Source organism: Budorcas taxicolor, chromosome 20 (assembly GCF_023091745.1).
Source record: "Budorcas taxicolor isolate Tak-1 chromosome 20, Takin1.1, whole genome shotgun sequence".
NCBI classification, from domain to species: domain Eukaryota; kingdom Metazoa; phylum Chordata; class Mammalia; order Artiodactyla; family Bovidae; genus Budorcas; species Budorcas taxicolor.
Window position 1 is genome coordinate 65583873 of NC_068929.1, and position 144179 is coordinate 65728051.

The 144179-nt window shown below is 48.0% G+C and overlaps 1 protein-coding gene across 1 annotated transcript; it reads right to left on the bottom strand.

Annotated features, from left to right (window-relative positions):
• Positions 1-9460: 9460 nt before the first annotated feature.
• ANKRD33B (ankyrin repeat domain 33B) lies at positions 9461-111435 on the bottom strand. The gene is made up of 4 exons (XM_052659116.1): positions 111070-111435; positions 52172-52301; positions 26474-26614; positions 9461-16373 (listed from the first exon to the last, which is right to left on the bottom strand). The coding sequence occupies exons 1-4, from the start codon at positions 111433-111435 to the stop codon at positions 15544-15546; spliced, it is 1467 nt and encodes a 488-aa protein (XP_052515076.1). The 3' UTR covers positions 9461-15543.
• Between the last annotated feature and the right edge of the window lie 32744 nt (positions 111436-144179).

The window sequence follows — 144179 nt, forward strand, 5'->3', positions numbered from 1 at the left end:
TTAGTTCAATAAACAAGTATTTTCTTCAAGGACAATTAGACAAACTGAACATAAGAAGACATGATAAATGGGTATTTATTAACACTTTGTTTAAACTATATAATGGAGAAGGTGATGACATCCCACTCCAGTACTCTTGCCTGGAAAATCCCATGGACGGAAAAGCCTGGTAGGCTATAGTCCATGGTGTCGTGAAGAGTCGGACACAACTGAGCGACCTCACTTTCAATTTTCATTTGCATGCATTGGAGAAGGAAATGGCAACCCACTCCAGTGTTCTTGCCTGGAGAATCCCAGGGACGCTGAGCCTGGTGGGCTGTCATCTATGGGATAGCACAGAGTCGGACACAAATGAAGCGACTTAGCAGCAGCAGCAGCAAACTATATAAGCTAAATCAAAGTTACTATTTTTCATAAACCAGAAAAGCATCCAAGTAGACAGATTACCCACAGGAAGAGATTCTGAGCCTAAATTAGTTATCATCATCACTACCATCACCATCATCACCATCACCACCATTATTGTCCCTCTCTCCCCCTTAATAAACACTTACTATTTACCAGGTACTCGTAGCAACTCTGTTTGGTAGATGCTTTTATTATTGCTATTATGCAGATGAGGAAATTAAGACACGATGAGGCAAAATTTACTTAATTTACGTAACCAGTAAGTGGCAAAGACAAGATCGATCTAATGCCAAGTTCTATGCTCTTCACCAGCAGTCTTTAAAGAGCAGAACACTCCACTGTCATTTCTACACAATCCATCCTCCACTATCTCATTCCCATCCCCACACTCTGACCAGCCAGTATGGCCCCCAGAGTTGGAGGAACAGTAAGGTCCTCTGCTTGTCAAACCCTGTTTGGCATCTCAGAGATGTTTAGTCATGCTTTCAGGATGGGTAACCCTAAGAGAAGTTTGAAACCCATTCCTCCTGAAGGTCTTTGGACCAGATTGTGAAAGGGACTAAATCTTGAAAGACTAGATCTCACTTTCGCTGCATGGAAATCCAGTGCTAAATTCTCCCAGAGGCCTAGAGGCGGACCTCCTAGCCTGGCTTCACACAGGCTCTGGGGAGAAAGGCATCCTCAGGAACTTTCCTTCTTCCTTTTCACCATCATTTGAAAGATGGTGACCCAGCCAGTATGGGACACCATTCTGGGCACTACAGACATCTCAGCAGTGAAGCCAAGCCCAGACCATAGAGTTCACTAGACCTCTTGAGAAACCTGTATGCAGGTCAAGAAACAACGAAGTGGTTCAAAACTGGGAAAGGAGTACATCAAGCTGTATATTGTCACCCTGCTTATTTAACTTATAAGCATAGTGCGTGCATGCGTGCTAAGTCCCTTCAGTCATGGCCAACTCTGTGACACCCTATGGATTCCAGCCTGCCAGGCTTCTCTGTCCATGGGTATTCTCCAGGCAAGGAAACTGGAGTGGGTTGTCATGCCCTCCTCCAGGGGATCTTCCCAATCCAGGGGTCAACTCCACATCTCTTACATTTCCTAAATTGGCAGCCAGGTTCTTTACCACTAGTGCCACCTGGGAAGCCCAATATAGAAAGTACATCATGCAAAATGCCAGGCTGGATGAGGCACAAGCTGGAATCAAGATTGCCAGGAGAAAAATCAATAACTTCATCAATGCAGATGACACCACCCTAACAGCAAAAAGTGAAGAGGAACTAAAGAGCCTCTTGATGAAGATAAAAGAGGAAAGTGAAAAAGCTGGCTTAAAACTCAGCATTCAGAAAACTAAGATCATGGCATCGGGTCCTATCACTTCATGGCAAATAGACGGGGAAACAATGAAAACAGTGTCAGACTTTATTTTCTTGTGCTCACTGCAAATGGTGACTGCAGCCATGAAATTAAAAGAAACTTGCTCCTTGGAAGAAAAGCTATGACAAACTTAGACAGCATATTAAAAAGCAAACACATTACTTTGCCGACAAAAGTCTGTTTAGTCAAAGCTATGGTTTTTCCAGTTGTCACATATGGATGTGAGAGTTGGACCATAAAGAAGACTGAGGGCTGAAGAACTGATGCTTTTGAACTGCGGTGTTGGAGAAGACTCTTGAGAGTCCCTTGGACTGCAAGATCAAACCAGTCAATCCTAAAGGAAATCAACCCTGAATATTCATTGGAAAGACCGAAGCTTCAATACTTTGGCCAGCTATTTGAAGAGTCAACTCGTTGGAAAAGACCCTGATGCTGGGAAAGACTGAGGGCAGGAACAGAAGGGGATGACAGAGGATGAGATGGTTGGATGGCATCACTGACTCAATGGACATGAGTTTGAGCAAATTCTGGGAGATAGGGAAGGATAAGGAAGTCCAATGTGCTGCAGTCCATGGGGTCACAAAGAATCAGATATGACTAAGCAACTGAACCACAAAGGCCATGAGTGCAGTGTGGCCCTGGGGACTAGGAGTTGGGTCACCTTTCCACCTTCTCAGAGACCATGCTCAGTCCAGGGCAGCTCACCAGAACTGGGGCTCACAGAGGGTCTGAGCTGAAGGGCTCTGGTCTGATTCTCCCTGGGGAGGATATGAGCACCCAGAAGGCCTTGAAAACCCCTGTCTCACCTTATCCTCAGCACAGGCCTGATTATGTTGATCTGCCTTTCATGGAGAGTCACTGGGGTGCTCAGAGACACTCCTGATCAGGAATGGAGGCAGAGAAGAGACAGAGAATGCCTGAGGACAGTCAGTCAAGGTCACCAGCACACAGTCTGTGCTCAGAGTGGCCCCCAGCACCCCTCTGCCTGGCGGTACCAGGCAGGGTGTGGAGCATTCACACGGGGACCTGTTGTTCTGTAGGAAAATGACTGTCCTGCCAGCATCACAGCGAATATGCTGCAAAGCCAGGACCAGACCTCTGTCTGTCTGTCTCCAAAGACCTTTCCCCATACAGCTTAGGACCTGCCTGTCTCTGTTTGGTTTAATTAAGCAAGCCAAGCGTCTTCTTCCCCGTATGCTTTTCTGGGAGGAGAGCCAGGCTGTGTCTAATGACGCAGAGCATTTTCCATGTTGCTGTTTCTACGGAGCTGATGTAGCTGGTTTTCACATTCATCACATATCTTCCTAGTTAAACACCAGCGCCCCCATCAATTCAGTTCAGTTCAGTTCAGTCGCTCAGTCGTGTCCGACTCTTTGCGACCCCATGAATTGCAGCATGCCAGGCCTCCCTGTCCATCACCAACTCCCAGAGTTCACCCAAACTCATGTCCACCAAGTTGGTGATGCCATCCAGCCATCTCATTCTCTGTCATCCTCTTCTCCTCCTGCCCCCAATCCCTCCCAGTATCAGAGTCTTTTCCAGTGAGTCAACTCTTCTCATGAGGTGGCCAAAGTACTGGAATTTCAGCTTTAGCATCATTCCTTCCAAAAACTCCCAGGGCTGATCTCCTTCAGAATGGACTGGTTGGATCTCCTTGCAGTCCAAGGGACTCTCAAGAGTCTTCTCCAACACCACAGTTCAAAAGCATCAATTCTTTGGCACTCAGCCTTCTTCACAGTCCAACTCTCACATCCATACATGACCATAGGAAAAACCATAGCCTTGACTAGACGGACCTTTGTTGGTAAAGTAATGTCTTTGCTTTTGAATATGCTATCTAGGTTGGTCATAACTTTTCTTCCAAGGAGTAAGCGTCTTTTAATTTCATGGCTACAGTCACCATCTGCAGTGATTTTGGAGCCCCCAAAATAAAGTCTGACACTGTTTCCACTGTTTCCCTATCTATTTCCCAAGAAGTGATGGGACCAGATGCCATGATCTTCGTTTTCTAACTGTTGAGCTTTAAGCCAACTTTTTCACTCTCCACTTTCACTTCCTACAAGACCTTTTAGAACTAACACCCAAAAAAGATGTCCTTTTCATTATAGGGGACTGGAATGCAAAAGTAGGAAGTCAAGAAACACCTGGAGTAACAGGTGAATTTGGCCTTGGGATACAGAATGAAGCAGGGCAAAGACTAATAGAGTTTTGCCAAGAAAATGCACTGGTCATAGCAAACACCCTCTTCCAACAACACAAGAGAAGACTCTACACATGGACATCACCATGTGTCAACACTGAAACCAGATTGATTATATTCTTTGCAGCCAAAGATGGAGAAGCTCTATACAGTCAACCAAAACAAGACCAGGAGCTGACTGTGGCTCAGATCATGAACTCCTTATTGCCAAATTCAGACTCAAATTGAAGAAAGTAGGGAAAACCACTAGACCATTCAGGTATGACCTAAATCAAATCCCTTATGATTATACAGTGGAAGTGAGAAATAGATTTAAGGGCCTAGATCTGATAGATAGAGTGCCTGATGAACTATGGACTGAGGTTCATAACATTGTACAGGAGACAGGGATCAAGACCATCCCCATGGAAAAGAAATGCAAAAAAGCAAAATGGCTATCTGGAGAGGGCTTACAAATAGTGCCCCCATCAACAGCATCTTAATCAGCAAGGTCCCAAGAGGCACTGGTTGCCACCCACCCCAGCCCTCCCACTGATGGGAAGCCACAGATGGCAGGTCTGTTCCTCGATGCCTGGGCAGATGACGTAAGGGGTGGGTGGCTGCCCCAGGTGTGATTCTAGCTTCTTCCAGGTCCTGCTCATCACTATTCTTGCCTGGAGAATTCCATAGACAGAGAAGCCTGGAGGGCTACGCTCCATAGGGGTTACAAAGAGTCAGACACGACTGAGCAACTAACAATTTCACTTTTCAGCTGTCACCAGACTTTTAGTCTCCGGATAGAAAGGCTTGTTGGGTCATGGGTGTGGCCTCTGTAAAGTCAAGGAGCTTTCAGAGCCAATGGGAAGCCAGTGGGTGGGTGTGGAGATGGGGCAGGAGAAAGGTCAGAGTTCAGAGCTCTACTCACTTAACTTGGAGTCTGAGCTTTTATGCTAAATGAAGTCAGACAGAGAAAAATATATATATTCTCACCTATATGAGGAATCTTAAAAAACAAACAAAAACCTAACTCATAAGATACAGAGAAGGGACTGGGGGTTGCCAGAGGCAGGATGTGGAGGGTGAATGAAATAGAAGGGGGTCCAATGATACAAATTTCCAGCTGTAAAATAGTAAGTCTCATAAGTCATGGGATGTAATGGACAGCTCAGTGACTACGGCTAATAATACTGTATTGCATATTTGAAAGTTGCTAAGGTAGTAAATCTGAAAAAAAAAAATCTCATCACAAGGAAAAAAAAACACGATAAGTGTATGTAGTGATGAATGTGAACTAGATATGGTAGAGATTGTTTTGTAAAAACCCTGATGCAGGGAAAGATTGACGGCAGGAGAATGGGGCGGCAGAGGATGAGATGGTTGGATGGCTTCACTGCCTCAATGGACATGAGTTTGTGCACACTCTGGGAGATAGCAAAGGACAGGGAAGCTTGGCACACTGTAGTCCATGGGGTCGCAAAGAGTCGGATATGACTGAGCGACTAAACAACGACTATGGTGAAGCATTATGTTGTACACCTGAAAGCGATGTAAAGTTTTATGTCAATTATGTCTCCATTTTTAAGAAAGAAAATAAATCTGTCTGGGTACATGAGGTCTTCAGTGCCGACTCCACACCCAGATGGAAACACCCACCACCTGGACTGCTGCCCAACAGGAGTCGGCAGGCTTTCAGAGTCAGAACTTGAGGCCTTGTGGGCACTTGGCCAGTGTCACGGCTGCTCCACTGTGCCCCTGGAGAATAAAAGCTTCCGTAGACGACATGTCGCTGAGTGAGCGGGCTGGGCTTCAGTACAACCGCACTTGCAGAAACAGGTGGTAGCTGGCTTTGAACTGTGGGCCACTGAGGCTAGAGGTGGTGGTCAAGGTCACAGCTAAAGATCAGCAGCCTCTAGCTGGTGTTTAAAGCCAGGGGATGTTGAGATGCCCAGGCAGGGGTGCAAAGAATGGTTCTCAGGATGGAGACCTGCTTCTAGCCTTCAGGGGTAAGTGGGGGCTGGCGGGGGGTGGCGGAGAGGATGGCCACGACATGGCGCCAGTGGTCAGAGAGGTGGGGCAGAGCGTGTGTGTGTTGAGGAAGCGCCCAGCCGGGGCGCTGAGTTAGGGAGGATGAACACCCTGGCTTTCAGTATCTCTGACACATCCATTGGGTGGTGCAGATTGAACTGTGGCCCCCAAAAGGACTTACCCCAAGCCCCTGTGCTGTTGTTGCTGTTCAGCAGCTAAGTCGTGTCCGACTCTTTGCGACCCCAGAGACTGCAGCACCCTGGGCTTCCTTGTCCTTCACGGTTTCCTGGAGTCAGCGCAAACTCAAGTCCCTGTGAGTGTGCCCTTAGGTAGAAATAGGGTCTTTGCACATACGCTTAAGTTGCAACAAGGCCACACTTGCTTAGGGTGAGTGGCTGCTAATCCAATGACTAGTTGGCTGTACATAAAGGGGGAGATGTGGACAGACTCAAAGAAGGAAACCGCCATGTGGTCATGAGGCTGCCGCAAGCCAAGACTGCTGGCAACCACCAGGGGCTGGAAGAGGCAAGGAAGTACCCACCCGTGGAGCCTTCAAGGGGGCGGACATGGGAGATTTTGATCTTCTGCCCTTCCGAACTACTAGGGGATGCATTTCAGCTGCTTGAAGCCATCCAGGTAACCTGTTATAGAAATCACAGAATAATCCATGTGCAGCCTGAGAAGCTGTCTTTCTGACAGTTTTCCAAGTGGTGCTGATGCTGGCGGCCTCGGGAACCGTGGCCTTTGGAGCATCACTGCTTTATGTAACTGCAGACGCCCATCTGCCGGCTCTATGAGAACACAGGAGTTTCCCAGATATCACAAGAGCCACCTGGCCTGATACTAGGACCAGGGGTGTGTGAAAAGGAAAAGTGAGTGAAAGTGTCAGCCGCTCAGTGGCATCCAACTCTTTGTGACCCCATGGACTATAGCCCGCTGGGCTCCTCTGTCCATGAGATTCTCCAGGCAAGAATACTAGAGTGGGTTGCCATGCCCTTCTCCAGGGGATCTTCCTGATCCAGGGATTGAACCCAGGTCTCCTGCATTGTAGGCAGATTCTTTACTGCCTGAGCCACCAAGGAAGCAAGAGCATATAGAGTCAGAGAAACACAGACTGGGGCTCAGGACAGGCCCAGTATGTGCACAGCAGTGGGAAGGAGAAGGCAGGAGTTTTTGCTTTTCTGACCCCCAACCTCTGACCTCTCACCTCACAAAGGACATCATACTCTTCAAACAAGGGAGCCCCATTGCAATGGGGCTTGGTCAGGAAGGATGGCCAGTCTGCAGCTTTCAACCATCACTCAGGTTAGAAGGTAAAAACTGGTCCCCCCAACCCCATGGGCAAGAAGTGGGGGGACCGTGGGATGGCTCAGGGACCCCTCTGCCCAGAGAGTGGGGACATTTGGCAGCCTTCTTCACAATAGGGTGGCAACCTCCCCACCACAACCCGTGTTCCCAAACCCTCCTATCTCTGGTGGCCCAGAGAGGAGCCCTCCTGGTTCATCTTCTCCACTCAGTTCTTGGTCCTATTAAAGCTTCTTTTTCCAAACCATGAAAAGCTGACATCGTATCCTTGCAGCTACATGACTTCTTGATTTTGTGTTTTAAACAACACTTTTGAAATAGCAAGGTGGATTTGCATTTCATTTATATACTTATAATTTTTTTATCCAGAAAAATGCATCAACATTTTGTTCGGCTTTGGGTGTTTTTAAGTGAGAGCAGTGATGAGGTTGGGCAGGATGAATAGGCAGGCGATGAGAGGTGGGCAGGGTGGTCCTGCCACAGTGGTTCCCAGGGGACGGGGAGCTGTGGGCAAGGTGACAATTTACCTGAGCCATCTGCACATCATAGTATTCTGTCTGAAGACTGGGGGGTTTCCGGGTCACCTTTCATGTCCTTGGCTGGAAACCAGCCTGGTCATCATTATAGGAGGCAGCAGGGACAACCTGCTGGGAGCCAGTGACCACGTGAAGGGCTGCATGCAGAAGCTCTTGAGGAACTCAAGGGCCAGGACTTCTTGACCGCAGGACTGCCCAGAGCAGAGGCACTAGTCCTGGGGCCTGGCCAGGAGACCGGAAGAACATCCCTGGATTGCCGTGCCTTATGGCCATCTCTCACCCCTCCTCATTCTCCTGGTCACCACCCCGCCACCCCTCTCCCTGGAGCCTCATGATACTGGAAGAAGGTTCCATCACCAGGGTTAGTGGGGAGAATAAAGACCACCTCTCTCACTTTCATATCAGCTCACAGATTTCCTAATAAGGAGGGCCCTTTGTATACTGAAAATCCGTGGACTGCAAGGAGACCCAACCAGTCAATCCCAAAGGAAATAAGCCCTGAGTATTCACTGGAAGGACTGACGATGAAGCTGAAACTCCAATACTTTAGCCACCTGATGTGAAGAACTGACTCCCTGGAAAAGACCCTGAGGCTGGAAAAGATTGAAGGCGGGAGGAGAAGGAGCGACAGAGGATGAGATGGTTAGATAGCATCACTGACTCGATGGACATGAGCTTGAGCAAACTCTCAGGGAGAGGGACAAACTCTCAAGGACAGGGAAGCCTGGCAGTCCATGCGGTTGCAGTCAGACATGACTTAGCGACTGAACAATAACAACAATATATACTTATATATAAATTACACACACACACACACACACATATATATATGAATCACTTTGCTGTATACCTGAAACTAATGCAACACTGTAAATCAACTAATAAATAAACACCCATATAAGTGTATTTCTAGAAAGATGCACAAGTGTCTGAGGGACTGCCCTGAAGGAGCTTGAGTCATTTTGCATCCTTTATTGTATGTGGTGGACTTCTCTTGTATTTGTGCATTACTTTTTTAGCTGTTAAAAGAAAATGAAATTAATTAATTCTTTAAAAAGCTTTCCAGGGATGTGTTTTAGATAAAGAAAAGAAACTAAAATGCATTTATGCTGTACCACTTACATAAAAGAACACGTATAAAAATAAAACTATATTTCTATTTCTATATAGCTAATGTTCAGTTGCTAGCTCATGTTTTACTCTTTGAGACCCCATGGACTGCAGCTCATCAGGCTTCCCTGTCCTTCACTGTCTTCTGGCGTTTGCTCAAATTCATGTCCTTTCAGTCAGTGATGCTATTTAACCATCTCATCCTCTGTCTCCCCCTTCTCCTCCTGCCCTCAATCTTTCCCAGCATCATGTAAATAAATACAGAGGGACATGGCTGAAGGAAGCCTCCCTACCAGTGGGCACTTCTGAGAAGAGGCAGGGTGCAAAGAGATTATTTTCACATGTAAAAAAAATTTACCTTTGAGATACAATGTGAAAAATAAGTGTGTCAGATGAAGGAAGTACACACCTACTTTGATCAAAATGAGTAACATTAAAAATACTGGTATCATAGTATCATTTCCTAATTTATACACACTTAAGTTTATCCCAATAGAACACTGTTGTACCATAAGACTGTTTATTTCACAAGTGATTTTTAATTCTGTAGCCACAGTTTTACATGACCACATCTTGTTATACTTTTTAAACTTTAGATACAAGAGTTTGTTAGGAGGTAAAGGGAAAGACATATTCTTTCTGCGGAACAAATATATCCCATCTAACTTAAAGATGATTAACCTTTTGGATATCAAGAATTGAAATGGCTGGAGTCACCTTTATTTGTAGGTCCCCAAATAGCCCTGAGGTCTAAATAGGAAAATATCTTTTATAAACCGTAACAAAACTCTCACCTCAAAATAAAACGCTATGAAATTTACACAATTATATCCTTATTCAACATTTTTACAATATCCAGAAACCTACCAGATTTTTAGAAATGACAATGGAAGTAGTTTTACATTCAGAAAACAAAGCTTATACCAACATGACATAACCTGAAACCTGGCCCCTGTGCAGAGTGCACGCAATTCTTCACCATCCTTGTTAAAGACACATATCGTCAGACACCCAGCACGTGCCAGGCAGAACGAGGGTTTGAATGAAAAGGATTCCAATGAGATTTGCATTGCCTGTTTGTTTCAATGGGCTCTATTACTCAAATTCCCTGGGATGTCCTAAAGGTTCACAGGGTTACTGGTAACACTGCCAGGTTTCTAGCATCCTTTTCTAGTTTTCATCCAGTTTTGAAAGAGTTATGTGGTTCCAAACCAGCTTCCAGAACGTCTGCTCAGAAACTGGTGTTAAAGTGCTTCAATGTGACCTCCCAAAAATCTGATAAAGCATCAGCACAGGCCACTGCTGGGCCTGCCTGGGTTCATTTAGTTTTTCATCCACATTTTCTTCAAGAACAGGAGAAAAATGTCCCATTATCATGAAGTGATTCTCTCAAAAACCAAACTGCATGAGCGGTGATCAATTAGAGCGTCTCAACACTTGGACAGACTCGGGGAATTCTCAGAGCCTCCGCAGGGTACAGTTCTGCTTCTCAGGTCAGCCTGATACCGAACCATCTGTGACCCCGGGCTTCATGCCTGGTGGAGTTCCCCCCAAGAATCCCCTCTGGATTCTGCCACTCCGTGCCAGGGACGCAGCCAACAGCAGAGAGGACCCAGGCCTGGCTACACAACCTTGTCCAGGAGCCGCCCAGGCCAACACCACCATCCAACAAGGACACCTGGGTGATGACACACTGGTTGTGTTCTGTGCCACACTGGACACACTTGAGGGATCCCGGTGGGGGGTCTTGGGCTGTCTCATCCTCAAATACACTAGGTCATAGCTGACATTCCCTGGGAGCTATAGTGGCAGTCCCCTTCGTGAGCACAAAACCCGAACTCCTTCCAGTGTGTGTGTGTGTATGTGTGCGCGTGCACTCACATCACATCACACGCCTCGACTTGCAGCTGAGAGCCGTCAGACCACTGCAGGGCTTGCCTTTCACAAGAGCCTTATTTCAGGCTGGGTCAGGGGAAGGAGAGATTGAACAGCAGCCATCTCATTCAACTGAGTTCCTCAAAAATGAGCTAAATCAAACCAAGTTGTGGTGGTTTTGGGAGATGGGGCTATTTTGTTTTTCTATTTCTTAAAAAAAAAAAAAAAAAAAAACCTTCCAGTGGACTTCTTCTTAGCTGCTGATTTTAAGTGTTAATGAAGACACACGAATTCAAGGGCACATCCCTGAGCCGCTAACACAAGAGTTGCCCAGAGGTTTGAAACAAATTCTCCAAGCTGGAGCAGGCAGGGCAACCAGGGTTTCAGGAAGAGCTGTTTTGTTGCAAGTTCTTTATAGCAACAGCCTCCCCACCACCGCCCCACACCATGGTCACAATTATGTATCAATTTATGTATCAATGCCAGTTGTCCAGGTGAATGGGACTTTGTTGTTTAATAGCTCCTGATGGATCATCTCGCTTTCCTTCCCAAGAAGACATGGCCCCCCAGGCCTGACTGAAAGGGGCTCGGTGTGAGCCTGCTGCCCAGAACAGCAAGGACCAGACACACAGACCAGAGTCATGAGGGGTCCCGTGAGCCAAGCACCCATAGCCAAGGGCAGAATCCAAACAGTTCTCCATGGGGCTCATGAGCGTGGGTGGCATGTTAGAATGTCCCCAAATACTTAAAAAGTGCCAGCATTTCATTTGACAAAAGACAGTTGCAACTAGAAGCTTACAATAGTTCCTGATCAATCTCAGCACTGCAGGGAATACCTGCATCGTACTGGATATCAGGACAGAAGATGAAACAGCAAGGGGTCCTAGGTGAGCCTGGGACTAGGGCTCATTTCACAGAGCAAGCTGGTACGAAGGATGCAGAGATGGTCTTCTGTCTTAATGTAGTGTGGGTCAGGGGGGAAAACTGTGCCCCTGCCAGAGGCTGTAGGACACAGATCAGCCCTTCTTCTTAGTCTTGGCTCTTCATCCATCCCTCAGGAAGTGCATCTCTTCATAATAATTGGGTATCTGTGACTCTTCCTGGAGACCGCACACTCTGCATCCAGTTCAGGACGTGGTCTGGCCCCACCTTGTGGGATTCAGTTTCAGAGTCTCATCTCCACTCAGTGGACCTTCCAGAGACCTAGCTGGCCACTGACGGAAGTGGGCAGAGGCAGCTTGGACTGACCCGCCCCCTCCCCGCACCCACAAATCCCACTTTCCAAGTGACATCACAAACTCGACCCTCCACCGCAGAAGGAGCGAGTCGCAGGAGGGCCGGAAGTTGAGATGACGACCTAGTGCAATTTCCAAGCCTATTTCTGAGGCTTCTGGTGCCGCCAGGAGCCCGTGGGGAGGCGCAGCAGAAAAAAGTCACAAAGGTTCATAATGTTGTGCATTGCATTCCTCGGGTGTAGCCAAAGACATGGAAGGTCTCTGAACACCGAGGTCATTCCAGCTTTTCCCTCCCCTCTCCCGGCAGTGAGCCTGGCACGGGGCTGACTGTAGAACATGTGATTCACGGGAGCAGAGAGAAAAAACCGTCCTCACACCACACACGCAGGTATCAGACGGGGAGGAACCAGTTCTAGAGGTAAAATCGATGGGCGGCCCATCTGTGTTGTCACAGCCACCTCTTCGTACACAGAGGTTGAATTTTTTTTTTTTTTTCTAAATACAAGGGTTCACTTCCACGAGAGGCAACTGAGAGGCCCTGTGAAGTGACTTCACGTCCACTCCAAAGCCATTTCAGCCGCCAAAATCCCAAGAGTTTCTAAGAATCAAGAAGTCTCAATGGGAGGGGTGATTCCCAGGCATCGCCCTGGGGAAAAAGCAGCACTGACATTATCTTAGAAATATTTCTTCTGTCTAGTGTGATAACAACTCACTCAGATGCTAAAAAGTATTAAAATATACTTCACCTTTCCTCCTAACTCTATTTATATATAAATCCCTGAGAAGGTACCTGTCAAGTTGAAATTCACTATTTACAGTTAATAAACATCAGGAGTGCAAAGCAGACACCGGATCCTCCTTGCTCTGTGCAGCAGGGCGGTGCTCTCATCTGTCAGGTGAAGCTTCAAGTCGCGTCTGACTCTTCGCGACTCCATGGACTATACAGTCCATGGAATTCTCCAGGCCAGAATACTGGAGTGAATAGCCATTCCCTTCTCCAGGGGAATCGTCCCAACCCAGGGATCGAACCCAGGCCTCCCTCATTGCGGGCGGATTCTTTACCAGCTGAGCCACCAGGGAAGCCCCATCTGTCAGGAGAGCAAGCTAAATCTCCCTCCCTAAATGTCAACAAGGTGGTGGGTGGGGCGGAATTCTGCACAAAAGCAGCAGGTGAAATCTGCGGTCCATTCACTCTTGAGTGTCTGGAGGGCATGATACGGCAAGTCATCAGGGACACTGTCGATCTCCCACGACTCCACCACTTTCTGCTCTTTTTAGACCTTTGAGTAGTGGCGCCAGGGATGATCAAGGCATTTTAGCTAAATCTGGAGCAGAAGATAGGCAGAAAACAAAGAATAAGGAGGCAAAAGGGCCAGCAGGGAACTTACATGGTGACAGAGCTGGGGGGGGGGGGGGGCATTGCCCGTCGGTGCCCCCATCCCTGATCGACACTGGAGGAGAGGGAGGGGTGAGCCCTTGGGGAGGAAAGCGCAGCCAACCATTCAAAGCAACCAAAACATATCAACACAAAACATGGTCTTACTGGCCCATCAGGGAGACAAGCCGTGTTTCTCTCCACCTCGGGGCGCCAGCACTCATCTCATCCAAAGGCACTTGGCCAAGCCAAACTCTTAGGCTCAAGGGTGACCCACAGCCAACCACATCAGTGATGTTCAAAGCGGGTCCAGACCTTTGGGCCATTCTTCTTGGGCCCTTCTGGAACTAGGGAGGAATTCACTAAAATCTGACTTTAAAAGATGGATTATCGTCACATCTGCCTCCCATTAGCCTGGGTGCAGCCTGATGGTCTGTTCATCGAGGTTTTTGGAGAGATGAGTGTAAGATGCTCAGTGTCTGATAGTGGGGGGTGGGGCCAAGAGGAGGGACAGCCAGTGCCATGCCGCCCAAATCATGAGATGGATGGGTGCTCGTCGCCACATGGCCAGGGAGCACAATTTCCCCTGTGAATCCAGAGACAGAATAAACGGCTTCCCACTGGTCTGCAATATTTTAAATCTATGGCTTATACGCAGGATAATATTTAAATAAAGTGCTGTTGGTAGTGCATATGTGAAAGATACTCTGCAACCCAGAGAGCCAGAGATTCATTAGTATTTCTCAGCTTTTTGGAGATACAAGTATGGACAGAAAACTCCCACGGAGCGCTCAGGGCCTGGGGCATACCACACCCATGTGCTGCCAAAGTTCCCGAATCTTGGCAAGTCTACAAAGCCTGCATGAGGATGAACTGAACATCAGGGGCTTTCATCAAAGGAAAAATAAAATTCCACACCAGGTATCTGTCAGAACTGAGTCGGGAGGAGGAAGCAACCCAGCTCACTCCAGGAGAATTTGCCAAAAACATGTTTGCTTAACATTCAGCTCTAATCCCTATTTCTCAAAAAATGTATGGCCCACCTGTCAGTAGTTTGCAGAACTCTACACTTTTAGCGTCTCTTTTTACATCTTAAGGATATTTTAATTCAATTGTCTAAGAGCACATAACTTAATTTTGTACTTCTAGTAATAATTTATTAGCGTTGCCCCCATTTTCTTAAACACTTTTTTTCTATTTTTGAGTATGTTCAAGACTTTATATGCAGATTATCTAAAACCCCTTGCTTAAAATGAGCTTAGTTCTAGCAACACATACACTCTCCTATGCAGTCTCATACTTTGACAATTGGGCTTTCTTCATTTTTACCACTGGACGGAAAAGAGAGCTTCAGAAATTCAAGGCAATTTGACTCCTCTGTCTTACTTGATTATTTTGCCGTAAAGCAAATGGCTTTATCCAATAGAAATCTTCGACATCACTTAATCCAAATAAGGACGTGTGGTGCTTTTGAGCACCCCCAAGGAGATGGAAAGGCCAAGCCCCCCAATAAAAAAAGCAAAAGGGGGCCGACAGGAGGAGAATGCCACAAATTCTATGTGAAACAGAATAGAGATAGCACAAATAATTATTGCTAGAAACAGTATTTTAAACAAAGGGTCTTCAGACAAATGCATGAAGACCGTCATAAATATTTACAAACAGCCCTGTCACTGGTCAAGTGCTGTAAGTCTGATCATAACTGAAAAATACAAAACTATACAGAAAATGTCCTTTGGATAAACTGGTCTTAAATTTTTCTGCACTGAGGTTCTAAGGGGGGCTTCTCTGCTGGCTCAGTGGTCGAGTTTTAGGTAGAATGCCCACTACGAATACTGATTGCTGGGGGAACTGGTTTCAGGCGATTCAATTAGGGCTTGGCCCAGTTCACTCTTGAGTGCAGCCTGAACAAACAGGAACGTTTTCTGGGCCGCGAAGGGAGCCTGTGCACCCTGGGAGGTGTTGTGCGTAAAATGCAAGGGCGGGGCGGGGGCGCACACTTCCAGGGAGGACCGCACCCAGCGCCCCGCCGCCTCCCCCAGGGCTCCCGGCAGTTTCGCATGCCCGGCCGGCGGGCTCTGCGTCCTGCCTCGCCCCCGCGCGCCGGACACACTCCCCTCACGTCCTTTTTCTCCAGGACGACGTCCGCTTTTCCTTCTGCGCGGCGGCCAGCCGCTGCTTCTCCGCCTCCTCCGCCTTCCGCTTCTCCTCCTTGGCCTCCTTGTACCGCCACTTGGGCAGCTGCAGGTGGCTGCTGTCCTTGGTGCTGCCCCGGGCCGCCCGCTCGGGCTGGAAGGTGGGCGCGGGCGCCTTGCTGACACGCACCTTGGGGATGGTCATGCCGGGCCGCACGCTGCTCCGCCGCAACAGCTGCAGGGGCAGGAGGCTGGCCCTCCGGGGGGCGGCCGGCGGCTGCGAAGACGCGAGGCCGGCTCTGGGGGCCTCCTCTTTGGAGACCCCCACAGCCTGGGAAGTCTGGGATTGCGGCTCGGGGCCCTCCCCCTTGTCCCTTTCCTGGGCTTGCGTGTCCGGATCCCCTCGCGATGCCAGGATCTCCTGCACAGCCAGCCGCCTTTTGCCCACACAGGGGGGACTCTCGGGGCACACGGTCTGGCAGACGATGGCCACGGCGGGGCTGTAGAGGCTCGTGGTCATCTTGACCATGTGGTCCAGGGCCCCCCCATCCTCCAGGCCTTGGCGCGAGCGGGAGGTCAGCGTGGACCGCACAAAATCCGTGAGCTTCTGCAAGCAGCTCTTGGATCCCGCGGGCTTCTGACCCGCTTCCAGGGCCAGTGGCAGCTCTGGCTTGTACTTTTCCCCAAACTGCTCCGGGCAGGGTCGCTCCAGTAGCCTCTGGATGAGCCGAACCGCTTCAAACCGTCCGGTGTAGGTAGCCCACTCCTGGGAGGACATCCCCCGGCGGGAGTCCCTGGCGTGGACATCCGCCCCTGAAAACCAGAAAGAGAAAATAGGAATGGGTGGGTGCAAGCAGGCCTTTTCCTTTCCACAGACAGAAAACAAAAGACACAGAAGACGGAGACATCTGCCTCTGCCTTGGAGCTGGGCCACCTGATGAACCCACACCTGACTGTCACCTCCGGCATTTACTATTATAACACAACCCACCTTTAAGTGCCCGACTTCATGGTTTGTGCTGTGCTTAGTCACTCAGTTGTGTCTGACTCTCTGTGACTCCATTTACCATAGTCTGCCAGCCTCCTCTGTCCAGGCAAGAATACTGGGGTGGCTTGTCATTCCCTTCTCCAGCGGATCTTCCCAAGCGAGGGATCAAACCTGGGTCTTCTGCCTCGGCATGCAGGTTCTGTACCACTAGCACCACTTGTAAAGCCCCTCCTTCCTATAAAGAAAACTGCCTAAACTCAGGACCTAAACTGTGGAATTTTTTTTTTTCATATAGAAATAAGACTTCATGGCTTTCTAGCAATGGAGAGACAGGTGGTTTGTAACACCTGGTGGATGCTACTAGAATGTTCTAAAAATACTACCAGTAACTGTCACTGGCAAAGCATTTGCTGTCCTATTTATCTATCAACTCTCCTTTTCCTCCAAGATCTCACTCCTGGAGGTTATGATTCTTATTTTTGCAGGAAGTGTGTGTTTGTTCACTTTGGGTGCTTCAGGTTAGCTGGTCACGGGTCTGTCGTCTTTACCAGACTATGGGCTTCCAGGACAGAGGCACATCTTAGTTGTTTTTGCTTTCTGAACACATATCATTCTGACTGGTGGAAGGCATGCATTTAATACACGTCTGTTACAATGGATGCCAGTCATGGTCGCTGAGGGCACTTCCTGAGTCCTCAAAGCTGATAAGAGAGAAGTGTCCAGACCTGGGTCCTGACCCACAATAGTCTGCGCTTCCCCCTACCCTGCAGGGAGGCCTCCTCCTCTGTGAACTTTCTGTGTCGACACAGCCCAGGTCTAGTGCTCAGGGATTTAATCCCACAGTAATCTAAGTGTACTGTGAAAGTGTTTTGTACATGCAATCAGCATCCACAATCACTTGACTTTAGGTCAAAGAGATTAGCACCCAAAATGTGGGTGAGCCTCCTTCAACTAGCTGAAGAACTTAGAACAAAAGCTGACGTTTTCAGGAGAAGAAAGAATTCAGCCTCAAGACTGTAGCATCCACTCCTGCCCAAGTCTCCAGGATCCTGGCATGTCCTGCAGATTACAGGCTTACCAATGCCAATTTCCCTAATACTTGTTGCTGTTCAGTTGCTCAGTCGTGTCCAACACTTTGCAACTCTATGGACTGTAGCACGCCAGGCTTCCCTATCCTTCACTGTCTCCCGAAGTTTGCCCAAAGGCATGTCCATTGAGTCGGTGACACCATCCAACCATCTCATCCTCTGTCATCCCCTTCTCCACCCGCCTTCAGTCTTTCCCAGCATCAGGGTCTTTTCCAATGAGTTAGCTCTTCACATCAGGTGGCCAAAGGATTCAACCTTCAGCTTCAGCATCAGTCCTTCCAATAAATATTCAGGGTTGATTTCTTTTAGGATTGATGGGTTTGATCTCCTTGCAGTCCAAGGGGCTCTCAAGAGTCTTCTCTAGAACCACAGTTCCAAAGCATCAATTCTTCGGAGCTCAGCCTTCTTTATGGTCCAACTCTCACATCCATACATGACTACTGGGAAAAAAAAAAACCTCCCTAAAATAATTCTCTTATTATATATTTCCCACCCATTCTGTCTTTCTGGAGAAATCTGCCTCCTACATCTCCCTTACACAAGTCACTTTGTTCACAAATCTCCCCATATCACCAACTGCCCCTCCTAATACTGCAAAGTTAATCTTCAATTCAACTTGACAAAATGTTTGTAAGTTTCAGTAAAAGAGAAATTAATAAGGAATTGCTGCTCAGTTAATCTTGGTCCAATCTCAGTCATATATTAAAAATCATTCAAGATTTCAAGTCCCCTTAGTCATATTTCCACTGGCAAAACAATGTGGGGAAATAGGGCAGTTATCTAGCCTGCAAGCTCTGCAGAGACCAGTCTTGGAAGAGGCTTCTGCATGTACATCCCACATAGACTGGAGTGTCCGACACGCGAAGGCTGGTGAATAAGCACTGAATAGAGGAGGAGGGGTCTCAGTGGCTCCCTTGCCCTGCAGCCCCCATGGCCCATGGCCTAGGCAGACCCAACTCACCTGAGTTCGCCCAGTAACACTCTTAATTCTGTGACACATTAAAGAATCACCATATTAGAAGAGTGGTAATTATTTGAAACTGGAAATCAGGATGGAACTCATTAGCTAGAGTACAATTTATAAACTGACTCAAATGAAAAGGGGGCAGTAAAAATGTCATTGCAAAAAATAGATGACACATTAAGCCTTAATTAATTGCATGTCACTTGAAAAGGAGCAAACTGCAAAATTAAAATCTTAATGAACACTGCCTGAAAGAGACCTTTTTCAAATGCTAATGGAAAACTAAAGGAACAGCTGTCAAAAGTTGAGTGTGCCTCTTCCTCTCCAAAATCATCTTGGAAAGTACAAACACTCGAAAGAACAAAGGCCATTCTGACTGTAGTGCCGCCCAAGAGTCTTGAATACTGCTACAAATGAGGGATTCACTTCCTTAAGAAATCACTGTGATTCAGGGTAATATTAAAGGCCTGGACACAGTCATTAAATCAGGACAGACAAGAACTCTCTCAGAGAGTATGGAGCAGCTCTGAAAGGCCAGTGTACCGGTCTCCTGCCCAGGAGACTCTTGGTATCCTCACCCTCACCCCCACCCCCCTGTTGGTTCACCCAGGGCTTCAGCAGTGTAGACAAGAGCTGAGCTCCTGACAGTCAGTTCATTTGCTACCAAGTTGGGTGCTGTGAGTTGTCTGTACGGGATCCTCTATTTTATTCAAGGCAGCAACTACTCAGTTCTAGGCAGTCCACCATCACTGGTCTAACCCTGAGTTTCAAAACCTCAGAACTATTTGAACTGTGGTGTTTGAGAAGACTGAGAGTCCCTTGGACTGCAAGGAGATCAAACCAGTCCTTCCTAAAGGAAATCAGTCCTGAATATTCATTCGAAAGACTGATGCTGAAGCTGAAACTCCAATCCTTTGGCCACCTGATGCGAAGAGCCAACTCACTGGAAAAGACCCTGATGCTGGGAAAGACTGAAGGCAGGAGATGAAGGGGATGACAGGATGAGACGGTTGGATGGCATCACTGACTCAACGGACACGAGTCTGAGCGATCTCTGGGAGGTGGGGAAGGACAGGGAAGCCTGGCGTGCTGCAGTCCATGGGGTCACAAAGAGTCGGACGCGACTGTGCACCTGAACAACAACAACACTGACATTTGGGCCAGATGACTATATGTGGAGGAGGCTCTCCTGTGCATCACTGCAGGACTTCAAACAGCATCCCTGGTCTCTGCCCACTAGATGCCACTAGCACTCCACCAGTTGTGACAGCCAAAAGTGTCCCCCGAGGAACCACATACATCTCCACCCCACTGAGGATCAGAGTTCTAACCTCTCTGACCTGCGATCTTGTTTTCCATTTTCCCAGCCTCCCTTACAACTGGTCAGGGAGCCCCAAAGAGAAGGCCATTGCGTCCCTGATCAAAGGGACCTCTGGGACTTCCTTGGTGGTCCAGTGGCTAAGAATCCGCCTGCCATTGCAGGAGTCACACAGGTTCAATCCCCGGTCTGGGAACTAAGATCTCACACCGAGGGACAACTACACCCTGGGCACCTCAACTAGAGGGTAGCCCTTAGAGCTACAACTACTGACACCCACGTGCTCCAGAGCCAACACTCTACAGCAAGAGAAGCCCCAGCGATGAGAAGCCCACACACCTCAACTAGACGGTAGCCCCCGCTTGCTACAAACAGAGCAAGCCCACACAGAGCAACAAAGACCCAGTACAGCCATAAATAAACAAAGTGATTAAGTTTAGAAAAGGGGGCCACGTTATCAGTGATGCTGCTTTCCTGTCCGAGACACGGATCTGAGACTGGCGCTCCGGTGAGCATCCCAGCTCTTCATGAGGTGACCAGTCAACAGGGAGGGGTGGGGGGTGGAGGTGTGGAGAGTGTGGGGGCAATGCTGGGTCAAGAAAAGGATAGAGGAAGAAACCTGGATCTGTGATGTTCTCAGGGAGTCAGGGCCAGCTCTGTTGTGTGACTTCTAGTGAGCTGAGACAAGTAGATGCTTGCTTTATTTAATCAACAGTCAAGTCGGGGTTTCTGTTACTGGAAGAGGCAAACCTCCTAAAAGGGACTAACGGAAGACAATCTACCTTCTGTTGCTCATTCTTAGGACCCTTTTCCCCAAGAGTCAAGGCCGGGTCCATGGGACCAGCAGGAGGTAGGCAGAGCCCAGGATGCATCACTTCCTTTCCTATGTCTCTGTAAGCCCCCAACCCCATGTGATGTGCTAAGACGCTTCAGTCATGTCTGATGTGTAACCCCATGGACTGTAGACTGTGCAACCCCATGGACTGTTGACAGGTTCCTCTCTCCATAGGATTCTCCAGGCAAGAATACAAGAGAGGGTTGCATGCCCTCCTTCAGAGGATCTTCCCCACCCAGGGTTTGAACCTGGGTCTCCTGCACTGCAGGCGTATTCTTTACCATCTGAGCCACCCTAGGAAGTCTATCCCCGAGCAACCCACCCTTCAAACGAAGGCCCCACTCCAGTTCTGCCCAGCCCCACCCCCACAAGGGGCCTTTCTGCTCATGTTAGACATGAGTGGGTCCCTGCTCCATCCTGGAATGGGGGGGGGGGGGGTGTGTGGTCATCTTTCCCTCCCCACCTAGACACAGGTGATTACAACACACCCAGACAGCTTCCCCTTTTGTGGTCAAGGACCGTTAAGTTTCCAGCCTTATCAGAACAAAACAAGGTAAAACCACCGGCACAGGCCGGCGCAGGCGCACGGAGACCTGAAAGGTGACTCACAGTAACCCTGCGTTCATTATGCCGCATTTGTAATAAATCAGCATTGCGTGTTTGCCCTCCCCCCGCCCCCCAACCCCCTGGGGTTTCACTTGGGTGCTTGTGACTAAGCGCCTGCGGGCAACGAGGAAGTTACAGAACCTACAGCTGTCCATCAACCTGTCGTCAAATTACGCAGAACGTAAGGCGGGATTTTCCACCCCGCAAAAGCAACGCTACCCCGTAGTCGAGGGGCGGCGTCTGGTTTCCCTTCTCTCCCTCAGGCGCAGGCGCGTACGTTTGCTTTGCTCAGGAAAACTCTTGCTCCTTACAACTGCTCCGTGTCTCTCAACTGAATTCTTTCTCATCAAGAGGACAAGCACTGAGGGAATTACTGTTTTCTGGCAGTGACGGTCACACAAGATCACTGTGGACCAGCCCTTCCAGGCCTCCTCCTGGACCACCTCCAGCCTGTATCTCGGGCACTTGGGGTGTAATCAATACGATATATTCAATATGATACGATATTCTATGTGATATTCAACATGATATGCTATTCATATGAATAGGATATATTCAATATATTAATCAACATGATACCTTGGGGTATAATCAATATGATAAATCAGGAGGCAGGGTCATCAGGAAGAGCCCTTAAAGGCAGGGGTCCCACCCCATCCCCAGGCACTTTAGTCTGAGAGGTCTCAGCAGCGCTGATTCCCACGTGCCCACCCGGTAACTCACATGGCTTCGTTTTCCAGTCTTCCCAGTCTGGCTTCCTTATCCCTGACTGGCTTCCTGCGGTGACTTTCTCTAACAAATACTTGCCCCTGGTCTCACTTTCTAGAACAAGTACTTCCGTGTCCTTGTCTCACAGCTGGCTTTCGTGGGTGCCCAGGCTGAGACCATGCCCTCGATGATAGAAAATCCCTGATTTTTTGGTCCTTTCTCTGCTTAATAACTTGAAACCATTCCAACTTAATTATGGGAAATCCATGTTTTCCTCTACAAGCAGAAAGAAAACTCTCTGGGGACATCGTATCCTTCGGCTTTCCGGAAACACACAGTCAGGGCTTGCCTACAACAAGGATGAGGATGTGATCAGCAGCGGTAATGCCTCTGCTTGTTAAACGAGCCTCCTCCACCTTCCTGTCTGTTTTGTTCCCCACACTCACAGGGAAACTCGGAGCTTTTGTTTGCTTGTGTTTGCTCCCCAGGTGCCGCAGCAATGACACACGTCAGGTATGAAAACCAGCTCTCTTAAGCAAGTCTGGGACCTGACAACTTCCGCTGGGTTCTGCTTCTCTTCAGAGATAATCACATCTTCCTTACGGTTCTCGGAGCCACTTATTAAACAGACCCGTTACTTAGGGGCATTAATATTCCACTGAATTAACAAGATTCTGCAGTCAGCACCACCCAGCCCCAACCCCACTGTGATATCAGCAGAGCTGACAGTTCTCCTTAGGAAGCCAAAAATGAAAGAGCCAACAGGTGAGCTTTTTAGAACCTAGTTATATTTTTATTAAAAGCCTAAGTTTTGGTAATTCTGACATTACCTTGTTCTGCCTGACAAGGTAAGATAAGAGCTCATAGGCACTCATAGGTTATGAACTATTGGAAAATCTAAACAGTTTAGGGGTGGCATTCAATTCAATGATTCATCATTTCTAAAAGGAAATAGTTCTTATTAAATATAATGAAATTCAACCCAGATTCAGAAAGACACTCAGGTTCAGAAGAATACTGAACTCAAAAAAATGAAAATGAGATACACAATTTTATCCTAATCATTATTATGTAGTAATGCAAAATGCCTTTTGCTTTTAAAATGATCACAGGATGACCTGATTCTGTACTTTGCTCTTAGCTGTACATAAACATCAATCCAAAAGCAATACTCAGATTTTATGATCTTTACAGGCTTTAGTTTTTCTTAATAAATTCAAATGGAAATAAGAAGACTTTAAAAGATTGATGCCAACTGTTTAAATATCTCAACAAGTATCCTTATTGCTATGTATCAAATTCAGAAAAGACATTCAATCACATATTGTTTTCTCTTCTAAAACAAACACACACACACATCTACTGGAAGAGAAAAACGTAACCCGCTTTCCTGGGGAAAAGTAGAAGATAACTTAGTGGCAACAGCAGAAAATGAAAATATTCTAAAGTTAAACAACAAAAGCCTTAGAGGGCAGTCAAAAGCTTCCTGAAAAAAGGTGTCAGATTCTCTCTTCACTTTCCCTATCGTTTCCCATTTGCTTCATATCAGTGGCTTTCAACAACAGTCGACTTTCACAATAGGGGACATTTGGCAACGTCCAGAGATATTTTTGGTTGTCAAAACCAAGAGGTGCTACAGTCACCTAGCGAGCAGAGGCCAGGGGTGCTGCTAAACAGCCTGCAATTCACAGGACTGCCCAACCCTGAAGAATCACCTGGCCCCAGTGTCGACAGGACCAGGATTGAGAAACCCGAGTTACAAGCTCATTACCTTCCATAAGAAAGTAAAGTATCTCATCATAAGGATATTTTCAAAGGGAAAAGTATCCCATAGTTTTTCATTTAACAAATCATATTAAACACACAAAGTCACTAATAACCGACTTCCTTGGTGTTACCCTCCCTTGGTGGAGGGGAATCTGCCTGCCAAGGCATGGGACACGAGCTTGATCCCTGGTCGGGGAAGACCCCACATGCTGGAGCAACTAAGTCCGTGCTCCACAACTACTGAGCCTGTGCTCTAGAGGCAACTACTGAAGCCTGCGAGCCCTGGAGCCCGTGCTCCCCAAGGAGAGATGCGACTGCAATGAGAAGCCCTCGAACTGCAAGGAAAAGCAGCCCCCACTCGCCACAAAGAAAGCCGATGCACAGCAACGAAGACCCAGCACAGCCAAAAATAAATGAATAACATAAAATAAAATAAATAAAATTTCTTTAAATAATAAAATCCATAATAACAATAATGATGACCAAATCTTCCCTGGTGGCTCAGATGGTGAAGAATCCACCTGCAATGCAGGAGACCCTGGTTCAATCCCTGAGTCAGGAAGATGCCCTGGAGAAGGGAATGGCAACCCACTCCAGTATTCTTGCCTGGAGAATCCCATGGACAGAGGAGCCTTTGTGCGTGGGATCACAAAGAGTAAGGCACGACTGAGCAACTAACAATTTCACACTTTTTACTTTTTCAACCATTACCGACGGCTTCCTCCATTCCAGGCAACCGTCAGAGTCATGTGTGAACTCAGTCCGTCCCCATCTCGACGCTCGGCAGTAACTACGGACGGCCGCTGAATATCACAGAAGAAACAGGCCTGGGGGAGGAGGTGATTGGCCTTGTGTGTAGAGAGGCTGAACGGAGGAGCTGGAATTTGACACCAGGGTCCAGTTGGCTCTATGGATCTTTCTGCTCTGACCATGTTCAGTCCAGGGATGTGGGCCCTAGAGGTTTGTACCCGTGAGGGATTATTCTGGGGGTTGTGATCACGCAGGTGGGAACAGGAAAGGATGAAACCTAATGCCAAATTTGTTAACCAAATAACAGAGGAAAAGGGGGAAAACACATTAGCATTACACTGTCTTAAGCAGGCCCATCTCTCCTGAGATCTGAAAAATGGTTCTGAGATCCTATAACTGCCTGAAACCTGCACCAGACCCAGGAAAAGAGAAAGACAGGAAAGCCCATGCAAGGTCTAGAGTGATTAGGAGGCAACTCATCTAAAAGCAAGAGGGCTTGTAATTCAAATGAATTCACTGGGGGAAATTCCTGGATCGACATGGTAAGATTTGGTGGTGAAAGTAAATGGCTACACTCAACTGTAAGATCCAGAAGTAGTAAAAGCAGATGAAGGACCCCCCAAACACAAAAGCATCATAATCACCACTTAATTAGGAGGAACCATCCCTCCCCAATGTTCCTGATAAACTTCGTGGAAACTGATTGCTGTTGTTTAATTGCTAAGTCGTGTCTGACTCTTTGCAACCCCATGGACAGAGTAGCCCGTCAGGCCCCTCTGTCCCTGGGATTTTCTAGGCAAGAATATTAGAGTGGGTTGCCACTTCCTCCTCCAGGCATCTTCCTGACCCAACGATTAAATTCAAGTCTCCTGCACTGGCAGGCAGATTCTTTCCTGCTGAATCACTAGGGAAGCCCACAGCTCTTTTAAAAAAAATGAAACTGTCATTGAGTCAAAAGCACAATGAAATTAATTTCGATTAAGATCTTTTTTGGTTACAAAAAAGTTTTTCATCTTTGAAGCCTGTCTTTGCTTACAGAATTTATTTTTCTTACAGCATTTCCTAAAATATTCCAGTTAAGTAAAGCAGGAGAAAAACTAAAAAACAATCCAAAGTAGGTTGGGAATCTTCTAAGTCCAATCTAATCACAAGGCAGGGGTCTTCCCGGTGTTGCTAGTGGTAAAGAATCTGCTTGCCAGCGCAGGAGACGTAAGAGATGTGGGTTCGCTCCCTGGGTTGGGAAGATCCCCTGGAGGAGGAAATGGCAACCCACTCCAGTATTCTTGCCTGGAGAATCCCATGGACACAGGAGCCTGGAGGGCTACAGTCCATGGGGTCACGAAGAGTTGGACACAACTGAGCGACTTCACACACGCACACACAAGGTACCGAGATGGGAGGGCGTGCCATCTCCCCGGGAGCTCGTAGGGTCCAGCGAGATCAGCTGAAGCCAGTGCCAAGAACAAAACCAAAATAAATGAAGATGATGAAATCAAGTAACAGCGACCACAGCGTCTCCCACTGAGTGAGATGTTAAGACGCTCTCTCTGTGCCTGACCCTGGGTGCGGGCTTCATGAACATTTCTCACTTAATTGTCAGAATAACTCAAGGAAGCTGTGCTCTAGGCCCTGACTCTCTTTTAGAATGAGGAGGAAAAGATCTTCGATCTTCACTGCAACAGACGGGATCTTTCTAGTTGTGGTATGTGAACTCTTAGATGTGGCCTGTCGGATCAAGCTCCGTGACCCGGGATCGAACCCTGGCCCCCTGCCTTGGGAGTGTGGAGTCTTAGCCAGGGGACCAGCAAGGAAGTCCCAACATGTATTTTTTAAGGCGCACACTCAGCACTGCCTGGGGCCGAGACCACAGGAGACAGGTGGGGACGTACCTGCTAGCATCAGGGCTCGGATGCACTCTGTCCGGCCCTGCATGGCGGCTTTCATCAGGGCCGTGAATCCAAACGCGTTCCTCCTTTCAAGGTCAAGACCAGGGAAATAGTTCAACAAGTAGTTGGTGATGGTGACGTGCCCTGCGAAAAGAAACACACACATGGATGGACCACCCTCCACAAAGAGCGGGCATCCCAGAGGGGCTTCCTACACATAGAGTGAAACAGCGCAGTGTCCGCCTGCAGGGCTGGACCATCTTTGGGAGGGTGGGCAGTGTGTGTGTTTGCCTCCCAAGCCACAGGAAAAAATTCTCAGGAGTCCAGGATACGAGGCGACAGAGGACCCTGCCTGGGCCACAGCGCTGCTGCCTCTGGTTCACTTGAGTTCCCTTCTGCCGACCTGCTTGAAGGCCAGCTGTCCAGGCAACTCGTTAAGGAAGGGACGTGGGGAGCAGGGAGGCTGCGGGGGTGGTAAGGGCACACCTGAGCTGGTCGCACGCGGATGCTGTCAGCTCCCAGCAGGAGAGGGCAATGCAAAACAGAAAAGGAAGCTCGGAGCCATTTCCCAGAATTCCAGAGCCTCAGGGAGGGAGAGAGTCTGCATCTCATCACCGTAGCAACAGGATGTGTTAGTGCACACTGCCACCCTGGCATGGCTCAGAAGGTCCTCTCTCTCTCTCTCTCTCTCTCTCTCTCTCTCTCTCTCTCTCTCACACACACACACACACACACACACACACACACAGAGAACACAGGGAGTACTGCTACCCAGACCCTTATCCATTAACCCAAGCAGGTAAGAATATTCATATCAGAATATAAATTTCTCCCCTTCATCGCCCTTCCAAAAAAAAGGGCCGGATTTTCTGCTCATTCCCAGAGGATTCTCAAAAAGCCTGCACACTCTTAGGTAGCAGTGAATAAGGAGAACATCATGTGAGAAGCTGTGTTCCCAGGATGCTCCTGGTTCACCCGGAGAAAGATCCTCAGTCAACACACAAAGAGGCTCTGGGGTCAAAGTCCCGTGCGATCCGAAGCCTGCTGTCTGACACTGGGCTGGGTAACTCTGTTGTGAGGCTATCCTGCACACTGTGGGATGGTCAGCAACCTCCCTGAACTCTGCCCACTAGACATCGTAGCTACCACACCTTCGTCCCTCCCAGGCATGACAACCGCAAGTGTCTCTGGACCTCACCAAGTATCGCCGGGGAGTGAAATCAGCCCTGTTGAGAACCACTGTCCCAGAGGCTCAGATGTCACCTTTTCAGGACCAAGGTGGACGACGGCCTCCCCTCCTGCTCTCCTTAGCCCTGACCCCGGCACCCCCAGCCCCTCTTGCTTGCCATCTGCATCCTGACCCTAATGATGGCTAACACACCTGGGGAGTGCGGGCAGTCTGCACAAGGGCCTGGGTGCCAGTCTCCATCCTTTTGAGGGGGAGCTGCTCTGGGTCTTCGTTCCTGCGTGAGGGCTTTATCTAGTTGCCGTGAGCGGGGACTACTCTCTAGCTGCAGTGTTGGGCTTCTCACTTCAGTGGCTTCCAGGATCCAGGGCTCAGAGGTTGCAGGGCATGGGCTGAGTTGCCCCTCGGCATGTGGGATCTTCCCGGAGCAGAGATGGAACCCACGGCCCCTGCACTGGCAGGCAGATTCCCACCACCGGACCACCGGGGAAGTCCCCAGTCTCCATCCCTCTACCCTGAGGATTCAGCTCTGAAATCCCCCTCATCCCCACCCATTGCAGGTCCCTCGAAACACCTCTCACTGTCAGGGCTGCAGGTGTAGGGCCAGGTGGACACTGAGCTGTACTTTCTGCTGTTAACTGGGCACCACTGGCTCCCCTCAGGGAGGCTTCTGCACCTCGAAGAGGCCAGGAAACCTGAGGCTCCTTCCCTGACTGGTACCAGGAAGGGCACCGCGTGAGACTGGGGATATGGCAGAGGAGGTAGGACCTCCCTGGGAGACTGCAGGCACGAGCCAAAAGGTGCTTCCTGAGACTCACACACACAGGCACACACACACCCTGCACACACACACACACACACGCCCTGCACGTGCACACACACACACACACACACACACACACACACACACACACACACCCTGCAGGCCGGGAGGCCGAGCAAACAGAGGCCCCCAGCACAGCGGCAGGCAGAAGTCCCCTCTCCTGCCGCAGTGGCATTGCCTGGGCTCCACCCCGGCCCTGCCAATACATGCAGGCCCCTCAGTAACTAACTCCTCCCATGTGGGAGCCCTGTCCTCCCTGTTGTCGCACCCCGATCGAGACAGATGTACAGGTGGGACTGGGTTTCCTTCCTCAAACAGCACCAGACGCTGCAGGCTGCTGGCCGAGCGATAGTACCTTCTTCTCATCAGCCTCCGGGTTAAAAACAAACAAGCAGCAAAAACCAGGGTATAACTCTAACAGAAGCAGTGTGGTCTGCCCCGGGGCAGACCTCAGCCCACCTCCTGACCTCCTCGCCAACACGAAAAGGTGAAGAAACATCGCTGACTTTCTGGGATGAGCGCTGACTAACATGGTCCTGTCACGGGGTTAACAAGCCAGAAACAAATGGGTGGGACCTTTCCGCTCTGTGACTCACAGGTTCCAACCAGAGGCTGACACTTTTTGACTCTCTCCTGTTTACAGAACCCATGCCGCCCCACCCCCCGCCCCGCCAACCCAGGAAGGATGCTAGCTGTCAGATCCCCAAAGCAGCTTAACTGGGGGAAACTGTCAGGGCGGGGGCAGGGGGAAGGGCGGCTTTTGATCTCAGTTGCATTTGTCGTCCAGCTCAGCGCTTTGCAGCACCTGTCAGTTAGATTTAGCCAGGGTCGTAGTGAAACAAATTGCAATTTGTTTAGAGCCATTTTTTCTAAAAAACATGAAGGAGTGTGTCGGACGCATTTTCAGCAGGATGTCCTTTGCACTGACATATGCTAAACGCTCTGAACAGGCAGGGAGAAGGAACATCTAGGATCCACAAAGGAAACGGTCCATTATATAGATCTGTCCTGTGCGTTATGTAGAGATCGGAAAAACCAACACGCAGCCCATGCGTTCTGACAACTTGGACTCAAGCTGTCACGACCCATGAAATCACCCCCAGGTCCCGCTGGCGTCCCCAGGATGACAGAACAATACCTCTTATCGCACAGACAACCTCACTCAGTTGAAACAGAGGATGGACCCAATGCTGCTAAGAATGAATAGATGTTAACCTTCTTTACTCAGTCAGTTCAGTTGCTCAGTCGTGTCTGACTCTTTGCGACCCCGTGAATCGCAGCACGCCAGGCCTCCCTGTCCATCACCAACTCCCGGAGTTTACTCAAATTCACGTCCATCGAGTCCGTGATGCCATCCAGCCATCTCATCCCCGGTCGTCCCCTTCTCCTCCTGCCCCCAGAGTCTATTCCAATGAGTCAACTCTTCGCATGAGGTGGCCAGATTACTGGAGTTTCAGCTTTAGCATCATTTCTTCCAAAGAACACCCAGGATTGATCTCCTTTAGAATGGAATGCTTGGATCTCCTTGCAGTCCAAGGGACTCTCAGGAGTCTTCTCCAACACCACAGTTCAAAAGCGTCAATTCTTTGGCACTCAGCTTTCTTCACAGTCCAACTCTCACATCCATATGTGACCACTGGAAAAATCATAGCCTTGACTAGACGGACCTTTGTTGGCAAAGTAATGTCTCTGCTTTTCAATATGCTATCTAAGTTGGTCACAACTTTTCTTCCAAGGAGTAAGCATCTTTTAATTTCATGGCTGCAGTCACCATCTGCAGTGATTTTGGAGCCCAAAAAAATAAAGTCTGACACTGTTTCCACTGTTTCCCCATCTATTTCCCATGAAATGATGGGACCAGATGCCATGATCTTCGTTTTCTGAATGTTGAGCTTTAAGCCAACTTTTTCACTCTCCTCTTTCACTTTCATCAAGAGGCTTTTTAGTTCCTCTTCACTTTCTGCCGTAAGGGTGGTGTCATCTGCATATCTGAGGTTATTGATATTTCTCCTGGCAATCTTCATTCCAGCTTGTGCTTCTTCCAGTCCAGCGTTTCTCATGATGTACTCTGCATAGACGTTAAATAAGCAGGGTGACAACATACAGCCTTGACGTACTCCTTTTCCTATTTGGAACCAGTCTGTTGTTCCATGTCCAGTTCTAACTGTTGCTTCCTGACCTGCATACAGGTTTCTCAAGAGGCAGGTCAGGTGGTCTGGTATTCCCATCTCTTTCAGAATTTTCCACAGTTTCTTGTGATCCACACAGTCACAGGCTTTGGCATAGTCAAGAAAGCAGAAATAGATGTTTTTTCTGGAACTCTCTTGCTTTAAGACGATGATTAACCGAAAGGAGCTTTCTCCTTGAGTAAGAGATAGACAAATGAAAGGTAGGTAGATAGATGATAGGTAAGTAGATAGAGGGACAGATGATACATAGGTAAGCAATAGATAGATGGTAGATGGACAGACAGGGAAGACAGACAGACTGATAGGTAGGTACATAGATTGGTGAAAAGATCATGGGCAGGTAGGTAGATGGACGGATGACAGATAGATAGTGAATAGATATGCAGGCAGATGATAGGCAGATAGGTAGGTAGATGGACAGATGGTAGATAACTAAATAGAACCCGGCAAGGAGGGCCAACCAGTCTCTCTCTGCTGAGTCGCTTCAGTCGTGTCCAACTCTGTGCGACCTCAGAGGGCAGCCCACCAGGCTCCCCCATCCCTGGGATTCTCCAGGCAAGAACACTGGAGTGGGTTGCCATTTCCTTCTCCAATGCAGCAAAGTGAAAAGTGAAAGTGAAGTCGCTCAGTGGTGTCTGACTCTGTGCGACCCCATAGACGGCAGCCCACCAGGCTCCCCCGTCCCTGGGATTCTCCAGGCAAGAACACTGGAGTGGGTTGCCATTTCCTTCTCCAATGCAGGAAAGTGAAAAGTGAAAGGGAAGTCGCTTAGTCGTGCCCAACCCTCAGCGACCCCATGGACTATCCTAAAAGAAATCAGTCCCGAATATTCATTGGAAGGACTGATGCTGAAGCTGAAACTCCAATACTTTGGCCACCTAATGTGAAGAACCGACTCCTTGGGAAAGACTCTGATGCTGGGAAAGATTGAAGGCAGGAGGTGAAGGGGACGACAGAGGATGAGATGGTTGGATGGCATCACCGACTCGATGGACATGAGTTTGAGCAAGCTCTGGGAGTTGGCGATGGACAAGGAGGCCTGGTGTGCTGCAGTTCATGGGGTCACAAAGAGTCAGACACAACTGAGCGACTGAACTGAACTTCCTTAAAAAACAGAATGTGTCTCTCATTAAAATCTAGTTTGAGCCTAGTCACCATGGACCATATGGAATAGGATTTGGTCCCTGAAGTTGTCAGAGTGGACTTTGACCACATGCAGCTCAAGAACACCCCCTCCCATGGAGCCCATGAGCCTTACCCTGCCTAAAAGCAGGGCATAAGTGGCCCAGGGAATAAGCTAATTCTCGCTGACACAGCTTCAGTGGGGTGACTGAGTGGCTATGTGGACGGAGAGCTGAGCACTGAAGAGAGCCGGCTCTGGGAACACCCAAGTCCAGGCTCTGAGCCTGCCGCTTAAAAGCCGGGTGACCTTGGGGAGGTCAGCCAACGTCACTGAATCTGTTTCTACAACAGGAAAAACAGAGACAATATCACCCTCACAATGGTGAAAAAGACAGGAGACAAGGTATGTATAAAAAGTGCCTAACAGACAAATCTCTGGGCAGAAAAACTCCAAATAACTTATGCATGTGCTCAAGTCCCAAGGAGGTGACACAGTAGCGCCCACTCCCTCACTCGGGGGCTGTAGGTCCAGTCAGAGTCCAGGGTCCAGACTGCAGTCCCAAGAGTAGACTATGAAGACGGCGGCTGGGGCGGTAACCTTCCACGAGAGAGGTCTGGCCAGCACGGCCTCAGCCTGGTCATCGGGGTCAACAGTCATGTCCAGAGTGTGCGTGGACAAAGATTCTCTGCTGATCAAACTTCAGTCGGGCTCCTGAACCCTCTCCCAGGTGCATCTGTGCCCTTCCTTGCAAAATCTCACTTTAGCAAGAACCCAGCTAGTCAGTCAACTGAACTCTGGGTTGACTCACCCCTGCCCCACTCTAGTATCTGATCTGTTCTTCATCATCCACCACCCCTCAAGGGCTGTCCAATCACCCCGGCCCGTCTTCATCAAGAATCTTGCTAGGTTGGTTTGGCCAGAATCCCTCTGATATTCCATCTTGGTAATTTTGTATCCACAGACCCCTCCCCTGCCATTCTGCTGTGTGGCTATCAATTCCCACTTGCCCATTGCAATGGTCCTCACACCTGTCTGATTATTCTGAACAAAGTCAGCCTGACCATCTATAACTGGTGTCACTGAACACTTTAAAAAAAAAAAAAAAAACCCTTTGTGGGACATCATAAGAATAGTACTGTCCTTTGTGGTGCTCCTTTGAAAAACCCACAGCTCCACTCTCATCATGAAAAACCAATACATACACACAAATTGAGGGACCCGCTATAGACTACTGCCACCCCAGTGTCCTTGCCTCGGAAATCCCATGGACAGAGGAGCCTGGCGGGCTACAGTCTGCAGGGTCGCAAAGAGTCAGGCATGACTGAAGTCACTTAGCACACACAGTGCGGACTGCTGGACAAGCACTCCCCAGACTGTCAAGGTCATGAAATCTGAGAAACTGTGGAAACCAAGAGGAACCCGAGGGGACGACAACGAAACGTCATGTGGGATCCTAGCCGGGATCTTGGAACAGAAAAAGGACATTGGCGGAAAAACAAGGAAGTCTGAATTTTAACAGATGGACCTGAGTTAATAATAAAAATGCATCGATATGGGTTTATTTTGTTCAATAATAAAATTTGTGTCATAATAGTGTAAGATTCTACCACAGGGGTAACCAGGTGTGGGGTGTACTGAATTCTCTGCACAATCTTTGCAGTTTTTCTATAAGTCTGAATGATTCTAAAATCAAAAGTTTGTCTTATGAAAGGGGAATCTAGGCAAGGGCCACTCAATAGACTGTAAGGTAGGGATAGTGATTCTCATCTGGCTGCTAGGTGCTATCCACGCCATACACAAGCCTCACCAGTGAAGTGGGGGGCGGCTCATGGGTGGGCGTGCAATGGACAGAGAAGATGGTGACTGGACCCCAGCAGTACAGGAGGGTGGAGAGGAGATGTTGACTCAGAAGGAAGTGAATGGACACGTCTTGGTGATTGTTGGGCTGAGCCCAACAACAGAAAAGCCACAGGTAACTCCTGGGATCACCCCAGCCCCGGGGTTCTGACTCTGCTTTGGATATTGCTGTTGTTGTTTAGTTGGCCAATGGCGTTTTCTCTGAGAGTACACGGGGGACTTTTCCAGTTAGGTGGCCAAGCCTGACTTCCTATCCGTCTATCTATGTTGCAGAAGAAAAGCAAAGATCCCTTTGGATCATTGCCATGGTTTTAAAGAGAAAAGGTTAATAATATCTATACATTCTTAGAGGTATCGTGCCCACCCTTGATTTCCATTGAGTGACGAACCCCCAAGCCCCAAGTGGGGAATTTTAAACTTTCCCAGTCTCTTTTATTTTTTTCTTAATTATTTATTTTTTGGCTTTGCTGGGCCTGTTGCCACCTGGGCTTTTCCCTAGTTGCGGTGAGCTGGGGCTGCTCACTAGTTGCAGTGCGTGGCTGCTCTCTGAGGCGGCTTTTCCTGTTGCGGAGTGCAGGCTCTGGGCTCAAGGGCTTCAGGAGTTGTGGCAGGGGCTATGATTCCCTGGCTCCAGAGCACAGGCTCAGTAGTTTCTGGTGCACAGGTTTGGTTGCTCCACCGCATGCAGGATCTTCCCCGACCAGGGATCAAACCCATGTCTCCTGAATTGGCAGGTGGCTTCTTTACCCTGAGCCATCAGGAAAGCCCTAAACTTTGCCACTCTTAAGTCACCTGCCTTACAGGAAACCCCTCTGCACCTCCTACTTCACAGAGGAAATTGAAACCACAGAAGGGAACTCCCTCTACTTTTCCCCCATCACCCCCCAAACTTCCCCACATCCCTCGTAGAAAAGAGGGGAGGATTCTTCCCCTATTGAAATGCCAATCTCTCCTCCCCATCCAGTGCTCTAAAGACATTCCCCATCCACTGCTGGAGAATATATTCATGCTATAAACGACTTCCTCTTTCTCTTCAACCTCTCCCACCTTGCAACTTCATTCCCACCAGACTGCATTATGGCTTAAATTTTTCGCCTTTTGCCATGTGGCTTCAACATTCTTCAGTTAAGAACACTGGGACTTCCCTGGTGGTCCACTGGTTAAGAATCCGCCTGCCAGTGCAGAGGACACGGGTTCCATCCTTGGTCCGGGAAGATCCCACACGCCGCGGGGCAACTATGCCTGTGCGTTACGACTACTGAGGCTCTCACACCCTAGAGCCCACGCTTCACAACAAGAGAAGCCACCACAATGAGAAGCCCTCACACCACCAGTAGACAAAGCCTGAGCGTAGAAGTTAACACCCACTGCAGTCAAAGAAAACAGCGCTGGCCCATTGGACATCTGTGGAAGCTCGAAACACACACGCTGGCGGGACTGTCTACCTAAGGAGAACATGCCCAAGATGACGTGATGGTTCCAGGAAGAGGATGAGAAATGCACGGAGCAGAGCGGCCCAGGCAGACGGGTGCGGCTCACTCACAGACACGTGAGCAAAGGCAGTCTAGATCAGCCGGCTCCCAGCCCATCCACAGATGCATCAACTATAAACATACGTTAAACCAGGGCTGGAGATTGTCATGTAGCAATAAGCTGGTACACGTGCTCAAGGATCTCCCAGCTTAAAATACACGTGGCCGTCTTAGTCCATTCGAGCCGCTGTAACAAACTGCCATTGACTGAGTGGCTTAAACAAGAAATAGTTATTTTTTTCACAGTGCTGGAGGCTGGGAAGCTCAAGGTCAAAGTGCCAGCAGATTCTCTCTGGTAAGAACCCACTTCAGAGCCCACTTCCTGGTTCACAGATAGTTGTCTTGTTGTGTTCTCACACGGCAGAAGGGGTCAGGAAGCTCTCTGGGGTCTCTTTTACGGAGCACTAATTCTGTTCATGAGGGATCCCCTCCTCATGACCTAATTATCTCCCTAAAGCCCCATCTCCTATTACCATCCCTTGGAGATTAGGATTCAACATATGACTTTGGAGGGGGGACATAAACATCCAGTCCATTGCAATGATCAACAAGAATCCCTGTGGCCCTGTCTTTGCATTCCAGTCACCTGCCAATCATCTGACATCTTTTCAGTCTGAATTCCAGTCACTTGCTCTCGTTATTGCTACTTACAGCCCCACCAGTTCTCCTGAAACCGTCTTCCTTCATTCCCCGATGACTGTCTTGTACCAAAAATCCGACAGTTATGAGTCAGTTCCCACCTTACTAGACATTTCTGTAGCATTAACCACTTGTCTGCTCCATCCAACACTTTCTGCAAATGTCCTGATAGCTCACCCTTCTGATTTTCTTCCCAGCTCTCTGGCCACCCCTCAATTTTCTTTGTGAATTCTTCTGTTCTCTGCTTTCTGAAATGCCACTGTTCCTCAGATGCATGACTAAGCCTTCTTCTCATCCCGTACACCCTCTCTCGGTGATCCTATCCATCCTCACGGATCAAGTCACCAACCTAAAACTTCCAGATCACGTATCTCTAGCTAATCTCTTTTCCTGAGTTTCTTACCTAAGCATTTGTCTACTGGATATTTCATCTTGGGCATTCCACCAACAAATCAAACTCAACATATAAAACTCAAAACATGTTTCTTCCACACCTGCTCCTCCCATCCACATTCTTCGTCAATGAAATCACCAATCACCCACCAAAGTGCGCAAGCCAGAAGTCTGGGCTTTCTCTTCAGCCCTCCCCTCTCCCATCAACATCCAAGTATGCAGGGATTCTGCCAAAGCCACCTCTTAAACATCTTACAAGCCTCTCCATGCTTCCCCATCCCCACATCTAACCTGGGTGAGAGCCACCACCATATCCTTCCTGGGGTCCCTTCCTCTCCTAACCGAACTTGTTGCATTTATGCTTCTTTTTCTACACTATCAGCAAGAAACTCTTCTGATCAACACAACTACTACTTAAACCCTCTCATGCTTTCTACTCTTTAGATAAATTCTCGACTCTTTAACCAGCTAGCGTCTTTCTATCTAGCCCTGCTCTCTGGAGGGTAGCAGAATATGCCACCCGAAACACCCAGCTGTGGCATAAGAATTACTTTGAGCCAAAGACAACGGAGAAAAAGCAGATGCAGGAAAAGCTTCCTGTCCTCCCCCATGTGCCCAAAAGCGGGACATACATTTTCTTATTTTATTCTTTTATCTTCCCAGGTTTTATTGAGATATAATTAACATCTAGCATTGTTTTGAATTAAGGAGTACAGCATAATGATTTGACTTCCATATATTGTGAAATATTACCACAGTTCAGTTCAGTTCAGTCGCTCAGTCGTGTCTGACTCTTTGTGACCCCGTGAATCGCAGCACGCCAGGCCTCCCTGTCCATCACCAACTCCCGGAGTTCACTCAGACTCACGTCCATCGAGTCCATGATGCCATCCAGCCATCTCATCCTCGGTTGTCCCCTTCTCCTCCTGCTCCCAATCCCTCCCAGCATCAGAGTCTTTTCCAATGAGTCAACTCTTCACATGAGGTGGCCAAAGTACTGGAGCTTCAGCCTTAGCATCATTCCTTCCAAAGAAATCCCAGGGTTGATCTCCTTCAGAATGGACTAGTTGGATCTCCTTGCAGTCCAAGGGACTCTCAAGAGTCTTCTCCAACACCACAGTTCAAAAGCATCAATTCTTCGGCACTCAGCCTTCTTCACAGTCCAACTCTCACATCCATACATGACCACAGGAAAAACCATAGCCGTGACTAGACGGACCTTAGTCAGCAAAGTAATGTCTCTGCTTTTGAATATGCTATCTAGGTTGGTCATAACTTTTCTTCCAAGGAGTAAGCGTCTTTTAATTTCATGGCTGCAGTCACCATCTGCAGTGATTTTGGTGCTCCCAAAATCTTTTCCAATGAGTCTTTTCCAATGAGTCAACTCTTCGCATGAGGTGGCCAAAGTACTGGAGTTTCAGCTTTAGCATCATTACCACAGTAAGTGTAGTTAACATCCATCATGTCATTCACATACCCAAAAAGGAGTATGGTTTTTTTTCCAATGAGTCAACTCTTCGCATGAGGTGGCCAAAGTACTGGAGTTTCAGCTTTAGCATCATTACCACAGTAAGTGTAGTTAACATCCATCATGTCATTCACATACCCAAAAAGGAGTATGGTTTTTCTTCTTTGTAACAGACATTCAAAAACTCCTTTCCTTGGTCCTGTCACTTCTCCATAAATATATGGAGATGGCATACATTTCCATCTTCTGTCTTTACGGAAGATGACATATAAGCCAGAGTTCTGAGCCACCTGCTTGAGTTACTCATCTTTACCTGGGTGTCCCCCACTTAGGCATGAGGTCCATGTGTTTATAGATGTCTGGTTCTCTCTTGTTAGTCTTTTATTACAGGGGTCTCACTTGGGAATCCAGTAGGGAAGAGAGAAGGTTATTTTTCCTTCCCTATATCCCTCTTCATCCTCAGCTCTTGCACCCATGGACTCTGTAATCACACATCTCTCTCTCTCTTTTTTAAATGGTAATTTATTTATATATTTGGCTGTGCTGGGTCTTCACTGCTGCTCGGGCTCCTCTCCAGTTGCAGCAGGCAGGAGCTGCCCTCTAGCCACAGTGCCCGAGTCTCTCGTTCCGATGGCTCCTCTCGCTGCGGCTCCTGGGCTCTAGAGCACAGCCTCAGTAGCTGCGGTGCTCGGACTTAGTCGCCCTGCAGCATGTGGGATCTTCCCCGACCTGGGATCTAACCCGAGTTCCCTGCACTGGCAGGCAGATTCTTTACCACTGAGCCGTCAGGGAAGACCACAGCTCTCTTTTCATGCACCCGTGCGCCACGCCTTCTCTAATCCACTGGTCTTTGCAGTCCCCCTGCCAGATATGTTCTTCCTTTGCTTTTTACCCAGCTACCTGATGGGCCACCCCTTCCAGTGGAAGCTCTGCCCTCGTCCCCCAAGGTCGAATCAGGCACCTAAACCATGACGCCTCACAGTTCGCATTTCCACGTGGCCATGGATTCCCACAGCCAGCATAACCCTCATGACCCTGATCGCAAGCCCAAAACTTCCAATGGACAGCACGCTTGGCAAGTATTTAGTAAGTAAAAAAGCTGAAGGATTCCTACTTCTCCCTTGAAAGATGGTCACGTATCAAAAAAGTTGCTAATTTTCAAGTCCATGGTGGCTGTGTCGGTAAAGAATCTGCCTGTAGTGTAGGAGACCTGGGTTCGATCCCTGGGCTGGGAAGATCCCCTGAAGGAGGTCATGGCAACCCACTCTAGTAGTCTTGCCTGGAGAATCCCCATGAACAGAGGAGCCTGGCGGGCTGCAGTCCACAGGGTCTCAAAGAATCGGACATGACTGAGCAACTAAGCACAAGTCATAAAAACACATCATCGAGATCACATGGCCTTCACAATTAATAGTTTTTGATTCATTCAACATGTAACTGGTACCAATTACGAGCTAAAAGTCTTGTTTATGCTTTCATTCAAGGAAAGGAAACAGACAATAAACCCGTGCTGCTCTAAAAATGGGAAAGCATTACTGAATTAGGGTTGTCTAATGGCAATCCCTTGGACTTCAAGGAGATCCAACCAGTCCATCCTAAAGGAGATCAGTCCTGGGTGTTCATTGGAAGGACTGATGCTAAAGCTGAAACTCCAATACTTTGGCCACCTCATGCGAGGAGCTGACTCATTGGAAAAGACCCTGATGCTGGGAGGGATTGGGGGCAGGAGGAGAAGGGGACGACAGAGGATGAGATGGCTAGATGGCATCACTGACTCGACGGATGTGAATTTGAGTAAATTCTGTGAGTTGGTGATGGACAGAGAGGCCTGAAGTGCTGCAATTCATGGGGTCGCAAAGAGTCAGACACGACTGAGCGACTGAACTGAATGGAAATCCACTCCAGTATTCTTGTCTGAAAATACCCACGGACAGAGGAGCCTAGTGGGCTACAGTCCAAAAGGTCACAAAGAGTTGGACATGACCCAGCACACACACACACAAAGACTTGACTGCTCTGACAGCAGGTACTCAGAATGGAATTTCCCAAATGAGGCCAGTAGAGGGAACTGTTGATTGGAAATATCAGGTTCCAGCAGCACCAACAAAGAGGACAGGTTCTTTGTTCCCATCCAGAAGAGGGGGTGGGGGGGGTGGGGGCTGCAGGTGGGAGCAGCAGTAGGGAGCACACACAGGCCATCCTCTCTAACTGGGGAGCACACACAGGCCATCCTCTCTAGCTGGGAGCAGGACCATCCTCTCTAACTGGAGAGCACACACAGGCCATCCTCTCTAGCTGGGGAGCACACACAGGCCATCCTCTCTAACTGGGGAGCACACACAGGCCATCCTCTAACTGGGGAGCACATACAGGCCATCCTCTCTAACTGGGGAGCACACACAGGCCATCCTCTCTAGCTGGGGAGCACACACAGGCCATCCTCTCTAACTGGGGAGCACACACAGGCCATCCTCTCTAGCTGGGGAGCACACACAGGCCATCCTCTCTAGCTGGGGAGCAAGACCATCCTCTCTAACTGGAGAGCACACACAGGCCATCCTCTCTAGCTGAGGAGCACACACAGGCCATCCTCTCTAGCTGGAGAGCACACACAGGCCATCCTCTCTAGCTGGGGAGCACGCACAGGCCATCCTCTAACTGGGGAGCACACACAGGCCATCCCCTGTAGCTGGGGAGCACACACAGGCCATCCTCTAACTGGGGAGCACACACAGGCCATCCCCTCTAGCTGGGGAGCACACATAGGCCATCCTCTCTAGCTGGGGAGCGCACACAGGCCATCCTCTCTAGCTGGGGAGCGCACACAGGCCATCCTCTCTAGCTGGGGAGCAGGGCCAGCAGCTTCAAAGGAGGTGGCATTGCTGTGCTCAGTCAGAAAGGCTCAGAAAACTGGAGTTTATGGGAAAAGGCAAGGCAGTGCTAGGAAACCTGAGAGACGTGCCAAGCCCTAATTTATTTCAAACAGAAACTGAGTAAAAGCAAAACACTTCAAAAATCCATAAAAATCACAATGAAGTCAGACTCAAATCATGATCGGGTGTAGTGATAATAAAATAAGATAAATACCATGAAGAGGCATTTATCCCCGGCTTAGGCCAAGTCACACATTCTCCTCGAAAGTGGGACCCTCCCCAAATCCAGTTCACGAGTCAGAACACACACGGGCAGCCTGAGCCCCCCGGCCCCTGCCTGAAGCCTCCTGTCTCTAGTGGCAAGTGACATGAAGAACGTCATGAAGGGCTTCTTTGGTGTTAGCTGCTCAGTTGTGTCTGACTCTTTGCAACGCCATGAACGATAGCCTGCAGGCTCCTCTGTCCATGGGATTTTCCAGGCAAGAATACTGGAGTGGGTTGCCATTGACTCAGTGGTAAAGAATCCACCTGTCAATGCAGGATACGTAGGCTTGATCCCTGGACCAAGAAGATCCCACATGCCGTAGAGCAACTGAGCCCACGTACCACAACTATTTAGATCACACTCTAAAGCCTGGGAATCACAACTACTGAAGCCCAGGAGCCCTAGAGCCTGTGCTCCACAAGAGACGTGACTGCAATGAGAAGCCTGCTTACCACAACTAGAAAGTAGTCCCCACTCTCTGCAACTAGAGAAAAGTCAGTGCATTGCAATGAAGACCCAGCACAGGCACAAATAACAAATAAATTAGTTAAAAAATAATGCCAGACTGGCTCTCAGTGAATTTTCAGAAGAACTTTAAAGATATGTCCAAGCAATAACAGGCTTCAAGGATGCACCAGAGGCTACATGTGCTGAACCAACTTGATATTATCACCAGCTTAGAAGACCCCTGTGGTTTTCTGATTTCATCTTACTTCTGCCATTCTGTTAAAGGGGAACAAGAAAGAGGAAAAGGAAACTCCTAAAGCCATCCAATATTTTGGCCACCTGATGCAAAGAGCTGACTCAGTGGGAAAGACTCTGATGCTTTAGAAAGATTGAAGGCCTGAGGAGAAGGGGATGACATTGGATGAGATGGCTGCATGACACTATCGACTTAATGGACATGAGTTTGAGCAAACTTCCAGAGAGAGTGGAGAACAGGGAAGCCTGGCATGCTGCAGTCCATGGGGTTGCAAAGAGCTGGACGAGATCAAGTGACTTAACAATAAACAAAGCCAACCCCCGGGATGTAGTTCATTCCTTCCATTATCTCACTTTATACTTTTGTTAGGGCAAGTCTGGTAGAGATTAAAATTGCTGGCTAAGTGATATTTAGGGATTCTTGGAGGCTTTATTTTCATACATTCTCGCCATAGGAAAAGCCTAATTCAGGTTCAGTTGTATCTTTCTTTTACATTTTATTTTTTATGTGAACCATTTTTTTAAAAGCCTTTATTGAATTTGTTATAATATTGCTTCTGTTTTGGTTTTTTGACCAGGGCCACAACGCATATAGGATCTAAGCTTCCCGACCAAGGATCGAACCCCCACCCTTTGCATTGGAAGGCAAAATCTTAACCAGTAGACCACCAGGGAAGTCCCTCAGCTGTATCCTGATTCTGCAGAGGACCTGAGAAAGTTAGGCTTTGAAGAGAACACCGGACAGGCAGATCAGGCATTTGCATCCTAATTTACACTCCAAGGCAGGACTCTTGACTCTCAGCCGAGATACACAGCTGTGATACCAAATAATACAAATGTGTGGTCACTTCCCAGTCTTCCTTAACCACACAGATTCAGTGAGGACCAACGCTGACCAGACCAAGTCAACTGGGGTCACTGCACCGCCCTGGCCAGTGACTTGTTTGGGCAGGGCCGGGTGTGTGAGGCAAGCCTGACAGCCGTAACCAAAGCTGTGCTGGAGGCTTCTGGAAATGCTCTCCCGTCTCAGGGAACAGAACACGGACCGGGACTTGCTCCTTCCCGAAGCTTCCTATGCTGTAACATGAAGCCACACTGCTTGGAGCTGCCAGGCCACCTTGGGACCAGAGGGAAAAGGTCAAGATTATTTCTGGGAAGCCGGGCCCAGGTCCTGACAACACAATGCCACAAAATGAAGCAACCACCCTTCACCCCCAACTGTTGCCTTCAGACAGGTCATGTTGCAAGAGAAGGCCGTTTTCTCATTGTGGAAGCTTGTTTCATTGGACACTGAGGAGACTGCACCCAAAAGCCAAAGCAGATCCTGCTGCTGCTGCTGCTAAGTCACGTCAGTCGTGTCCGACTCTGTGCGATCCCACTCTATGGCAGCCCACCAGGCTCTGCCGTCCCTGGGATTCTCCAGGCAAGAACACTGGAGTGGGTCGCCATTTCCTTCTCCAATGCATGAAAGTGCAAAGTGAAAGGGAAGTTGCTCAGTCGTGTCCGACTCTTAGTGACCCCATGGACTGCAGCCCACCAGGCTCCTCTGTCCATGGGATTTCCCAGGCAAGAGTACTGGAGGGGGATGCCACTGCCTTCTCCAAGAGCAGATCCTAGGCGCCAGTAAAAATCACAGAAACGCAATTGCACCTGGTGCCTCAGATGGTAAAGACTCCACCTGCAATGCGGGAGACCTGGGTTCAATCCCTGGAATGGGAAAATCCCCTGGAGAAGGAAACGGCAACCCACTCCAGTATTCTTGCCTGGAGAATCCCAGGGACAGAGGATCCTGGCAGGCTATAGTTCACTAGGTTGCAAAGAGTTGGACACGACTAAGCGCTAACACACGCACAGGTGCAAACAGTAAGGGAAGTCCATTTGAGCTGACGCGTTCTCAGCCCTGGGGGACACGCTGGGAAACTGAAACCGGTACAGCTTTTCCTAAAAGCCCCTTGGCAGGGCCTTCCCTGGTGGTCCAGTGGTTAAGACTCCACACTTCCACTGCCGGGGGCGCCTGTTCAGTCCCTGGTCGGGGAACTAAGATCCCACAGGCCCTGTGGCACAGCCAACAACAGAAAGCCACTTGGCAGGGGCTCCGTAAATGGACAGGTTGAAAATGTGCCGGTCCTTTGATGAAGCGATTGAGTTCTGAGAATCTGTGTGTACATTTCTTCTCTTTCCTTCTCTGCCCTGCTCTGACCTCCACAAACCACACCTACTGGGTCCCTTAGCCCTGAAGTCTCAGGTGTGACTTGGCAGGGGCCCTGTGGAAGGTGCAAGAGGGGACGCGCCTCTGGTCCCCGCCTGCCTTTCAGCTCGCGGGGCTAAGATGACCGAGGCTCCAGCTCCTGGGGGCAGCCCTCCCCCTCGCTCCCCGCCCTGGTGACCCTTCCCTGACCTCGGGCCCCATCTCCACTCGCAGACCCCTTACCCATTCCTCGGTTTAGCCTCTGAGCACACCAGCTACCCTGCTGTACCACAAAGGATGTTGGCAGGCACGCGCCCCACCCCTCCAAACCGTCCCCCTCGCATCCCACCAGCCCCCACCCCGACATGAACGGCTGCACTCCAGCGTTGTCTGTAATTGGCTCATTCAGAAACCCTCAAGCATGAGGCTTTAAATTCAGGAGACAGGCTTACGTGGGCCCTTGCCCGCCCCTTGTAGACCCAGCACTTAACACAGTTGTTGGACTTGAAGTGACTGCCAGATAAATATTTGATTTGAAAGAAGATCTTGTATGGAAACATGAGCCAGAGTTGACTGACTTTCTCAGCTACTGGACGCCAGGGACACAGCCGTGAACACACCACCACTGAGGTGTGCACTGTAGGAACCAGGCAAATCTCGTGTGCTCTGGTCCACACAGAAAGATCTAGATCTGCTGAGTGAAAGCAATTAAAGTCAAGTCTCTACAGAACTGCCCCATCCAAGTAAATAGAAGGTGCTTGCACACGCTGTGTGTTTGAAAAGGAGAGACTGAGTTCTGGAAAACTAACCAGCTGGAACATGGCCAGTCAATGAGAGAACTGGGGAGAGAAGGGACATTTATTTTATTTTTTAAAACAGTTTTTAAAAATATTTATTTTATTTATTTGGATGGACCAGGTCTTAGTTGCAGCATGTGGGATCCAGTTCCCTGAGCGGGGATCGAACCCAGACCCCCTTGTACTGGGAGTGCAGAGTGTTAGCCACTGGACCACCAGGGAAGTCCAGGAAATTTCTAATGATTTTTTAAAATAATACTTCTGTAGTGATTTTTCAATGTAAGCATTTATTACTATATGTTTTTGGCAGTAAGAAACCATCAAATAAATAAAACTGCTATGGAATTGGATTAAAATGGGGGCATCATTTGATTCTATCCACTAAAATCCCAAACAGCCTCTTCGGTTAAAAGATCAGTACGTGAAAGTCATGAACAGAAGCTCAACTGCTGGTCTTTATCCTCGCTGTGATCTAGTGATGGCTGTGTCCCTGTGATAACATCTCACCCGGCTCCGTGGACCACTCCAGCCCCAGCTCAGAGACCCGCTGACAGGCACCTGGGCCACCATTCTGTATGGAAACCTGTAGCACTCCAGTTCTCAGAGTGAGGTCCCCAGACCTGAAGCACCAGCCTTGCCTGGGAACTCACTGAAACGTGCGCGTCTCACCCCAGGCCTCGCTGTTGCTATTTGCTAAGTCGTTTCCGACTCTTTCTGACCCCACAGACTACAGCTCGTCAGACTCCTCTGTCCATGGGATTTTCCAGGCAAGAATCCTGGAGTGGGTTGCCATTTTCTGCTTCAGGGGATTTCCCAACCCAGAGATTGAACCCGAGTCTCCTGCATTGGCAGGTGGATTCTTTACCATTGAGCCACCTGGGAAGTCCCAGACCTACACAATCCAAAGCTCTGGGGACTGGGTCCAGCCATCTGGGTTAAAACACAGATTATCTATCCATGGGTTACAATGATTCAGCTTGTAACTGAGCAGGATCCTCCGGGGCCTTCCCAGGACAGACACCCCCACCCCCACCACATCCTCTGCCAGCCTCTTGTTTGTACAAAAAAAAACGTTAGCCTCCTAGGCCTTCCCAAGTTCCAAAGACTAAATTTAATCAGAGTAGTGAGAAATGCAGAAATAAAAGAGAACAGTCAAGCAAAACAAATGAGTAATAGTTTAGCCATTAAACAAAGTCAAGGACCTTCAGTTCCTTCTCAAGGGCCCCAGGTAATAATCTGAGCCACGTCCTCTGAGCTGTTTTGCAGATACTGAAACCCCCACCAGGTGGAAGAAATTAACTGTATGCTGCCCATAAGCACGAGACCCCAGACCGCTTCCAGTTATCTCACCACCAGCCAGTCAGCAGAACGTCCACGAGCAGATCAAACACCCGAAACCCCTCTTCCTCATCCTGTCTTTAAAAACCCCTCCCTGAAAGCCTTCGGGGAGTTGCAGCCTTTGGAGCACTAGCTGCCTGGATTCCTTACTTGGCACCGGCAATAAACGCTGCCCTTTCCTTCACCACAACCCAGGGTCCGCAGGTTGGCTTTACTGTGTGCTGGCAAGCGGACCCAAGTTTGGTTCAGTAACAAGCTCAAGGCTGACAACCAAGTTCTGTGCTCTGAGGTCATGATATTCTCAGGGAAGAGGGCAGCAAGTCATCATCCCCAGATGTATCAAAATATTAGGGAAAAATCGCGTCCTCCCATGGAGGCAATTAAGATAAAGAAGGAAACACTGTTTTCTTTAAAGTATAGCACGGTAGAGGATGAGACGGTTGGGTGGCATCACCAACTCGATGGACGTGAGATTGAGCAAGCTCCAGGAGTTGGTGATGGACAGGGAGGCCTGGCGTGCTACAGTCCATAGGGTCGCAAACAGTCGGATACGACTGAGCGATTGAACTGAACTGAATAGAACAGAAACCACACTCCACCCTTCCCCGCTCCCAAATAATTCAGTGCCAAACTTTGGTGGGCAGAGCCAGGAGGCTCCCTGCAGGCCTGGGTGGGTGTCCCAGGGGTCAGGGCCCCAGTGGAGGGAGCGGGCACCGTGCAAGGGGGAGGGCAGCCCATACACAGTATGGACAAATCAGTTAAGTAGGTCAAGGGCTGTGGAAGCCAGGAACAAGAGGAAATGCATTACATTTTGTTTCTAAAAGAAGATAAACAGGATCCATCAACACGTCCAATCATTAACAATGGTTCCCTCCAGAAAGTAAAAACGGCAAGAATTGTGAGTGAGGAGCTAAGCGATTTTCACCCTTAGTTTAATTGCTTGTGTTTTATTTTCCAAACATTATCTACTATATTTTACAATCAGCTTATCAGAACATCAGCAGGGCTGCGTGGAGAAAGCACCCAGGAGAGCCGCCACGTTGCCAGCCTCCTCCGGCACGACCCAGCCTGGGTCGCAGTCCCAACCCCCCACCACACCCCCACCGCTGGTACCCACACACTTCAACACACCCCAGCCATCTGCATCCCACCAGCTGCTCTGCAGTCCAAACTTTTTGGAGGGGAGGCTCCACCAGGGACCACTAGCTCTCTTGAGGGCAGAGCAGGAAGTCCATTAACACAAGAGTCTGCCCCCTGTCCCCACTTCCCACAGAAGCAACGGGCAGAAGACTTATCTGTACTAAAAACCACAGAAAAACACCATCCACTGGCCAGAATTCCTGGAAGGAATTTCTGTCAAATGCAGTGGAGACAGAAGCAGGTTGCAGGCAAGGACAGGGCATTACGGGTATTTGACCTGTAATGTACAGGTATGAGACCTCAGGGGGCTCCACCAGTGTCCCCAGAGAAAGAGGGGCTACAGAAATGCATGGAGACCCACTGATGCCGTTTCCAACCCCCAGGCACACGAGCCAAGCCCATGGTGCCCCCACGCCCAGCTCCTGCTGGCTGCAGAGACACCACCAGGCAGGGGGCAGGGGACATTCAACCATGATGGCACAGGCTGCTGCCCCACCCCACGCCTGCAGCTCAGGGTGGGGAGCAGCTGCGGTGACCGACCCCAGCCTGCCTGGGTTTCTCCCTCTGGACCCCAGGCTCAGACGCAGAGCCTGGAAAACACACGGAGCCCTTTTTTTCTCTTTTTGCTGGGCCTCTCTCTAACCTTGAAAGGACCTACACCATCATCAGTTTAATTTATTGTTTTTTTATTGGAGGATAATGGCTTTACAATGTAGTGTTAGTTTCTGCTGTACAACAAAGTGAATCAACTCTATGTATACATATATCCCCTTCCTCTTCAGCCTCCTTCTCACAAGGCCCCATCCCACCCCTCTAGGTCATCACAGAGCACCGAGCTGAGCTCTCTGTGCTGTACAGCAGCTTCCCACTAGCCATGTCATCTTTGACTTAAATAAACCAGTCAGAGAAGCACGAGCCCTGCGTAATCAAACTTCATATTCCTCCAAATTCCTATGTTGAAACCCCAGTCCCCACTGTGTCTGTACTTGGAGACGGAGGTTTTGTGCAGGTAACTTAAGGTTAAATGAGGTCATGTGGGTGGGGCCCTGATCCAACATGACTGGTGTCCTTACACGAGGAGACACCAGACCCCTGGATCTCCTCTCTCTGCCATGCGAGGACACAGCAGGAAGATGCCACGTGCAAGCCAGGAGGAGAGGCCTCCCCAGGAACCAAGTGGCCCAGCACCTTGACCCTGGACTTCCAGCCTCCAAAACTGTGAGAATTAAATTTCTCCTGTTTAAGTTCCTAATGTGTGGTATTTTTGTTAATAGCAGCCCAAATGGACTAAGACATTAGTATGCTCATGAAGAAAAAACTACATGAGTTTGAGCAAACTCTGGGAGATAGTGAAGGACAGGGAAGCCTGGTGTGCTGCAGTCCATGGGATTGCAAAGAAACTGGACACAGGCTGAGCAACTGAACAACAACAACCCAGTGAATAGTGTTAAAACAAACTAATGAAGTCATGTGAAGCATTTCCAAAGATCTTACGAGTAAAGAAGAGAAAAGAAAAAACAATGACAGAGAGTTTTGAGAGGAGGATCTAAGTTACACCTAAGAGGGAATCCTGGGAAGAAAAAACAAAACAAGGCTGATGCAGTGTTCAAAGAAGTAACAGGAAAGTGTTTCCAAAAATAAAAATATGCCTAACATGAGTCAAACAAAGAGAGAAGGAATGGAAATACACAGTATGACTGTTTTGGGGTTTTTTTTGTTGGCGGTGGTTGGTTGGGTTCTGTGCTTTGTCAAGGATGGGGGGCAGGCATCATCACAGTCTAAGACACATCAGGGTGTCACAAAGACAAAAATCAGGCTGGACTCAGATTGCTCCTCTGCAACACGGTTCTTTTTTTTTTTTTTAACAGGAAAACGGCAAGTTGTTATTTTCTGTGTGACTACAAAATAAAAATATTTTCAAATAGGCAAAATTCAGAAAGTGCCTCATGGGTATTGATAGCATAGGCACCACTAATACCCCTACACACACAAAGAGCTCTTGCAAAGAAGTAACCTCTTCTTCCTGTTGCTTCTCATACTCTAGGATGAAACTCGGGCTCCAGTCCATGCCATGGCCCCGCTGCCCAGAGATGCCTGACAACCTGTGGCAATCCCAGTGGGAACTGGAGTCTGGCACTCCACACTCTCCACCAGCTGCAGAGACCGCTTACCTAGATTGCTCAGCATTTCAAAGGCCTGGGACCCAAGTGGAGATGATGTTTCTCCTTTCGTATGTCCCCTTATGACCTACCCTTTCATGCACACCTCTTTGAGTTGGCATCACCCCCCGTCCAGAAGGGCTGAAAGCCAGCCCAGACCCACCTCTCCCCCCGTGGCCCACCATCTCAACCACTGGACCTGAGCTTTCTGCCACACAGACTGTGTTTCTTCTCTGCTCTGTGACAAGGACTCCGTGTCCACCAGGGTCATCTCGCCCCTGTCACCACCCACCCAGCCTCATGCCACTCAAGTGCATTGCCTCACCTTGGATCTAGACCCTTGATCACCTGGTCCTGCTTCCTCATGGGGCCACTTCTTCCCCATTCTAGAGGCGTGCAGTCCTTAGCCCTTCCTAAGATAAGCCAGCTCCCTCTGGGTCCCCGGGCTTTATGGTGTCTGAACAGGCACTGCCTGCCTCTGACCTCTGCAATGCCCAGCACACGCCCCCTCCTCCATGACCCCAGTCCCAAAGCATTGCAGAGGTCAGAGGCAGGCAGTGCGCTCGGCAATGCTGGTGTAAGGATCACCTCTGGAGACGAAAATCCTGGGCAGGAAGGATGCTTACTCTTTGCAAGGTGCTCTCACCAACAGCCCCGCCTTGTCACGCTGACACCCTCTCAGCAAGAAGCCCCTGGTTTTTCTCTACATCTCCAGGCAAAGTGCAAAGTTCCCTCCTAATGTGTCCGTATTTTATACAGTAACTGTCACTAGGGTCTCTCCCACTCATGAGTTCACCAGCATCTTTCGGACCCTGGGTCTCCGAGCACTGGTGGGGTGTTCTCACCCCAAATCTCCAGACACACCTTCCATCAGAGCCCCATCAGATGGCTATTTAGCTGGACAATTACTCCAGGGCAGAAACGCCCTTCACTTCACTACCCCTGGTCCCTGCCTTGGTCCTTGGTCAATGGGAGGTTAATGAGTGATAAGGCCTCGGTCACTGAACGCTTCTCACAAAATCCTTTTACTCTTTTGCACCTGGGCTTTCAGAGTCTGGAGTGCCTCCTTATGAGGGAAGGCTTCACGCCCTGTCTTGCAACAAGGCGGACAGGTGTGAGTGAGCACAGTCGAAACACCTGGCTGATTCTGGGGGTTTTCCACCTTAGGCGTCTTGATTGAAAAGCAGGTGTGCACAGACGACTTCCCATTAAAAGGATGAAATGGCAGGACGCTGAGTCTCTGCTTCCCCCAAGCTCCAAGATCAGCCACTCAGGCAGGCTTAGACATGGGAGTCGGTGATGCAGGGTAGGATAGCGAGGTCCCCCTCGGGTGGCCCCCACAGAAGTTCCCTTTCCAGAATCAACATGCAGTCTGGCCCAGGCATTTTCTACAGCTTCCTGGCCCTGACTCCAGTTCTCAGCAGCTCTCAACAACACTAAATCGTAGCCCACATTCCTTTCATAGACAAACTCCCTTTCTTCTTAACTCAGCCTGAAGCAATTTCTCTGCTGGAAGCTGAGAACCCGAGTGATGCAATAGATAGAATTTTGAAAGCCAAGAATTTTGAAAGCGGTCAATTACAAACCCAGTTAATGCTACAGTTACAAATAAAGTGTATCTGAAGGAACAAGCATAGTTTCGTGTTCGTCTCACAAAGTTAGAGTTAAGTTGCTCAGTCCTGTCAGACACTTTGTGACCCCCATGGACTGCAGCCCGCCAGGCTCCTCTGTCCATGGGGATTCTCCAGGCAAGAACGCTGGAGTGGGTTGCCATGCCCTCCTCCAGGGGATCTTCCCCACCCAGGGATCGAACCCAGATCTCCTGCAGTGCAGCCAGATTCTTAACCATCTGAGCCACCAGGCATATCCGAGTCCAATTCCAAAATCGGAGAGCTGTGCACGGTGCGCTTGGCAATGCTGGTGTAAGGATCACCTCTGGAGACGAAAATCCTGGGCAGGAAGGATGCTTGCTCTTTACAAGGTGCTCTCACCAACAGCCCCACCTTGTCACGCTGACACCCTCTCAGCAAGAAGCCCCTGGTTTTTCTCTACATCTCCAGGCAAAGTGCAAAGTTACCTCCTAAGTGTGTCCATATTTCATACAGTAACTGTCACTAGGGTCTCTCCCACTCATGAATTCACCAGCATCTTTCGGACCCTGGGTCTCCGAGCACTGGTGGGGTGTTAGGCTCTAGGAGAGCTGACGTGCAAGCTGGGCGTCCAGTACGGTTTCACAGTTAAAGGCTTCCGGCAGCTGTAGAGCTAATCCCGCCCCACACTGAGTCCTGCACCAGCGGGTGAACTGCGCTTGTAACAGAGAACAGACCTGACTCCATACTGGATCTATTCCTTTCCCCACGGCCCTTGTGCCCCAAGGCCTGTGCTTAGTCATGCAGGATCTCCACCTCCTGTAAGACAATGCCGCCTCGAGCCTGAACTGTACAGGACAGCCCATTCTCAAGGCTCTGACCTTTAAAAGTAGAACACATTTCCGTTCATATAGAGATTAAGGGTGGCAGAGCAGAAAATAACAATTGTCCTGGTGGAGATTTACAAGAACCTTGTGACCAGACCTGCCCAGACAGCCGCAAGAACAAAGGATTCTAGCACCGAGAAGTTGGTCAGCGACCAGCCACACACCCCCTCCTCCCTTTTAGTAAAAATGAAGCCTGAATTCTAACTCGGGTAAGATGGTTCTTTAGGGGCCCTAGTCCACCATCTCCTCGGTCCTCTGGCTTTCTGAATAAAGTCACTATTCCTTGCCCCAACTCCATGTCTCTGGACTGACTGTCCTGTCCTGCAGACAGCAGTACGGGCGTGGACTCAGCAACACACTGTCCCAAATGCACAAACAGAATGCACCCACCCTCAACCCTTTCCTATCCTTCTCAGCAGTAAAGCATGACCTCTGATCAGTGGCACACTTGTGACACCAATCTCAGGAGCCGAGGTCAAGTGCAGGCCCTCACGGCCTGGGGCCCTTGGTCCAAGCTCGTGGGCTCGGGAGGGAAAGGGAAGCTGGGTCTTACCTGCCTGGGCAGCCGTGATGAGGGCCGTGTTCCCCTCGCTGTCCTGCCAGTTGACATCAACATGGGGGCACTCTGCTAAGACCACCACAGTATCCACAAAGCCATGGTAGCAGGCGACAATAAGGCCGGTCTAGAAATGAAGAGGGAAGTGGGTCAGAAGGGCAGAGCGAGCACCATCACCGCAGACCCTGCCAGCATTCCGGTGGGTGGGACGAGCAGGAGTGAGAGGTCAAGGACCCAGTTCCAGTTCTCAGCATCCAGCTGGAGCAGCCGGCCATGGTCCGTTCTCACATGTGTGCAGAGCGCCGTGCCCAGACACTTTTGGGTATGCCCTGCCCTCAGGGCACTTGCATTCCATTCTTTGTTGTTGTTTGTTTTTACATCTACATTTATTTCCATCTTCAGTTATACATCTTGAAAACTACGAATTCATATCAACAACTAATTTTAATCCAACCTCACTAGGTTCTTTCTAGTTTTTCTTCCTTGCCGTGAATGCAATTCCCTTTGTCAACAATGAAAACACTGGCTCTCATTATGCTTAAATATTTATTTATCTATAAAATGTCTTGCATTTAACTATTTCCTGCCTTTACCATGATCCCACCTCGACACAGATTTATTTCTCATCCAGCTCCAGAAGCCGGGGCAGCCTGCCAAACGGACGTCTCTTACTTCCTTGCAGAGTTGCCAGGTATCGATAATTTGCATTCCATTCTAACCGGAGGAAAAGGCATCCGCTACAGACCTGAGACATGAATGTGTTATAAAGTAGACTCCTCGGGTCAGGGAGGTTGTGAGTCCAGGGTCCACGTGGCTCAGCACCCGGAGCAGGGGAGGGTTCACTGAGACGGGACAATGGATATGGACAGAGGAGGTGGAAGAAGATGCCAAGGGGACGTGGAGGGGGAAGGTGCAGACAGAGGGCCAAGTCTGGCCACCCAGGGACCAGCCTGCAGGTTGCTGACCACAGGTGGTCTCAGTGGCCAGGGCAAAACTAGAGTTTGCTCTGAGTGAGATGGGGAGTGATTGGGGCAGTCCACTGTCCATTGAAAGTGAAAGTGAAGTCGCTCAGTAGTGTCTGACTCTTTGCGACCGCATGGACTGTAGCCCACCAGGCTCCCCCCCTCCATGGGATTCTCCAGGCAAGAGTACTGGAGTGGGTTGCCATTTCCTTCTCCAGAGGATCTTCCCGACCCAGAGATCGAACCCAGGTCTCCCGCATTCCAGGCAGACGCTTTAACCTCTGAGCCACCAGGGAAGCCACTGTCAATTACCTGCATTAAATTCTGGCTGTTGGGTAGAAATCAACAGAGTTTTCTATCCAAGTAGTAACAGTTTTCTGTTTTATTGACTATGCCAAAGGCTTTGACTGTGTGGATCACAACAAACTGTGAAACATTCTTAAAGAGATGGGACTACCAACCCCCTGACCTGCCTCCTGAGAAACCTGTATGCAGGTCAAGAAGCAACAGTGAGAACTGGACATAGAACAACAGACTGGTTCCCAGTCAAGAAAGGAATACATCGAGCCTGTATATGGTCACCCTGCTTATTTAACTTATATGCAGAGTATATCATGTGAAATGCCAGGCTGGATGAAGCACAAGCTGGAATCAAGAGTGCCGGGAGAAATATCAGTAACCTCAGATATGATGGTTGAGGTATGATGACACCAACCCTTATGACAGAAAACGAAGAACTAAAGAGCTTCTTGATGAAAGTGAAAGAGGAGAGTGAAAAAGTTGGCTTAAACTCAATACTCAGAAAACTAAGATCATGGCGTCCAGTCCCATCAATTCATGGCAAATAGATGGGGAAACAATGCAAACAGTGAGAGACCATTTTTCTGGGCTCCAAAATCACTGCAGATGGTGACTGCAGCCATGAAATTAAAAGACGGTTGCTCCTTGGAAGAAAAGCTTTGACCAACCTAGACAGTATGTTAAAAAGCAGAGACATTTCTTTGCCAACAAAGGTCCGTTGAGTCAAAGCTATGGTTTTTCCAGTAGCCATGTATAGATGTGAGAGTTGGACTGTAAAGAAAGCTGAACGCCAAAGAATTGATGCTTTTGAACTGTGGTGTTTGAGAAGACTCTCAAGAATCCCTTGGCCTGCAAGGAGATCCAACCAGTCCATCCTAAAGGAAATCAGTCCTGAATATTCGTTGGAAGGACTGATGCTGAAGCTGAAGCTCCAATACTTTGGTTGCCGGATGCAAAGAACTGACTCATTGGAAAAGACCCCGATGCTGGGAAAGATTCAAGGCAGGAGGAGAAGGGGACGACAGAGGATGAGATGGTTGGATGGCCTCACCAATTCAATGGACATGAGTTTGAGCAAGCTCCAGGAGTTGGTGATGGACAGGGAGGCCTGGCATGCTGCAGTCCATGGGGTCATGAAGAGTCGGACACGACTGAGGGACTGAACTGACTGACTGGAGTGGAGGGTCAGGGATGTGGCGTTCTCATTCCCCTCAGCCACACACACAGCTCCTAAGGCCCTTGGAATGCAGTTTTTGTGTGCTGATGAGATGACTCACAGTGGGGGCGGATGCCAGGTGGCTTCAGGTTGGAGCTGGTTTCTAGAAAGCTTAGAAGGGTTGATCTGTTAGTTCCACTGCTCCCCCCCCCACCCCACACACACCCACTCCTCTCTCTGGGGTGGAGTAGAGAAGGATTGAAAACTGAGACCAATCACCTATGATTCAACAGTTGTACAGACCATGCCAGTTAATGAAACCCCCATAACATTTGAAACAACAGGGTGCAGAGAGCTTCTGCATTGGTGAACACACCGTGGTGCTGGGAGGTGGAGCTCCTAGAGAGGGTAGGGAAGTCCCACAACCCTCCGCCCACACCTGGCGCTTTTCTTCCATCTGTGCTTCTGTTCCTGAGTTGCAGCCTTTATAATAAAGCAGTAACAGGACTTAAGGGGCTTCCCTGGTGGCTCAGTGGTAACGAATCCACCTGCCGATGCAAGAGAATTATATTTGATCCCTGGGTCAGGAAGATCCCCTGGAGGAGGACATGGCAACCCACTCCAGTATTCTTGCCTGGGAAATCCCATGGACAGAAGAGCCTGGTGGGCTGCAGTCCATGGGGTCGCACAGTCAGACACAACTGAGCAACTGAGCACACACGCAGTGGGACTTAACGCACTTTCTCAAGTTCTGTGAGTCGTTCTCACAAATTACTGAACCCAAGGAAAGGCTGTGGGAACCCCTAAATTTATAGCCAGTCAGTCAGGAGGAGGCCCCTGATTCCGGCGACTCGCATCGGAGGTGGGGGCGGCCTTGTGGGACTGAGCCCTGAACCCACGGGGTCCCCACTGACTCCAGATAACGTCAGAATTGAACTGTTGGACACCCTGCTGGGGTTGGAGAACTGGAGAATTAAGTGTAGAAAAACAACCTGGATTTGGTGTCAGAGAAAACCCACATGCTTGGCATGAGAAAAAACAACCCCACAGGGACTCCTGCAGATGCTGGACAGATGAAGATGCAGGTGGTCACTGTGCACCGGGATCAGGACAAAAGCCCCACGTGCCGGCCCCCTGACCACAGATTTCTAGCCTCCAGAACCCTGAGAAATAAATTCCTGTTGTTAAGCTTCCTGTTGTTGGGCTTCCCTTGTGGCTCAGCTGCTAAGCAACCCACCTGAAATGCAGGAGACCTGGGTTCAATCCCTGGGTTGAGAAGATCCCCTGGAGAAGGGAAAGGCTACTCATTCCAATATTCTGGCCTGGAGAATTTCATGGATGGTATGGTCCATGGGGTCACACAGACCTATTTTATGATGTTTCCTTACATCGGCCAAAGGTGATCAAGACACTTTGCAACAATGGATTCAGTGACAACTAAACCCCAGAGTTAGAAATCAGGAGTGAATGAGCAGGTAACTGAGCCTTACCAGTCGCACCCACCAGCGCTTGGGGATGCAAAGCTGAAGTTTAGGGCAACCCCACGGTGGCTCAGCTCTTTTTACCAGATTATTATCTTTTTTTTTTTGGCTACACTGGGTCTTTGCTGATGCACACAGGCTTTCTCTAGCAGTGGTGGGCAGGGACTCCTCTCTAGTGGCAGTGGGCGGGGACTCCTCTCTAATGGCGGTGGGCGGGGACTCCTCTACAGTGGCGGTGGGCGGGGACTCCTCTCTAATGGCAGTGGGCGGGGACTCCTCTTTAGTGGCAGTGGGCAGGGACTCCTCTCTAATGGCGGTGGGCAGAGACTCCTCTCCAGTGGCGATGGGCGGGGACTCCTCTCTAGTGGCAGTGTGTGGGGATTCCTCTCTAGTGGCAGTGGGCGGAGACTCCTCTCCAGTGGTGATGGGCGGGGACTCTCTAGTGGAGGTGGGCGGGGACTCCTCTCCAGTGGCGATGGGTGGGGACTCTCTAGTGGAGGTGGGCGGGGACTCCTCTCCAGTGGCGATGGGCGGGGACTCCTCTCTAGTGGCGGTGGGCGGGGACTCCTCTCTAATGGCGGTGGGCGGAGACTCCGCTCCATTGGCAGTGCGCAGGCTGTTCACTGCAGTGGCTTCCCTTGTGGAGCAGGGGCTCTAGGGCCCTCGGGCTTCAGTAATTGCTATTTGTACCAGATTTTTAATAATAATGTAATTTTTCATGGAACAGGGAGAGGATGTGAGCAACCCCCCTGCTTATTTCAATAAAGCTCCAAGTTGCTCTCCCAATATACTATACTAAATGTCAAGCATTACAATTTTTGAAGTTTTAAAGAATACTATTGATTCTTTAATGCTGACATTCATACTGCAGCCAAATGAGCTGTATAATTCTGTGACTACAGTAAAGGCTATTTCATTTCTTCTTGCTTATGCATTCTTTGAAACAGGTCATTCTATCTATAGGATGAAATGTTTCACAATAATTTAATTTAAAGGAGAAAAGAGCATGAAGTCAGCCGAGCCAGGCTCTAACTTACAAGCTTTCTGTGTCTCTGATAACCAGAGTTCACTGCTACCAACACCTCTGTCCCACCAGCTAACCTGTCGACTCACTGCAATGGCCCAGAAGACGTGAGATTCCCCTTGAACTTCTTTGAATGATAGTATTTCTCAAATATTCTACAATTTCCTCCTGACTTACAAATGAGGCATGTTGTACAAAATATAGCCACTTCCTTTTTATATAATTCCATAAGAAGTTCAGATTTACCACAGGAAAAAGAATCCAAAAATATAGATTAGAAAAAAAGTTTTCAGTCCAGACACACAATCACACACATACTTTAAAAAAAAATGTAAACCAAAACACAAGACTATTTGCTGTATGTTTGTCAGAAATACATGGTAACAAAAGTACTTGTGTGTCAACGTTTCCAGCGGCCGTGGGGCATTATACATATGGCATAATCTTAGTAATTTAATGGATTTCTACTCTTGGACTCGAGATTGTTTTCCATTTTTCTCCATTATGAGTCAAACCTGCCATGAAAATTCCTAGAGCTGAGGCTGTGTGAGTATCATTTCTTATTTTCCTCAAGAGACATTCTTAGAAGTAGTATTTCTGGGTTAAAGGAAAGAGTTATTTTGAAAGTTTGTTTTTTTTTAATATATATATATTGCAAACCTGTCCTACAGAAACATCTTAAAGAACATCTGCCTTTGCTAATCCTGCCATCCAACGCTTAGGTAAGATTCGGGGAGTTCTCTGGCGGTCCAGTGGTTAAGAAGCCACACTTTCACTGCAGAGGGCTCAGGTTCAGTCCCTAGTCTGGGAACTAAGATCCCGGAAGCCATGTGGTGGTGTGGCCAAAAGCAAAAAAAAAAAAAAAGAAAAGAATTCCAGATTAAAAGGAAGAATTCCCTTTGGCAAGTAATGAATAGAGAAATGCTCCCCAGGGTTCCTGAAGTTCTCGATTCTTTCAAATCATCACCTCCACTCCTCTACCCCAACAAGAAGGGTCTTTTCTAGAATCACAACACTTCCAGCCCCTAAGGTAAGCCTTCCCCAAATGTACATAGGCCCCTCCTGAGAATGGCCTTGGAACTCTTAGCATAACATTAGGTTAGAAGTGAAGATTACCAGAAAAAAAAAAAAACACAGATAACGAAATATAAGGGCTCAGGATAAAATGGTGCTGAACACAGAAGTAGTAGCTCTAGTCTCGACAGAAACTTCCACGACTATTAAAAATCATTAGCTGGGGCTTCCCTGGTGGCTCAGAAGTAAAGAATCTGCCTGCCAATGCAGGAGACACGGATTCGATCTCTAGTCTGGGAAGATCCCACTCACCAAGGAGCAACTATCATGCCCGTGCTCCAGAGCCCAGGTGGGCAACTGCGGAAGCCTGTGGACGCTAGAGCCCATGCTTCACAACGAGAGAATTCACTGCAGTGAGAAGGCTGCGGACCACAACTGGAGAGGAGCCCCCACTCACCACAACTAGGAAAAAGCCTGCACAGCAAGGAAGACTCCACACAGTCAAAACTAAATAAAATTATTTTAAAATAAACCCACAGCAACAACAAGAAAAAATCATTACCTTTTTCTCCTATTTTCTGGGAATCTGTCCCAAATATCTGACATTTGCATTTTTAAAACTAGCGTTTAGCTATAACTTCAACTCTTTAGGGGGCTTTCCTGGTGGCTCAGATGGTAAAGAATCTGCCTGCAATGCAGGAGACCCAGGTTCAATCCCTGTGTTGGGAAGATCCCCTGGAGAAGGGAATCGCTACCTACTCCAACATTCTTGCCTAGAGAATTCCATGGACAGAGGAGCCTGGTGAGCTACAGTCCATGGGGTCCCAAACAGTCGGACACAACTGAGCAACTAACACACACACACAAACTCTGTTTCATCTGGAGCATCTTGGTACCCCTTACATGAAGCTGGAAGGAGAGATACAGTGGCGACCCCAGACCACGGCTTCCCAAGACCATTCAGAGAAAGACTTGTTGCAAAGGAAAGTACTGTTCCCCTGCTGAATCCACAGAAGCCCACTTGGCACATGGTTCTCTGAAGCCACAGACAGTTTATTTTTTTAATTACAAGCAAAGCATTTATGAGAATAAAATATTGTTATTAGAGTAAAATAAAAGTAAGCTACCTACAAGTGGAAGCCTCCATATGGAGATCAGCTAGAAACTCTAGGTCCTCAAAGTACAGCCCTAATTTTCAAAGCCTACATACAGTGAGAAAGACTGAGCAACAACAACCAAAATGTCAAACTGTTTTTGCTTAAAAACTGTAAGCATTTGTACATCAAAAAACAGAGATAAACAAACCAAAACCCCATTCCTTGCAGGAAGAAGCGATGATATAGGTACTTCCCTGCTGCTGCTGCTGCTAAGTCACTTCAGTCGTGTCCGACTCTATGTGACCCCATAGACAGCAGCCCACCAGGCTCCCTCGTCCCTGGGATTCTCCAGGCAAGAACACTGGAGTGGGTTGCCATTTCCTTCTCCAATGTATGAAAGTGAAAAGTGAAAGTGAAGTCACTCAGTCGTGTCCGACCCTTAGCGACCCCATGGACTGCAGCCCACCAGGCTCCTCCATCCATGGGATTTTCCCAGGCAAGAGTACTGGAGTGGGGTGCCATTGCCTTCTCCGAGGTACTTCCCTGGCAGTCTATTAAAACTTCACCTTCCAGTGGACAGACTGCAGGTTCAGTCCCTGGTCAGGGAGCTAAGATCCCTCATGCCTCACAGGCAAAAAACCAAAACATAAAACAGAAGCAAAATTTTAACAAATTCAATAAATATTTTTTTAAATGGTCCACATCAAAATAAACTTTAAAAGAAAATTAAAAAAAGGATGTATAACACTAGCTTCCTTGGGTGGCTCAGACGGTAAAGAACCCATCTGCAATGCAGGAGACCTGGGTTCGATCCCTGTGTTGGGAAGATCTCCTGGAGGAGGGCATAGCAACTCACTCCAGTATGCTGGCCTGGAGAGTCTCATGGACAGAGGAGCTTGGAGGGCTGCAGTCCATGGTGTTGCAAATTTGACACGACTGAGTGTCTAACATTTTCTAATGACATCATTTATTATATTAACAGACTAACAGGGAGGGAGAGAAAAAAGATCATCCTCTAAATGTGTTAAACCTCTCAACACACACACACACACACACACACACACACACACACACACACACACACGAAAATGGACACCAAACACTTAGAAGGATTACACCAAGATAAAACGGGAATGGAAGAGAGTTAATTTTATGTGTACTCATATATTTCATCAAACATTATTCTAAATATTTCTGTGAAAGCATTTTTTGGATGAGATTAACATTTAAATCAGTAGATGCTAAATGGTGAAGACTCTTGAGAGTCCCTTGGACAGCAAGGAGATCCACCAATCCACCCTAAAGGAAAGCAGTCCTGAATATTCATTGGAAGGACTCAGGCTGAAGCTGAAGCTCCAATACTTTGGCCACCTGATGCGAAGAACTGACTCCATGGAAAAGACCCTGATGCTGGTAAAGATTGAGGGCAGGAGGAGAAGGGGACGACAGAGGATGAGATGGTTGGATGGCATCACCAACGTGATGGACATGAGTCTGGGTAAACTCCAGGAGTTGGTGACGGACAGGGAGGCCTGGCGTGCTTCAGTCCATAGGGTCGCAAAGAGTAGGACAGGACTGAGCCACTGAACTGAACTGAACCTTCATGATGTGGGTGGGCCTCATCCAATCAGCTGAAGGCCTGAATAGAAAAAGACTGATCTCCTCCAAGCAAGAAGGAATTCTGCTAGCAGACTGCCTTTGGACCTAAACTACAATTCGCCACTGGGTCTCCACCCTGCAGATTTTGGCTCACCCACGCTTCCATAATTGTGTGAACCAATTCCTTGAAATAAATCTCTCTATCCCTCCCTCATATATAGAAATACAGACATAAATGGACAGCTATGGATAAATCTCACCAACTATACGGCTATTTCTCTCTAAATCAACATGTGTGTATACAGCTACAGAGGAGCCTGGCGGGTTACAGTCTGTCCATAGGGTCACAGAGTCAGATGTGACTGAGCAACTGAACACATGCATCTAACTATGTGCATCTCTATATATCCATAGATACACACACTCTCTTCTGGTTCCAGCTCTCTGGAGACCCCTGATGAATACAAGGTCGGTGGGGATGGAACATTTCAGAGAACTCGTTTCACTTTTCACTGTTTCAGTATAATTGTTGCGGTTGTTTAGTCACTGATGGTTCAGTTGCTAAGTCAAGTTGGACTCTCTGCCACCCCATGGATGACGCCATGCTTGCCAGGCTCCTCTGTCCATGGAGATCTCCCAGGCAAGAATACTGGAGTAGGTTGCCATTTCCTTCTCCAGGGGATCTTCCTGATTCAGAGATTGAACCCATGTCTCCCGCACTGGCAGGCAGATTCTTTACCACTCAACCACCAGGGAAACCCTTTGGTACAATTAGAATCCTCTAAAACAAAGCCATATTCATGAGGAACTTACATGAATTTAATTCACAATGAAAAACAAGCAAGCAAGCACAGCATTTACATTAATAAGTCTCATAAGGAAATACAGTTTTATCACAACAACTGTAAGCAACTAAAAAGAGAGAGAGAGAGAACCATCTGTGAAGAGGGGGTGGGGGCAGTGGGCAAGAGAAACGGGAGCTCACAAACAGCGAGGGGAGAGACTGAGGCACCAAAAGGCAGTTGCAAAGCCCACAGCCATGTGGCACAGTAATGCAGTAATTCCCCTGATAATACAGAAGAAAGGGGACATTGCCCATTTCCAGTCGTAAGAAAACATTTCGCCATTCATAGTGCAATTTTTTAAAGGTCAGAAGAAAGACAGTAAACTTCAGTTAATCGAAAATTTTTTATTTCTATAAAATTCCTTTCTCCATAATACCATCAATAGGCACAGGGAAAAGTTTATGTGACCTTATGAAAGAAATTCAGAATCCTGGTCCTCTAAGGATGTTTGTCGTTGTTCAGCCACTAAGTCGTGTTCGAATCTTTGCGACCTCGTGGACTGCAGCATACCAGGCGTCCCTGTCCTTCACTATCTTCCAGAGTCTGCTGAAATTCATGTCTATTGAGTCAGTGATGCTATTTAACAGATGTCTTCCTCTGCCACCCTCTTCTCCTTTTGCCTTCAGTCTTTCCCAGCATCAGGGTCCTTTCCAGTGAGTCGGCTCTTTGAGATATATTTCTAAAAGGCGACCAAGCATGACCACTATGGTGGGCATAATTTGTTAGGTAAAATGTGCTGGGCATTGTTTCAATAATCTCATTTATGATTAAGCACCATGACAAGAAAGTTAATTCCAGGATGGTCACTGCCAGGTCCCTGGCCCCAAGAACACAGCGAGGCTGATATATCCTTGTTGAATACATGAAGTAGTACCAGAACTTTGGTAAACAGTTTCTTTCTAGACAGCAAATGGATTTGAACTTCCACCATCACATTCGTTGGTAAGGGCTTCCAGTGGTAATGCCAGTGGTAAAGAATCTGCCTGCCAATGCAGGAGACATAGGTTCAATCCCTGAGTCAAAAAGATCCCCTGGAGAAAGAAACGGCAACCCACCCCAGTATTTTTGCCTGAAAAATCCCATGGACAGAGGAACCTGGTGGGCTACAGTCTGTGGGGTCACAAAGAGTCGGAGGAGAGCTAGTGAACTAAACAACATCAAAGGAGCCCAGCAGCAGTAACATTGCCTTGAGAACAGGAATATTTCTTGCCATATCAGTAAACAAGGATGGCACAGTCACCAGTGATTGCAGCCACCAAGGACAGCAAGTTGGTGAACCCAGGGGGATCTCAGCCAGGAAAGAATACCTGCCATCAAGCAGCCATCAGACTGCAGCCACTCGCTATGGTGAGCCTGGAGGAAACTCAGGATGTGAAAACTCAGGACACTGGCCCCAGACAGCTGAGGTGCCTATCAAAGGAATGATCTCAGGGGGCCCAGACTTGCATCTTCCCATACATAGGAAAGCACTAAATTCCATACTTTGGGTTATCTGGTTTTCTTTAATCAACAATAATCTTTTGCTGTTCAGACTTCGTCCTTTGTTGCAAAACTTCTACACAACCCGGCTCCTCCCCCAGGGTTCCTTGAGATGCTCTCTGTCAGGCTTAAAGTCCTATAAATTCCCACCAAATAAAACACAACTCTCAACGTTCAGGTGTGAATTTTTTTTTTTCCCCTAAATCAACAGCCTTAACTTGCAGACTTTAAATAACTCTCATCAAAACTATTACTTTGTCAGTGTGGGTTAGGTGTCATGTATCTCATGAAACATTGGCAGGAATTCCCTGGCGGTTCAGTGGCTAGGACGCGGTGCTTTCACTGCTGGCGCCCAGATTCAATCCCTGATTGGGGAACTAAGATCCTGTAAGCCACGAGCTGCAGTCAAAACAACAACAAAACTGCACACGAAACAAAAACAAAACCCACATTTGCTGATACGTGTGACAGGACACTGCACTCTAAGGCTTGTTACCAGGTCCCCGGAGCCATGTTTACAGCTGGGATAGCTGATGGGGTCAGGGGGCAGATGGCAGGTAGGCAGTAAAGCCGGTAATCTCAGAGAAAGACTGTCCGTGAGCCTGAAAATCTGTCAGACAAACATCATAAAACAGCTGCTGGGCTGGCCTTCTAGCACTAAAAAACTGCAGCAAAGTTTTCCTCTGTTAACTTGAAAAACAATGCAAATTAATATCAGGGCCTAAGAAAAGAATATATTCCACTGGGGGATGAAGGTGGAGATCCATGGTGAAAATAAATTATACTACTTGGTTACAGCAAATACAGTGTTGTAAGAGAGACAAGGTCCCCATGAGGGACTGGCTTTGTGGTTCAGCTTGGCTCAGTGGTGCAGACACACAAATAGTTCAAAAAGAAGGCTGACTTGCAGTCTCCATTCTGAAAGTCTTTTGAAAACACCTTCTCACCATCTTGTGAAGCTCTTCACCCAACAAGACTCCGAAGGAAAGGGGTATCTTAAAAAGGGCTTAAGAATTCCAATTTCCCATGACATTAGCTCATTATTTCAACATATTATAGAAAGAAATGATGGGTATAAAGAGGCTATAAGGTCAGCTCCACAGGCAGGAATCCCTTACACGGGCCTAACCTGGAATGGGGCTTCCCGGATGGCTCCATGGTAAAGCCAAGGCAAGAGACCCAGGAGACACAGGTTCAGTCCTCGGGTCGGGAAGATCCCCTGGAGGAGGAAATGGCAAACCACTGCCGTATTCTTGCCTGGAGAATGCCATGGACAGAGCAGCCTGGTGGGCTATAGTTTATGGGGTCACAGAGTAGGACACGACTTAGTGACTGAGCACAGTCTGGAATGATTGTGAGAGAAGGCGCCCTCTGTCATGTGGGGATACACTCACACACACACACACACACAGACACACACACACACACACAGCTTGAGGGGAAGCCATCACTGCAGGTCCTAAATTCTTCTATATGAAATGGTGCTGGGAAGGCAAACCCTCGCCGACTGAGCCAGGGCTGCTGAATGAAGTCAACCACTAAGCACAGGCAGCAGGCTTCCTCTCGACTCCCCAGGCATTCAGATTTGCGTGCACTTTACATGCTATGACATCAGCTTCCCTGTAAACGCACTTGAGCTGGATTAGTCTCCGCGGAGTGCTGTTACAAGTCTGGAGGGAGGAAAAAGGGCATGTCCAGGTCTGGTGCAGCAGGGGTGGGGCATGGGGGTGATCACTGGCCATCAGGCAGATCTCCAGGGGGTTTCCCACCCCAGGGTGTGCCTCAGCACTCTCAGCAGCCTGATCACAGCAAGGAACCCCACGGGCTTCGCACAGCTCCTGTAACAAACACTTCCTGAGGGCTGAGTTGTGCCGGGGATCAGCTTGACGCTGGGGAACCAAGTGGAACCAGACCCAGTCCCTGACCACCTGTTCACACTGGCTACCACCAACCCCGAGGCAAAAACTCCAACACCGAGCAAACTAAAACAGAAATATAACAAACACGTACCTGGGATCTAGTTCCCTGACCAGGGATTGAACCCAGGCCCCTCGCATTGGGAACCTGGAGTCTTAGCCACTGCACCACCAGGGAAGTCCCCTGGCATGTTGATTTCTGGCAGAAATTGGAAACAATTATGAGGAAATATCAGCTTTTGTTAATGTAGCTGATGAGATGTAAGTGTTTGAAGGAAAAATAAGAGGGCAGCAGAGGATGAGATGGCGGGAAGGCATCACCGACTCAATGGACGTGAGTGTGAGCAAACTCCAGGAGATAGAGAAGGTCAGGGAAGCCTGGTGTGTTGCAGTCCATGGGGTCGCAAAGAGTAAAACATGACTTAACGACTGAACAACAACCACATATGTATATCTATAAATGTGTCAACAGTTACTATCTGCAACAACATAGTAGTATGTATTTATAAATGCGCCAATAGTTACTGTCTATTTTTTCCTTGGGAAGAATTGTCCTTTAAGATTATGTCTTTGCTACTTGATTGGCCATCAAATGTACTTTCGTTTATAAAATAACAGGGATAGGCAATTTATGATTAGCTTTTTAATTTCTTTCCTGGCATGAAAAATGAAAATTTGGTAACGATCTCATGCCACATATTCCCAAAACATCTTACACAAGGCCAGCGCACCAGCCTGGAAATCACTGTTCCATGAATACCATTTAGCGCCAGAGCATGGGCTTCTGAACTGAGTCCGCTGGCTGGGTTCTCCCCAGGGCCATACCTTGTCACTACGCCTACCTGTTTCTTGCCTCGAACCTTTGCAGACCCGCCAGTCCTCATCACTCAGCCCACCTGTCACTCATCAGATTCTCCTACACATCCTGGGTCAAACCCTTTAACTACTTATTTTCTGAGGCTCTCATTGGACTTCCCCGCGCACTCCACTCCTTACTGGAAGATGAACTCAAAACGGAGAACTCATCATGGAGCTTTTTTAACTTTTCCCCCAGTGCCCGGTATCTACAAGACACTGAATGAGCACTTTCTGAATGAATGAAACACCCCTGAGATGTGTCAGAATCTCCCACCAGGGCAAGGACTCAACTTTGAACTGCAGCCCTGACGCGAGATGTCATGAGCTCCGGGCTTTTTATCTTACTTCCACTTTAAATAAGGAAATGACTCAAGGTCCTGGGAAGACCTCAAAGAAGACAATTGCCTTTAGTGTGGTAAGCATGGCTGGTGAGTCCAGATCTGAGGCTGGATAATGTAGATATGAAAGCAACATCCAAAAGCAAAGAAAACGAAGGCAGTTCCAAGAATTCCACTGCAAGGATTCATCTTAGGGACATCAAAAGTATGTCAAGAGATCTATACCTGCAAAAACCTGAAAACCACCCAAATATACATGGAAGATGACTGGCTAGTGAAACACACTGGGGGATACTTGTTGATCCCAATAGGAACGAGGCAAAAAAGCACGTGCTGATGTGGAAAGAGCTTCACAGGGTAGCAGTAAGTAAAAAAAAAGAAGAACCACAGGTAGGAACAGTGAACAATCAGCCCTACATATCCACGGCTTCCACCTCTCCGGATTCAAGAAACTTCGGATGGAAAATACTTGGAAAAAAAAAAAGAAAATTCCAGAAAGCTCCAAAAGCAAAACTTGAATAGCTAGGTTCTGTCAACTATTTACATAGCATTTACATTGAATTAGACATTATACATAATCTAGAGATGATTTAAAAGTACATAGGAGAATTGTATTGGTTATAAGCAAATAGTACATCATTTTATTTAAGGGACTTGAGCATCCTTGGATTTTGGTAATGAGGGAGGCAGCATCCTGGAACCAATTAAACCTTGGATACCAAGGGACAACGATGTATGACATAACCTCTTTTGGGGTGAACTTCTGAAATGTGTGCATGGCGCCTGCAACGACACTATTAGGAAAAGATCTTCTACTTTTCCGAAAGAGGATATAAGAAATTTAACTGGTCACCTTCAGTACAAACTGGCAAAGAGGAGCCTTCAAAGCTGTACTTTGTATTTGAAATCTGTTTCAACTTCCTTTTGAGGCATGCACATTTTCTCATTATACAAAGAAAATGATATTGGCAGTGAGGTTATAGGTGATACTTAATTTTCACTCAGCTGCTTTAAATAAAGAGATGCTTAATAAATTGTTTTAAATAAAGAAATAAGTATTACTAAACACAAAACATATAAAATTATAGCAGGAGACTTCTTTCAGCAGCAGGGCTTACCTTTAGATTTATCGTTTTTGTTTAATCGCAAAGTCATGTCCAGCTCTTTGGAACTCCATGAACTGAGCCTGCCAAGCTGCTCTATCCATGGGATTCTCCAGGCAAGAATACTGGAGTGGGTTGCCCTTTCTACTCCAGAGGATCTTCCTGATCCAGGGATTGAACCCATGTCTCCTGCACTGGCAGGTGGATTTTTACAACTGAGCTACCAAGAAAGCCTCTATCTTCAGATTAGACATGGATAAATTCAAGATTGTTATAATTCAAAACAACTTCCCTGTAGACTAATTTTGCATAAAATGTGAATTTTATTACCACTGCAAACTGCTTGTTTGGATTTACAATAGATTGTTAGTGATTTCTGGAAACTACTTTGTTCAACTATATATAGTCTCTTGTTCAAATCCAATTTTATATATATGTATATATATAATTATATATAAAATGTATATAGGAAGCCACCCTAGTGGCTCAAACGGTAAAGAATATGTCTGCAATGTGGGAGACCCAGGTTCAATCCCTGGGTCAGAAGATCCCCTGGAGGAGGGAATGACAACTGACTCCAGTATTCTTGCCTGGAGAATCCCACAGACAGAGGAGTCTGGTGGGCTACAGTCCATGGGGTCGCAAAGAGTCAGACACAACAGAAGCAACTTAGCACACACACATATGCACACATACACACATACATATATATATATATCCAAATACATACATACAGATACTTTTAGTACTCCAAATACTTTTAATTTGTTTGTATACTCCTATTAGGGAAATTAAATGAATAGTCTGGCTTAGGTTTCAGAGACAAAGCAGAGCAGGCCTCTGACCTTGCTTCTAACCTGCCTGGACACTACCCTGACGGTGGGTGACTGTGAGTGACTGCCTGCTGGGAGGAGACGTGCAGCACGGTAGGTAAGGTGGGAGAGAAATCTTGAGATTGTTGAGCCCCTGGAGGGGACCTGGCCAACCAAGCCCCAGGCTTAGTAACATTCCAAGTTTTTTTACAAAACAAAACAAACGGCATTAACTTGAAACCCGGCTTGCAATCTAGTCACAGACTGATGATATCAGTTTGCATTGCCGTTGTGGGATTACAGAAACGGGAACCCCAAACTGCAGTCTTTGAAGTCTCACTCACGGAGCGGAGCGGATGTGCTACCTGGGACCCTTTCCCAAACGGAACTCCAGATGTGCAGAGACACGGGACTTCCCAGAGCTGTTGGTCAAAACCCAATCTGGTGATATATTCTCTGCTCTTTCTAGCTCCCTTTTCTTTTAATGTTGGTAGATTGAAAGCATGCTAGATAATTCTCTAATAAATATTTGTAGTATTTATTTGTATACAACGAGTGGCTTATTTTGTTAACAAATCCTTTGAACCTGAGATGAAAGTGAAAACTTTTGCAAAACAATTCCTATTCCAAAGGCTATATACCCCAGCAGCTTGTCTAATTTTCTCAATAATAACTGGTTTTCAGACAGTCTTCTTACAAGCATTCAGTGTTGGAAAGCCACACCTGCAGTTGACCTGAAGGCAGTGACTGTCAATAATAACATGCTCCTCTCACCATTTATTTACTTAATCTATTTGAACTTAGGCTTGGAATGTTTATGATGGGTATACAAAGCTCAACAGAGATCTTTAAAGAGAACAGAAAGAGCACAAATACGGAAGACAAAAAGGTGCAGAAACCGCCCTCCCCAGTGAGAGAACTCACATCAGGGTGGGCTGCCCCAGCACCTGAACACACACCAGGGTCGTAGCCCTCCAGCCCCACTCACCCCTTCAGATCTTACTGCCCCAGCCAACATCTGACATCAGCCTCATGCGAGATCTTGGGTCAAAACTGCCCAGCCAAGCTGCCCTTGAACTCCTGAGTCTTGGAAACTGTGAACGAAAATAAATGCTAATTATCTTTTTAAGTGAAAGTCGCTCAGTCATGTCCGACTCTTTGCAACCCTGTGCACTATACAGTCCATGGAATTCTCCAGGCCAGAATACTGGAGTGGGTAGCCTTTCCCTTCTCCAGGGGATCTTCCCAACCCAGGGATCAACCCAAGTCATCAGCATTGCAGGTGGATTCTTTACCAGCTGAGTCACACGGGAAGCCCAAGAATATTGGAGTGGGTAGCCTATCCCTTCTCCAGTGGATATTCCCGACCCAGGAATTGAACTGGGGTCTCCGGCATTGCAGGCAGATTCTTTACCAACTGAGCTATGAGGGAAGCCCCTAACGTCCTTTCAAGTCACTGTATTTGGGGGTGATGCTAAAAGAGAAGGACCCTATGGTCCTTGTCTCTCATGCCCTCTGCATTCCTTTTGTCTATGGAAAAACTTTGGCCAAAGAGTAAGTTTAATGAGAAGTGAGAACAGGCAGAAACAGAGAAAAACAGGCAAAGGGGACCACATAAAAATAGTTTGATCATCAAGCGTAGTCAAGGCTCTTTCCTCCTCACGGGCTACAGATAACATTCTGAGCCACCTCCGGTGGGCTGTCTTGTAGATACTGAACCCCCCACCAGGTGGAGAAGTTAACTGCATGGTAACCAGATTGTAGCCACGACGTAAGCTGTCACAGTTCTGAGAACTGGCCTCGAAGAAACTGGAACAAACCGACCCTGGAACTGAAGATTAACTACACCCGAAACAACCAACATGACGCTGGTCAGACCACCGATGCCCAATTTCAAGATGACTGTCAGAGCTGACTGTGCTGTTTCTGCATGGAGCCCCCTCTCTCTGCATATAAGAGCTCTAGCCTCCTGACTGTTGAGAGGGTGGGGAGAGTCGACCTTTGGACAGACCGTCTGTTTCCTTTCCACCAACTTGGCCTCTTTATTGGCTTTTAGGCGGTGAGCAGCTGGACCCTACTTTCGGTTACAATGTCAGGCAGCATTAGATAAGCAATCCAAACACCAGCAAGTCCTAGGGATAGACTTCAAAATCCGATCACAGTCTTCTGAAGCTCACACATATGTTAACAAATTCATCCTGAGAACTGGATCCTTAGATTCAGGTTGAACATATGCTTATAGAAAGAAATACATGGTTAAATAAAATGTACTAGTATTTCATTAATAACTATTGAGAGCTACTAAATATTATGCCGGTTACAGAGAGATACAATTAATGCTACAAACCAGCTAAGAATATTTCCGCTTTGGGGCTTAACACTCTCAGAACGCATGAAAACAATGCTATTTTTCCCCTTTTTTTCAAAAACTTTTTCCTTTAGAAATTTTTAAAAGTTGAAGGATATTTTTATTACATAATCTTGTATGTGATCAAACAATAAAAATGAGGTTATATAAAGATTAATTTCAGTTATAAGGGAAGACAAATTATACTATAAAATGAAAATATATATGCTTTAATAAACTAGTCTGTAAAATTATGTATCAATAATGCAAAAAAAAGTGGCAGCAAGAATTCAGTAGATTCTGAATGGTGACATACAGGTGACTTCTTTCTCTTTATACTTTTCTGTAGTAAAAAAGTCCCATGTTTTCCTACTATGACTTTACTTCATTTAATAATCAGAAAATTTTAAATTTTTAAGGAAGAAAAGTTCTGATAAAGCTTCCCAATCTCCTGCTTACAGTCAGTGGCAAATTTATAGACCAGGAAGAAACTGTACAAACAAGATAAAACTGCTTCTTATTCCTTTTCTGGAAAGAATTGGGGAGAGTTTACCTAACATTACCATCAAGTAAGCAATCAATACAGGAAAAACCAATTGGACCTTTCAGGATCTGTAAATTATGATCAGCTTTATGCATCTCTTACAAAAACACCCCATGAGGTCTCAAGAAAGAAATCCAAGCTGTCCATTATGTTGGCCTCAAAGAATTGAAACCCTTGTTGATGTCTAACTTCCTCAGCTAAGAGCCTCTCACTCCAGCTGCTCTGCTGTCAGCTCTGACAACGACATGTTCTACTTGTGATAATAAAACTCTACGACTCATTTCAAGGCCATTTTTTCACAAATATTAGGTCTGTGATGCACGAACACAGGTTTGGGTCACATAGAAAGTGATATAAATTGTGCTAAGTACTAAGTCACTTCGGTCTTGTCAGACTTTTGCAACCCCATGGACCGCAGCACACCAGGCCCTTATGTCCATGGGATTCTCCAGGCAAGAATGCTGGAGTGGGTTACCGTGCCCTCCTCCAGGGGATTTCCCAACTCAGGAATCGAACCTGCATCTCTTTATGTCTCCTGCATTGGCAGGCAGGTTCTTTACCATTAGCACCACCTGGGATTAGGACAATCCAATCCAATTGATGAAGAATGAACAACCTAGGTAATTATTCTCCCAGTCTGCCTATTGTATTCTGATTGGTTCAGGTTGGACCCTGGCCACTCAAAGCAGGGGTTCTTGTCCCAGCAGCAGCATCGCCTGGGAGCTTGTTAGGAATGCAGATCCTTGGGCCCCTCCCCAGATCTAATGGGTCAGAACCTGCATTTCACAAGACCATGGTTGGTCCAAAGGACAAAAAACGTGCACAGGCTGGGGCTTTCGGAAGAATGATGGCTGCTATCGCTATACCTGGGAGCCTATGGTACAGACTTCTCCCGGATCCCAGAAACAGAGCTCAGCTCGCTTTCCCTGTTAATTTTCATTCCAACTGGTTTGGGGAGGCACATCCACTTTCTTGTCATGTCCAGTTCCCATCATACACGCATCAAATTCTCGCCTAGTCCTGGCCCAGGTGCCGACAGCACTTCCTTAAATGACCCCCTGATTGGTGGTCTGCCACCTGCTCTCTGGTCCTTCACCCTGAGTCATCCTTTGGCAAACTGCATCCCTGGGCTAGGACGGAGGGACCACAGAGAGAACGTGAGATAGCAAGGCTCTGCGGTCTGTATTTGCCTGATAGATTAACTGTTAGCCCTACAGTGTATGAAACAGAACAAGCGCCAGGGAAGGCAGGCTCCCAGGAGAGGAGGATCACACTGCTTCCAGAACTCTCTCTCCCCCAACCAAGAGCACTGCTCACCATCCAACAAGCTAGTAACGTCTGCGGGTACCTTGGGCGGGGTGGTGTTGAGAAGACAAAGACGAAGTTTGGAATCAGACAGTCTGACCCGCTTAGGAAATTCAGTCTGGAGAAAGTGACGAGAGAGTCTACAATGAAGACCAGCCCGTCCCCAGGGGACAGAAGCCTGGAAACACGTCCGGACCCGGGAGAGGACTGGCACCCACCCAGCTGGGCCTGGTCAGCCAAACAAAGGCGGGAGTCCCAGGGTCCTAGGGAGTATGGAGATGGCGGTCCAAGTGTCAGATGAGCAAAGGCTGGGGACTGACAGCTCGTGGGGAATCAGGAAACTCACAAGCAGATGCACCCGGCTGCTTACGAAGGAAGAGACAGCTCTCCAAGTCCTGAGTGTTGACAGGAGCTAAGGAATCTGAATTGTGCCCGAAGCACTAGCAGAGAACCACTCACGGTCTGAGGCAGGATGTGTCAGGAGCAGATTTTCCTTCTAAAATCCTGCCTCTCAAATCCTAGGCCCGGCGCGGGGTGGCAGGCGGTGAAAGGGGAGCTCTTCCTCCTTTTCTTCTTTTTATTTCCAAAATATTCGTTAAATCTGTGCCCTCCCCGCTCGCCTTTTACTCTTTTGTGATTTAAGATGTAATGGAAACTGACATCTGTCTGTCTGACTCATAGCTGTCAAGGCGGACAGCTTCAACAGAACATTCTGGGCTTGGGGATGTCTGTTCTCCAGGTGTTCATTAATGTCTTGTAACTTGATTTTTTTTTTTAACTCAAAAATTTAAATTGTAACCTTTTCCAAATATGAAGGTTCTTGATATCATTAGTCATCAGGGAAATGCAAATTAAAACCCCACTGAGATACCACCATACACCCACCAAAACGACTAAAATTAAAAAGATTGACAATACCCAATGCTGGTGAGGGTATAGGGTGCCCAGCAGGTGGGAGTGTTGAATGGGACAACCATACGGGGAAACTGGCTGTTTCTAATAACACACACCACACGTCTGCCTTCTGATCCAGCAATTCTACTCATAGGCATAGTCCCAAAAGAAATAAAGTCTATGTCCACACAAAAAGGTGGATAGCAATGTTTGCATGCTCAGTTGCTAAGTCATGTCTGACTATTTGTGACCCTATGGACTGTAGCCTGCCAGGGTCCTCTGTCCATGGGATTTTCCAGGCAAGAATACTGGAGTGGGTTGCATTTCCCTCTCCAATGTTTAGTGACGCTTTAAATCGCAAACAATCCGAACATTCATTCAGCAGGGACTTCCTGGCAGTCCAGTGGTTACGACTTCATGCTCCCAATGCAGGGGGCACGAGTTCAATCCCTGGTCAGGGAACTAAGATTCCACAAGCTATACGGTGCACCCAAAATAAATAAATAAAATAAAGAGCTGTCATAAAAAGAGAGATAGAGACTGGATAAGCAAACTGTCTTATAGTCAAGCTTAGAAACACCACTCAGCAACCAAAACTAAATTCTGATTCAGGCAACAATACCAATAGATCTCAAACTCACTGCTGCTGCTAAGTCGTGTCAGTCGTGTCCGACTCTATGCGACCCCAATGATGGAAGCCTACCAGGCTCCCCAGTCCCTGGGATTCTCCAGGCAACACTGGAGTGGGTTGCCAATTCCTTCGCCAATGCGTGAAAGTGAAAAGTGAAAGTGAAGCCACTCAGTCGTGTCTGACTCTTAGCGACCCCATGGATTGCAGCCTACCAGGCTCCTCCAGCCATGGGATTTTCCAGGCAAGAGTACTGGAGTGGGGTGCCATTGCCTTTTCCGCTCAAACTCACTACGTGATATGAAATAAGCCAGATACAAAAAAGTACATTGCTATTTGTTTCCATTTAATGAAATCCAAGGACAGACAAAATTGATCTATGATAATAAACAACAGTGACGGGGTGATATGGGAGAAATGTCTCCGTTAATGGAAACATCATGTATATTGATCTGGATGATATTTATATGCTTATACTCATCTGTCAAAATTTATGGACCCATATACCCTTAAGAGTTATTCATTCCTCCGTGTGCAAACTGTATGTCATAAAAACACAACTTAGCCAAAGATACACAAACGGCCAGAACCACAATGAGATTCCATACTACCCATACCAGGCTACCTCTTAGAAGCCTACCAGAATATAATGGTTGCAAATAAAAATAAAACAACAACAAGCAGAAAATATCGAGTGTAATTTTTCCACAGGGAAGGCCATGGAGAAATTGGAACCCTTGGGCACAGCTGATAGGAATGTAAAATAGTGCAGGCACTGTGGAAAAGAGTTGGGTCATTACTCAGAAAGCTAAACATAGAATTATCATATGATCTGGCAATTCCACACCTGGGTATACACCCAAAGGGACTTCAAGCAGGGACTCAAACAGATATTTGTATACCCATGTTCATAACAGTACTATTCACAGTAGCCAAAAGTCAGAACAAACCGGGGTCCATTAACAGGTAAATGAATAAACAAAATGTGCTCCATCCACCCAACAGACTACTATTCCTTTAAATTAAGTGAGGAAATCCTAACACCTGCTACAACACGGCGAACCGTAAAGACCCTGTGCTACGTCAAAATAGCCAGACGTGCAAGCATGAATGCTGCACGAGTCCACGTGTGTGAAATGTCTAGATGAGGCAAATTCACGGAGCAGGAAGTAGATTCGAGGCTACTAGAGCCAGGCGGAAGTAGATTCGAGGCTACTAGAGCCAGGCAGAGGAGGGCAAGGGGAGTTGCTGCCAAGGTTACAGAGTCTCTGCTTGGGGTGACGACCACATCATGGGAACAGCTAGGAGTGACAGCTGAACAAGGTCGTGAATGCAATTCACGCTGTTGAACTGAAAGCCGGTTACAGTCGTTAAGAATGGGGTTTCATGTTATGTTCCTTACACATTAAAAATTTTCATAATGGAATATGCCAAAAAAAATTAGTTCTCTAGCTTAAGTGGCAGAGAAGGCCATGGCACCCCACTCCAATGCTCTTGCCTGGAAAATCCCATGGACGGAGGAGCCTGGTGGGCTGCAGTCCATGGGGTCGCGAAGAGTCGGACATGACTGAGCAGCTTCACTTTCACTTTTCACTTTCATGCACTGGAGAAGGAAACGGCAACCCACTACAGTGTTCTTACCTGGAGAATCCCAGGGACGGTGGAGCCTAGTGGGCTGCCATCTATGGGTTCGCACAGAGTCGGACATGACTGAAGTGACTTAGCAGCAGCAGCAGCAGCTTAAGTGGACAAATTATATGGACTATGAATGATACTTCAATAGAGCTGCTGAAAATGAAAAAAAGAAAAGCAAGCAGCTTGAGGAAACCCATACGTGTGTGTGTGCGTGCACGTGTGTGTGCACGTGTGTGTGCACACATGCTCAGTCGTGTCCAACTCTTTGTGACCTCATGGACTGAGCCCGCCAGGCTCCTCTGTCCATGGGATTTTCCAGGCAAGAATTCTGGCGTGGATTGCCATTTCCTTCTCCAGGGTCTTCCCAATCCAGGGGTCGACCCCACATCTCCTGCGTCTCCTGCACTGGGAGGTGGGTTCTTTAGCACTGTGCCACCTGGGAAGCCCGCACACAACCTGGGTAGATCTAAAAGCCATTTTGTCTCACCTGAAAGAAGTACACACTCTGACTCCACGGCCATCCCCGGGCTGGTTAGACTAGCCCATGGTGATAGAAATCTGAAGGGCCGGCCTGGGTAGGAGGGAGTAAGAGGAAACTTTACCACAGTGATGCAAATACTCTTTATCCAGAGCTGGGGCAAGATTGCACAAGGGCAAGAATGTGTCGAAAATCACCCAGCTGCCCAAGAAGAATCTATTATGCACTCTACTGTAAGTAGAGTATGTCTCAAGAAACAATTATTCCCACGAAGCCTAGTTAAAAAGCCATATGGCATTGATAGCGCTGGGAAGGGTGTGATGGAGAAACAGGACCAGGGGTGAGAAACCTCCTGAGTCACTTTGGAGAAGGGAATGGCAACCCACTCCAGTATTCTTGCCTGGAGAATTCCACGGACAGAGGAGCCTGGCGGGCTGCAGTCCACAGGTCACAGAGTCAGACAGGACTGAGCAACTGACACTTTCCCTTTCTTTCTGAGTGGCCCGGGTAGACGGGACTCCACCGAGGCCATGGGAAGCCAGCCCCAGAGTGATGAGGTCATAGGCTTGGGGGGCGGGGAGAATGAGAGGAGAGGGAGCTAGCTTCTGACTCGGGGCCCTAAGAAAATACCCATCATCTGCCAAGAAAAGAAACACATCAAGAGCATCCAGGGCTCTTGGTAAACGAATCAAGGCCCAGAAATCTGCTGCCAATTAAAGGAAGCCTCGCAGGGACACAGGAGAGACATTCAACTTGAATCAGAGGTTCAGGGTACTGAACACAAAGTCTAGTTAATTTCAAAGGGAACGGATGCACGTGGAGTCGTTTGTTTTTTAAAATATTTCTGTATTATTTGGCTGCATTGGGTCTTTGCATGTGGAGCCATTTGTTTGTTGTTTTTTTAACATTCATTTATTGTTTGGCTGTGTGGGTCTTAATTGCGACACACAGGCTCTTCATTATGTTATGCAGGATCTTTCATTGCAGGACAGGTTTTGTTGCCCTGAGGAATGTGGGATCTTAGTTCCCGGGCCAAGGGTAGAACTCACGTCCCCTGCATTGCAAGGCAGACTCTTACCCGCTAGACCACCAGTCCCTGTGGAGTCGTTTCGCTGGCTTCTTTGGGTTTGTTTTTTTTCTTCCTGGGAACAGTTGGCCTGACACATGCCAAAACCAGTATGTTCCCCAGGTACAGGCAAAACAGGGTCACCCTGGACTCTCCCGTGAGTCAGTGAGTACAGTGTCCTTTGCACCAAGAATCAGAACTTGGGACCTTCCACACCCCAGCACCCTCCACCGTCTCCACCCTCGGTTCCAACCTCATGCCCGCCCGTCCAGCAAGAAGGGAAAAAATGAACAACGGCCAGAGTTCCAGCGTCATAATCATCTGGATGGTGGCGGCGAGAAACAAATGGGACAACACATCCAGGTGGGACACAGCGATGAGCCCAGAAGCAGCATCACATTCATCTCTGGGAGGACTGTCAAGACGCCCCCACCCTTGGCACACCCTGCCCCCCAGAGCCCTCTTCTAAGATGTCTCCTTCCCCTCAGACATCTGAGCCATGAGCTTTCTTCCTCAGCTACACACGGAGTCCCCCTCAAAAGATATTACCCCCCCAAAAAAGATATACCCAAGTCCTAACCCCTGGTGCCTGTGGACGTGCTCTCGTTAGCAAACAGAGTCTTTGCAGATAGAATTAGGTCAAGAATCTTGCTGCTTCTTTTTTTTTTTTTAATTTTGGTATTTTGGCCTCGAGGTATATGGGGTCTCAGCTCCCCAACCAAGGATCAAATCCGCACCCTCGCATTGTAAGGTGAAGTCCTAACTACTGACCACCAGGTCATCCTGGTGAGGTCATCCTGGAGATTTGAGAGGCAGAGGCATGGCAGGGGAGGCCATGTGAAGATGGGGGCAGAGGCTGGAATGATGGCGCCAGCAGCCAAGAACACCCAGGGCCACCAGAGGCTGGGAGAGGCAGGAAGGATCCTCTCCTAGGGTCAGCGGAGGATGCACAAACCCACTGTCACCTTGAGTCTGGATTTCTAGCCTTGGCATCCGTGAGAGGATGGATTCGGTGGTCTCAAGCATCCAGTTTGTGGCCTCAGCCCTAGAAAAAGAATACATCAGTGATCCAGCACCACACTTGCCCTGCATCCTCCAAGCATCTCCTCCACTGACCCTCCTCTTCTCCCGCTCAGGACGGCACCCAGGGGTCCAGCCTCACCCACCTGCCACAGCAGCCTAACCCTCAGAAGATCACCAGCCTCCTGGCCTGACTTGACTCCCCTCACTCTCTACACTCCTATGTTCCCTCAGCTCAAAGTCCATTCCTTCAACTTCCTGGTTCCCCTAAGGAGGAAAAGTCCAGGGTGGGTCCCTGCTCCCATCCCTAGCCTGAAAGGGCCTCGGAGACACCTTTGTGATAGAAGCAAGTATCGTTTGGTGCATTTGCAAAAATAAGATCCAACCAGGCCGGGCAGTAAAACACTCAACATGCCTGGCAATTTGCTTAGCTTTTTGATTCCTCTGGTTACCGGTAACCTCAACTTTTAATAAATGGAAAAAAATGGCTGGCTTTGGAAATGAACAGAAAGAATAATCTGCAAATAGATTGTAGGTGATACAAATGCTGTTCCTTCAGAGTGGCTGAATGCAAAGAAAACCCACTACCTGGGCCACTGACACCATCAAAGTGCATCAATCCACATGAACAGCGAGTTTATGATTCTCTAGAAGATGCGTTCTGAGTGGAGCCCACCAGCTTGCAGCTCACTCACTATTCCAAGATCCTGGTTCCCTGTTAAGGAGAATGTTACACTCCCAAGAATTATCTACCCACAGGAAGATGCTGCCAGGGCATGGAACACACGTGCAATTCACAGACCAACAGACAGCTAAGATGCTCTCTTGCCTTATGTAATCCATTCTGGCTTCCGGTCTCTCACTTAAGAGTGACACGTGCCTGGGGTCCTTCCAAAATCAGCAGCCAGAAAGTTGATCAAATACTCCAAACACACACCTGCAACATTTTGTCGCCATTGTTGTTTTAATAGATTTTATTCTTTAGAGCGGTTTTAGGGAATTCCCTAGTGGTCCAGTGATTAAGACTCTGCACTCTCACTGACAAGAGCCGGGGTTCAATCCCTGGTCAGGGAACTAAAATCTCATAGGCTATGCGGCACGGCCAAAAAATAATAATGTAAGAATAAAATGAAAAATAAAAATAGAGTAACTATAGGTTCACAGTCACACTGAATGTTCACAGTCACACTGAATGGAAGGTTCAGAGATTTCCCATGTGCAAAGTTTTAATATCTCAAATAACATCCAGAGAAAAGGAAGTCCTTTGCTATATTCAAATTTCAACAGTGCAGCTATAATAGCTAAGACCAGCCTTTTCTTTTTTTCTTAAGAACATAATGGGTTAATACCTAAAGCTGTACAAAAAACAAATGAAAAAGAAATACAGCATAAAAAAATAAATATACGCCGTTTTAAAATGGGTTATTGCCTAGAAAAGGAAAAGTGGTCTGAGCACACTTTAATCTTCAATTAACAAGAGCTACATTATATAATGTTGTAACAGTAAGATAAATGTTACTTGTCTCCAACCATTAGACTCAGTCAACAGATGAAGTCAAGGTATACATAAGAATAATTACAGTCAGAGGGGAAAAAAATGTTATTAATCTTGTCAGGACACAGAGAGAGATGGTGTAGGCAGAGGGGGTACAGAAAGGTCAGGAATGACCTTCCTTAAAGGAGAAGTCCAGAAATACTGACTAGAGCTGATGGAAAAGAGGAAGGTTGAAGTAAAATATATGCGTAGGTTCTGGACAGTTAGCTTGACCAGGGTTGGAACCTGTGCCCGCTGCATTGAAAGCATGGAGTCTTAACCACTGGACCCCCAGGGAAGTCCACAACTAGCTTTCCTGATTTGTAACGTAAGTGCCTGGCATCAAGCTTTAGATTGCTATGTGTGTGTTAGTCGCTCAGTCGTGTCTGACCCTTTGCGATCCCATAGACTATATAGCCCACCAGGCTCCTCTGTCCATGGGATTCTCCAGGCAAGAATACTGGAGTAGGTTGCCATTCCCTTCTCCAGGGGATCTTCTCAACCCAGGTATCGCACCCAGGCCTCCAAGATTGCAGAGACATGTATTAATATTTCAGAGATATCCATCTCAAATAAACACACGGCCAACGATTCAACTACAAAGAGAGGCCGGAAGTCCCCCACGCGATGTTCTGTTTAGAAAGCTTCAGGGGACCTAGATAGCAGCCCATCTATCCAGATGGGCGCCTTCCTTTCTACACTTTCACTCCCACTCTTTTGTTTTAAATTCACCAAAAAAGAGTAAATGTGAGAAACCCTGGCCCTTGATCTGCCAACGAAGGCACAACCCCAGGTGGTCCTCTGTCTCCCCACCTGCACCCCCACCTCTATGTGGGCCCAGGCACACCCTGTGCCCAACAAGTCCTGGAAGTAATAAAACTCGCTTTTTCAAAGTTTCCTGATGGTGGTTGCTGAGGTATGTCTTGCAGTCCTGCGGGGAACCACAAGGGCTGGTCCAGGCACAACCTGGGCTCTGCTGGGGAAATGTCTGTAGGGGCTGCCACAGGAAGAATGGGCCCCAGGCCTTCCAAGCTTAGAGCATCACTCTCAATGGGCTGAGAACACACAAAATAAAGGCATTAGAACCATAATATAAAAGATGCTCGGTGTGTGTGTGTGACTGTAAAGAGGGGGGAGAAAGGGGAGTTGCTGTTTAGTTGCTCAGTCACGTCTGACTCTTTTGTGACCCCATGGACTGTAGCCCGCCAGGCTTCTCTGTCCACGGGATTTTCCAGGCAAGAATAAGGGAGTAGGGGCGCATTTCCTTCTCCAGGGATTTTCGCAGTCCAGAGATGGAACCTACTTCTCCTGCACTGGCAGGCGGATTCTCTACCTCTGAGCCACAAGAGAACCCCCTAGAGAAAGAGAGCTGCGGGTCAGCAAAAACTCCATCTTTGCTGCAGGCCGTCAATAGTATTGTCCCAAATGGGTCAATCAAAACGCCTGTTACGAGCAAGCTGTCCATCAACAGGGCGTGGCCGCCAGAAGAAATGCAAGTGGGGATGGTTATCAGGTCTGGGAAGCAGATGAAGAGGGAAGGGTCTGGGGTGAGCAGCCACAGCTGTTCACGCAAGCCCATCTGTAAGATTCTCTTTTCCATTGTGTGTGTGAGCAATTTTAACAAAAAAAAAGGAGGAAGGAGATCAAAAGACACAAATGTCCAGTTAAGAAATAGATGCACCATGAAGATATAATGTACAGCATGGTGACTATAGCGAACAATGTTCTATTTTTTTGTTCGAAAGTTGTTAAGAGAGAAGATTTTAAATATCATCAGAAGGGAAAAAAAGTATTGTGCTTATGTGTGGTGATGGATGTTAACTGGACTTACTGTGGTGGTCATTTCACAATACAGTCGTCCCTCGGTATCCACAGGGAATCAGTTCCCAGACACCCACAGATACTAAAATCAGCAGAGTCTCAATTCCCTTATAAGAATGACACAGTGTTGCATATAACCCACACATCATCCTTACACTTCAAATCATCTCTAGATTCCCTATAATACCTAACACAGTGTAAATGCTATGTAAATAGCTATAAACACAATGTAAATGCTATATAAATGGTTGCCACCTGGCAACAAGGTCAAGTTTTGCTTTTTGGAACTTTCTGGAATTTTTTTTTCCAAATATTTTTGATCTATGGATGTAAATCTGAAGATTCAAAACCCATCGATACAAAAAGATACTGTATATAAAAATATTTAATCTTTATTTTGTACACTTGAAACTAATACAGTGTTATAGGTCAGTTATAGCTCAGTGTTTTTTTAATGGGAAGAGGAGAGCAAAGTACTAAGAATGAAAAACAAAGGATCTTAACTGGTAAAAACTAAGCAGATGGCCCAAAATAAGATCCTTATCATCAAAGGTCAAGGTGTATTTAAGGAAGAATCTGGAAAGTGGATAGGTTATTTAACCAACATTGTTGAAAAAATTGATTATTAAGCAGGAAACACATACATTCCATGTATCAAGACACAGATTAAAAGGACTAAAAAATTAAGAGCAAAAATAAATAAATACATATACATTTATATTCTATAATATTAACTGATGAGACAGGAAAGGTTTCAATAGCATAACAATGAATAAAATATCAAATAAAACATAAAAGTTTTATTGTACACAAAAACAACTTTCATTTACAGAAAGAATTATAAGCAAGATTAAAAGGAAATTTTAAAATACCAACCAAAGTTAATGCAGGATTATTTAAGTAATCATACAAACATTACTTCTTGGCCTTTTGACTAAGATCAAGCGTAGTATGGGGGCTTTCCAGACGACAGAGTGGTAAAGAATCCATCTGTCAATGCAGAAGACACAAGAGAGGCAAGCTTGATCCCTGGCTTGGGAATATCCCTGGAATAAGAATTAGCAACTTGCTCTAGTATCCTTGCCTGAAAAATTCCACGGACAGAGGAGCCTGGTGGGCTACAGTCCATGGGGTCACAATGAGTCAGACATGACTGAGCAACTGAGAAGCACAAATGTATTAAATATCAGTATAAATATACCAAAAGCACAACACTTTAAGTGGATAAAGAACAGAAAAATTAAACAAAAATCACTAGTTAGCAAATTAAAATATTAATGAGACACCACATACTTAACGAAAAAGACTGCATTTCAGACATTCACAGAAGATGGATCACTCAATTAATGGTGTTGGACAAATGCCCTGGCCATATGGGAAAAGATAAGGTTGGATCTTTACCTCATGTCTTATGCCAAAGTGAGTCATTAAATAATATACAACCATAAAAATACTGGGAGAAAATTTAGATAACTGTTTCTATAAAATTGTTTTAAAAAAGAATTTTGAAGCATGATAGCAAAGCCAGAAACCATAAAGAAAATGAGAAATCTGACTAAACAGAAATCTATTCCTTCTCAGCAAAACAGTCTAAAGAAAGTAAAAGGCAAATGATAGGAACTTTCCGTTCCAGCCATGAAAACCCTGCTTCGAGAGATCCATTCTCCCACTGAAGACAATGAGTAAGAGGGAAAAATTTGTTTTTAAATCTATCTGGAGGCATCAGACTTCCAAGACAACTTCAACCTGTGGGCCTGACATCCCAGAAAGCAGGTGAAAGCTCCGAGATAAGCTTCCACTCTCCTATCTTTTCCTGTCGTGGTATCTGCTGATTCATAAAGGCGGAGAGGGGCTTCCCTGGTGGCTCAGTGGTAAAGAATCCAGCTGCCAAGGCAGGAGATGTGGGTTTGATCCCTGGGTCAGAAAGATCGCCTGAGGAAGGAAATGGAAACCCATTCCAGTATTCTTGTCTGGAAATCCCATGGACAGAGGAACCTGGTGGGCTCCAAGTCCATAGGGTCACAAAGGGTCAGACACAACTTAGCACCTAAACAACAACAAGAGCTGAGAGACTAAGAGAAGCTAAGCAGAGAACAGCAGGGATGACCAAAGGCTTTAAGCAGAGTAAACCACTGTCCCAGGAATTAAGGAGACGCCACTGGAGTCCATGGCCTCTCAAGGGTGACAGGCCTGTTGAACATTCTACGTTCCCTTAGGAAGCCCGATGGGCTAGGCCCGCAAGAAAGGCAAGCCAGAGACAGACCAGACCTTACAGAGACCCACACAGCCTATTATCACCTGTCCCACTCCAGCTGCCAGAAGCAAATTAAAGCTTCTCCGGAGAAAGATGACACCACCTAGGGCGACTTCGATTTTTCATTTACAGTACATAACGTTAAAAACAATTACCAGAAGTATCAGGTGAAAGGACCAAGAGAAACACAGACGACAGACAACATCTCTAAGAGCTGTATATTGAAGGTATGAGGCTGTAATTCACATGTAACAGAACCCAACGACAAACAGAGAATTTCAGCAGAATAATAAAGTATAGAGTAGCTAAAACTAAGAATTTTAAAAGGAGCGAAGAAGTAGATTAAAGTGAAGAGAGAGTCAGTGAACTGGAAGATGAGTTAACCAGAAATGCCCAGACACTGGGGCGGGGAAAGGATGGAAAAGATAAGGGGGAAGAAATGGATCATGGTAGAAAGTTCCAATGTATTGGAATGTGGTGTCACAGAATGGGGGAGAAAAGGAGAATGGGACAAAACAATATTTGACACGACTGTGGCAGAGAATTTTCCCAAACTGACAGAAGATATAGAGCCATAAATTTAAAAAATTCTGCAAGCCCCAAATAAGATTTAGAAAATAAACCCAAACTGGAAAAGCAGTGTGGAACATATGGCAGACAAAGAATAATACTTTTAGCATATTTTTAAAGTTCTTAGAACTCAGGAAGAAAAGACAGATTAACAACAAAAAAACAAAGGATATAAAGAAGTAAAAGAAAGAGATGTAAATGGCTAGGAAACATGTTTTAACCTCAGTAGTCATCAAAGACACACATACTAAAGTGAGTTATCGTTTTCTGACCATGAGTTAGAAGAGATTAAAAAGAGTGAACATAACTAGCTTTGGTAAATGGAAGAAAAGGCACTCTTGTAACTTGCAAGCAGGCTTACTCTTCTGAAGGCGATCAGTTACCATGTGTTACAGCCAGTCAGTCACGATAAGTAGGTTGCATGGCAGTAACAATCAGCCTCCACATTTCAAAGGCTTATGACAAAAGTCTACTTTCCCACAGGACATGCTCACTGCAGGCGGGCTCTTTCCCAGTTCTCCCTCTGCTTGGAATACCATGGGTCTCATCACAGAGGGAAACGAAGGTATGGCAAGTCATACGCTGGGTCTTAAAAATCATGGCCAAAGTTACACAAATCAGATCTCACACTGAATCTGCCAAAGCAAGAGGCACGCCCAAGTGAGACGCCACAGGAAAAGAAGTCTACCCCTGCTCCCGGGAGAGACAGGAGTATTTGTGAAAATAATAGAACCCTCCATGTGGCTCCAAACTCAAGACCCAACAATTTCCTTAAAAATAATTAGATCAATTGGCAAAGATACATGCAGACCACTATACTACCCATAAATGACAAACTAGAAATCACCTCTTAATGTGTTTAAGTAAAAGAGCTCTAATCTTTCTGCTTTTGTAAAAGTTGAGTGTATTTATCCTCAGTCTCACTTTCCTCTCCTGTGTATCTGCCTGAGCCAGAACTCACTGAAACTGACTGTGAATCCTGCACCAAAGACTAATTATGACTCACTTCTTATGCCGAACTCTAAAAAAAAAGGAAGTCACGCGTTTTCTAAAAATGAAAACTATCCAAAAAACAGGATATCTTGCAGTAATGAAAAATAATGATGTGTATACGCAGATATGAAAACATAGCCTCAATAAGCTGCTAAGGAAAAAGGCAGATGATAAGTATTATAAGAAATGACTCAAGGTATATCAAAAGTTTAATTCTCAAGATCAGTGATTTTCATATTTGACACTCTACCTACCTATGTTATCTGACTATTTACAATAAGTGTGTATGACTTTTAACGTTGCAAAGACCAATAAGCCATTTCAACATTTTTTATAATCAATGCGCTGTATGATGAGGACTCGGCAAAAGAGGCAGGCAATTTTATAGTGTGCCGGTGGAAGGAGAAATTAGTACAATCTGACTAGAAAGCAAGATGGCCTTTAAAAGGCTCATACTCATTAAACTAATAATATACCTTCTAAGACTGATCTGAAAAGGAATGTGCTCCAAGTGCCAATAGAAAATATACTAAGACATCCATTTGTCAGGACATTATTCACACAGCAAAATCTCAGAAACAACCAAAATACCCCCAAAATGACTAACAAAACGATGACGTATACAGAAATGGGTTTTGAAAACTCAAGATTCTAAAGTGCGTTTAATATAGAAATGAGCTCAGGGTATGCTCATAAGCAAAAAAAAAAAAAGGCAGGGTCCAGAACTGTATTTATAAATCAACTTTAGAGATACACAGACTGACAGATTGCATCAAATGTTAACAGAGGTTGGTGTGATCATTCACAGGGAAAAATCAAGTTCTATCTCGAAAAGCCTTCACAAATCACTCGTATCAGAAGCATCAGCCACAGTGAAAACTTCTGGGACCCCCAACTTCAGTGCCCCTGGAAATCTAGCAAGCAGAAGATTTTCCCAGCCTCTGAGCCAAGCACATACTGCTGCTGAAAGCCAGGAAGCAAAGAATAATGTCCAGAGAAATGTAAACATATTGGAAAAGGCCCGCATTTGCACTGAAAAAAATCCTTCCCTGTTTGAATATGCTGACTACAGGAGACCAATAGCAATTTCTTCAATTATGCATTAAGAGAGCACACCAAAAAACTTAGCATGAAAAAACGAGAACCATTCGGTTGGTCTAATGTTGTAATGAAGTGGATGGAAAATAGAGATAAGAAAGCATTTCACACATACATACACACACTGAGTTACAGGGTCCATACACACGGAGTTTCACAGTGTATCAGGTTCAGACAATGATTTCCAACCAGCTAAAAACCTCCTGGCTCTTTCTCCTTCGTGCAGAGCTGCACGATTCCCACTGTCACAAGATGGAAAAAAGAAATACAGCTGACCCTCCAACACCACGGGTCTGAACCGCACAGGTCCACTTTTCTGGACCTGTGCTGCTGGTTAGTCCCTAAATCATGTCCAGCTCTTTGTGACCCCATGGACTGTAGCATGCCAGGCTCCTCTGTCCATGGGATTTCCCTCTGAGTCACCTGGGAAGCCCCAGGTCCACTTACACACGTACTAAATACAGTTCATAAAGTGTGTATTTTCATTTTACAGATCTTGAAATCAAGTAAGTGTGAGGGGAAAGTTTCTGTCCCGTGAGGCACTACAATATATGGAAGCAAAACAGCTAGGGTGTGAGTGCAGACTGTCCAGACCATTTCACCTTCCTGCCCTTGGGTGAGTCACTTATCAATTCCTTTGTTTTTGAGGCAGAGATGGCAGGTGCAGGCGGATTTTTGACGGCATGGGGGTGGAGCCGCTAACCCCACATTGTTCAAGGGTCAACTGTACTACTCAGCATGGCGCTGAGCCAAAGGACAAAGTTTTCAAACCACTTTCTCATTGATCCGGTTCCTTGAAGACAGAGCTTGAGGACATGTAGCTCTCCAGACCTCGGGACTCCTGCCCAGGCCGCGACCCTGAGAAGGCATCAGGAAGGATCCATGCAGGAGAGCAAGGAGGTGGGAGGGGGTCGCTGTGCTCAGAGGTGCCTTCCTATATCTCTGGCCCCAGAACTATCTCTGTGCTTGATGCACGCATCTGAGCCCTCAACCCCTGGTGGAAACCCATCAAACACATGGCCCAGCAACTCCCCTTCCAAGGGGGCGCCCATCATACCTCTCAGGCAGACAGCCTCTGGGGCCGACCTCACAGGCCGACCAGGGAAGCCACAAGCTCCCAGGAACTGCTTTCTAATTTAAGGGGGTTTTCTTGGGGTTTCCTTTCACAAGAGCAAAGCCTCATGCTCCACAGACTCACATAATCTCACATTCTCAGATTTCCTGTGTGGAGCGGAAATGACAACCCAGATCTGCAAATGAGCTCTGAGAAGCCAGAGCTTGCAGCCTGGAGAACAGGGGTTTGGAGGAGAATGGAGACATGCGTGTGTACGGCTGAGTCCCTGCCTTGTTCACCTGAAATTATCACAGCATTGTTTGTTCATTGGCTATCAGTTCAGTTTAGTCACTCAGTCGTGTCTGACTCTCTGAGACCCCATGGACTGCAGCACGCCAGGCCTCCCTGTCCATCACCAACTCCCGGAGCTTGCTCAAACTCATGTCCATTGAGTCGCCGATGCCATCCAACCATCTGTCGTCCCCTTCTCCTCCCACCTTCAGTCTTTCCCAGCATCAGAGTCTTTTCCAATGAGTCAGTTCTTCTCACCAGGTGGCCAAAGTATTGGAGTTTCAGCTTCAGCATTAGTCCTTCCAATGAATACTCAGGACTGATTTCCTTTAGGATTAACTGGTTGGCTCTCCTTGCAGTCCAAGAGACTCAGCTATACTCCAATATATATAATCAGCTATACCCCAAAACAAAATACAAAGCCAAAGCTTGAGCCTTCCCTGGTGGTCCAGTGGTTAAGACCTCAAGCTTCCACTGCAGGGGTTCAATCCCTGGTCGAACCCCGCATTGTTCAAGGGTCAACCATAATATTCAGCATGGCGCTAAGCTGTAGGCCAAACTTTCCAAACCACTTTCTCATTGATCCGGTTCCTTGAAGACAGAGCCCAAGGATGTGTAGTTCTCCGGGGCCTCGGGACTCCTGCCCAGGCTCTGACACCGAGAAGCCTGTCAGTCTGAAGGCCTTGTGTTGGGCCAAAAAAAATAACAGAAAAATAAAACTAAAAACCAAAGCTTAAGGATACTGGATGGCAAGCCCAAAAAGGGATTTGTCAATCAAGGACAGTGTTTGAGGAAGGTAGTTGCAAATGCCGTATGCATCTGTGAAATATTTGATGATCTGGGGACATGAATATTGAAAAAGCATCAATTCAGTTAGGTATAATATAAGAGGCAAGCTCACCACCAGTCCTTATAAAGCTCTAGCCTGGAATACTCTGTCCTCCTAAAAGAGCACCAGTTTCAGGGAGATGTTACTGAAACTTACACTTCAGAGTGGAAGCAAGTCTTTTCTCCTCTAACACGTCACCCAAGTCTGTCTCTGAGTGAGGTCATCGGTCACTTTTCATCTCTGCTTATGCTGGCTCCACCACTTCATTCTGCTCTAGACTCTCTGGCCTCCTGGCTGTTCCAGAACATTCCAGGTCGTCCACCTCACAGCCTTTGTTCCTGCTGCTCCCTCGGTCTGGACCACTCTTCCTCTAGATGCTCATGCCCAAAGATTTTCAGTTCCACAGTGTCTGTACTCAAAGGCTGTCTCCAGAGCATCCACCCGACGCTGTGTAACCCGTGACCTGCTGGTCTACCCCTGGTGGTGGTGGTTCAGTTGCTAAGTCGTGTCCGATGCTTAGGACCCCATGGACTGTAGCCCGCCAGGCTCCTCTGTCCATGGGGATTTTCCAGGCAAGAATACTGGAGTGGGTTGCCATTTCCTTCTCCAGGGATCTTCCAGACCCAAGGACTGAACCCAGGTCTCCTGCATCACAGGCAGAGTCTTCACCAACCAGGCCACAGGGGAAGCCCCCCTCTTCCTGCCCAAAAGCATGGAGCTCCATCTGAAAGGGAATTCCCCCTTTACTCAGCGCTCAGTTCCCTAGAACAGTGCCCAGTGCAGGGCACACACTTTATCCTGATGTTTCTTTTTAAAGGAGGAACTGCTGCCCAGCTTGTTTTCCTGGTAGAACGTGCCGCACGCTGTCCTCTAGGTGTGAAATGGCCATCTCTGGCTCCTCATATGCTTCACCAGCAATTGAATCTCCACTGAGCATGTGGGTGCTGCCTCCAAGGTCCTCCTGGCTCGAGGATAAAGATGGAGTCATCATCATGATCGGCAGGCTCGGTAGATATGGAGTGGATGGGTCATGCCTTCTGCGGAAAACCTCCTCATATTACATGTTTAAAAGCACTACTTGTCCAATTACGAGTATTTTTCAAGAGGAAAATAACAGTCAAATGTCAAGATTCTAACAACAAACACTCCAAATAAGAAACTGAGAAGCGTTTACAAGTGCTGGGCATTCTACTCAGAGGTTTCTTTCTCATGGAATAGGAGCTCTCAGAAGAGCTGTTAAATACAAATCTCCTACTAAGTCACTTCAGTTCAGTTCAGTCGCTCAGTCGTGTCTGACTCTTTGTGACCCCATGGACTGCAGGACGCCAGGCCTCCCTGTCCATCACCAACTTCCAGAGTTTACTCAGATTCATGTCCATTGAGTCGGTGATGCCATCCAAGCATCTCATCCTGTGTCATCCCCTTTTCCTCCTGCCTTCAATCTTTCCCAGCATCAGGGTCTTTTCAAATGAGTCCGTTCTTCGAATCAGGTGACCAAAGTATTGGAGCTTCAGCTTCAGCATCAGTCCTTCCAATGGATATTCAGGACTGCTTTCCTTTCAGATGGACTGGTTGGATCTCCTTTCTGTCCAAGGGACTCTCAAGAGTCTTCTCTAACACCACAGTTCAAAAGCATCAGTTCTTCGGTGCTCAGCTCTCTTTATAGTCCAACTCTCACTTCCACACACGACTACTGGAAAAACCAAAGCTTTGACTAGAGGGACCTTAATTGGCAAAGAAATGTCTCTGCCTTTTAACATGCTGTCTAGGTTGGTCATAACTTTTCTTCCAAGGAGCAAGTGTCTTTTAATTTCATGGCTGCAGTCACCATGTAAATTCTTTAACTTTAAAAAATACCCAAAAAAAGAAAAAAAAAAAAAAAGCCCTCCAAAAAACACCTGACAGGGAATCAGGAAATTCCCTGGTGGGCCAGTGGTTAGGGTTCCAGACTTTTGAGGCCAAGAGCCCAGGTTCGATCCCTGGTCAGGGAACTAAGATCCCACAAGCCACATGGTGCGACTGGAAAAAAAGAAAAAGTATATAAAATTAATTCTCTAGCTTACACATTTCATATAATGAAATTGGCAAGTAAAAAAATTTTTTTAATTTAAAAAATAAAAAGCACCTGACAGAACTTTCACTGAGATGAGGGAGGAGAGAGCAACCAGGCTTGCCAAATACTCTAGATCCTTCTACAGCCTCAAGAATTTCTCCATATAAAAAAGCACTCATGTCTACATACAATTCAAACAATTTCGGTGCCTTTATTCTCCATTTCAGTAGTTTTCAAGCAGGAAGTAGTTTTGCCCTCTTTCCCTATAGAGGGACATTTGGCAATGTCTGGGGACATTTTTGGTTGTCACCCTGGGGCAGGACAGATATGCCAGTGAGTGGAGGCCAGGGCAGCTGCTCGCCAACCTGCAATGCACAGGCCAGCTCCCACAACAAAGAATCAGGCATCCCCAAACATCAGTACTGCCAAGGTTGAGAAGTCTCAGTACAATAAAGGCCATTTATAACAAACCCATAGCTAACATCTTAATCAATGGGGTAAAACTGAAAGCCTTTTATCTAACTTCTGATACAAAGCAAGGATGACCACGCTCACCATATCTATTCAAGACACTACTGGAAGTACTAGCCAGAAGTATCAGACAAGAAAAAGAAATAAAAAGCATCCAAATAAGAAAGGAACAAGTAAAATTATCTGTTTGCAAATGGTTTGATTCCTGGGACAGGAAGAACCCCTGGAGAAGGAAAGGGCAACCCACTCTAGTATTCTTTCCTGGGAAATCTCATGGACAAAGGAGCCTGCGGGGGCTATAGTCCATGGTGTCACACAAGAGTCAGACATGACTAAACAACAACAGCAACACGATCTTATATAGAGAAAGCCCTAAAGACTCTACCAAAAAAACCCAAAAAATTGTTAGAAAAAAACAAGTCCAGTAAAGTTACAGGATAAAAAAATCTACCTGCAAAAATCAACTGCATTTCTTTATATCAACCAAGATCTATCCAAAAAAAGGAAATCAAGAAAACAATCCTATTTACAATGGGATCAAAAAGAATAAAATACATAGGAATACATTTAATCAAGGAGGTGAAGATCTATACCTTGAAAACTATAAAACTTTGGTGAAAGAAATTGAAGAAAACACAAAAAAGTGGAAAGATACAGAAGCATTAATGTTGCTAAAATGTCCGCACTATCCAAAGTGACATACAGATTCAACACAATCCCTATCAAAATTCTAATGGCATTTTTTACAGAAATAGAGAAAACAATCCCAAAATTTATATGGAACCACAAAAGACCCCAACCGGCCAATTCAATCTTGATAAAGGAGACACAGTTGAAAGCATTACACTTCCTGATTTCAAATTCTATTACAAAGCAATAGTAATCCAAACAGTATAATCCTGGTACAAAAACAGACACAAAGATCAGTGGAGCAGAATAGAAAGCCCCAAAATAAACCCAACCATGTGTGATAGTGAAAGTGAAAATCGCTCAGTCGTGTCCGACTCTTTGCAACCCCATGGACTGATTATACAGTCCTTGAAATTCTCCAGGCCAGAATACTGGAGTGGGCAGCCGTTCCCTCCTCCAGGGCATCTTCCCAACCCAGGGATCGAACTCAGGTCTCCCACATTGCAGGCGGATTCTTTACCACCTGAGCCACCAGGAAAGCCCAAGAACACTGGAGTGGGTAGGCTATCCCTTCTCCAGTGGATCTTCCCGACCCAGGAATCAAACCGGGTCTCCTGCATTGCAGGCAGATTCTTTACCAGCTGAGCTACCAGGGATGCCCAAACAGGTATGGTCAACTAATTTTAGTCAAAGACACCAATGAAGAATACACAATGAGAATACACAATGGAGAAAGGATAGTCTTTTTAATGAATGGTACTGGGAACTGTGTTCACTTGCAAAAGAATTAAATTGGACCCTTATCTTATACCAACCACAAAAATCAATTCAAAATGATTAACAACTTAAATGTAAGATGTGAAACTGTACTTTCAAATCAAGGTTCTATAACTGGCAGCAAGACACAATAGCCAAACTTTATCCAACCGGCAGATACAAACCACCTACTATCTGCAACAAACTCTGCTTGACTCAAGAGAACACAAGCTGAATGAGGCCAAGGACTTCCCCTCACGGAGCTCATCAAGCGTAGAGAAAGATATCAACCAATCATTAAAAAACACAGCAGAAAGAAAGGAATCTCATGAACAAATTGCAAACAGTGATGAGATTCCAGCCTCAGAGAGAAGCCATCCAGCGAGGGGGGTGGGAGTTCTCAGAGAAGGTGGCACCTGAGACTGCCTTGCAATAGTAAGAAAGGAATGTGTCTGTCCTATGGAGAATAAGGATCAGCCGGGATTCTGGGGACAGCACGTCACCTGCTTCTGTGACACAGAAGGAAACAGTGGAAAATCAAGTATTGCTGGGGAAGCTTCAAGGAAAGGCTGTTGCTTCATTATTTTTTAACCTTTTTTTGGTGGCACTGGGTCTTAGTTGCTGCAGACGGGCTTTCTCTAGTTACAGACAGTGATCTAGTAACCTTCGTTGCAGCGCGTGGGCCTCTCATTGCGGTGGCTTCTCCTGCTGCAGAGCACAGCGCTCTAGGCACGTGGGCCTCGCTAGTTGTGGCTCACTGGCTCTCGGGCTTCGTAGTTGAGGCGCCCAGGCTTAGTCACCGCCATGTCATGGGGAATCTTCCTGGACCAGGGATTGAACCCATGTCCCCTGCATTGCACATCCACTGTGCCCCCTGAGAAGTCCAAGAGCGAGCTTCTGAAGATGATGCTGTTGTAACACAAGCTACACAAATGAAAATAAATCCAGTGGTAGCAGAACAGACTGAAAACGGTGAGATGCGGTGGGGAGATCCACGGGGGAAGTACCACGTTTGTTAAGGTGAGATGTCTCAAAGCCCCAGATTAGAGAGGCAGTGAGACCCCAGTGAAAAGTGGGGCACCGTCACCAGCTTAGAACACGACTGTATATGAGGTGAGTGAGGGTGGGTCAACTGCTGAATTGCAAATATGAGCAGCCAGCAGCATGGAGCAACCAGAGTCAGCTACGTAATTTGCAATCCTGACGCCAAGGGAAAATAAGGAGCCCCAGATTCAAAATCATTACGAATTTCAGGACAGCAAAAGCAGAGCAGCACCCCAAACATGGGCCCTTTCAAGCACAGAGCCCCGAGGCTGCGGCGGTTATATGCCCACAGAGGCTTGGCAACAGAAGCAGTGCCGAAAAGTTGGGGCTGGGGGGTCACGATGAGTTCACGGAAAGTCCGAGCTGCTGGGAGGTTGGCGGGAGAAACCCTGCAGCTGATCTTGACTGCAAGGCTGACTTCGGGAGAGCAGTCGTGGGCTGAGAGCTGGCATCAGCTAGACCAGCCTGGGGGCGGGGTGGGGGTTCTGCCAGCAGGTGAGATTCTCAAGGAATGGCTTCTGCAGAGACAGAACCAACTGGGGATAGAGACACAAAGAGATGTATTTTAAGGAACTGGTTCACATGATGGCGGGGGCTGGCAGGCTGAAAACTCACGCAGGAGCCGATGCTGCAGTCTCACGGCTCAAATTCTTCTTCCCTGGAAACCCGGGTTTTGCTCTTGAAGCTTTCAACTGATTGGACGAGACCCACCCAGATCGTCAGTGGTCATCCTGAGTTCAAGCCAGAGGATGGTGGCTGTTAACCATGTGCACAAGATACTTGAAACAGCACTAGTGTGGTTAAATAACTAGGTGCGATAGCCTAACCACGCTGACACTTAAAGATAACCACAGCCAGGGAGTAAAGAGAGACAGCTGGTTAAAAAAGCCTCAGGCCAAATAAGTAGAAACCAGACGGTCCAGAGCAGACTGGAAGTGGGCAGTGTGCGGGGGACCCAGGAATCTCAGGAGGTGGCTTTGAGGGGTGTGATCCCAGCCTCAGGGACCGGATACTGTCAGCCCACTGATCATGCAGTGGGCTGCTCCTGCCATGGGCACTCTACCCCACCCCTCAGCTCCCCAGGGAGGGGGGTCAGTTTCTGATTCCATAATGCTGGTGGTAGGGACGGGGACGCGAGGCACAGGCAGCCCTGTCCTAGGCCAAGGGTGGGTTGGGAGGGAAGAAATCAGAGCTTAAGAGCATGAAGCCAGAACCCAGGAAAGGATGCTTTCCGACGCCCAATGATGAACCGCAGACTGAGTGGCAGGGGCAACCAGAGAAGGTGCAGGGAACAGCCCCCCAGCCCCCGGGGCGAGGCTGGGCATCGGTCACCAGGGCAAGTACCCACCAGCTCCACATGCCCTTGGCTTTCAGAAGCAGAGGAAGTTTAGGTGCCTGCGGGCAAGTGAGTCGTGGGCTTCTTAGATTTGGAGTTTGTGCGTGTGCGTGTTTTCTTTTTTAGGACCAGAGAGATCCAAAGATGTTGCAAGAAGAAGGGGAAGAACTAGTGCAGGGAAAGGTGGAAAAGGTCACAAGAGGCGCTGAGGGACAGCCGCCAAGGCAGGAGCAAGTGGGGACCAAGTCCACCCTGGAAGGGGTTTCTCTCAGCGGGGCAGGGATGGCGATGACAAGCCATCCACGGCCTTCACTGAGCACTTCCCAAGTCCTCGGCCCCAGAGACCAGGTCAAGGACAAAACCAGGCTGGCCTTGCTCACAACACAACCATTATCCCCTGATGCGAGAGGCAAAAAGGTGGGGAAGCCAGAAAACCCCGAGGACGTGGACCTCCAGCCTCTCTTAAGACCAGACAGCGAGGCCGTGCCCAGGCACACACTCTTTCTGGAGGAGTTGGCAGAAACATTAATGGAGGTGGAAATGCAGTCCACCAGGGGTACCAAGGGCTACCAGTAAAGAATCCACCTGCACTGTGGGAGACCTGGGTGTGATCCCTGGGTTGGGAAGATCCCTTGGAGGAGGGCATAGCAACCCACTCCAGTATTCTTGCCTCGAGAATCCCCATATAAGTCCATATAGTCAAAACTATGTTTTCTTCCAGTAGTCACATACAGATCTGAGAGGTGGACCATAAAGAAGGCTGAGCCCTGAAAAATTGATGCTTTCAAACTGTGATGCTGGAGAAGACTCTTGAGAGTCCCTTGGACACCAAGGAGATGGAGTCAATCCTAAAGGAAATCAACCCTGAATATTCATTGGATGGTGAAGCTGAAGCTCCAATACTTTGGCCACTTGATGCAAAGAGCCAACTCATTGGAAAAGATCCTGATGCTGGAAAGACTGAGGGCAGGAGGAGAAGTGGGTGACAGAGAATGAGGTGGTTGAATGGCATCATCACCTCAATGGACATGAGTCTGAGCAAACTCCAGGAGATAGTGAAGGACAGGGAAGGCTGGCGTGCTGTAGTTCATGGGGCTACAAAGTGTCAGACATGACTGAGCGACTGAACAAGGAGTACCCAGAGTGCACATCAGAACCCCCTGGAGGGTTCCCAATTCCCAGGTCCCCACAGACACTGCTGGACTGGGGCCACACTTTGAGGACCTCAGAGGCAGATCACAAGCAGAGATGAATAAAAGGACAGCTCCACCCAAGGATCAAGGTGACAAGGCTAAAATTTGGGGCTTTGCATACTTTTTTTAAAAATGTGATTTCTTACCATATACTGTAATTTACCAGAAATTTGCAATTAAGATCTTGAAAGGAGATACTAGTCGCTTAGGGTTGGAGGGGACGGGGAATAGAAGGAGACAGCTGACGGGTACAAGGTTTCTTTCCTCGATGGATGTTCTAAAGGGGACTGCACACATCTGTGACTATACTAAAAAGCACTGAATTGTAAACTTTTAAATGAGTGAATTGTATACTGTGTGAATTATATATCAACACTGTTTTTTTTTTTTTAATACATTTTCTTCACTTTCCTTTTCAGATTACTTCCTTTAATTTTGCATTTTGGGGATTTCCCATCACGTAGAACTTCAGAAGTTTAGTTTCCTTTGAGAATTTTTTTTTCTATTGCTAGGCATATTCTGACCACTTAATTTTGAACTGTTTCATTTTACGCATCTAAACTTCTGTTTAGAATCCCAGGAAAGCAGGATTCTCTATTTTTAGAGAGGGAGAGTCTCTATATGTAAACCCAGCCCATGGTCCTCATACAGGCTCTGGAATTTTTTGAGTAAAAGACCTGCACATATATTTCCACAAATATTAAAAAAAAAAAACTATGTGCCTTGTCTGTAAGTGGAAAGACACTTTAAATGCATTTAAATATATATATATGTATATATATCCTTTCAGCAGGTGATGTGTTTTGCTATAGTTTAAATGTCTGTGTCCCCCCAGATTCATATGCTGAAATCCTAACCCTCAGGTGTGATGGTCCTAGGAAGTGGGGCCTTTAGGGCATTAGATCATGAAGGTGGATGAGTATTCTTATGAAGAGACCCCACAAGACTCCTTCCCTGGCTCTGTCAAGTGAAGATGCAGAGAAGATGCCCATCTGTGAACCAGGAATCAAGCCCTCACCAGACACTGAATCTGCAAGGCCCTGATCTTGAATTTCCAGCCTCCAGAGCTGTGAAAAAATAAATATCTGATTTTTATAAGCCACTCAGCCTGGTGTTCTGTCACAGCAGCCCAAATGGATGAAAACAGGTTTTAATAGCTAACATTCAGTAATATCCACTTCTTTGGGGGTAGGGAAAGTTCTCGTTTCTTCTTGCCTGCGTGCCTGTTAAGTCGCTCAGTCGTGTCTGACTCTGTGACCCCTCAGACTGTAGCCCAACAGGCTCCTCTGTCCATGAAATTTTCCAGGCAAGAATCCTAGACAGGGTTGCCATTCCTTTCCCCAGGGGATCTTCCCAACCCAGAGACTGAACCCGGATCTCCTGCATTGCAGGCAGATTCTTAATCATCTGAGCCACCAGGGAAGGCCCCCATGTACTTGTACCTCATTCTAAACAAACCAAAGGATTTAGATTTGTTTACACCAGACATTTTCAAATCGTTATTTCTGTTTAAAACAAATCCACCAGAGACTTCCTAGTGCATTTTATGATGAGAAGCTGAATTTTTTAAATTTTATTTTCTAATTGGAGGAAAAATGCTTTACAATGTTGTGTTGGTTTCTGCCATACAACTGTGCAAATCAGCCATAATTATCCATGTACCCCTCCCTCTCATGCCTCCCTTCTCTCCCCACCCCACCCTTCTAGGTCATCACAGAGCACCAGGCTGGGCTCCCTGTGTCGCACAGCAACTTCTCACTGGCTGCCTGTTTTACACATGGTAGTGTATATATGTCTATACGATATTAAGTCGCTGAATTTTTTAGAGAAATGCATTTATTCTGCTTTCCGGGTATGGCAGTGGAGAGGAACCCCACTCCAGGCCCTCCTGCCATGGGTCCGCCCAGATCAAGGGCTCCCCCGTCTCCCAAAATCCTCCCAGGAAGATGCATCTGTGCTGTGTCCCCCACGGCTGGCAGCTCTCTCGTGAGATCAAAGGACCCAGTCTAAGCGACTACATTTAGGCAGATGCTTCCGTCTCCATGGACATGCCCCAGATACTACTGTTGATGTTCAGTCACTCAGTTGTATCTGACTCTTTGTGATCCCATGGACTACAGTGCACCAGGCTTCCCTGTCCTTCACCATCTCCCAGAGTTTATTCAAACTCATGTTCATTGAGTTGGTAATGCCATCCAACCATCTCATCCTCTGTCCTCCCCTTCTCCTCCTGCCTTTAATTTTTCCCAGCATCAGGGTTGTTCCCAGTGAGTAAGCTCTTCGAATCAGGTGACCAGAGGATTGGAGTTCAGCTTCAGCATCAGTCCTTCCAATGAATATTCAGGCTTTCTTTCTTTTAGGATTGACTGGTCTGATCTTCCTGTACAAAGGACTCTCAAGAGCCTTCTCTAGCACTACACTTTGAAAGCGTCAATTCTTCGGCACTCACACTTCTCTGTGGTCCAACTAGAACTTAACACAACAGCTTTCCACCCAAGTAGCTTTTTCAGGTTCTGCTGAAGGAGGAACTCCGTGGTCAGTGGGCCTTTCAGCTTCTGTGAGGTGACACTTTGTGTGTGGCCCCAATACACACACACATCCTAGGCACGATGACTAGCCATCCCAGTTGGCCAGGGGCACCGGGGTTTCCCAGGATGTGGGACTTTGATGCCAACACAAGGAAATTCTGGGCAGACCGGAGAGACCCGATCCCCCTTCAGCATCAGTCGGTGCTTCCCACCCACCAGCGCACATGGAGGGTGAGCCTGCGGACCTCAGAGGTGGCCTGTGCCAGCAGCCCTCAACAGAGTTGGGCCCGTGGGTAACGACGCATCAGTCACTCCCTCCCCTGCTTCATGGTGTCCTCTATGTCCCTTTGCACTTCGGAAGCACAGGCTCCCCTAAGAACTGGGTCCTCTGAAACAGGACGGACAGCAGGCAGGAGCGTCTCTGGGTGACACCAGGACTCCTCGCCCTGGTCCAGCCGTCGGACCATCCCGGCGCTACCATACACAGAATTCATTTCCTAGAAACCCACCCATTTCCTATGACCAAGGAAAAAAGGCCTGACTCACAGATCCACAAAACCATCCAGGCGGCTATGTCACCGCTGCTATTTTTAGCACATGACCATTGTGTTTCCAAATACAAAGGCTGGAAGGTCTAGAAGGAAGCAATGCAGCCTGACCCTCCTGCCCAGAGCAGGTAGGGCCAGGTCCTTGGGGACGCCCAGGAGGTGAAACAGAAGTGGAAGGGGACCTCAGGAACCCAGCGCAGCTGCTTGTTCACAGCAGAACGTCGAGACTGGGTCAGGCCCTGAGAGTTCCAGGATGTACTTACTACGCTCCCACCCAGGGCTCTGCACGACCGTGAACCCACAGGAAATGAGTCTGGACTCTGCCCATTCTCCTGCAAGCCACCAACGCCACCGCCCACAGTCAAAGGTGCTCCCGAGATGGGGTCCCAGTCCCCTGCCTCCCCTCCCACCTTGCTTCGCCTGCACCCATGGCCCCAGCCGCCACTGTCCTCAAGGCACGAACGCATAACCCCAGATCTACCCTCTTAACTAACGTTTACATTTACAAACGGGCCCTTACCAAGTGACAGACACACTATTGGCTTGACCGCTCCTTTTTGGCTAGATGTTTAATTTGCTCCCATCTTTTCCCTTGGTCGAAATTGAAACTACAGGACTAGAAACCCATCTTGAGGTTAATTCACCCACAGAAACAACGGCTGCCCTCACTGAGCACCCACTGATTCATTCTGCCTAGAACTTCCATGAGGTTATTGTGAGCCTCATAAAAAGCACCTCCTTTTCTAGATGGGCATCTAGAGGAAACTGAGGCTGGGAACCCATGTGACTTGTCCAGGGTCATATGACCAACCGAAGGCTACCATCTCTGGCCACCACACTTGCTTCCTCCTCTCAGAATAAAGTTCCATAGCTCTTCCCACAGGTGAACATGCCCATCACCAAGAGCGCAGACTCTGGTTCTGTACATCTAGGGAGGGCCTGCAATCCTGCATTTGGGGAAAAACCCTAGATGACCACCTCATTGAACCACACTTGAGTAGCAACATTCAAAAAACACCCAATATTCCTATCAGTTCCATCTCCCCATATTAACTAATGATCCTGCTTTAGCTTCCAAAATCCAGCCTATTCATGTGGTAGGGCTACAGATAAAAGGTAATGCATGCCTTCCCTCATTTTTACTAAATTTTTGATTTTGAAATAGTGGTCAACTGACACGAAGCCACCCCTTCAGCCTGTCTCCCCAGTATCAACTTCTTGCATAATTACAGTACAAAAGCATCATGAAAGGGGCATTGCTTCATTCAGAGCTTGTTCAGGTGTCCCTGGTGTGTGTGTGTGTGTGTGTGTGTCTGTGTGTCTGTGTGTGGTCCTCTGCCGTTGTAACCCTCATGCAGCTCCAGGTAACCACCACCACGATCTAGAAGCAGGCCTGTCCCAGCCAGAGTACCATCCACTCCTCCCCACAGAGCCCTAACCCAGCAACTCCCAGTCTGTTGTCCATCTCTGAAAGTGAAAGTCGCTCAGTCGTGTCCGACTCTTTGCGACCCCACGGACTATACAGTTCATGGAATTCTCCAGGCCACAATACTGAAGTGGGTAACCTTTCTCTTCTCCGGGGGATCTTCCAAAACCAGGGATCGAACCCAGGTCTCCCGCATTGCAGGCGGATTCTTTACCAGCTGAGCCACCAGGGAAGCCCAAGAGAAGGTCTCATCTCTACAACTGCATTACTTCGGGAAGATTACATAAACAGAACCACATGGCATATAATCCTTAGAGACTTTTTTTTTCACTCAGCCTAATTTCTCCACCTTCCTTCCTCCCTTCCTTCCTTTATTCATTTATTCATTTGCTGGGTCTCCACTGCTGCATGGGCTTTCCCCTAGCTGCAGCAGGCAGGAGCTCCTCTCTGGTTGTGGGCCCAGGCTTCTCGCTGCCTTCTTGCTGCTGAGCATGAGCTCTAGCACACAGGCTCAACCCTCGGGGCCCAGGGGCTTACATGCCCCGAGGCATGCGGGGGCTTCCCAGACCATGGACCGAACCTGTGTCTCTGCACTAGCAGGCGGATTCTTTACCACTGAGCCTCCAGGGAAGCCCTTCACTTTTCAACTGACTTCCCGTGTCTTTCCTTATCCCAGCAAGTGTGCTACTATAAATGTGATACCCTTTACCGGCAGGCACCGGCCCTGAGCAGAGGTCCTGCCTCTCCCCTGGCCTTGCCTCCATACCTCTCTCCGCTGGGATGTCCCTCGCCAGGTGTAACCTCTCACGCAGGAGCCAGATACATTTCAGAAACAGAAGCCGAGGGAAATGCTTGCTTCCTCCATCTCCCCCTACCCATTCACACGCCTGCCTGGATCTGAACTCATTCAGGGCTGACATCGATATGCCTTTAGAAGCATACACTGCTTTTCTGATACTTTGAAATTGCTCTCAAATCCCACCCCTCCAATCCAATTTTGCCACCTACCCAACTGTCACTCAGGATTTCATGTCTCGCTTCATTTCCGTGTCTCTGACTTAGTAGAAATAACTAAATGCCACCTTCAACTGTCTTTAAAATTCAGAAATACCATTAAAAAATAGTCTCTATTCTTTTTGTACACACACATCGAGTGACATCAAGGATTTTTAATATCCTACTTCATCATAAAATCTGAACTCATAAACACACACACACGCCATACATACACCATTATTCTACCAACTGTCTAAAAGAATAATTTTCCAACCATCTAGAATGAAACATATTTCCTTTGTTCACATAGTTTAACAACTTCTCTATATCCTTCTTATTTCTTTTAATTAAAGGAAATTACATATTTTTTTACATATGGAATTATTTTGACTTAATTTGGAGAAATTGTAAAATATCACATGGTTATGATTTAGATAATTGGGGCTTCCCTGATAGCTCAGTTGGTAAAGAATCTGCCTGCAATGCAGGAGACCCCCAGTTCGATTCCTGGGTCGGGAAGATCCGCTAAAGAAGGGATAGGCTACCCACTCCAGTATTCTTGGGCTTCCCTTGTGGCTCAGCTGGTGAAGAATCTGCCTGCAATGTGGGAGAGCTGGGTTCAATCCCTGGATTGGGAAGATCCCCTGGAGAAGGGAAAGGCTACCTACTCCAGTATTCTGGCCTGGACAATTCCATGGACTGTATAGTCCATGAGGTCGCAAACAGCCGGACGTGACTGAGCGAGTTTCATTATGATTTAGAATTACTGGCCCAATAGGCTATAAAGTCAGTTTCAAAAATTTTCAGAGTATCTCGCAGCCTATAGTCTCTGAATCAGGCTTCAAAGGTTATTTTATATAAAGAATAACAATATATATTTTAAAAATTAAATACCATTCTAAATAACTGCTAGGTCAAAAAAAAAGAGGAAATCATTAATGTAAATGAGAACATAACAATAATAAAATGTTACATACCAAAACTTGTGGGGAAAAATGAAAATAATACTTTGAAAGTTATATGTAGAATAAACCTGAAGGAAGGAAATAATAAAAAGGAAAGCAGAAATTAATGAAATAGCGAAGAAGGAAATAGATCCAGAACAAAAGTTGATTTTCTGAAAAGACAATAAAATATTTTTGAAGAGAGAAAGTCGGACGTGACTGATTGACTAAGCAACACCACAAAAGAGAAACAGTTTAAATGCAAAAAGTGCCAAAATACAGGATATAATATGTTATAGCAGAGATTAAAAAGAGAATTCTGTAAAAAGCTCATACTACTAAACTTTAATACTTAGGAGAAAAAAATGGAACAGCTTCCTAAAAAACAGAGATTACCATAATGGATTCAGGAAGAAAGAGAAAATCAGAATAATCCTATAACCATCAGTTACTGACCTAAAGGTCTGGTCAGAGGAACTGAATTTTAGTAACTTACAGTTAGTTAAATCACACTTAAAGCTTTCCCCATACTGTAAAGCTTTCCCTATACTATAGCCACATCTACAAGAAGTTGTCATTCAAAATAGTTTTAAACAATAGCTCACTTATCATATTGACCTGAAGGTTGGGCAAATAAATGAGACTCAGAAACAGTTTCTAAACCCTCTTACTGCTTTAGATTTTTATAACACCTCCGTCTTAGTCTTCCTTTACAAACATAGGATGGAAAAGAAATCAACAGTATAAAATCAGCCCACAGAATTTCTGGGTTGCCCATTCCTCAAGTGCAGCCAGGAGGCAAAGATGCAAGGCTCAGAAACCCCTTGGGGAGGCTCACAGGGGTCATGAACAGCTCACCATGAACAGCTGCCGGGTCATTCTAGAACCCAGTTCTCCTGACATATCTAGAGGCCCTCTTCCCTGAGCCCCACTTTCTTCTACTAAAAAATGATAGGAACCACCAACCTCCAAAATCCATCCCGGCTTCAAAACCCCCTGATAATGCTTCTCCTAGGTTTCTGAAACACTCACACACACCAAGTGAAGTCGCTCAGTCGTGTCCGACTCTTTGCGACCCCGTGGACTGTAGCCCATCAGGTTCCGCCATCCATGGGATTCTTCAGGCGAGGATGCTGGAGTGGGTTGCCATTTCCTTCTCCAGGGGAATCTTCCCGACCAAAAGCAGCATTAAATATAGCCCTGTCCATCAAAATTAAAACAGGTTTTCAGGAGCTAATACTCACTGAGGCTGGACGGTTAGGACATGGGAGGTTCTTAATACCTTCTACTTGGGCACCTATCTGAAATATTCCTCAATAAAGATAAATTTTAAATAAACAGAAATGCTGAGGGTTAGTGAACAACATCAACTCAAGCAAAAGCAAGTTCACACTTAGAGAATAAATTCAGGCTTGGCTTTGTAACCTGCTTCTGCAGAACTGACGCTGAACCTTTCTTGATCTGCTTGCTCCCCGGCAACTTGGCCCCTGCCACGGAGAACAGGCCCAGGCCAGCCTGCTGCAGGAGGAGAAACCACACAGAGCAGAGACCAGCCACTCTGGCCAAGACCGTCCCCGTCCTGCCATCTGCAGCCAACCCCCTGCTAAAAGCATATTCGGCTGAGATGGGCTGGGCTGGCCACCCTCAGCAACATGTGACTGGTGTGTACACCCCTGAGGTTTCAGTTATTTGTTATGCAGCGTTGCTGTGGCCATAGATAACTGATACACTTACATGAGGAACACAAGGGACACTTTATGATACTACAGTGGTGAATACGAGTCATTACACATTTGTCCAAACCCACAGAATGGCAACCCCCTCCAGTATTCTTGCCTGGGAAATCCCACGGACAGAGAAGTCTGGCGGGCTCTATCCAGTCCACGGGGTCCCAAAAGAGTCAGACATGACACAGAAAGGAAACAACAATACAATGTCCAATACCAAGGGTAACCCAGGTAAACCATGGGGTTTGGCTGATTGTGATGGATCAGTGTAACTTCATCAGTTACAGCAAAGGTACCAGTCTGGTGGGGGATGTTGACAATGGGGGCAGGAGGATGTGCCTCAGGAGAGTAGAGGATGTAAGGGAAATCTCTGCTCCTTCCCCTCAATTTTGCTGTGAACCTAAAATTACTCTTAAAAACATTGTGTCCTTTTTTTTTTTTTTTCCCACTTTGTGTTTTTTTTGCCACGCCTCACACTATGTGAAATCTTAGTTCCCCAACCAAAGATCAAACCTTGCCCCCTGCAGTGGAAGCATGAAGTCTTAAGCACTGGACTGTCAGGGACGTCCTGTCCTTTTTTAACCAGAATATGAAAGAAATGGGGGACTTCCTTGGTGGCCCAGTGGTTTAGACTCTGTGCTTCCACTGCAAGGAGCGCAGCTTGGATTCCTGGTCAGGGAACCAGATTCTACACGCTGCAACTAAGACCAGCCCAGCCAAATAAATAAACATTAAAAAAAAAATCACTTCCTCAGTGATCAATGCAAAGACGTAGAGGACAACAATAGAATGGGGAAAGACTAGAGATCTCTTCAAGAAAATTAGAGATACCAAGGGAACATTTCATGCAAAGATAGGCACAATAAAGAACAGAAATGGTATGGACCTAACAGAAGCAGAAGATATTAAGAGGTGGCAAGGATACACAGAACTATACAAAAAAGATCTTCATAACCCAGATAATCACGATGGTGTGATCACTCACCTAGAACCAGACATTCTGGAATGCGAAGTCAAGTGGGCCTTAGGAAGCATCACTATGAACAAAGCTACTGGAGGTGATGGAATTCCAGTTGAGCTATTTCAGATCCTGAAAGATGATGCTGTGAAAGTGTTGCATTCAATGTGGAAAACTCAGCAGTGGCTACAGGACTGGAAAAGATCAGTTTTCATTCCAATCCCAAAGAAAGACAATGGCAAAGAATGTTCAAACTACCGCACAATTGCTCTCATCTCACACGCTAGCAAAGTAATGCTCAAAATTCTCCAAGCCAGGCTTCAACAGTACATGAACCGCAAACTTCCAGATAATCAAGCTGGATTTAGAAAAGGCAGAGGAACCAGAGATCAAGTTGCCAACATCTCTGCTGGATCACTGAAAAAGCAAGAGAATTCCAGAAAAACACCTACGTCTGCTTTATTGACTATGCCAAAGTCTTTGACTATGTGGATCACAATAAACTGTGGGAAATTCTTCAAGAGATGGGAATACCAGACCACCTGACCTGCCTCCTGAGAAAGCTGTATGCAGGTCAAGAAGCAACGGTTAGAACTGGACAAGGAACAACAGACTGGTTCCAAATTGGGAAAGGAATATGTCAAGGCTGTATATTGTCACTCTGTTTATTTAACTTATATGCAGAGTACATCATGAAAAATGCCAGGCTGGATGAAGCACAAGCTGGAATCAAGATTGCTGGGAGAAATATCAATAACCTCAGATATGTAGATGACACCACCCTTTAGGCAGAAAGTGAAGAACTGATGAGACTATTGATGAAGATGAAAGAGGAGAGTGAAAAAGCTGGCTTAAAACTCAACATACAAAAAACTAAGATCATGGCATCTGGTCCCATCACTTCATGGCAAATAGATGGGGAAACAATGGAAACAGAAATTTTATTTTCTTGGGCTCCAAAATCACTGCAGATGGTGACTGCAGCCATTTCTGAGCCAATTAAGCAAATGGGTGAAGGGGTCTTTGAAACACTTCAGCAAGAGGAACTGGAACTTAGACATGTAAGAGACGAATCCCATCAAGAGAGGAGGGGGCTTCCCTGGTGGTCAAGTGGTTAGGGCTTCGGCTTACACTGCTGAGGACCCGGGTTTAATCTCTAGCCACAGAACTAAGTTCTATAAGCCACGTGGCATAACTTGAATAAATTTAATTTTTTTTTTAAAGGAAGGAGTACAATATTTTCAAGGTAGCAGAATTGGGCCTAATCTGGTTCAAGAGCTGTCTGACATTCAAGCCGCCGTTCTGTAACAGTGAACACAGCACCAACGTTTCCTTTGGCTGCAGTCCTCTTTGCAGAGTCATCAGGGCCTTGCCTCAGAAGAGAAGTGAAGAATTAAGAAGGAGAATTGTCCCCGAGTCAGCGGGAACAAAACAAGCATAAACCTACAAGACAGCAGAGCACACTCTGAATACTTCTGAAGGATTGTTTGACAAATATTTACATGTTGCATATTCAGTTATGCAATCCTTTTAGAACAATAAATATTTTAGAAGAAGACTCTGCTGAGGCAGGTCCAAAATTCTACCGGATCTCAGGAACCAGGAAACAACACACCTTTTTTTTCTCTTGGCCATGCAGCGTAGCACAGGGTATCTAGTTCCCTGACCAGGCATCAAACCCTTATCCCTTGCATTGGAAACCTGGAGTCTTAATCACTGGACCATCAGCAAAGTCCCCAGAACATACCTTCTTAAACAAAATAAGTCTGATCCTTAGTTTACTCCAGCCAAATGAAACTTCTCTCACCTTGGCAACTCTCTTCTCAGTGGACCAGAGATCGACAGTTCAATCAACACAAACCCCTAAAAAGCCTTTAGAGACATTTTCCTTTTGGGAAGCTGCTATCTGCAGCCTGTGAGCAGTTCAGTTGTTGTTATCTAGTCACTCAGTCTTATCCCGACTCTGCGACCCCATGGACTGTATAGCCTGCCAGGCTCCTCTGTCTGTGGGATTTCCCAGGCAAGAATGCTGAAGTGGATAGTCATTTCCTTCTCTGGGGGATCTTTCCAGCCCAGGAATGGAACCAGCGGCCCCTGCATCGGCAGGTGGATTCTTTACCAGTGACTCACCAGGAAGGCCTGAGTAGTCTGCTACTTAATGCAATTTCCCTTCTCCTCCAGCAAAAACGCTCAGGCTTTCCATAAGCTTTTTACTGCTGCTGATCACAGACCAGCCCCTGAACATCTCTGGACTCAGGACCTTTGCATTTGCTGTGCCTCTTCCTGAAGTGCTCTTCCCGAGTTTTCTTCTCTGCATCTTTTCGCTTTCAGTAATGTGACTCCGGTTTGGGGGTTTTTTTTTGTTTTTTTTTTTGCTGTGCTGGGTCTTCATGGCTACAGTCAGGCTTTCCCTACTTGCAGCGCGCAGGCTTCTCACTGAGGTGGCTCCTCGTGTTGCACAGCACAGGCTCTAGGGCGCTCGGGCTTCAGTGTTGTGGCACACGAGCTTAGCTGCCCTATGACGTACGGAATCTTCCCGGGCCAGGATCAGCCCGTGTCCCCTGCATCGGCAGGGGGGTTCTTAACCCCCGAGCCACCAAGGAAGCCGTCTTCTCTACGTCTTTGCCAGAACGTCACCTGTTCTCTCGAATGCCCACCCTACCTCCCATTGCAGCCCTCAATTGCTGAACACCCGCACTGTCCTCCCTTGGCTCCAGGAGCTGCTGGCTTGGCTGGGGATGGGAGGAAAGACTTCCCTGAGGAGACGCCCTGAAGACCTGAAGCTGAAGGCTGTGAGCGGCCGAGTCGAGTGGCCCTGTGTGGAGGGATATCACAGCCCCGAGGCCGGACATGAGCCCGCTGGAACCAGATTTCCCAGCTTCCCATCTCTTAACCAGCGGCTCCGGGCCGGCCCCTCAGCAGCTAGCCCCGGAAAGCCCCTCTGGCTTCAGCGACCACATTGTCCCGCACCGTGACCGACCACTGCCTTGGTGCCATCTGGCTGCCTAGAAGGTCCTCCCACCACCACCTCCAAAGTTGCCCTTCACTGGCTTCCCTGATTGTCCTCAGGTCCAGCTTTCCAAAACATTTGCTCTGCACTTCTGTAGAGCTCCTCTCACATCCTGCCTCTGGCTATAAGCACTGGGCGCTATTACCCTCTAAGCACTGGGCGCTAGTACTCTCTAAGCACTGGGTGCTAGTACTCTCTAAGCACTGGGTACTATCACTCTGAGATCTTCCTCAGTTAAAAGGTGAAGACTCAAGGCAGAGACCGTTTGATTCAGGAGACTCTGCAGTGCCCACTCGTGCCTGGCACACAGTAGGTCTGCAGTGAATGCTCATCAGTGACTCACTACCCCATCTGCTACAGGGTTGTGTTTTGGCCCTTGTGACACTTCATTCTTTCAAAGTGCTTCAGAAAGACAGAGGCTGTTTGATAACAGGATCAAGAAGCCACCGGGAAGAAGAGAAGCTCTCACCTCACCCCCTCAAAGCCCAGAACACAGTACCCGCTCCTTCTGATCAGAAGATAAAAGGGCTTGATGGGCTGTGAGCCTTTGTCATTGATGGGCTGTGGGCCATTTCTCCATCCTGATTTGGTGGGGAGCAGAGAGGAGGCTCAGAGCAGAAAAATGAAGGGAGACTCTGTAATCAAGGGGGAAAGCACAAAGAAAAATAGCTTTGCCTGATCTCAAGAAAAGAAAAAAGAAAAAAAACCTGGAGGATGGAGAAGGTAAGTGAGTGAAAAACAGGGCAAGACAGTAAACACGGCCACATCAGAGAGCTGTGTGCTAGGGATCTAGTGCTCAGTAGCCTGGCAGATTGAAGCTGCCATCAGCCCCACATCATAGTGGGGAAACTGAGGCAGAGAGGTGCTGAGAGACCGGAGCTGGCCACCCCTGACTCTGCACTGAGGGAGAGGTTTTCATAGTGAAAGTTGCTCAGTCACATCCAACTCTTTGCAACCCAATGGACTATGCAATCCCTGGAATTCTCCAGGCCAGAATACTGGAGTGGGTAGCCTTTCCCTTCTCCAGGGGATCTTCCCAAGCCAGGGACTGAACCCAGGTCTCCCGCATTGCGGGCGGATTCTTTACCAGCTGAGCCACAAGGGAAACCCAAGAATATTGGAGTGGGTAGCCTTTCCCTTCTCCAGGGGACCTTCCTGACCCAGGGATCGAACCCCGGTATCCTGCATTGCAGGTGGATTCTTTACCAACTGAGCTATCAGGGAAGCCCTCGAGGCTTTCACAAGAGGCGGCTAAACTTAGTGCGACAGACCCAAGCCCCTTGGGGATGGTTCACGTGGTCCTCGGTGGTCTCCAGTGCAGTTGCTTTCCAACTTTCTCTTTTGCCCCCAAAGGAAACACAACAAAGCACAGCCTAGTGGAGCCCAGAGTGGGGGCTGGGCAACCCAGGCCCCAGGAGACCCCAAGCGGCCTCCAACAAGGGAGAGATCCACCCCATCCCTGACCCTTCCTGACCCTTGTGGGGCTTCCTTTAAGGCAGCCCCCGGTTACCAGCTTCAGGAAACAGGTCTCCCGTGAACATCTGTGAAAAGTCACCTTGGTAAAAGCGAAAGCAGAGCTGCACAGTCAGCCGGGGCCGCCTGGCGGCCAGAGGGAGGGCTGGGGTGCAGGCATCCCCGGGGTGTCCGAGGGTCACCGGGGTGATGCTGCCCACGCGGGCCCCTCTCCAGCTCTGGGAGCCTTCGGGATCTAGGAGCCAGCACCACCGGACACATTACATCAAGCGGAAAGCCCTCCCCAAGTTCAACTGCGGTGTCAAGTTCGACCATACCTGCAGGAGCTCCAGTCTGCCTGAGCAGGGCCCAGACCACAGGCAGAGGAGGAACACCCCCGCGTCCCCCTCCCCGGCCCCGCGATAAACCAAAGGCACCCGGCTCCGCCGGTTTCCAAGGAGACGCACATCCTTCCCATCAGTGTGGGACCTCCCCAGCAAAGGCACCTTTCCTCTGGCTGCCCGCCAGGCAGAGACTGCCCATCCCGCGGGACCCGGGGACAGTAACAGGCAGGGAGACGGCGCCCCTGGCACCGACCCCGGGCACCTGGCCGCTGCGCTCACCCTGCGGCTTGTCTCCTCCCGCGGCTTTGGTGGGCTGCGTTCCGAGAGCCAGTCTTTCTCGAGCCAACTTTTTCTTTCTTTTTTTTCTCAGTGTTTCTCATCGTCCCTGAGTCTTGTCATGACTCATGAATCCCTCGTGCTTCTCCCCACCCCCACGCCCGCCTGCCCTGCGGCTGTGCTCCTGCCGCCCAGCTGTGCTCCCCTCCGGGGACCTGCCCGGGGGAGGGGAGCGCGCGATGGCCCCCGGCTCTCCGCGGTGACCGTGCGGATAGCCCAGGCGGAGATCGCGCTGTCCGGCCACCGCGTGGGTCACCGGGCGCGGCCGCGTCTGAGCACAGGGAGGGATGCGAGGAAGCAGGGCGTCCCAGAACCAACTCCGAACCCGGGAGGCGAGCAGAAGCCGATCCGCGCTCGGGCATGGAAGGCAAAGCGCAGGGGCAGCGAGAGGGCCGAACCCTGGGGGCACTGGGGGCGACTGGGGCATTTTGCAGAAGGAGTTTCCCCTGCAGGAGAGGAGGGTTGACCGTCAGAGGGGACCCGGAGTGAAGGGACCCGCGAGACGCCCCAACTCAGATCCCAGCGCGGACCCCAGGGGAGCATCGGAAGACTCCGCGGGCGGGAAACTAGAAGGGGCTGCGGTGAGCACGCGGGTCTGGCGACGGTCCCCGCGGCGCTGTGACCTCGGAGCAATTGTGCGGCTCCCTCCGGGCCGGGATGGGCAGGCCGCCCAGGGCGCCGGGCGCGCCGCGCTCCCATGGAGCCGGGAAACCGCGCTCTCGGCCGCGGCAAAGTCATCGCCGGGCCGGGGCCGAGGAGGGCGGAGGGGCCCCGAACCCCGCGCGGGCGTGCTCTTACCCGGCCGTTGCGATCGGTCTCCTGCACCTCCTCCGCGCTGGGCCCCCGCCGCACCAGCGCCCTCAGCAGCCCCACGTCGTTGGCGCAGGCGGCGCGCAGGAGGGTTGCCACCTCCGGGACGCCCTCCGGAACGGCCTCCGGAGCGCTCTCCGCGCTCACCGAGCTGTACTCCTCCTCATCTCCGTAAGGGTAGAAGGAGTCGTCCGAGGCGATGCTGCGGGTGTCGGGCAGACTCGAGAAGTCCTCGTACTCCTCGTAGTCAGCTGGGTCCTCCCCGGCCTGCGCGTCCCGAGGTGGGGACGGTGGCTCTGGGGACACGCGGCGCGCCCCGCCGCCCTCCGGCCCGGGCCCGGCCAGCAGCACCATGCCGGCGGCCGGGGCGCGGGCCGGGGGGCCGGGGAGCGGGCCGGGAGCCGGGGACGCCGGGCGCGCACCGAGGTCACCGCCCCTTGTCCCCGGCGGCCCCAGAAAAGCAGGAGGGCTCTGCGCGCTCCAGCTCGGCGGAAACGCGCGCCGGGCGGCCGCGCTCCAAGACTCGAGTCACACCGGAGGCTGGAGAAAGCCCCTCGGGGGTAGGAGGAGCCGCGGGGGCTTTCCGAGCGCCGCGGGCGGGCGCGGGCGGGGACCGCGCGGGAAGCGGGCGGGGGTGGCCGAGCCCGAGGAGGCGCGCGCCCCGGGGTCCCGCGCCGCACCCCCCCCAACCCCCCACCCCCACCCCGCAGAACCCGGCGCGATCCTGGCAAAAGTTAAGAGCTAAGCAGGGGGCGCCTCGGCCCCGCGGGTTCGGCGCAGCCGGCTGCTGTGCCCGGGAGCTGAGAAATGCGCACGCGGGAGAACCAGAAGCGACAACTAAAGAACCCGAACGCCCTCGTGGCTGGCGGCCCCGCCCCTGCTCTCGGGATGAGGGTGAAGGTGGGGGTCGGAGGATGCAGCGGGCTCAGCAGTCGGGAACACCAAATCCCTGGGCCCGGAGCCGCCCCGGGCGTCAGGCCTGCGGGCTGGGGTGGCGGGGTGGGGAGAGGGTTGGGAGGTGGGCAGTTTCTCAGTGTCCGAGACACCCAGCCTGTTTGTGCATTTTTTCTGGGAGTCTGGGCTCTGAGGCCAACTTCGCTCCCGGGTTAAGACGGCCTTGGGCACGGAGGACGGGTGGATGAGTGGGAGATGGTGGCCAGCTGGGGACTCTGCTCCTCTGAACCGGGAGCTCCGGGCTGCCCCCGGGGACATCCCAGGCCGAGGGGGGGCGGGGGACCCGGGAGAGGACCCGGGTCAGCGGTCCCTTTCAGATGGCTTCTCAACGATCGCCTCGGAGCCGCTGTCCTGGAGCCGCCGGGGTTGGGGGGGATGACATTTGGGTGGGAAGGGGCGGCTCCAGGCCCGAAGGGTTCCCCTCTCCCTCACCCCTGGCCGGGGTCCCTTTATCTGCGGAGTCGAGACGGATTCACGGGCAGAAGCCACCACCCCGGCTCAGACTCCGCGGCTGGTTGCCAAACACAGAGAGCCGGCCCGCAGCGACGGCCCGGGTCCCATCCCCGAACGCCCCCAACCCTGGTCCCCCCGGGCCGGAGCCTGGCCTACCCCGGCCACCCCGCCCCGTCGGTCCCAGCGCAGGGGGTGAGGACCCGCCGCGGGGAGCCTCTGACCTCCTAGAGGAGGACGCACCGTGGGACCGTGGACCAAATCCTCATGGAAAGAGCTTTTAGGATGGGGGAGATGTGCCATGAGGGTTGGGACCGTCGCGGGGCGTCACATCTTGGACAGAAAGCACCTCAGGTCCAGGGGCGGACGCGGAGCCCACGGGTGAAACAGCGCCTCTTTCTGTCTCTTCACTCTCCTTTCCTTCTTTAATTTCCACCGCTCTGGACAGCGTGCCTACCAGGTGCCAGCGCCTGAGAGGCCCTCGGGGAGCAAAGGTGAACAAAACTGGGCGGCCGTGGGAGCTGGGGACAAACTAGAAGATCCCAGGCCTGGACCGGCAGGCTGAGCGCCACAGTGGGGAACGCGGTCAAAGACACCACCGGGGATGGTTGGCGGGGCCTGAGTGAGGTTCCAACTGCCTAGGCCTCTGCATCTTGAAGCCCTGGCGTTCTGTGCGACGCGCCGGTGGTGATCCCCGAGGCCTCCAGTGTCCTCCGCGCTGACCGGGAACCTGGCATCCCCGAGGTCGGCAGGACGGGGTGGGGCTGCGGACCGGAGCGATGGACGCCCGAGCGAGCCTTGAGCCGAAAGTGAACCCGGGCGCCCGGCCTCCTGTAGCCAGGGGCTTTCTTTCTGAAGCCAAAAATACCCCGGGTCAGAGTTCGCTTTTTCTTTTCTAAGTAGCCATATTTACATAAATCCCCACTGGAAATTTCCACCTTTCAAGACTGACCGCTGTTTTTGGTGTTTCCAGAGGCTAAATGAAGTCAGGGGATTTTTACAAGTTGAAGTGACCCTCCCCTTCTGCCCAGGCAGAGAGATGAGTTTGCTAACCCTCCCTGCCTCTCAGCCCAGGCCAGCTGTGTGGTATCCAAGTACGCAGAGGGCTAGGTCGGGGGTCCCCGGGGATGGGGCAGGAGCCTTCCCCCGGCTGTGGTCTTGGAGTGGGGAAGTGGACTCCCAGGAGTGGGCAACCCCTCAGTCCTCATCCCTGGGTATTTCACCACCAAAGTTAAGCTCTACCTTCAGAGTTCACCACTTCCTCTTTTCCTTCCTTGGAAATTCGGTTGCAAATATCACTACATGATGTAACCTTTAAAGGTAAACTTCTGAAATGGCCAGCTCCAAATAAAAACTAGCCTTTTGTGAGGGATCCAACTCCAAACCAAACTGGTTTTCCCTTTTAGAAATGCTCCCATTTTACCACAAAGACAAGAGATGCTGTGTTATGAGAGAACAATCAACTAGGCCTTGGGGATTTTAAGTCAACATTATACGTACAAAATCTACCCAAGGAGAAAGCAGCTTATCAAAACTGCCAACACACTCAGGAGAACTCTTAAATAGGTAACATTTTACAGAACAGTATTTGATCCAAGATAGTTAAGTTTCAATGGAATAGCTGAATTCAATTCTTTTGATTGATGATGTTTGTTTTTAATATTAATATTCTATTGTTTTTCTCTTGAGCTTTTTATTTTGTATTGGGGTATAGCCAAATGACAATGTTGTGATAGTTTTATATATGTATGGCAATTAAACAGCTAGTTGATTCAGTTGAACAATTTGTCCTTGGGCTATTAAAAGAAAAAAGATTCACTATTTTAGTTATATTTCTCAAAGAGGCCACCTAACTGTAATAGCTATAACAGGAAGGTCTTAAAAAATTACAGTGTATTTGAAGACTGAAAATTGAATGCACCTGTAATGGCACACTCCCCACAAAATTTGTTTCGAAAGCAAAGTGAGATGACCTCATGGTGGAGCCATGCATGAACCCTCCCCGTGCATGCGTGTGCACTGAGTCGCTTTAGTCACTTCAGACTCTGTGCAACCCCACGGACTGCAGCCTGCCAGGCTCCTCTGACCATGGGGATTCTTCAGGCAAGAAATACTGGAGTGGGTTGCCATGCCCTCCTCCAGGGGATATTCCCAACCCAAGGATCAAACCCACGTCTCTTATGTCTCCTGCATTGGCAGGTGAGTTCATTGCTCATCAAATAACCAAGGTCCCAACCTCTAGAATGGAACAAATGGCAGAATGATTTTAAGCATTTCATATGCCTGAAGTTTAGCAGGCAGTAACTGTTGACTTTCATTATTATGAAAGTTAGAGTCTCCATTCGCCACATGACATAAACTACTCTGCAGCATCAGGTGCTCCAAATGTGTTGCCCTATTTGCCAAGAGAACTACCCACGTGACGTGAATGACAAATGCTTTTCGTTTTTTCTCTTGGAAGGCAGTGCACCTTGGGATAAAGTGCAGACTGTGCTATCTGACAAACTGACTTCTGATGACATCTCCACTGTTGAGTTGCAATCGTAATAGTTCTAGATCTTGACTGAGTTACACCTGTATTTGACCAACTCCTAGTCTTGATATTTAGGATATTCCCAGAATTTTCTTACTGTATCTGTAAAGAAAAAAAAATGTTGCTGGCTATTCCAGTTCTACAAGGGTCAAGTCATAAGGCACTGCAGTCACCCACTGACAGGGGAATTCAGAATGGAAAGGGAAAAAAAAATTTGTGCTTTGGATATCTGCCCCCAGATGGTTAAGATACACATCTAAGGAAAGGTTTCCATGATCCTAGATTCTTGCATCTTTCCATACAGAGAAAAAAGCACTAAACTCGTTAATTTGAGATGTCTGTTCTTTGTGATTCACAGTGATCTTTTGACGCTCAGTTCCATGGTTTTTTCCAGCAAATTATACATATAGGTCCCTCAGACAGTAGAAGAATCTGCCTTCAATGCAGGAGACTCAAGTTTGATCCCTAGGTCAGGAAGAGCCTCTGGAGAAGGGAGTGACTACCTACTCCAGTACTGCCTGGAGAATTCCACGGACAGAGCAGCCTGGCAGGCTACAGGCTATGGGGTCACAAAGAGTCAGACATGACTGAATGACCAGCACTTTCCTGTACCACTCCGTACCTCTTTCAAAGCAGTTCTTCGGAGTTATCTGAGAGGCTATTTCCCAGACTGTATCCTCAGTAAGTTCTCGATAAAACTTAACTCGCAGATTTTACATTCTGTGCTTTTATTTCAGCACCTGAAACAGGAGGCAAGGAGGGTGGGCACAACCTTTGGAAGAAAGACACAGCCATGAAGACATGGCAAAAACTGGTTAGAACCAAGTAGGTCCAAGATGGCGGAAGATTCAACCTCCAGCGGACTGTGAGCCTCATCACATGCTTATTATAATAGGCGCTCATTATAATAGGCGCTCATTATAATAGGCACTCATTATGCTTATTATGCACTCATGTGCCCATGGCCAGGCTTCTCTGTTCATGGAATTTTCCTGGCAAAGTTACTGGAGTGGGTGGCCATTTCCTTCTCCAGGGATCTTCCTGACCTAGGGATCGGACTTGGGTCTCTTGCATTGCAGGCAGATTCTTTACCATTTGATCCAACAAGCAAGCCTCTATTATAATATATTAGCATCTAAATGACACCCCTACCAGCACCGTGAAGTGAAAAGTGAAAATGAATTTGCTTAGTGTGTCCAACTCTCTGTGACCCCATGGACTGTAGCCTACCAGGGTTGCCATTTCCTTCTCCAGGGGATCTTCCCTACCCAGAGGATCAAACCCTGGTCTCCCGCATTTCTGGCAAATGCTTTACCCTCTGAGCCACCAGGGAAGCCCAGCACCATGACAGTTCATCAGAGGCTAACCATAAAAGGCCCAAAATTGGGGGTATCCCAACTCTTGAAAACTCTCAACCCTTCACTGAAATAGAATCAATTCTCCCACTCCTTCACCTATGGAAGTATTCAGCCCGTAAAAACTAACCACCCAAAATGTCCAGGCCTCTCACCTTCTGAGAGGGTTCACACCCTGTGGAGTGTTTCTCTCGAGGCCTATCTTGCCTTTCGAGATAGACTGCATTCTGTCTATGAAATGTGTATCTTTCTAAATAAATCCAATTCTTACCTATCACTTTGTCTCTCACTGAATTCTTTCTGCTGCAAGATGTCAAGAGCCTGAGCTTGGGGAATTCCTTGATGGTCCAGTGGTTAGGACTTTGTGCTTCCACTACAAGGGCCATAGGTTTGATTCCTGGTCGGGGAAGTAAAGAGTAACTAAGCTCGCACACCACTACTAGAGAGTCCAAGGCCCGAAATGAAAGGTCCTGCATGATGCAATGAAGATCCCCTGTGCCAAGACAAGACCTGATGCAGACAAATAAATAAAACAGGTAAATAAAATATTTTAACAACTACAACAAAAAGACTGCACCTTCAAGCCCCAATCTGGGTTTTGGCCAGGTTCCAGCCCCAGCCCTTGGTTCAAGTCCCATCTGATTTGCATGGTTTCAGCAATGAAATAGAAGTAACTTAGTGTGTCCTGGAGTCCATCTACAGAAAGACTGGGCCAGATTATCCATCTGACCTACTTAGAGATCTAAGGAGCAGCCTCTTGTGTATTTCTGGCTCTCCTCATTAAAGAGATTAACCGCCCTCTGCCTCTAACTCCATTCAGTGGACAGCGATGAGATCCTGCCCGCTGTAATCGGGACTGGTGTAGCCATTTAAGAACTTCATTTTCTTTTAGGAGGGTTTCTGCCCTTGTGGGTAAATATCTGGGAGAAGTATGTGCATGTGTGCTCCTCACTGCCAAGCCTTCTGCCTTGCTCCTGCTCTTGATGGGAATTAGAGATAAAAGGGTATAACTAGAGAAGCCATGTTTCCTTCAAGGACAAAAGTCTTGGCTCCTCATCTGAATAAAAGTGGTTGGATTTTTAAGGTTAACTTAGGGAGTCATATGTGATATAAAAAGCTATTCAAGGAACTACTCAGCAGAAGACTACATGACCCACCCTGGCCTTCTACCGTAGGAACAGGGCAAATACCTATTTTTCCCCATCATTATCCCTTTGTCCATGCACCTATAATAGTTTCTATTACTGTTTTCCAACAATTTTTTGCAAAACTGTCTTCCTTCTTATAACCTGAGAATTCACAAAATTCAAGGACCAGGTCTTACTAGTTTTTTTTGTGTGTGTGAGGTATAGTTGATTTACAATGCATTAATTTCTCCTGTACAGCAAACTGATTCTTCTATATAGACATTCTTTTTCATATTCTTTTCCATTATGGCTTATCACAGGATATTGAATATAGTTCCCTGTGCTATACTGTAGGAACTTAATTTATTACTAGTTTTTTAACCTCCCGAATCTAAGAGGATGTCTGACCATCTTGATTGAAAGTGAAAGTGAAGTTGCTCAGTCGTGTCCTACTCTTTGCGACCCCATGGACTGTAGCCCACCAGGCTCCTCTGTCCACAGGATTTTCCAGACGAGAATACTGGAGTGGGTTGCCATTTCCTTCTCCAGGGGATCTTCCTGACCCAGGGATCGAACCCAGGTCTCCTGTATTGCAGGCTTTCCATTCTGAGCCACCAGGAGAAGACTTGGCATCCTAAACCAGCCTCTGCCATCTCTTGGGACCTTCTGAATTTAGACAAGATCAGGTACAAAGTAGCAACCTGAACTTGCTACTTCTAAGTCTTGAGACCTTCAGGAATTAAAAACCAACATAACATCAAAGGTAGGAAGACACAGTGCTTCAGGAAAGAAAAATTAGCTGTAACAAGATGGTCACATCCCAGACCTTGGGTGAGTCCCTGGGTCAGGCTACCAAGTGAGCATCCTTGACTTCACGCAGGAAAGAATTCAAGAGCAAGCCATAGTAAAGTGAAAGCAAGTTTATTTAGAGAGAAACACATTCCATCGACAGAAAGTGAGAGTGACCCCAGGGTGTGGGGTTGTTAGTTTTTATAAGCTGATAATTTCATAGGTTAAAAGTGGGAGTGTTCTTCCAATTAGTTGGGGCAAGTGGTGGGCATTTCCAGGAACTAAACAACTGCCCATTTCCTGGCCTTTTATGGTCAGCTCCAGAACAGTCAAGGCATCTGTGGGTGCGTCATTTTGCTTGCTGATGTGTTACAGTGAGTGTATGTTAAGGCTCAAAGGACTTTCCCTCTGGCTCAGAGGTAAAGAACCTGCTAGCAATGCGGGAGATGCGGTTTGATCCCTGGGTTGAGAAGATTCCTTGGAGAAGGAAATGGCAACTCACTCCAGTTCTTGCCTGGGAAATCCCATGGACAGAGGAGACTGGTGGGCTACAGTCTATGAGCCTGAAAAAGAGTCGGATGAGACTTAGTGACTAAAGAACAGCAACAACAAAATACTAAGGCTCCAGGTGTCTTGGAAGTCAAATCAACCACGATATTGGACCTAGTTGGGTCTAACCAGTTTATGTCGTATCCAATGGCTATGTCATTTTTTTTTTAAAGGTTGTGCCCTACTCCCTTCCTGTCTAAATAGGATCCTGGGGCTATGTCTGGATTTTGTATCAACTTCTGACTATCAGTGGTTCTCTAAAAAGCCAGATTAATATCTTGCCATATGTAACCACCATACTCAGACTGCTGGGACCACATACCAAGGAGACTCAGGTCTCACCCAGTGCTGGTGGTCCCGCCTCTAGAGGTGCATCTTGTCAGTCAGGAGGAATGGGGTGATACACACGGCTCTGAGCCTGGACCCACCAGTCCTTAGGGCAAGGCCTCCAGGCCCCATCACTGTCCCAAACCGAGCATAAATCCCATAATCAAAGCAAAGACTAAATCAGAATTTTAAAATTAGTACCATCAATCATTCAGCATGGCTTACACCTATCACTTGGCCTAACTCTGGCTGGGTTTCCTGTCAAACCATGCCCAGGAGGTCAAAGCTAAGGGCAGAGAGAATTTAGGCTGAACATGCAGTGCATGATGGGAGAATCATTGGGCAAATATTTTTAAACAGAAGTAAAAATTAATTCCCTGCTACATTAGTTTATTTACAGTCCTGCTATAACAAAACACCACAAAGTGGGTGGCTTAAACACTAGGAATGTGTTCTCTCATGGTTGGGTAGGCTAGAGGTCTGAGATCAAGGTGTCAGAAGGTGAGTTTCTTCTGACGCTGTGAGACAGGATCTGGTCTGTGCTCTCCCCGGGTTTCCGTGGATTTGCTGGGCCTCTGATTCTCTTGGCTTCTAGAAGCATCACCCCACCTCTGCCTCCATCTGTGTGTGTTTGGGGGTCTGAATCTCCGCCCTTTTTAAGGGATGCCAGTCATGCTGGATTAGGGCCCTCCCCAATGGCCCCATCTTAACTAATTAGATGTGTCACTGGTTTTCAAGCCAGGGCACATTCTGAGAACCGAGAAGTTAAGCCTTCAGCATTAGGGGGACATTTTCAGTCCATAACTCCTGCCTCCGGAGCGCCTCCGTTCTGTTGGGGAGATAGAATAAGCAACGTAAGCTCATGAAATGCATAGCACGGGAAACAGTATTACGGCGGAGAAAAAACTAAGGGGAGAGGAAATGGGAAGGATCCGGGGGTTACAGGTTGAGTTGAGAGAGCTAGAGAAGGTCCCGCTGAGGAAGGAGCTTTGGAACTAAGACAGAAAGGCAGCGAGAGTGTGAGCTGTGCCAGCCGTGGGGTCCTCATCCGTTCATGCCTCCTGTTCCTGAATGAATAAATAAAAGAGATGGCTGAGCAATCTCGACCCCAGCTTTCTTTAGCTGCTAAACCTAAAACAACCCTCCCACCCTGCCCGACCTAGATTATCCTACCCAAACCCGGAAGCAATCAGCTCATCAATTCCGAAGACACCCTGGGCACAAAGTTTTTGGGAACCACACGCCCCTCTCTTACAAGAGGAGGTGCAGTCGACAGTCACCACATTTTATCAGCTCATTTTTACTCTTTGGCTGTGAAGGTATAGATTGTCTCAAGAATTCACCACAACATTTTGGCATTTTATTCTTGGACTAAAAGTATCCCCCCAGTGTACGATGCTGAAAAACCAACACAGTTCTGTTCTTCCCTCTCTCATGGGCAGTTATTCAGTCACCTGGTTTTACTGAGGAAGCAGACGCACACTCGGCATCTCAATCTGCACATTTTAACGCAGACTCCTCCACGGACTCCTCCCCGCTGGTGACTCCGCCCACCGTCCCTGCGGCAACATTCGGCTCGGAGTCCCCCTCACCAGACTGCAAGGATGCTTACAGGGACCGGCACCCCTTCGAGACCTGGTTTCTGAGACAGACAGATCGCTTTCTTCCCCTGCCAGCCCTCACAAACACCCTCCTTGACAGAATTTCTTTTTTTTAATATTTATTTTTATCTGGGTACTTTCTTAGCTGCGCAGCGTCGCAGTTGCGGCACGCGGGATCTTTGATTGTCATAGGCGTATGCCGGGTCTTTCGTTGTCACTGTTGGGGCATGTGGGATCTAGTTCCCCGACCAGGGGTGGAACTCGAGCCCGCTGTGTGGGGGAACTCAGAGTTTTAGCCACTGGACCTCCAGGGAAGTCTATTGACAGAATTTCTTTCTTTCTTTTTTTTTTTTTAATTATTTGTAATTGGAGGATAATCACTTTACAATATTGTGTTGGTTTCTGTCATATACTAGCACGAATTAGCCATAGGTACTGGACATGGAACAACAGACTGGTTCCAAATAGGAAAAGGAATGCGTCAAGGCTGTATATTGTCACCCTGCTTATTTAACTTCTATGCAGAGTACATCATGAGAAACGCTAGACTGGAAGAAGCACAAGCTGGAATCAAGATTGCCAGGAGAAATACAAATAACCTCAGATATGCAGATGACACCACCCTTATGGCAGAAAGTGAAGAGGAACAAAAAAGCTTCTTGATGAAAGTAAAAGAGGAGAGTGAAAAAGTTGGCTTAAAGCTCAACATTCAGAAAACGAAGATCATGGCATCTGGTCCCATCACTTCATGGGAAATAGATGAGGAAACAGTGGAAACAGTGTCAGACTTTATTTTTCTGGGCTCCAAAATCACTGCAGATGGTGACTGCAGCCATGAAATTAAAAGACGCTTACTCCTTGGAAGAAAAGTTATGACCAACCTAGACAGTATATTCAAAAGCAGAGACATTATTTTGCCAACTAAGGTCCGTCTAGTCAAGGCTATGGTTTTTCCAGTGGTCACGTATGGATGTGAGAGTTGGACTGTGAAGAAAGCTGAGTGCCGAAGAATTGATGCTTTTAAACTGTGGTGTTGGAGAGGACTCTTGAGAGTCCCTTGGACTGCAAGGAAATCCAACCAGTCCATTCTGAAGGAGATCAGCCCTGGGATTTCTTTGGAAGGAATGATGCTGAAGCTGAAACTCCAGTACTTTGGCCACCTCATGAGAAGAGTTGGCTCACTGGAAAAGACTCTGATGCTGGGAGGGATTGGGGGCAGGAGGAGAAGGGGACGACAGAGGATGAGATGGCTGGATGGCATCACCGACTCGATGGACGTAAGTCTGAGTGAACTCCGGGAGTTGGTGATGGACAGGGAGGCCTGGCGTGCTGCGATTCGTGGGGTCACAAAGAGTCGGACACAACTGAGCGACTGAACTGAACTGAACTGAACCCCAACAACACATGCACTGCCTTGGTGACCAGGTCACCCCCATGTCTATGGGAAACCAGCGTAATGCTTAGTTCGCTCTTGACATCACTGTCTCCCAGGATGCACTTGTCAAAGTGACCCTCTGCCGTGCCAGAGCCAGGACACTTGCACAAGCTGCTAACGTGGTCACCCAGCTCTTTGATGGATTTCACCTGCTCATCCAGGTCACGAGTCTCCATGAAGTTACCCGAAAGTGAAAGTGAAGTTGCTCAGTTGTGTCCGACTCTTTGCGACCCCATGGACTGTAGCCCACCAGGCTCCTCCGTCCATTGGCTTTTCCAGGCAAGAGTACAGGAGTGGGTTGCCATTTCCTTCTCCAGAGGACCTTCCCGACCTAGAGATCGAACCTAGGTCTCCTCCATTGTAGGCAGATGCTTTACCGTCTGAGCCACCAGGGAAATCCTAATGGGAGTTATTTTGTCAGTGGCCAGTTTGTGCAGTTCTGGTAATAACTGGTTTACCGTTTTCTTTCCCAATGTAAAAAGCATGCCCCAGTGGATTCTCACTTCCCTGATGGCTCAGTTGGTAAAGAATCTGCCTGCAATGCAAGAGAATACCTGCAGCACAAGAGACCTGGGTTCGATCCCTGGGTCAGGAAGATCCCCTGGAGAAGGAAATGGCAACCCACTCCAGTATTCTTGCCTGGAAAATTCCATGGACAGAGGAATCTGGCAGGCTACAGTCCACGGGGTCGCAAGAGTCGGACACGACTGAGCGGCTAAACCACCAGTGGATTCAGCCTGTCCTCCCAGTCGTCACGGCCCAGTTTCTTGACCTCCTCGAGTAAGATCTGGCCACCTCGTTGGCTCTGCAGCTTCATCAGTTTCTCATTCTCCTCATGGGAGATCAGTGAAGAAAGTACTTGGGGAAGTTCTTCCAAGCTACATATCGGGTCAAAGTCGACAAGGCACAGATGGAGGCAGGGAACTCCAGGCTGATCTGGAATCTTGTCTTTGCTGGTGCACCGGGGGCATGTGGGTGTCCTGGTGGTGATGGCAGGGCCCCAGGAGCAGGGTGATGGAGGTCTGGTTCTGAGGGACTGGCTAGGGTGGGGGTCGCAGGCCCAATGCTCCAAGCACAACTGAAGCAGGAAACCATGGCAACTCCCCCACAGAATCTGTCTCCAATTCAGACAGTAGAGCCCAACGAATATTTGTCTTGTGGGGGAGCAGCCCAAACAGAATCTCTATGACCCAGACCAGAGGCAAGGGGGACAGACAGTGACTGCCTCGCCGGTTGACTGAGTGGGTGGGCATTAGATCTGGAAGAATGAGAGTCGGTATTTCAGCTCCCTTCAACCTCGGTGGAGCCTCAGCCTGTGTGTGTCTGCTGCTGAGTCACGAAGGAGGACCTGGGTCCTTGCTGTCTTGTAGTATGGTGGACTCTGGCTGTCCCCACCTCCCTTGCCCCAAACCCTCCAGTCTCAACCAGAAGAGCTTTCGTGCTGAGCTGGGGAGGGGAGTATCTGTCCCCTGAGCCCCACACCCACAGCATGGAGGTCAGAGCCCCCAGCAGTCCTGACCGTGATTCTCTGCCCCTCACCGTGTCAGTCTGCACTCACTCTCCGAGCCCCAGGTCTTGGACCAAGACTGCCCTTTATGAGATTGTCAGGGGAATGGAACCAAATTGCTCTCCAGCCGAAGAGTCTCAGATAGTCTCTCCTTTTACAGATATCTGAACTATATCCCTCTATTCTTTATTTTTATCTTTGGCCATTGCCACGTACCCTGTGAGATATCAGTTCCCCGACCAGTAACTGAACAGGTGTCCCCTGCGACATCAGGGTGTTGATGCTCAAACTCATGTCCGTCGAGTCCGTGATGCCTTCCAACCATCTCAACCTCTGTTGTCCCCTTCTTTTCCTGCCTTCACATCAGGGTCTTCTCCCGGGCTCTAGAGCACAGCCTCAATAGTCAAGGTATGTGGGATCTTCCTGGATCAGGGATCGAACCCGTGTCTGGCAGGCAGATTCTTTACCACTGAGCCACCAGGGAAGCCCTGGGGATGACTCTTGCCAGGGGGAAAATAGGACTGAACCCACACACCAGAAAATCGGAACGTGTCCTTCTGCCCCCAGGCACCGTGAGCCCGAGCCTCAGATCTCTCAAACGAAGCAGGATCGTCCCCTTGCAAATGCTTCTAGTGACAATACTTCCCCTGGTTCTGCCACAGGGTCATGTGTGAACGCTTGCCACTCAGCTGGAGCAGACACTAGAGAGTAAAGTTAAAATGCGGCAAAAACGACTTGAGTTCTACACATCGGGTGGAACACATTTGCTGTAAGTCCAAGGCTGCCTTTTTTTCGTTCTAGCTGTGGACACTCAGGCAGTCTCATTCCTACCCCAGCTCTTAATGCCTCACTTGATCTGGTTCCTAGACCTCACCAGACCCCAGAACCCTCCAACCCCTTCTTGGTTCACCCAGCACTGACTGTCATTCCCGCTCTTTCTTCTTTCCTAATCTCAGGTCACTTTTACGAGGTCTCACCCAAACTCTTCTCGAACCAGACTGCCTCCAGATCCTACCTTGACCTTCCACCACCCATAACCATTTAATCTTTCCCTTGGGGTCATCCCCACCACCCCTTGCCCAGACCATCACCAAGGCTGTTGAGTACCACCCCTCAGGGGGTCTTTCCAATGTGGGTGTGGTCTCCACCTTGAATTGGGCTTGAGTCTTAGAGCCCCTCAATAATCCTCTGTCCAATCCATTGCCATTCTAGACACTCACCACTTTCTCCCCCTTGAAGCCTACCTGGTCTCAGCAGGCACCCTGACCCAGGGTCAGGGATGCCCAAGGCTCTTAGCTCTGTATCCATCCGTTCCAGGTAATCATATCTTCCCCTTGGCTTTCTCCCACCACGGGGCTCCTGAGTTAAGCTTTATGAACCCACTCCTCTCCCCCAAACTGGCTCTTCCTTCTGCCCTTCTTACGCTTAGTGACACCATTACTGCCCAGAAACCCAAGTCAGAGACTTGATCCTCCTCCTCACCCCCAGGCCTTCCCTAGCATTATTTGTGCTCCCCACCCTTGCCTCTTTGCCTTTCCCCCCACAACATCAAGACACCTGTTTGGGGTCTTACCTCTGTATCCCCAGCGTGGTGCTGTCCATTTTGCACAGTGGGGCTCACGGCAGGATGATTAAGTTTAGGGTTGGTACATCAGGGTTCAAAATGCTACTTAGAATCAACCCTTTGACTCAGTAATTCGACTCCTGGTTATGCAGCCTGCACAAATGTGTGCAGATGTCCAATAAGGCACAGACTAGGCTCTTCAGAGAAGCTTTCTCCTTCATGGGAAAGAGGAGGCAGGAAGAGAAGGAGGTGGGAAACGAGAAAGAAAGAAGAAGGCACATGTTCACCGGCAGGAGACTGGGCACGCTTATTGTGGTGGTGGTGGTTCAGTCGCTGACTCGTGTCTGACCTCATGGGCTGCAGCCTGCCAGGCTCCTCTGTCCTCCACTATCTCCCGGAGTTTGTTCAAAGTTGTGTTTATTGAGTCAGTGATGCTCTCTAACCATCTCATCCTCTACCGCTGCCTTCTCCCTTTGCCTTCAATCTTTCCCAACATCACGGTCTTTTCCAGTGAGGTGGCTCTTCACATCAGGTGCCCAAAGTATCGGAGCCTCAGCTTCAGCATCAGTCCTTCCAATGAACATTCAGGGCTGATTTCCTTTAGGATGGACTGGTTTGATCTCCTTGCAGTCCAAGGGACTCTCAAGAGTCTTCTCCAACACCACAGTTCAAAAGCATCAATTCTGCACCACTCAGCCTTCTTTATGATCCAACTCTCACATCCATACATGACTACTGCTATTCTTATTATTAGCCCTCAGTAAACTCAGAGTCCCAGCTCTCTCCCCACCCCAGAAATTCCTTTAATCCTTGTAACTGGAGGCTGTGCCCCCCAAGAAGTCCTCCTGGGAACCTTGGGGGGTACTGCCCACCCCGCCTCTTACCTCCCACTGAGAATGGAATTCATGTCTCCATCCCACTCAGCCTTGCGGTGGCATGAGGTGGGGCCCTCACAGCTCCAGGTCTTCTGGGGGTCTGGAATGCAAGACTGTTTCTAAGGCTACTCATGGTTCAGGCATTTCTCTTTGGCTTGGAAGCTCAACCATTCCTCATTCTACTCATATTGTTGTTTACCCCCAATTCCCCAAGGCCAGGTCTTGGGGAATGAGAGGTTGCAAGGACTGTGAGAGGATGATGAGAGGATGAGAGGATGCTAGGACTGTGTGTCTGTCCCTCTGACCTATTACCACACATTTTAACCCAAAGAATGACACTGACAATGAAGACTGTGCCCAGCAGCTCCCCATCCTCAACAGGTCCACTGGAAATAAACACTGTCCATCTTGTTGGGGGGACATTATGAACCCCCACCCCACCTAAAGGAAACAATGAGCTTCCCTTGGCAAGTAGGATAGTCTTCCCGCTACTGTTTAACCTCTTTATGCTTCAGTTTCTCTGTCTGTAAAGATGAGAATAGTAATCGTGCCTTCTTTTTAGTTTTCTTAATGAGGAGTAAATGAGCTAATTTATGTAAAATGCTTAAAACAGCACCTGGCACATCATAAGAATAAATGCCTTAGTGCTGGCTTTACTGTTGTTGTTCTTTAGAACAGAAGCTCATGGTTCCTCCAGTTTAACTATCCTAAAGGGTGAGCTGTAGGCTTCCTCTGCTCCGAATAGACTCCAGTGGTTCCAGATTCTGGAAGAAGGGACTGGAGACGCAGACTAGAACTCGCCGAGAGTATCAGCCACCTGAGACGCAGGTACAGGCCGGGAAGACTGAAAACTGATTGCACCAGATGGTAAAGAGATTAGGCAGGAACGTCATCGCCACGGGCTCCCCGAAGACAGCAGTAAGAGCCCACCTGCCAAGGCAGGGGATGCGGGAGACCCGGGTTTGATCCCTGCATTGGCAAGGTCCCCTGGAGAAGAAAATGGCAACCCGTCCAGAATTATTGCCTGAAAAATCCCTTGGACAGAGGAGCCTGGCAGGCTCCATGGGGTCACAAGGAGTCAGACATGGCTGAGCACACACTCATATCATCATCATACCCTCCAAACCTCCAGTGCCTTCAGGCGCCACAAAATTGAGGAGACCTGTCCTGGGTCATCTCCGTAGCCGAGGCCAAGCTCATAGTGCTCATTGCACCACAGGCCAATAAACCAACAGATGAGTTTTGAGGGCAAGGAATAGAGCTTCCAAGAGGCTGGCGGACTAGTGTCCCAAAGAACCATCTTGCCTGAGTTAGAATTCAGGCTTCTTCTATACTAGAAAGGGTGGGGGTTGGGGCGTAAACTCAAACATTCCTGGTTCCGGTCAGCCTCCAGAGGGAATGTGTTCATTTCCTCCTCCCTGTAGTTATTCACAAGTGGGCTTGGTCAGAATGTTTCCTGTGAGCTAAACAAAGATATTTTAGCTTAATGCTCATTACCTGGGAGGCAGATAGGCCGTTTTGTATAATATAAACTTATAGGCAACATCCCTTTAGTGATTAACTTAGAGGATGAGATGGTTGGATGGCATCACCGAAGCAGTGGACATGAGTTTGAGCAGGCTCCGGGAGTTGGTGATGGACACCCTGGCATGCTGCAGTCCATGGGGTCGCAAAGAGTCGGACACAACTGAGCAACTGAACTGAACTGAACTGTGTAACAGAATGCAAAGGTTCCTTGCTATACCTTGAGGGAGCTCATAGCCACCTCCCAGCAGCTGTGGCAAGTGGTGTCACCTTCCTTAAGTAGGTCCCACTTTAACACAGCCCTGGCAACCCTTCCATACCCAGGCACAGCTGCGCAGTGGGACATGGTCACCTCCAACCTGCCTGCCTTCTCTCCGTGTGGCCCAGAATGGGAGCACAGAAATACATGGAAAAGCTTCCAGAACCTTCCACAATTTTGCAACCACAGGCCATATCTGGAGTTGCCAGCTCCCTCCCACCATTAAACCCAGAAGCCCCAGTGACTTCATGCTGTCAGCTCTCAGTGGGGAAACTGGGTCTCCAACCTTTCTCCACTCGCTGACAATCCCTTCCTGGGGCAGGCCTAGTCTTTCCTGCCAGAGGGACTGCTTGCCAACCTTGAAGATGGAAAAGCCACCCAAGGTGCAACCACAGATATTCCCTGGGCTTAAGGCAGTTTTAGATCTTTGAAACATTCCAGATGCCAAATCCACTTCTCTGACTCTAACCCTATATATGTGCTGGGCTTAGTCACTCAGTCGTGTCCAACTCTTTGCAAACCCATGGACTGTAGCCTGGCTCCTCTGTCCTCCGGGCTCTCCCAGCAAGAGTACTGGAGTGGGTTGCCATTTCCTTTTTCATATTCTATTACATTCAGCACGGTCTTTGATTTGTTCAATGTATTAGAATAATCATTTCAGATAATAGGGGGGAAAATAATTTTTTTTTAAAACAAGTAATACCATGATGCATGGGGATGACCCACAGAGATGTTATGGGGAGGGAGGTGGGAGGGGGGTTCATGTTTGGGAACACATGTAAGAATTAAAGATTTTAAAATTAAAAAAAAATAAAAAAAATAAAAAAAATAAAAAAAAAAAATAAAACAAGTAATACCATGAGTTTACATACATATTAAATTAAATGCTTGTTAAAGATATCACCCAACAAATGAAGGAACCAGGCACACATGGGAACGTGTTTAAAAGAGACTCCAAAGAGCTGACCCTCTTACACATCAAGAATATTGAAATGAATGTGCAAATGAAGGAAACACTGGTGGTTCCAGGTGCAGGGAGAGAAGGCCGTTGAACCTCTTCTGAACAGGACAGACTTGCATGTCTGTAAACACGAGCTGTTTGCATTGCTCTCAGTTACTGTACCTGGCTGAAGAGCATACACCAAAAACCCACCTCCACCCTGCACCTGTGAGTGGGCCCTTATTTGGCAAAAGGATCTTTTCAATGTAATTGAGTTAAGACGAGGTCTTCCTGGATGAAGGTGAGCCCCGAATCCAATTTGACTTCTATCCTCAGAAAAAGAAGTTTGGACACAGATGCCCAGGAAGAACTTCCTGTGAAGTGGAGACTAGTGATGTGTCTATCAACCAAGGATCACCAAGCGTGGCTGGTGGCTGGAGTGAGAAGCTGTGAGAGTCGGGGAGAGGTCTCCCAAGGCCTCCAGAGTGAGTGTGGACCTGCTAACACCTTGATTGCTGACTTCTAGCCTCCAGAGCTCTGAAACAACCCATTTCTGTTCTAAGCTACTTAGTTGGCAGCACTTTGTTACAATAGTCCTGAGAAATTAACATAGGAACCTACAACTTACTGAGGTAGAAAACAGCTCCGAGACTATGAGAGACTAGAATCAGACAACCTGGAAGGTTGTGCTGTTGGTAGACAGGGTTTTCCTATATTCCATTAAAGTTCCCTGCCCTTAGCATCCAAACTTGTGGCTAGCCTGCTTTAAATCTACCTGAATCCTTGATTATTATAAGTCAATTCCCATGTATTTAGGACACTGGAGAGGCACCCTTTGTAACATATTGTTTAATGCAAACATGATTCTCCACACCAAAAAATAAAAAACTGACAAATTGCATTTTGATACATGTCTCTCTTCCTAACCTGAGGGTTGCCTACTTTAAAATTTGGTTTTACGTCCATTTAAAAAAAATCAGGGTAGTTGAGATTCACCAGATAACTCTTGGTTCTCTGAGATTCATTGCTGGGTCATTCCATGTTAAGCACTTTTTTTTTTGGCCTACACTGCATGGCTTCTGGGATCTCAGTGCCCCAGTAAGGGATTTAACCTGGCCCCCTGCAGTGGAAGTGTGGAGTCCTAGACACTGAGTCACCAGGGAATTAATTCCCAAGGACTCTTTCTTCAAAAGTATTTAGTGGGAGTTGGAGAGAATGTCAGAATAAGGGCTGGCAGGTATGAGAAATTTGGTGAAACATGTTAAGTAGTCTAATCGAATGTTATATTTGGGAAATTAAAAACATATTTACTGCATAATACAAATTACAGAGAACAAATAAGTCTCCTGAATGGTGCATATAGGCAGAAAATAAAGCAAGAAAGGCTTTAGAGGAAACTCATGTGTTAAAGCGTCTGCTTGCAATTCAGGAGACCTGGGTTCGATCCCTGGGTGTGGGCGAAGATCCCCTGGAGAAGGAAATGGCAACCCACTCCAGTATTCTTGTCCGGAAAATTTCATGGACGGAGGAGTCTGCTAGGCTACAGTCCATGGGATCTGCAAAGAGTAGGACACGACTGAGCTACTTCACTTTCACTTTTCACTTTCATATGTTAACACAATATATTCCGTTCACCTGGATTATAAAATCTAATTTCTTCTGCTGCTTCCTACTTCACCGTATGTGAGTTTTCGGTTTAAATACAAGTGTGCATATATTTTTTAAAACGTGTGTGTGCTCAGTCACTCGGTCGTGCCCAACTCTCTGTGGCCCTGTGGACTGTAGCCTGCCAAGCTCCTCCGTCCATGGGATTTCCCAGGCAAGAATGCTGGAGTGGGGTGCCATTTCCTCCTCCAGGGGGTCTTCCCCACCCAGGGAGGGGCCCCGCTTCTCCTGCTTCTCTTGCATTGGCAGGTGGATTCTTTACCACTAGTGCCACCTGGGAAGCACCCTCCACCTTTTTTTTCTTTAAGTAATTCCCAGGCAGTCCAGTAGTTAGAACGCCATTCTTCCACTGCAGGGGACATGAGTTCGATGTAAAGCATGTGGTGCTGCAAAAAAAAAAAAAAAAAAAGCAATAATAATAACATTGGATTTTATAGATAATGTAATAAAGTATGGAAGTAGACTCCAAAAAAAAGAAAAAAAAGGAGACTCTGGGACCATCTTCTGTTTTAAGTTAGTGCTTGTCCTTGAACTTGAGTGGGCAACATTAGACTTCTATCCAGAAAGATTATTTAAATCTTGCCATGGTGACATTCAGTGTGGTGGACTTAGGCCAAGGACACAGTGGACATGAATTTGAACAAGCTCCGGGAGATAGTGGAGGACAGAGGAGCCTGGCGTGCTGCAGTCCACGGGGTCAAAAAGAGTCAGACACAACTTAGCAACTGAACGACAACAATGCTGACATCTAATGTGGTGGACTTAGGCCAAGGGCACGGTGCTGGGAAACTGAAAGTGATCTCAGCGTTCTAAACTTCAGACTGCCCTGGGGGTCTGGACCCACCACCACACCCCTTGTCACTCTACAAGTGCAGAACCAGGTATTTCCATCAACACCTTTCATTTTTGCTTACTCTCCTTTTTAACTTTGGGTGACTGAAGATGGCATGAAAACTTTTTGCCAGTGTTTACTGTCATACGGATTCACACAAAGGGGTGGAGTATTTTTTTTTTCCAGTACGTTGGAGTTCCAGAAGTACTGTGTAATTATGACAGAAATTCTTGATTTAGACGATATTTTAGTCAAAATATTTTCAGAGGACATTTATATTTATCCATTTATTTTTCCTTCAAAGGAGAACTTTCAGCTGCACATAAGATTGGACAGAACTAGAATATAATATTGGGAATCGACAAAGCACAGAAGGTTTTGTATGATTCAGCTTTTTCCATTACTAAGATTAAAACAACACTAACAACCAAAGCCACCTTTCATGGTGAAGAAACGCGAGAAAATTTGCATTCTTACTGCCGCCCAAGTTTCCTTTGGAGAAGAATCTAAGAAAAAGATTCAGATTGCTGTTCATGCCAGTTCAATTTTTCAATCAAATAGTCATTAGCAAATGAGCTTAGGATATCAAACTTCACGTTTTGCAAGATATTGATTTAATGACCCTCTTTTCCCTATTACTTAAATTAATCGAGGAAATTGAGCTTAATAATATGGTTAGGCATAATGGCTTGAGATACTGTTGGAAAAGAGCTTAATAATTTGATGAGGCACAACAGCTCAAGATACTGTTGGAAAAGAAATGTGGTTTTAGAGATCATCGAGAAAGCTGATGACAGTTTTGAAGCTGTGTAAAAATTCTCCAAAGTAAATGATTCAAACTGCAAAAAAAAGCATCAGTGAGGTTCTGCCCTGGTGGTGCTCCCAAAATACTGGGCTTTGCAGATACAGAGTGAAAATCGAAGGAAATCACTCATTTTTGGAATGCTCTGTATCACACATCACCAGCATTACATTTCAAAAGTCTGCCCAGGAATTGATAAGCAAAACTCAACCAACAGTAATCGGTTACATGAACAGCTATGCATCTGAGAGTTGCCTCTGGTGATTTGCTTTGCTCTATATGAAGATCTGAATGCCAGTCACAAAGCTCTCCACTGAGGTTTGATGATTGGCAAAGGGAAATAAACATTTTTACCTGCTGAGGAGGTGGGTGTCTTATGTGTGGAATACAAGGGTAAAAACATATGACTGTGAACTTCTTAAAATGACATCTTCCAACAAATGTTGTCTTATCTGACAACTATACCTGCAAGTTTGAACATAAATTTCCCCTTATTAAAACACTTAGTGCCCCCAACCAAGTCACGGACGTTGAGAAATCATGGCTAAAACTGTCTTTTTATATTTTTTCAACCTAAAATTTTCAAAGACAAGGTTCTTGAGAAATATTTCTTAGAGGGCTCCCCTAGTGGCTCAGTGGTAAAGACTCTGCCTGCCAAGGCAGGAGACACGGGTTCAGTCCCTGAAGTGGGAAGATCCTGCATACCGTGGAGCAATTAGCCCAGTTCACCGCAACTACTGAGACTGTGCTCTAGAGCCTGGCAGTCGCAACCTCTGAAGCCTGTGCGCCCAGACCGTGTGCTCTGCATCACAGATAGAGAAAAGCCGCTCAGCAACAGGGGCACAGCACAGTCAAAAATAAATAATTACATTTTCTTTTAAATATTGCATGGAAAAAATTACCTTGCATCTAGGGTGTGTCTAGGCTGAATTCAGGAACTACTTTCTAGGTGACATGGCTGAATAATCTCATTTCAGAGTTCATCGAGAAATTCCCTTTTCCCCTAATATTCCGTATCTGCCAGAAAACATCGCCAAGGAGAAACGCTTCTTGTTTAGGCTTCTGCCAAAGGTAACTTTCAAAAATCACAACAGAAGTCCTGGCAGTGGATGACCTTTCCTTCTTTCTAGGGGTAGCAGATTTCACTGGGGTGCACGCCCTCTGTCCTGCGGAAGCCTGGTATTGGGGGTGGGCTGGGGATACCATGTCCAAAGGCTGGGCTTTGGTTAACCAGCACAGCATCCCGGTCACACCGTGGGACGGACCAGCAATAAGCCTATGATGGAAAGTATCCAATCACGTGACCCTCCACCTTCTTGGGGATTTGCAGACAGACCCACTGTGTCTCCTACTGGACGTGAAGGAGGAAGAAGATGGCTTTGACTTCTACAAGTGCACAAGGGGAACAGAACTCGGGACAAAACGGTCTCCAGAAGAGAAGACAGCTGGGGTTCCCACATCAACCTTCAGGAAAATCTGCGCACCTCTGGACTTCCATTATGGGAGCCACAGAATCCCCTGTGTCTTCTCAGCAGGATTTCTAATTACTTGCCACCTAGAGAATCTTTGCTAAATCTGAATTTCACGCCTGGGGGCGAGTGTGGCAAATTCAGAAACTGTGAGACACCAAACTGCCTGGAGAGAAGGGCGCCAGTGGTCTTTAGCCCAGTTTTGAAACAGTTCTTGCTACATGCTTGCAAAATGGTCAAACTGTCTTTAATTACATCTTGGGAAACTGGCCATGTGTCCACCCAGATAGAATCTGGGAACTTAGTAGGGAATGTTCTGAGATGTGTTGGCCAATTTTTATAGCTTCTTGTAAGGTTTTAAAAGGAAAAACAAAAACAAGAAATACAGCTTGGGTTTAAGGTGGACCAGGAGGAATGAGACCTGATAATCCCTGTTAATCATGATAGAATCTTCACTGACATGATGACTTTGAACACTTGGAGGTAAAATATCTCTCCTTTAAAAAATATGAAAGCATTCCTGTTGTGACCTCATTTTTCACCCACACGTATTTCATTATTTTTTTTCCTTACTACAAACTTTGAAAACAACAGCACAACAGACCTGGTGTCTAAAGGTCATGATGAGCTCCAGTCTCTGTCTCCTGTAGGATGGACAAAAACTGCAGTGTTTATATGAGCTGACAATTTTTAAAATGCGTCTTTAGAGACAAAAGCATCACTTTCTTCTACTATTACCATTTGTATTGGTTGGAACTTTTTTAATCATGTTGTTTTGAAATTTCCAATAACATTAAAGGAAAGCATATGATTTTTTTCCCCTCAAAAATAAGGTTAGATTTTGAAGTTTGAGAATATTCTGCTGGAGAATCTGTAAGCAGGAAAACTCAAGCTGCTTGGATATGTTGTCGGAGGGAGCCCAGCACCAAAAATAATTGAGAGATCATAGAACAGACAGCAATGTTTGAAGAAGTGAGGAATTCAATTTACCAAGAAAAAAAAAATCACTTATCTAACTTTTATAGAACTTGTCTATTTTAAAAGAAGAAGTAATTGAACTGATTTCCACTTTTAGCCACCTCCCTGCCAAAGTTCTCAAAGCTTGTTTTTTTCTCATGATGATAATACCTGTACCTTGCCTTTTAGTACCTCCAGGGAGTTTTGCAGATATGATCTCATTAGTTCTGATTCTACCCTTAGATATTTTTTGCACATTATCTTGCCTTTGTAAAATGACTGTGCTTCAAAATGGAAAATGACACCAAATCTCCTGCAGCTCTTTTCTTAAATGCTCTAAGTATGTAAATGTGTGCATTCATCTAGGTTGTTGATTGCAAACAACCGAACTCCCACTGCAGCTAGCTTAAACCGAAGAGGGCTTTATTAAAAGACACTGAGTAACTCACCGAAATGCCTGGAGAGCAGAGGTTCTGGTTCACAGACTGGCCATCCCAAACCTCATCCCTGCAGGGTTCTTTTTAACAGGTTTTACTTTTTAGAACAGTTTTAGATTTACAGAAATGTCGAGCAGAAAGTACAGAGTTCCTATAAGACCTGTACCATTTTCCCTATTAATAAAATCTAATATTAGAATCCTAAAGGAAATCAGCCTTGAATAGGATGTTGCTGAGCTGAAGCTCCAATACTTTGGCCACCTGATGCAAAGAACTGACTCATTAGAAAAGACCCTGACGCTGGGAAAGATTGAGGGCAGGAGGAGAAGGGGACGACAGAGGATGAGATGGTTGGATGGCATCACCGACTCAGTGGACATGCATCTAAGCAAACTTTCCAGGAGGTAATGGAAGACAGATGAATCCTGGTGTGATACAGTCCATGGGACTGCAAAGAGTCAGACATGACTGAGGGACAGAACAACGATGGCATTTATTAAAAATAATGAACCAATATTGATACCTACTATTAACTGATGATTGTAGATCATTCAGATTTCCAAAGATTTTGCCTCGTATTCATTTTCTGCTGAAAAATCCCATCAAGGATTCCACACTACGTTCAGTTGTCAGGTCTCCTCAGGCTCCTCTCAGCTGTGACAGTTTCTCAGACTCTCCTTGATGGTGATGACCTTGACAGTTTTGAGGAACTCCTCGGGCTGACTGTAGGATGCTTGCCTATCAGGATTTGCCTGATGTTTTTCTCACGATTAGACATGGAGGGTGGGCTGGGGGAGGACGGTCACGGAGGTAAATTCCGTTTTCATCACCTCCAAAGGTCCACACTGTCAGCATGACTTATCACTGTTGATGTTGACCTTGGTCGCTCGGCCAAGGAAGCATCTGTCAAGTTTTACTCCTGTACCATTTCTCTTCCCCTGTCCCCCTTTCCACTGTGTACTGTACTTATTTAGTCTGTTTCCAGAGATCAGAGAACTGTCGGCAATAAAGTGCTGTGACCACCAACACCAGCTTCAGGGCCCCCAGGCCATCTGCCTCCCTGGATGCCACCTGCGCTGGTAGAAGGTTGGCACTGCAGCTCCATCACCCCTGCATCTCCCACAGGCCCTACCCAGTGCCCTGCACACAGTAGGCGCTTGATGAATCCTTGAAGACTCAGAGTAGAACTGGGTTTTAGCTGAGAGTTAATAAAACCACTCGGGATGCTGGTAGGCGTGTAAGGACCAGAGCTGCAGGAGCCGACCGAGATGGGCTGGGCTGGTGAGCATCCACCCGCAGGAGTGGCCAGAGGCCAGGGCTCTGACCTTTTTTATTTTCCACATCTCAGAGACACAGAGAAATCTGCTGGGCTCTGATCTTGACTGACCTCGTCCCATTCTGCATTTAAAAATCCTACTTGGCAGAAGTTGACTTAGGTACCTGGGTTTTACTTACTCCCGCCCCGCCCTGCCCCCCAACCCCAACCAAGAAGCAGAAACTCTTTCAGGTCCCTCAGGTCAGGGGGTGGAGTTTATTGTCTTAGGGGCAATGAATCTCTTTTGCAACCCACAGACTGCAGTCCTCCAGGCTCCTCAGTCTTTGGGATTTCCCAGGCAAGAATATTGGAGTGGGTTGCCATTTCCTTCTCCAGGGGATCTTCCTGACCCAGGGATCAAACCTGGGTCTCCCAAATTGTAAGCAGATGCTTTACCCTCTGAGCCACCAGGGAAGCCACAGGATCTCCTAAAAGTCCAAGGCCAGGACACATGTTGGGCTGGGCGTTGGCCACACTGGAACTGGCCTTGGGGATGCCCCGGGCAGGTTGGCCATCTCTCTCTTATCTCCCCATAGCCATCCGCATCACTGGATTCTTTACCTTGCACCCCACATCCTTCTCTGGTCCTCCCCCCTCCCCCCTCACAGCACTCGGATGGGCCTGGGGCCCCATGGCCCTGCTCTACCAGCTGATGATGTCTTCACCTTGACCTTTAACTCTGCTGGATGAATTCCAGAAACCAGGAGGCTGATCAACCTGGGACTCTCTTTGCATCAAGGCCCTCTGTGCCTATCCTTTTGCAGACAACCAGAGGCACTTCTGTTGTGTTGGTAGCCCACTCACCCTTGGCCAGCTCAGTTGAGGCCCAGAAGGCGGTCAGCAAGGGCCTGGAATGGGGGCAAGTTCCCCGAGACAGCAAGCAGGCTTCATGTTACCTGAACACCTAGAAACAGCCTGGCCTAATTCGCAGCTGAAATTCAGTCACAAAGCTTTTGGAATTATCTAGAGAAGTCAGAGTGTGTGTGTGTGTGCGTGTGTGTGTGTGTGTGTGTAGGGAGGTGGTGGGGATCAAACTGTGTGTCTGTGTGTGTGTGTAGGGAGGCGGTGGGGATCAAACTCTGTGTGTGTGTGTGTGTGTGTGTGTGTGTGTGTGTGTGTGTGTGTGTGTGTAGGGAGGCGGTGGGGATCAAACCAGCAGGGTGGTCCACTGTGAGGTTCTACCTGCAAACACCTCAACTCCATCACCTCTCCGTTCAACTTCCGACAAATTCCTCCATGCAAAGTTAACCTCCGTTCAACCTATTTCAGGGAATCTGCTTTGATAAAATCTACGGAAGCTGTCTACTGTGTGCTCCTCCAGACGGGATTTTATCAGTCTGTTCTTAAAGGAGTCCTTTTGCATGTCTGTGCCTGTCAAGTGGGGGTGAAAGTAAAAAGTGAAATTGTTAAGTCGCTCAGTCGTGTCCACTCTGCGACCCCAGGGGCTGCAGCCCACCAGGCTCCTCTGTCCCTGGGATTCTGCGAACAAGCACACTGGAGTGGATTACCATCTCCGTCTCCAGGAGATCTTCCCGACCCAGGGACAGAACCCGGGTCTCCTCGCATTGCAGGCGGAGTCCTTCCCGTCTGAGCCACCAGGGAAGTGGGGGTGAAGGGACACCGGGCGTGTTTACAGAGACTCCTTGGAGTCAGCGCACCGCACCCAGTAATAAGGATCAACACTAACCAGGGGCAGGCAGGGCCGCGTGGGGGCCGGCTCCCGCAGCCAGCTCTTGCCTCCGCGGCGGCACCGGCCCCTCCGGCTGCCAGCATCGCGCGCGCGGGCGGCCGCGTGGGAGCGGCTGTTTGTTCCTTTCCACTCGCACAGCGTGTTCTTCCAGCAGGAACTTTATTCCCTTCTTAGCACCAGCGCTTCCTGGCGGGCGGGGCTCGGGGTCCATCCCCTGTCCGCCCCCCCTCTCCCTGCTACCCTCCCCCATCCTGAATCCTCGCTTGGTCCTTGGGCGGCAAGAATAAAAGCAAAGGGCGGGAGGAGGGAACACCCCCCCAGCTCCCCAGCAGGACCTCCCAGCTCCCAGCCCCGCCTCGCCTCTTCTCCGCACTTCCGCCTCCCCCACCCCGCCCCCAATGATGCTCTCTCTACCCACTTTCACCCCTCCCCTTCCCCCTTCTTCCCTTCTCTCTCCCCTTCTGCCCCCTCCCGCCCTTCTCCTCTCCAGGCTGCTGCAGCCAAACTTCCTGAGTCACAAGCACCTGTCTTTCTTCCTCCCCGCCCCCCTCCCCAGTGGGTGCCATTCCCCCCCACCTCCTTGAATTTTCTCCTTCCTAGGCTTGGCCGCCCCCAATCGCACCTTCCTCTGCGCCTCACACAGCCCAGAGCAGGCTTGGCCAGGGCAGAGGAGGCTGAGCCCAACTTTCACGAGGTCTTTATTGCAGAAGGACAGTGGGACATCTAGGGGGAATGGGGGCGGTACCTTGGGAACTGCCAGGGAAGATTTCCCCTGGCATGTGAGTATGCTCACCTAGAGCAGCAGCAAGGAGCCAGAGCCCCAGGGCCCCCAGGGCCCCTGGGAATATAGCCCAGTTGGTAAAGAATCTGCCTGCAGTGCAGATGACCTGGGTTCAATCCCTGGGTTGGAATGATCCCCTGGAGGAGGAAATGGCAACCCACTCCAGTATTCTTGCCTGGAGAATCCCATGGACAGAGGAGCCTGGCAGGCTACAATCCATGGGGTCGCAAGAGCTGGGCAGGACTTAGCCACTAAAGAGAGAGAGGGACCGCCTTTAGGGGAAGGATTTGTGTGCTAAGTCAGGTCAGCCCTGTGGGACTCTGCGACCCCATCCATGAACTGTAGCCTTGCCTGGCTCCTTTATCCATAGGGGTTCTCCAGGCAAGAATACTGGAGTGGGTTGCCATGTCCTCCTCCAGGGGATCTTCCAGACTCAGGGGCTGAATCTGCATCTCTTACGTCTCCTGTGTGGACAGGTAGGTTCTTTACCACTAGCCCCCCATGGGAAGCCCCAGGGGAGGGAATTTGATTCACCCTGAAACCGTTCGCTGCCCCAGGGGGCAGAGGGAAGGGGGCACCCAGGAGGAGCCTTCCACTGGCCTGAAAGGAGACCTTCCAGCTGGGACGATTGCAGGAGACTGCAGTAGCTGGGCAGCCAGGCCTCCTTCCCGAGATGTCGGCCTCCTTCCGTCGCCTGTGGAGCCCCAGGGTGCTGTCACCCAGCCTGCTGATGGGGGCTGGGAGTGAGCAGGGCCCATACGGAGCCAGCACTGCCTTATGTAAGCGTTTGCTTAAAACAGTCAAGGATAGGAACATCAGCAAGGATGGGCGTGCAGTGCTTTCCGGGTACCGTCCCGTGGAACATGTGATGTGAAATCTTTAATTAGTAGTAATGAGTCTCATTCCTTTCAGACAGGGAGCATCCACCAGGTGGCTGAGGGGCCCGTCTTCCGGGAGGGGCCCTTCAGGAACTGCAGTGGCTCTGGTCAGGTGTAGGATGAACAGACAATGGACACTGCAGGAACTTTGCTCAGGGTTGGTGGTTGGTGGTTTCAGTTGCTAAGTCGTGTCCAACTCTTGTGACCCCACGAACTGTAGCCTGCAGGCTCCTCTGTTCATGGGATTCTCCAGACAAGAATACCGGATGCACTCCGTTCTCCAGGCGATTTTCCCAACCCTGGAATCGAGCCCTGGTCTCCTGCATTGTAGGCAGAGTCTTTACTGACTGAGCTAGGAGGGAAGCCCTTGCTTCGGGTTGTTGCTGTTCAGTTGCTCAGTCATGTCCAACTCTTCGAGACCCCAGGGACTGCAGCCCGCCAGGCTCCTCTGTCTTCCACCATCTCCTGGAGTTTGCTCAGATTCATGTCCTTTGAATCAGTGATGCCATCCAACCATCTCATCCTCACCATGCTTAGGGTGATCTGATCCAAATTTGTGTGTGTGTGTTAGTCACTCAGTCGTGTCCGACTCTTTGCGACCTCATGGACTGTAGCCCACCAGGCTCCTCTGTCTATGGAATTCTCTAGGCAAGAATACTGGAGTGGGTTGCCATTTCCTTCTCCAATCTAAATTTAGATCTGGAATTGGAATTGGACTTTGATTCTGTGAGGCTTGTTGGATTTATGTTGTTTTTGTTTGTTTATTTATTGTTTTTGTTTTGTTTTTAATCATAGCAGGGTCCTGCAAAGCACATTTCAGAAAGCTGAAGTGAATTAAAGAGGATTCAAGATCTTCACCGGGTCTTGACTGGTCGTCAAGCGCAGCAGTTCTCCCAGCTGAAAACAAGATAAGCTAAGAAGTATATTTTCGAATATTACAACTGCGTTTGCTTCCCTTAAAGCCTGGAAAGCAAAATTAAAATTAAGTCTGGTTTGGGTGTAAATAATATATTTAAGCTTAAAAAGAAAAAAAAATAACAACAGCGCTAGAGGAGGGATAGGATTCAGAGAAAGCTGCACACGGAAATCCAGGGGCTCAGTGCCTGTGACCGCGGCTCCGGCTCCAAGAGTAGCCGGGCTCGAGAGGACCTCGGGAAGAAAGCAGAGGAGGGTGGTGAGGGACTGCGGGGCAGGGAAGGCCCACCCCCCAAAGGGGCATCATTGTGCAGGAAGTGAGGGTTTGGTCTGTATTTTGATTATGACATCATTACATAATTGTCCACATTTGCAAAAAGTCATATATCAGTATATGGTATCAGTTACGTAATATTATAAATTACATTGTACTATGTAAAATCAGGGGCTTCCCTGATAGCTCAGTTGGTAAAGAATCCACTTGCAATGCAGGAGACTCCGGTCCAATTCCTGGGTTGGGAAGATCCCCTGGAGAAGGGAAAGGCTACCCACACCAGTGTCCTGGCCTGGATAATACAGGCTATACAGTCCATGGGGTTGCAGAGTCAGACACAACTGAGCAACTTGCACTTTCTGTAAAATACTATATATAAATAAGTTATCTATGAATAAATTATACTACATAATTATTATTGTATCTACAAAAATAATACTATCATGAGTCTATAAATTATATTTGTAATGTGTAAATGGTTTGACACTTCAATGAGCTGACTTCGAAAAAGAAAACATCAGAGGCGGGGGAGGGTTGTTCGCAGCGAAGCTCCTGCCTGTCCACCCCGTCCACAGGACACTGTTAGCGAGGGACTTTGACCCTCTGGGCAACTCACCCCACCCCAGTTGGAACAAAAGGACATTGGAATAAATAAGAATACCCTCAAGGGTCTCCCTGGCCAAGACATCCACCCGGTTCTGTCCCTTCCAGCACCCATACACCTCTCGGCTGTATCTGAGAAGACCGAGCAGCATCAAGTCCCCGCGGACGAGAGGCAGGACCGCCCGAAGGTGCCTGCTCCACAGGAGATCTTCAGGCAAAGAGACCCCCAGCGCAGGAGTCCCAGCTCCTAATTATGGTGACGCTGATCGTGGCCGGACCTGTGGTCTAGACCTCTGCTTTCCTCACTGTGTCATGGGTCTTCCTGCTGTCTGGGCTTTACATCATTTTCATCATTTCACTCGGTAACTACACACCCTAAAAGCACATCGTGGAATTTACCACTGAGAAAGTGGAGGCCTCCTCGCAGTGTGTGAGCTTTCCTGGGAGTAATAGCTTGGCTGATGCAGGAAAAACGTGTGGGACAGGCAAGCAAGTTGAGGGTGAATCTCAACAAAAAGCCTGGGGTCCCTGTGGCCCAGTGGTTAAGACTCCGGCTTCCGCTGCAGGGGGCGTGGCGGCAGTCCCTGGCTGGCGAACTAAGAGCTCATATGCTGCATGCCACGGCCAAAAAGAAAAAGACTACCTATTTAATGCCCCCAGAATAGAGCTGAAACTGGTTCACTCAAGGCTCCCAGATCCTACTTAATTTTGCTCACTCTGGAGCTGAGAAAACCATAAATTTTCTCTTCAGGGTATGGGGGGGTGTGTGTGTGTTCACATAGCTACTTTGCAGAGTTACTCTGCTTGCCCAGTTGCTCTCTAACGCATAGAGATGAGAAAGGAAGTCAAGCTCCGTTTCCCGGGCAGCCTCAGCATCCTTCATTTTTGCACCATGTGGAGCTGCCTTCTCTTTAGATTTGGGGTCCATGTAGAACAACGCTGGGCTGGAAGAGGAACACACAAGCTGGAATCAAGATTCCTGGGAGAAATATCAATAACCTCAGATATGCAGATGACACCACCCTTATGGCAGAAAGTGAAGAGGAACTCAAAAGCCTCTTGATGAAAGTGAAAGAGGAGAGTGAAAAAGTTGGCTTAAAGGTCAACATTCAGAAAACTAAGATCATAGCACCTGGTCCCATCACTGCATGGCAAATAAATGGGGAAACAGTGGCTGACTTTATTTTGGGGGGGGGGGGCTCCGAAATCACTGCAGATGGTGACTGCAGCCATGAAATTAAAAGACGCTTACTCCTTGGAAGGAAAAGTTATGGCCCACCAAGACAGCATATTAAAAAGCAGAGACTTTACTTTGTCAACAAAGGTCCATCTAGTCAAGACTGTGGTTTTTCCAGTAGTCATGTATGGATGTAAGAGTTGGACTATAAAGAAAGCTGAGTGCTAAAGAATTGATGCTTTTGAACTGTGGTGTTGGAGAAGACTCTTGAGAGGCCCTTGGACTGCAAGGAGATCCAACCAGTCCATCCTGAAGGAGATCAGTCGTGAGTGTTCATTGGAAGGACTGACGTTGAAGCTGAAACTCCAATACTTTGGCCACCTGATGAGAAGAGCTGATTGATTTGAAAAAACCCTGATGCTGGGAAAGATTGAAAGCTGGAGGAGAAGGGGACAACAGAGGATGAGATGGTTGGATGGCATCACTGACTCAATGGACATGAGTTTGGGTAAATTCCGGGAGTTGGTGATGGACAGGGAGGCCTGGCGTGCTGCAGTTCAAGGGGTCGCAAAGAGTCGGACATGACGGAGCGACTGAACTGAACTGTAGAGTGTGAAGAGGCCGTGTGTCTCCCTGGCCTCGCTTGGCCCAGGCCCCAGTCTGGAGAAGGGCCTGACTCCATGCCCGGCCCTGAGCACGTGCTGGGTGGGGGGGTACTTCCCAGGGGTTGGGAAGGCCTCCCGGGTCCTCGTGGTTCACCTGGGCTTGGAGATTCCAGCAGGCTCCTCCCATTCCCAAGGGCTCCTCTCCCTGTGGCGTTTTTCTGAAAGGCAGCCACTCCGGGCAGGGCCTTCTGGGGTCAGTCACCCCCTCCCTGCACCTACTGTCGCCCCGTCCACTGCTGGCCCTGGGCCCGCACCCCAGACGGTCACGGGTCCCCCCCACCCATCTCGTCCTCTGTGATCTTAGACTCCTATGAGGGTGGGGCACATCCTTTAAAGGCACTGACCTGCCCGGAATGAGCCTCCGTGTGTGGCCGCTGTGCCCTCCGCATCCCGAGCCTGGGGCAGGGGCATATGGGGGTGATGCTGGAAAAAGAGGGGGCGCACAGAAGAAGCAGCCGGTGTGGAAAGGGACAAATTGCACTGACTTCATCATTTTTCATGTAGGAAGAGTTTCTAAAATGGCTTACTTTTTAAAAAGCCAAACAGATCCCAAAGCCTCCGCTTTTTATAGAACATCAGTCCTGGTTCCAAATTAGCAAGGCTTAATCTTCCGCCTGGTCTAGTTCTGAAGTGACTGTTAAGCTGCTGGGTTAGGACGATCATCCTTGCCGAGGCGGGGGAGGCGGGGAAGGGGCGGGGAAGGGGCGGGGTGTGGGCCAGAGCGCAGGAAGCCGTCACCCAGCCTCTGAGGAGCCCCTGTGAGCTGGAAAGGCACAGTCAGAGGGGGTGGCCTGCGCTCCGGTGCCCCCGGCATCCCCAACCGTTCCGGGGAAAGCTTGCTGGGCCAGC

Coding starts and splice junctions, on each gene's coding strand:
- ANKRD33B (XM_052659116.1), bottom strand. CDS start 111,435: ATGGTGCTGCTGGCCGGGCCCGGGCCGGAGGGCGGCGGGGCGCGCCGC. Junction 52,302..111,069: donor AGACCGATCGCAACGGCCGG/GTAAGAGCACGC, acceptor CTTCATTTCTAG/ACCGGCCTTATTGTCGCCTG. Junction 16,374..26,473: donor CCGAGCCCTGATGCTAGCAG/GTACGTCCCCAC, acceptor TCTGGTTTTCAG/GGGCGGATGTCCACGCCAGG.